At 42.5% G+C, this 141,104-nt stretch overlaps 7 protein-coding genes across 30 annotated transcripts; 5 read left to right on the top strand and 2 right to left on the bottom strand.

Moving 5' to 3' along the window:
* The first annotated feature begins 3,746 nt into the window (after positions 1-3,746).
* On the top strand, positions 3,747-15,173 carry GCM1 (glial cells missing transcription factor 1). The gene is made up of 5 exons (XM_080584890.1): positions 3,747-3,969; positions 5,612-5,864; positions 6,892-7,004; positions 8,017-8,145; positions 10,901-15,173. Exons 1-5 carry the CDS (start codon positions 3,868-3,870, stop codon positions 11,462-11,464), a joined length of 1,161 nt encoding a protein of 386 aa, XP_080441016.1. The 5' UTR covers positions 3,747-3,867; the 3' UTR covers positions 11,465-15,173.
* A 9,241-nt stretch (positions 15,174-24,414) lies between these two features.
* Positions 24,415-40,687, bottom strand: FBXO9 (F-box protein 9). 2 transcript variants are annotated; one of them, XM_080584545.1, is made up of 13 exons: positions 40,348-40,687; positions 36,535-36,612; positions 35,402-35,560; positions 34,703-34,760; positions 32,712-32,811; positions 32,059-32,189; positions 30,869-30,983; positions 30,080-30,198; positions 29,653-29,743; positions 28,615-28,710; positions 27,768-27,861; positions 27,120-27,274; positions 24,415-25,820 (listed from the first exon to the last, which is right to left on the bottom strand). In XM_080584545.1, the coding sequence occupies exons 1-13, from the start codon at positions 40,348-40,350 to the stop codon at positions 25,712-25,714; spliced, it is 1,308 nt and encodes a 435-aa protein (XP_080440671.1). In that variant the 5' UTR covers positions 40,351-40,687; the 3' UTR covers positions 24,415-25,711. The 2 variants fall into 2 exon arrangements, with proteins under 2 accessions (XP_080440671.1, XP_080440670.1); XM_080584544.1 differs by having other exon boundaries at positions 36,535-36,608; positions 40,348-40,638.
* Positions 39,757-64,228, top strand: CILK1 (ciliogenesis associated kinase 1). Of its 19 annotated transcripts, none has more exons than XM_080584539.1 (16): positions 39,757-39,885; positions 41,170-41,261; positions 42,199-42,299; positions 45,591-45,944; positions 47,577-47,631; positions 48,389-48,510; positions 50,475-50,554; positions 51,745-51,877; positions 52,325-52,496; positions 53,006-53,173; positions 55,560-55,856; positions 56,887-57,077; positions 57,568-57,719; positions 58,202-58,330; positions 60,046-60,159; positions 60,629-64,228. In XM_080584539.1, exons 4-16 carry the CDS (start codon positions 45,844-45,846, stop codon positions 60,781-60,783), a joined length of 1,869 nt encoding a protein of 622 aa, XP_080440665.1. In that variant the 5' UTR covers positions 39,757-39,885; positions 41,170-41,261; positions 42,199-42,299; positions 45,591-45,843; the 3' UTR covers positions 60,784-64,228. The 19 variants fall into 19 exon arrangements, with proteins under 19 accessions (XP_080440665.1, XP_080440669.1, XP_080440659.1 ...); XM_080584525.1 differs by lacking the exon at positions 39,757-39,885 and adding an exon at positions 40,796-40,940; XM_080584537.1 differs by lacking the exon at positions 39,757-39,885 and adding an exon at positions 40,796-40,940 and having other exon boundaries at positions 45,686-45,944.
* A 2,610-nt stretch (positions 64,229-66,838) lies between these two features.
* Positions 66,839-98,906, top strand: LOC308193666 (uncharacterized protein). Its single transcript, XM_080588599.1, has 16 exons — positions 66,839-66,924; positions 69,048-69,154; positions 70,517-70,568; positions 71,230-71,362; positions 73,437-73,578; positions 74,531-74,662; positions 75,394-75,536; positions 80,836-80,842; positions 81,304-81,342; positions 87,902-88,034; positions 90,517-90,623; positions 91,239-91,290; positions 94,627-94,759; positions 95,089-95,230; positions 96,278-96,409; positions 98,620-98,906. The coding sequence occupies exons 2-16, from the start codon at positions 69,068-69,070 to the stop codon at positions 98,743-98,745; spliced, it is 1,560 nt and encodes a 519-aa protein (XP_080444725.1). The 5' UTR covers positions 66,839-66,924; positions 69,048-69,067; the 3' UTR covers positions 98,746-98,906.
* Positions 98,907-104,379: 5,473 nt separating this feature from the next.
* Positions 104,380-112,409, top strand: LOC308191753 (glutathione S-transferase-like). Its single transcript, XM_080584549.1, has 7 exons — positions 104,380-105,082; positions 106,150-106,263; positions 107,271-107,322; positions 108,826-108,958; positions 109,511-109,652; positions 110,530-110,661; positions 112,036-112,409. Exons 2-7 carry the CDS (start codon positions 106,177-106,179, stop codon positions 112,153-112,155), a joined length of 666 nt encoding a protein of 221 aa, XP_080440675.1. The 5' UTR covers positions 104,380-105,082; positions 106,150-106,176; the 3' UTR covers positions 112,156-112,409.
* Positions 112,410-113,228: 819 nt separating this feature from the next.
* LOC308191752 (glutathione S-transferase) lies at positions 113,229-124,849 on the top strand. 3 transcript variants are annotated; one of them, XM_080584546.1, is made up of 7 exons: positions 113,229-113,385; positions 116,157-116,262; positions 117,122-117,173; positions 117,435-117,567; positions 118,955-119,096; positions 121,844-121,975; positions 122,822-124,849. In XM_080584546.1, the coding sequence occupies exons 2-7, from the start codon at positions 116,176-116,178 to the stop codon at positions 122,942-122,944; spliced, it is 669 nt and encodes a 222-aa protein (XP_080440672.1). In that variant the 5' UTR covers positions 113,229-113,385; positions 116,157-116,175; the 3' UTR covers positions 122,945-124,849. The 3 variants fall into 3 exon arrangements, with proteins under 3 accessions (XP_080440672.1, XP_080440674.1, XP_080440673.1); XM_080584548.1 differs by having other exon boundaries at positions 113,256-113,394; XM_080584547.1 differs by lacking the exon at positions 113,229-113,385 and adding an exon at positions 115,241-115,261.
* Positions 124,850-125,890: 1,041 nt separating this feature from the next.
* TMEM14A (transmembrane protein 14A) lies at positions 125,891-135,366 on the bottom strand. 3 transcript variants are annotated; one of them, XM_080584551.1, is made up of 6 exons: positions 135,148-135,351; positions 134,708-134,827; positions 133,191-133,276; positions 131,162-131,263; positions 127,486-127,573; positions 125,891-126,502 (listed from the first exon to the last, which is right to left on the bottom strand). In XM_080584551.1, the coding sequence occupies exons 3-6, from the start codon at positions 133,264-133,266 to the stop codon at positions 126,463-126,465; spliced, it is 306 nt and encodes a 101-aa protein (XP_080440677.1). In that variant the 5' UTR covers positions 133,267-133,276; positions 134,708-134,827; positions 135,148-135,351; the 3' UTR covers positions 125,891-126,462. The 3 variants fall into 3 exon arrangements, with proteins under 3 accessions (XP_080440677.1, XP_080440678.1, XP_080440676.1); XM_080584552.1 differs by lacking the exon at positions 134,708-134,827 and having other exon boundaries at positions 135,148-135,366; XM_080584550.1 differs by lacking the exon at positions 135,148-135,351 and having other exon boundaries at positions 134,708-134,865.
* Between the last annotated feature and the right edge of the window lie 5,738 nt (positions 135,367-141,104).

Consider the following 141,104-nt stretch of genomic DNA (forward strand, 5'->3'; position numbering starts at 1 on the left):
TTGTCATCCAAATACGTGTGTTCCTTGGTACCTGTGGTGCAGCACTGTGAAACTCAGCAGTAATAACAGGAGGACCAAAGCAGGACGAGAGACAAGCAAAAGCCAATGCCTGCAGTGGCTGAGAGGTAACAGTGCTCCTGTAAGTGCAGGGAGGAGAGCCTTCTGCGTCAAGATCAGGGAAAGCCATGCACTTGAAGGCAAGACACAAGTGCGGCCATGGAAGAGAGTGAAACAGGTACTGTTGGCAGGACAGGTAATTCAGCCCATGTAAAGGGCCACCAACTGCACCTGAGGTCAGTTAAAGGTTGTCATCGCTGAATGATGATGCCAAAGAGGGGAAAAGAGATTTTTTTTTTCCCAGAGAAGCTGTGGATGCCCCGTCCCTGGAGGTGCTCAAGGCCAGGCTGGATGGGGCTTTGGGCAACCTGGTCTGGTGGGAGGTGTCCATGTCCATGGCAGGGGTTGGAACTGGGTGGTCTTTAAGGTCCCTTCCACCCCAAACCAGTCTGTGGTTCTATGAAAAGGAAGGCTGATGGTGGCACTGACAGAAGCACCAGCTTTGTGTGGCAGCAAGGCAACACAAGCCTGATCTGGTGGCTGCTCCATAATAGCCTACCTGCAGGCGTCTCTGCCACCAGCTATCGTCTTTCATCAGTGCCTGGCACCTGAACAAAGGGCAGCGGCAGGCAATGCATGCAGAGATGGCTGCACCTTGGGCACTGCTCCGCAGGGTTGGCTGGCTGCTTCTGGGGCCTGAACCCGAATGCAAAAGGCTGCTTTGGGCTCCAGGTTTTTTTCCATCCCAACGTCTCTTGTCATTGCTGATGACTGAAGAACCCCTGAGATCCATCTGTGGCTGTGGTTTGAAAGGCCATCCTTCCAAATAAGAGCTTGCAGGTTGGGTTGAATTTAAATTAATTCAAGCTGTTGGCTCACGTAAATTGGTAGTACACACAGTGTCTTTTAGAAACACATAAATCTGTTCCTAGCAGCGGTCGACACCAAGTACTTCTAAGGAAAATATAAGAAACCTTCTTAATCCTCGCTAGTAAAAAAATGTCATAAGCTGTGAAATATGAGGCTTAATATCTCTTTCTAGATGTATGCTGATATATTTCAGATGTTACACCCATATAAGTAATAAAAAGCAGATCTTCATTTATTATTTATTTTCTACATTTCTGATCTTTTTTTTCAAGCTTATCTAGTGTTCAACCTTCATGAGGTAGTACAACACCACCAGTAGTAGTGTTATAACACAAGGGACTAAAGAAATGTGGGAAAAAGCTTGTAGGGAGAGGAAATAGCTTTCACCAGCTCAACTGATATTAATTATATGTAGTGAATGACAAATGCATCTCTTTGCTTCTCTTTTGAATTTGACAGTAGATTTTATTCTGTGCACCCAGGTTCTTGGGCCATTCAGAAGAAGCACTCCCTGCTTCCTCTACACCCTTCTGTATTTTAGTTATTTTACAGTGACTCTTGCTTAATTGTCTTTTCTAGAGTGAACAGTCCCAGCTTTTATGGATTTTCTATGCCCTAGCCCTTTCTCTTTCTGGGGAGGACCGACCTTTCCGCACAGTATCATAACTGAAAACAATAATGATGGTCTGTGATGGGCAACATAATAATTTTTGTATGGTTCTTCACGTCAATCCTTCTGTAGCCTAGCAGCCTAATTGCTTTTTATGTCTGACACTTTGTATTTATATAACTGCCCATTTGGATCTCTCAGTCACTTCAATAAGTTAATTAGAGCTGTGTAAGAGAAATAAGTACCTTGTATATTACTTTATCAGGGTGAAATATAGTTGGGTTCTGCCATAGGATTAGTTCCGAGACATTTTTGCAGTCTGTGCATTTTTTGTCTTTTTTTCTTTCTTCCCTTCCAGATCATCAACAGACACATTAAGAATTGGACCAAAACCAGAATCTTGCTACATCCTGGTGTTTACTTTCTGTAACGATGAGTATTTACAAAGAAAAAGAAAACAAAAATAAACTAAAGGGCAGGAGAAGAACTATACTGCTTTCTCTATCACAATTAATCTCATAAAATCCTCTTTATATTAAAATAGCATCTCTGGGGGACATAGAAGCCTATCCCAAAATCACTGACTTTTAAGGGCCTACCTGGAGATGCTCTATGGTTGGCTTAAGTATTTGGGGCAAAACAGGCAGACATCCAGTTCACACTCACAACAGGAATCAGTGCGTCTCTCTGCATTAGCTGGGGGCAGGAATCCAACTGAAAATTAAACATGACAGCGTTTTACAAGGACAAAGAATTCCACCACATCCCAGTGCCAGAGGTGCTGCTTTCGGCATACATAACAGAATAATTATCATACATTTTTTTTCCAAATCAAAATAATTCAGCACTGGTGTTTTATCTAACTTTTTCTCTAAGAGGAGCCGAAGACAGATTTCTTCTACTAGACCTACCTTTCTCAAGCACTTCACAAACCCAGGAAAACATTATAGTGTCTCTCTGTAGCAAGGGAAGGGAAGGGAAGGGAAGGGAAGGGAAGGGAAGGGAAGGGAAGGGAAGGGAATGGGGAAAAAAAAAGAAAAGGATTATTTCAAAACTAACAATTTTTCAAGCTGCTACACCTTAGTAATAATTAAAGCCATACAAAAAAAAAAAAAAAAAGAAATGTAATATGCCTCATCATCCCATAATTATTGCTCAAAGTTTTTGCTACTATTTCAGCTTCTGCCAGCAAGTAACTAGATATGTATGACTCACTGTAACTTTGGGTGGGTTTTTTTGTTATTATGAAATTATCTGTGTCTTTCATTAAACTTTAATATTTAAGTATGGCTTTATCTTTATCATTGTAACATAAAAGAAGAAATATTCTATTTTCTCTAATAAGATGGAAATTAAAAATCAATTTCTAAGCCATCTCATTTTGAAAAGTAATTTAAAAAGCAATGGGATTGTCATTTTTGATTATATAACAAAATATTTCATGTTTTGGAGCACACGATAGTACAGGAATTATATATTTAGTAAATTCATCCTAGTTTTCCAATGCAGCTCGTATGTTGTTTTTCCTGACTTTACTAACTCCATCTTTGTTGAAATGAAATGTGAAAATACAGGAGGATCTGGTGTTTCCTATGTGAATGTATATGAGTACCTGAGTATTTTTAAGCAGTGAAGTCCCCGTCTCCTATAGTCTAACATCTCATTTGAACCTCTGCTGGCTTGTGGTGGTGTTTTGTTTTGTTTTTACTTGTCTGCTGCTGAGGAAGGAAAATGCAGGTAGCCCAACCTCCTTTTCCACACTTCCCTCATGCAATTGATAAGCTCTCGGAGATGCCAACAGCTTTCGAAATGTCTGAGAGCCGTCTCATTTGACATGGTGTAGCAGTCCCCTCTTGTTGGTCACCTCTCTCATGTGCAGGACATGAAATGCCTACCGGGTAAGCAGCAACTCAAAGCACCCTTAGCAGCCACCGAGTTCTTCAATCAGTTTCTCTCTGGAAATATTCATCCAGAGTTAGACCACATGTCAAAGAGTCTGTCAGAGGACTTACAACACTGTAAACCTGGTGGGACCCAGAAAAATAAAGCAGACAACAGCACAATTTGCTTGCTATTAACCGTGCCTCTGTAACATCACAGTCTATCTCTAAGCTATATTTTCCACTGCATTGCTGGCTTGCAAAACTTTTAATGGAACAAGTTTTTCTGGCAGAAGAACACTGATTTTTATCTTTAATGAGCAGCCTCTCTATCATTTAGCTTCAGGAAACAGCTTCCTGGTTGTAAACTGCTTGAGAGCGCTGACAGCCAGTCAACTTCAAAAGCAGCCAGTGGAGACTTTCTTGCAAAGTTTGGGAAGGGACTCAAAAATGCTGAGGGCTGCAGACAATGTTGTTATGGAGCAGGAGGGCTCTGCTTCCAGAAATGGAGAAATGACAAGTTGGGATATCAATGACATCAAACTTCCCCAGGTACGTGTCCGTGTCTTAGAAATTTAGCCAGTTTTGACCAGTCTTCTCCACTTCAAAAATAACCTCAAAATCTCTCTTTCCTCTGCATCCTGTTGCCTTTATGCTTTTTATCACCTTGAGTTATGGGACGCTGTTTGGCTGAAGGGCTAGAAAATAGCCAGTAAAATATCAGTTTCCACGCATTTTCCCTTCAATATACTATTGAAAAAGCTGTTGATACAGTAAATATAGCGATGCTACAGATTCATTGTCCCTCTAGTCTATTGGTGGATCAGATGCAGAGAAGGTGGGAAAAATTTTCTCTTGCTTTGCATGCTCAATTGGAGACACCTGGGACTTGATTTTTCCGGTGGGAAGTGCGTTATGAGAAGAGCACAGCGCCTTGCAGCTCTGTGTGCTCAGCCTTGCTGCAGACCAGGCTCCAGTCAAGTGAGCTGGCTTTCGGCATGGGGCAACACGCCTTTTGGGCACCTAGTAGAAGCTTGCCTGCTGTGGGCTGGAAGTCTGTTTTGCAGAGATGTCGTGAGAGGCAGCATAGTGGTCTTTCCTTCCCTCAGTCCTTTTCTTGTCCACCTACCTCAAAATCTCATCCATGTTCTCCACGGAAAACCCACGGCACCCCACAACCCCAGTGTCATCTCCCTGTCTCTTGCCTTAGCACTTTTGTGCCAGATTCTCCTGCTGGGCTCCTTCACCATCCAGCTTCACCTTTCAACCCTGTCTTCTTACCTGATCCCAGTTTCTTCCCTACTGTGTCACTGCTGTTTGCCTAAAACCTCCATGTCCCAGGCTACTTCTCGCACTGTCCCCCACCCCAAGGTCACCTTCACCTGCATTTCAGCCTGCAGGCTTCCCCCACACCCTTCCCAGTGCTCTCCAATGGCTCCTGGAGGAACACAGGTTTTTTTCTTCTCAGTTCATATCCTTACTGCTGTAAAGGCTCTCAGTGGCTGGGATCAGCATTTTTAAAGAAAGTCCTATTAAGTTTTTGTACCCCTGCTAGGATCAGCCTTTTCCCTCCAAAAACATCAGAGGGTATGTTTTGTGCTTTACAGCTTACTGCATTTGTTTTGGCTTTGCTTAGTCCACAGTAGTGAAAATAAAACCTAACCAAGTTGTTCTTCATGTTGGACTTCAAAAAAAATTTGCTGGTAAGTCCTCCATGGCACTCAGGCCAAAAGGAACCAAAATCTAGACCAAAAGACCTACAGATGTGGGAATAGCCTCAGTCCGATTCTGTATTTGCCCTTTTTCCAACAAGTCGAGCCAAAGCAAGCCAAGTGACTCAGTGTAATGCTGCCTGGATGGCAAAATAGGAAAGTATGTGCTATGTTACGTCAGGTGCCCCACCTTCCCCTCCTGGGGCAGTCCTGCGCTGAGCTGGACCCACAGGTGGGTGAGAGCAGCCTGCTGGCCAGGCTTTCCTCATGGTTTTGGGCTTGCGAGGAGCCCTGGGGAGTTGAATTTTTTTTTCTTTCTTCCCTCTGCCACTTTCTCCGGGGAGCTGAGCTTCCAGCCTGCATTGCTGCTGCGGTGCCAGAGTGACCCAGACTAGAGGAGACCCAGCAGAAGACCAGGTCTGCTGGCTCCTCCACGAGCTCTTCTCTTCCCTGGCCTAACACCAGCTCTGGTCTCTTTGCAGGACGTGAGACAGACAGACTGGTTTCAGGAATGGCCGGATTCCTACGTGAAACATATCTATAGCTCAGAGGATAAAAACGCTCAGAGGCACCACAGTAGCTGGGCAATGAGAAACACCAACAACCACAACTCGCGCATCCTGAAGAAGTCCTGCCTTGGGGTGGTGGTCTGCGGCAACGACTGCTCGACCCTGGATGGGAGGAAAATCTACCTTAGGCCAGCCATATGTGATAAAGCTAGGCAGAAACAGCAGCGTGAGTATGAGGATGGCTGCTCTTCAAATGGCAGTTGATGAGAGAACACAACATAAACCAAAGCAAAGTAGAGGAAACCCTTTGGATTATCCAGCCTTCCCTGTGCCATTCCTTTCGTTCAAATGCAACTCTTGACTTCAGAAGAATGCATTTCACATTTCATACTGATGGGGAGAGGGAGCTTGTTTGCCTGTGTCTTTTTTTTTTCTTCTTTTTTTTTCTTTTTTTTTTCTTTCTTTTTTCTTTATTTCTTAATCTGTATTTCTGATGGAAATTGGTTAGAGGCTGATTTCTCAGGCCCATGAGAGAGGCTCCTGAGAAGGCTGTGCAGCATAGGCAGCTTCCTGCTGTGCTGTTCCTGGTGACCTGAGTGGTGGCTTCACTATTTCATGGGCCCAAGAGTAACTCAGGAGAGTCTTGCAGGAAAAAAGATGCTCGTAAACTTCGATGACTGGAAAATAGGCCTCGTACCCACGTCATCAGAGACAAAACAGTGCAAACAGAGAAAATGAGCTGGACACATTCTTAATGAAACTATTCCATGCACTTCTTGATTGCTCACTAGAGCTAGCACATACTGATTTCTGAAACTGATGAACGTTTCAGCTAAAGAAAGATTTTACTCAGGCACTCACTGAGGTCAGAATGATGTCCTCTAAAATAACCAGACAAGAACATATTTGACATTCTACTTCCAAATTAAAAGAACTGAAAGAAAAAAAAAAGTGAAACTTTGAAGGTAAAAGCCCTTTCTTTAGAAATAAATGACCACACTAAATTAGAATAAAGCTATAGCAGCAATAGTCTTTGCCAGTTATATTTAATAATTAAACAGAATGAAGGTAATTTGTTTGCTTACATTAAGTTTTATTTATGTTTGATTTTTTTTTTTACATAGCTTTTCCCTAGTGTAGTTTCTAAGCCCCAGACTAGAAGTGGCAATCCACCACCAATGAAACCATTGCATCAGACGGGATTCATCTGACTGGTGTTTCATAGGAACTATTTCCCACTGTCTTTGCTCCAGGGAAATGCTGCCCAAACTGCAACGGACCCCTGCGGCTCCTTTCCTGCCGAGGCCATGGTGGTTACCCCGTTACCAACTTCTGGAGGCATGAAGGCCAGTTCATATTTTTTCAGGTTGGTATAAGATTACCTTACATTATGCAGGTTAATTTTAAATACTATTTTTTATATTGATTAAGGGCATAGTTTATTCCAACAAATAAGGGCCATTGAATATGACAAGGTCAAGTGGTTGTAAGGACAAAAATTTTCACAATGAGTATGAAAGGTCCAGAACAACTTCATCTAACTCTGAAGGTACCCCTGCAGGAAGTTGAGTTAGATCTCCAAAGGTCCCTCCCAACCTAGATTAATCTATGCTTCTATGATTTTACAGCACATTACATTTTTCATTTAGGCTCTCACCAAAACCTGTTGATTTTGAAACCCTTTGCCTCAGGTACATAGGAACAAACAAATGCTCAAAGAATCTGAACTGCCAAGTTATATCAACCTCTCTGAGATACCATGTATAGGTATGAGGCTATCCCAAGGGATTGTCTATGGAAAATGCCATCTATGCATTATATGCAACTTATACCTGGAAAAAAAGTGCATGCAAATGTTTATATAATGGGCGCTGTTTTGGGAAGCCATACTCCCGCTTTAGTTCCACAAAGGCTGGTTTGTCTCCTGTTTTCCAGTCTTCTGAATCTTTACACTTGTCTTTCGCTTACATGCAAGTTAAAAAAAGATTAATTCTCAGTGGAAGCTAATGGAAATTAATGTCCTGATAAACTTGTCTGAAGTCTAAGAAGACTGAAAATGACTGTAGGGGCATTGTAGCCAGGCTTCGGCTGACATTGTGGCTTCAATTGGGTCTCCAGTGTGGGGTGTTTCTTCTGTATATAAATGTGGTGTACTGGTTTATTGTGCTTTTACTCATTTAAGGAAATTTCTGCCCCATCACACCTTATTTGAGATCTGTTTGTTACTTGAGCTCACGTTAAATAAGTCTTAATAATGCAAATCATTAAACTAGGCAGTGTGTGTGTTTTTGGCCAGTGGGGGAAAAAAATATCCTGCTCCCTTTATATTAATAACAAGGTTGTTGCTGACTTTAACATATCACGATTACTTTCTAAAGTCCAAAGGGGCTCATGACCATCCACGTCCAGAAACAAAACTAGAAGCCGAAGCACGGAGGTCAGTCCAAAAAGCACGGACAGCTTTTTCTCCACCTTCTCCAAGGTTAAAAAGACTCCGGGAGATCAAGGTAACTTTTATTATCAATAAATGAAATTGCAGGGTGAGGGATCCAAAGTCCAACACATTGTACTGAGGAGGTTAGCTAGGCTTTGGTTTTGGTGGGAGCAGGCTTTAGGTCTCTGCATACTACCAGGTGAAGTAGGAACAGGGGTGTCCTGAGCATCCTGCTCAGCTCAGCACTGCTGTCGATTACCAGCATTCCCCAGCCAGAGCCCCTTCGAGCCTGGTGGCAGCAGGAGATTACCTCTACACTGATAAACAAAGCAGGGCTGGAGGACTACCACTTCACCATTCACATGGCCCTTGGCATGGTTTTGGCCAGTGTGAACTCGTGCTTGCAGACAGTCCTGGGCCTCATTTTATTTAGTGGTGTGGACGTAGCTTTGGAACTCCATCTCTTTCCTGGTTTAAAATGCAAGAGTTCTCTTCAGAAAATTTTCCTACGAGTGTTCTGTTAATGCTGCCCCATAAATTAAATTATTTATAAATAAATCTGGGAAGAAAGTAATTGGATATTTGGTCTAACCAATATTGATACTTAACAAGAATATTAGTGGGTTTTAATTGGAGTTAACTATAGTATCGATTACAGCGCCTCATGAGAAAATTGTAACAAATGAACACTCAAAAACTGGGCACTGGCAATAACTGGGCTCAGGAGGAAGATTTGTGTGTGTGTGTGTGTACGCACACATAAACACACTGCATACTATTTTACAACTGAATACAATATACAATATTACCTATATTGTATGTCTATTTTATACTGAGTATGGGTGTGGAAGCACTTGTGGAAGAGAGCATCTACACAAATCCCATAGACCATTGTGTGCCTGATGGAGGGAACCATGTAGAGCAGTGAGGGTGAGGCTGCCTCTAGTGACGTTCCTTGCAAAGGTTGTGTTACACTCCCCTGTACACCACCAGTCTTTCCATGCAGTTTGTCTTCTGATGTGCTGAAGATGGTGTATCCTCCCCAGCCTGGAGTTAAGGATAGTACTTACAGCCCCTTTGTCCACAGAGGAAAGGGATAATAGGACCGGGTGGAGACAGCCTTCTTAAATGACATGGGGAAGCTGGGGAATCCAGGTGTCCAAGAAATAGATAAAGAGTGAGCAGAGGAAGTCAAATCCATTTGAATGGAATATGAATTTAAAAGCTGAGCCTATTTCTGCTGGAAGTATTAAAAAAGACACTAAAAAACAGATAAGGAGTGACGCTGATGAAGACACTCTGACTTGGGATCAGACAGTTGGAGAATATGTGACGGACAGACAGTGACATCTTGACACAAGTGCATGGGAACACAAAGAGATGAACTTCCATGTTATTATCTAACATATACTGAAACAATGATTTTCATACTGTTGGTTTAATTTTGTCCTTACGATCACACTGAATTAATCCTCACTTACTGAACCACATGGCATTTTTTGCTTTTATTCCCAAGTCTACATGTCTAGAGGGTAGCACCCTCTTTGTCTTTCTCTTTCTACAACATCTTTCTGCAATATCTTCCTGTTCTTTTTTTTTTTTTTTTTTACTTCATATTGTGTACAAGTAGGAACTACTCCTACATATCACCTAATAAACATCTAACTATCTAATAAATATCTAACAGCCCACTCTTGAGCTGCTCTGACTCCATGCAGTCAGGGTGATTGCATTTACCCTCAGCTGGCTTTTCAGTTCATTCCTCTCAGGCAGGTTTGTCTTGGAAATGACCCTTTGTATTCCTGGTTTTGCCATGAACAGATGTAATACAACATACTCAGCAGTCTGATTTCACATGCAGGGTTTGTGTTGCTGAATTTTCTCCTTAGAAAATTCAGTTTTGATGTGCTCACAAGATACGAGACAGGAGAACTGTAGAAAATACATGAGTCCAAAATAGAAAAAGTGATATGTAGGATGTTTTCTCTATGGCACCACCTGTTTTTTAGCTGAAGATGGGCTGGTCCTACATCAGGTCATTGGAATTTCTCCTCCTGGTGAGGGGAGAGCAGCTTAAAGGAGCTTTGCTACTCTGGCAGTCAACAAGTCAGAAAATCACTATAATTAAATGTATGCAAAAGCAGGATTACAAAGAAATGAGACCTGCAAGTACTAATCAGAAATGATAGCACAGAGTGAGTGTTGTGAAAGGAATTAAAGTGTGTAAAATTATAATCCAATAATTAGGGCATTTAAAGAAGTTGAAAATTATCCAGGAAAAAAAAAATGACTCAGAAGAATAATTCCAGTGTACTGTTCCCTCCTCGAATGAAATATCTGTTTGTGGCACCCAGAAAGAAAAAAAAAAAAACAGTTAAAAATAGAAGTAAAGATTCTTAAAAAACTGGATCATAATATTGGATCAGAAAGGTCACTTCAAAACAGTCAGTTACAAAATCTTTTCCAGTTTTTCCAAACTCTATAGAAATAACTTAAATTCTGTGGAAACGAATTAGAACTAATATTAGAATAATTTCATTTTCAGGTGCTTCTTCAGTATATCCTGAGAGCTGTGAATGTAAGATCTAGTGGTTATTTAATATTAAATAAGGATTTGGGTGCAAACTGATGAACCAAGCCCACAACCGTGACATCAGAGCCCCTGTTTGGTTTGTCCCAGAGCCCCCAGGCACTACTCTGAAAGGAGGCCCTGCTGCCATGCCTGCTTCATTACCCACATTAATTGAATGCCTTTTCGAACGCATTGACCTGCTGTTGTTTTATGTTGCTAAACTGGACTGCGTTTCACTAAACCCTTCCTTTCCAAGTCTCTGACAGGTGAGACGCCCACCCAGGAGGCCTTGCCTTTGTTGCTTTCCAAGCCGGACGGTTACGTGCTACCTGCCAGTTTTGGGGGACATTTAAGCAAACGCTCTCCAGAGCAGACGCCGAGCAGCTGCTTTGGGCAGCCGCCGTACCTGAGGGTGGCTGGGGAGGACAAGGAGGGCCGGGCGCACCCTGCCCATGGCGGCTCGTGCACACAGGCCTGGAGCAGCACCCAGCAGGTCCCCGCCATGCCACCGGTGACAAAGGGTGGCCATAACTCCCTCAGGCCTGGTGCTGGTCCTTCAGGGGAGGACACCTGCAAGAGAAAAGGCCCTCTGGCCTACAGCAGCGGCTGCCATACCTTCCCTCCTCCACCATACCCCCCGCCTCAGCAAGGGCCCTGCCTGGTGGGGTCACACCACCACCACCATCACCACCACCATCACCACCATCACCTCCCAGCGCTCCTCAAGGGAAGCCAACGAGATGAGGAAGAGGCAAAGCACTGTACAAACCCCAGCTACTGCAACAACGACATGTTTTTTAACCTGTACCCGTTGCGGTGACTGAGTTAACATTTCCTCTCTGTCTTACACTTCTGGCAATGGGGCTAGCTCTCCATCCCCGGCTACCGTGCTGATTCCCTCTTTATCTTCTCTTTTAGACCTGAGGAAGGGCTTTCGTGCCTGCAGACCCATCTCTGCTCTTTTTTTTTTTTTTTCTAAAAAAAAAAATAAAATTTAAAAATTCCCCCACTAATTCATTGATCTAATAAAAAGCATCATCTCTTTCTACAAACTACCTCGCTACCATCGCATTTTGGTAGCATTTCATACCACCAGTCCTATGACTATACTGCCTGACCCAGTTTCAGACCTGTATTTTGAAGGTACCTCACTGCTTTTTCCATCCACTTTTCAGGTCTTTCATTGCAATCTGTAACAAATCCTTCAGCATCCTTTCCTACAGATCACCCTATTTTCTGACCACTTCTGTAAGCTGTATTTCATCAGGAGATATCCATTCCCTAACATCTGTTTAAAAAACATAGCGTGCCAAATATATTTTTTTTGCCTGAATTTAGTGATCTGTCTTTGAGATCTTTGGCAAAGGTTTCTTTACCTTTTTCCCATAATTCATATCTGACTTTCCCAACCTCTCTTGCTCTCTGCACTGCGTCTCAGGGGCCACCAGCCCACACCATGCAGATGGAGGCACCAACACGTCCCCACTGCCAACTCTGCAAGGAAAAGATGAGGGGCGTCGAGTCTGGAGCCACATTTCATGGCTGGTTCCTTCAACATCCATGGCTCCACACACTGCCCACCCTTTGGAGTACAATACAGCATTGGCAGTCCCGACCGGCCCCTACCTGTGGAGCAAGCCATGCCTGAGCGAAATAACTTTTTTATTGGGATGAGTCTGGGAGGACAGTATTACAAAACAAGTGGCAATAAAAACTTCACAGTACCTCAGACTGCAGCATATCTGGTGTCCATCAAAACAGGTTCGGTCTTCTCATTTGTCTTTTTTTTTTTTCCTGCTTGTTTTCAACTTTTTAGTCTTTTTTTTTTTTTTTTTAAGTACTTGGGAATACATTAGCTATTAGGGAAATGGCTCTAATTATGAAGGGTGGTGGAGTTTAGAGACATTTATGAGACAAGAACAAATTATATTTATAGAGTGTTTCGAAATGTTTATTGAAATTTGTGAAACAGACTATGTGTAGTGATTTTAAAAAAGTCTAAATGTAGAGCACAAAATAACAGCCCGCTGTTCTAGTTGAGGGTCGGTTCTCCAAACTTTGATTTACTCCTATGCTACTATCAAACTCTGCTAATACCAAACTCTATTTGGTTTTATTATGGTTTATGTTTTATTATGGCTCAGTATCTTAGGCATAAACATCAAGGGTAGTAAAAACCTCTAAGACAGCAAAAGGGAATTCAGTAAGAGCCATAAGCACTGGTGCTCCGAGAGGTGAGATGCAGACAGGACAGACAGATCCCATCAGGCTTCATGTCCCATAGCTGAGATTCCTCTGTGGCTGCCCAACCGGCCACACCAGCAGCGACCCTGCCCACAGACATCTTGTTCTGCTTTGTCTCACCTTTCCTCCAAATTCCTTACGTCTTGCAGCTTCTGCTTATAATCCCGTGCACCCAGGCCCCAGGACTGACCCCCAGTTTGGGGGGACCCACGGCCCCCATTCGCACAGCGCTCATTGCACCGAGCATGCTTCCAAGTTAAACACATTCGAGGCTCAGGGATAGAGCAGTGTTCCCTTTTGAAAGCAGGAAACTAGCACGCAGAGTGACAACAGGGTTTTTCTCAGGAAAAGCACAGAGAAGATTTCCAGATTTGCATGCTGCCAGGGTCAGTCTGACCTTATTGCACTGACTTCTGTGTTGGCAGCAACCCTCCCCATTTTTTGGTACAGTCTGTACATTGGATCAATTCTGGTGCCAGATTTATAGCCATTTGGCTCAGAATATGAAGGCACTAATCCCAGTTGTTAACTTTGCAAGACTGACTTTTTGCAACATGTTTGGGATATGTGAAAAGAAATGTATGTACCTCTCTGCTTTAAGCCTCTCCTAACCACTTCTAAGGTACTGTGCTTGTCTGTGGGCAGTGATAGGAATCAGAGGTGAAAGATGGCATCAGATGCATTTTACCCTGCAATTTGAAGAAAATATCCTGAATACTGAGGTAGTTTGGGTTAGATCTATGAAGGCACACTGATCTATATGCAAGGATATACCCGCAGGTAACACTGCAACCATATTCTCTGCTGCAGAAAATGTTTTTCTGCAAGGTGCAGCTGCAGCAAAATATAAGGAAGACAGCAGAGAAGCTATGAGATCAGGATGTGAATGATTACATAGATGAAGGGCTTTGTTCCAGCTTACAGGAGTTTCAGCCAGCTGTAACTACTGCCAAAGCTTATGTAAACATCCCTGCATGGCATGGATAGTCTACACTCACTGCTTTCCCAAGCTCTTAACTTTGAAAACCCTGGCCTCAGTGTCTAAAGGGTAATTCTTTGGGAGTAGTCCCAGTGCTTGCTTTAAAGCAAGTATTTTGATATATAAGGGCTCTTCTAGGCCATCGGAGACACCACAGCAGTTACTCAGTATGACACACAGAGCCAGACTGTATCTTACAGGAACATAATATTTCTGAATTTCATTCATTTTTTTCTTTGTTTGACTCAGAATCACAGAATGGTTTGGGTTGGAAGGGACCTCAAAGATCATCTAGTTCTAACCCCCTCGATCATCTTCATGACCCTCCTCTGGACTCGTTCTAATACATCCACATCCTTCTTGCACTGGGGGCCCCAGAGCTGAACACAGCACTCCTGGTGGGGTCTCACAAGAGCAGAGTAGAGGAGGACAATCACCTCCTCCATCCTGCTGGCCACACATCTTTTGATGCAGCCCAGGACACGGTTGGCTTTCTGGGTTGTAAGCACACCTTGCCGGCTCATGTCAAGCTTCTCATCAACCAACACCCCCAGGTCCTTCTCCTCAGGGCTGCTCTCAATCCATTCTCCACCCAGCCTGTGTTTGTGCTTGGGCTTGCCCCGGCCCAGATGCAGGACCTTGCACTTGGCCTTGTTGAACCTCATGAGGTTCACACAGCCCCACCTCTCCAGCTGTCCAGGTCCCTCTGGACGGCATCCCTTCCCTCTAGTGTGTTGACCACACCACACAGCTTGGTGTCATTGGCAAACTTGCTGAGGGTGCACTCAATTTCGCTGCCCATGTCATCGACAAAGATGTTAAATAGTGCTGGTCCCTCTAAATGCAACATTTAAAGATGAACTCTAGACATGTAATCAGGGGGAACTAGTTTATTGTTATTGTTGTATTGCAATAAAATTCAGTTGGATGCTTCCATTTTTTTGTTTTTTGTTATCCTCAGAATATCGTTGTAAGAAAGGGGAAGGCTTCTGTATCAGTCATGCTGACAGGGTGATGGAAATGCAGAACATGGATTTGACCCACATCTGCCAAGCCCTGGGCACAGACCTTGCCCGGTTTCTTCTGGCTTTCCTCTAACTTTGTGCGTGAAAAGAATTGCAAATCAGGCTGAATACAATCAGATGTTTTCATTTTCAACCACTGACACAAAATCCCCTGCCTTTGGCAGAGTGAGGCTATAAACTGTTTCTATGTGCAAGATTATGGGCTGCTTTTTAAAATGTGCTCCTAAACGCATTCTCTATATTTCTAAACAAAATAAGTACGTCAAAATGCTGGTGATAGAAAGCACTCCAGCGTCGTAAGGTTTAGGAGATACACTCCAAGTAATTTTATCAAAGATTTTCTTTCCTCTTCGCCTTTGTGAGGTTTACTAAACGGTGTGTCTGGTACTCATGGAAATTTTGTTCTGTTTCACCTCAGTATAGTCACTTAGGGCTTTTTAAGTTCTTATAGCCATGGAGTTAGAATAGGACCATCTAATCTTTTACTTTATTGCACACAAAATGTAGAAGTGGTCCCTACGGTGTGTCTCAGCAGGGGGGGCAGCCTGTCCGTGCCAAGGTAGCAGCTGCAGGGTGGGGGCCCAGGAGAGGCAGGGGAGGATGGGGAGGTGATGCTGTATATTTGAGTTACAAATGAAGAAAGTCTGCTGATGTGAGATTAAAAGTGGATGCAGTCAGTAATCAAGGCAGAGCATAAGTAGGATATTAATGCTGCACATCTGAAAAGCCTAAAAATTTGAACCTGGCTCTTGTGCAAGCAATGTTCTGAAGACTGGAAAAAAGCAAATGTCACTCCTACCTCCAAGAAGGATGAGAAGGAAGATCTGGGGAACTGCAGAGAGAGGGGAATGGGGGCCAGATGACTGGAAAGCAGCTTTGCTGAGAAAGACTTTGAGGTCCTGGTGAACATGAAGCTGACCATGAGCCAGCAATGTATCTGTGTGGCAAAAAAGGCTAAGAGCCTTCTTGGGCAGTGTTATGAAGTGGTGCCAGCAGGTCAAGGGAGGTGATCCTTCCCCTCTGCTCAGCACTGGGGAGGCCACACCTGAAGTGTTGTGTCTGGTTTTGGGCTTCCCTATACAAGAAAGATAGGAGCATACTGAGGGCAGGGGGGGAATGTCCTGTGAAAGGTCAAAGAGATGATTAAGGGACTGGAGCATCTGCTATCTGAGGAAAGGCTGAGAGGGCTGGGGCTTTTTAATCTAGTGAAGAGAAGTCTCAAGGGGGTGAATCTTTTCAGTGCACATATATATATATATCTGAGGGCAGGGAATGAAGAAGACAGAGCCAGTCTCCTTTCACTGGTGCCCAGTGACAGGATGAGAGGCAACGGACACTAATTAAAAAAAAAAAAAAAGAAAAAAAGAAAAAAAAAAAGAAATTCAGTCTGAACACGTGAAAATATTTTTTTCACTGCAAGGATGGTCAAGTACTGGCACAGGCTGCCCAGACAGGCTGTGCAGTCTCCTCCTTGGTGACCTTCAAAAGCCACCTGGACATGGGCCTGGGCACCCTGCTCTGGGTGTCCATGGTTGAGCAGGGGTTGGGCCTGATGGGCTCCAGAGGCCCTGCCAGCCTCAGCCATTCTGTGAGTCTGGGAACACTTACTCCATCAGATGGAGCTCTTCTCAAGCCAGTTGCAGCCTCCAGATGCTTCTGCTTGAATTAGCCACGTACCATGTGGCACATCTGAAAAGGCATCCAGCAGCCTGACTTGCTAGGATCATCCCCGCGCAGCAGGACAAGGCCTTTGTGGCCCTGCGGTGAACAGCAGAAGCGATCTGAACACCGTAAGAATCCGTTGCTCTCCTTGTTGGATTCCTTGACTTCTGTGAGCAACACAAGATGGTCTTCTGGATGGCAAGTACTTCCTGAGGCACAGGCAGTCCCTTCAGAGGACAGAGCAAGCCAGGAAGGTCTCTGACCAGCTTTTCACACTGAGTTTATTCCTCCTGTTTTAAGTTAGTAAATGAAGACACAAAACTGCCTTGGAGGGCTTGCCTCAGATGTGAGTGTTTTTCATTTCTCAAAACCAGTTATGCCAAGATTCACACTGCAATTCCTCACATTGTCTGGCAGTTGTATCATCAGTGACGTGACTTATGCCTTCTGTTACCAAGCATTGCCCAATCTGTTTGCTCTTCTAAAGACAGTCATAAGTACTACAAACCACAGCACGAGCAGTGTCCTCTTTTGCTTGTTGCCTTCTGTGCTTGACAGAAACTGTCAGGGAAAGGCCAGAGCCACAGGCAACTGTGCATCCAGCTCCTTTTTGCTTCTGGAGGGGATAGCAAACGCCTGAAGCAGGCTCAGGTCCCTCACCCCCTGTCCCTAAGAGAGCGTCCCTACCAGGGCATGGTGGGGAGCAGCTGGTGGGGCCTTCACCTGCCCCAAACACCAGGTGGGGAGCAGAGGAGCGACCATGTGCTGCTCTCAGCACATCTGCAGCCCCAACCCTGGCTCCTGTGGGACCAGGGGTGGCAGGGTGAGGTGCTGGCATCCCAGCCTTACCTGGATGGTGCTTAGGCAGCATGCAGGCCCTGACAGCAGTGAGTAAAGGCTGCTACGTACACTGCTGTGACCAAACTAGTGCCTGTGGATACTGTAAATACTAGGCGTCGTGGAAAACTGTTTGCTAAACTTGCAGTTAACCTTTACACACAGCTGTACTGCCAAATGTAAGAAAGCAACGCTTATCTTCAGCCAAAAGAAGTAAATCTCTATATCCATGATTTGCAGGAGAAGCCCTTTCAAAAACAAGAAGCCCTCTGCGGCCCTCCTCTGCTTGGTGAGGCTGCAGCCTCTCGGCACGGCAGAGATGAGGCATCCTGCTGCAGGCAGACAGCGCTCGGCCCCCCTCAAGCTTGTCCTTCTGCTTTCCCTGCTCTTGCCCAACCCCTTAATAAAGCACGCAATTTGCTCTTTCCGGTAAAACTCGAACTTTCCTGTAAACCCAATGCTTTCTCGAAAAGGGCCCTCCCGGGTGCCAAGGGAGCGCTTCGGTATTTTTAAATGGTTGTTCTCTCAGAAGCTCTGTTCCAGTAAGAGATGCAAACCTCATTATGCAGCAACGAGCTTCAAGTTTTTCTAAATAGATACTTTTAAACACTCTCAGTGGGTACCATCAAACCTGTCTGAACCCAGTATAATTGAATCTTTGGTCACATTTATTCATTACCTGGTCAGCGGGTTCAAAAGTTATTGATGGAAATGGTTTGACTGACAACATGACTGCATAATACTTTGTTGTTGTTGTGTTTTTGTTTTTGTTTTTTCTTTTTTTCAGGGTGTTGGGGAAGAGCTGGCTAAAAATTGATCTGCACTCACAGGGCTTGGAGTCCAAGCACACGTCAATACCAGTTCACCGAAGAGTGAGTGCAGCAGATATTGCTGCTGCTGCAAGTAGTTGTGATTGTCCAAACAAACTACATAACACGGGCTTTTTTTCCATCATAATACCCACCTCATCTCCGTGATGACCGTAACGTTACCAGCTGTTATCCCATCTTAGTACTGTTGATAGCTAAGTGCACATTTAGAGAAAGGGAGCAAAAACCCCTCTCACTAAGATCCTTGCTCAGGATCTCCCTTCTCTTTCCATAAAATGCTAGTCACAGCCCTGCAAATGGCACAGTGGCATTAGGAGTGCCAGTTAGTTGAGACAGACTCCCTCTGGAAAACTGTTAAGGAAGCGAATGTAATTTCTAAGTGCCAGTGACCCAAAAAGTCCTGATTTACCTTATCCTAGCCATGCAGGCTCTTTGCTCTTATTTAGTAGGAACAGAGTTGGGGGAGTTTGAAACTACCTCCAAGGAACTCACTGTTCCTGCATATAGTCGATGGTAGCTGTATAACTACAACTTAATGCTCCTTCAGTTTTGGAAATAAGTTATTCTCTGTGCCTGGCTCTTTCCCGTTCAAGCACTCACGCCTGCTCCCAGGTCTGGGCTTCAGGAAAGCTCCTGGTCAGAACGAGAGCAAGCTTAGTTCACACACATCTCAGTGCCGGCCAAGATCACTTCTAGATCACTTCTACCTGCCAAGTGGGTAGTTTGGGCATAGCTGCAGTCGGGATTGCCAGCCAGGTTCTCCATCATTAACCCCAAAACGCCTCATGACAAAGGCATGCAGCCAGTGCCAGGGCAGCCAGTCAGCCAGAGCACCCCAGAGAACAGCCCAGCGCCTTGCACAGCAAGAGACAGGGTGGGACCCACCGCGTGGGCTGCCCCCACAGCTCCAGGGATGCCCTGTCCCCACGCCATGGGAGCATGCAGAGATGTGGGTTTGGCATCGTTGTGCTCCAGCCTACCCTCCTTGTCGCCATATGGACAATGCCCAAATCAGCAGGCGTACTCTGAATACACCTGCAGCACAAGGGCTCCTGAAGAACTTAAGACTCCTACTTTTACTCACTTTTTTCAATCTTTTATCACTTTAAAACCTCTGCAGAATAGATGTGATTTTAGCATAAGACAGTCAGAAATGCTGCTGTGTGGAACCTCAGAGATCACCAGCTGATCAACAGGAAGCCCCGTCGTGGTTTCTTTGTCCCAGTGAGGGACAGTAATCACATACGATCTGCTGTATGGTTTGGGTCCCATAAAAATGTTTCTAAATTAGAGTCCCTTGGAAGGAAAGAAGAAAAACTTGATTCACAGCTTTGCACATACCCAGACAAATATTCATCTTATCATGAGCTTACTTTTTGCTGTAGTTTTTCAGGTTCTACAAACTTTGTGGGTTTTTTCTCTTTTTTTTTCTTTTCTTTTCTTTCCTTCTTTCTTTCCTTCTTTCTTTCGTCTTTTGTTCATTCATTCTTTCATTCATTTGTTCATTCGTTCGTTCTTTTTATGTGAAATTTTTAAAAAGACACACTCTTTAAAAAGGGGGTAGGTTCCAAATGAAACTGCTGGCAACTGTTTTGTCCGCTGCTACAAAAGTTAATGCTCCACCCCCCACCCCCCAGCCTCTTTCCACTTTATTACCACTGGGAAATGCTGCTGACTTTAATATCTGTAAGTTTATTTTGCCCAGACTTTACTTTCCAGATCACCATCTGTCTAGACACTGTCAATTACTAATATATGTACTCAAGGTGAGTTTAAGGGTATTCAATATTTTCTTCTCCGTGTGATTAAATTTCCCGGCAGTACAGAACCAACCCACTACATTTGTATTTGTCATTTAGGGCAGATGTCACATCATCGAAAACAAATTAAAGACCTTTTCATCGATTTTTACTGAAACCAGCATACAGAGGTTGTGGGAAGTACAATGAACTTCAAAGGTCTTCTGGAAGGTTTCATAATAGCAGCTGTCTTTGCCTTTTGCCCCCTCCTAAAAAATGGTGAGGTGGAAGAACTGCACTAAAGGTGCCTGCTCCCCTAATTGTCTTAGGAGCAAAGTCACCTGTTTGTGTGACCACAGTTCCAGTCAGGAGACAATGATGGCAGATTTTAGGGAAAAGAGAAGAAAATGATCCAATATTATGTCTCTTTCTTTCAAATGTGTAACTGCCAGCTGATAAAGGTTAACTTCTCTGTAACCAATTGTCCACCCAGGTTAATAAACACTGAAGCGTGAAGTACTGGAGCCAAACCTAAGTTCTGTGCTCTCTGAGTGGCAGTGTTGAAATCGCACTTCTGTACAGCGTACCATCCTTCATCGTCTGAGGATGTTCCCATTTAGCACATCCGCTGCTTTGCTTCCCATTTAGAAGCTGCTCTGGAGTTTGGGAAGCAAATTCAGGACTGAAAACTCCACTCAGATTCAGACACTGAAAATCCCTTTGGGGAGCTGGCTTACCTGTTTATCCCCCATTCGGCTGTCTTATCACGGACATCTTACAGTGCAGAAAGGCAAGGAGCTGAACGCCCGGCAGGCTAAACCTACAGCTTGTTGCGTTTTCTCTTCTTTTTTTTTTTTTTCTGGAATATTCTCAAGTTTTAAAGATGTGAGGAAAAATCAATACTAAGCACCCAAGAACACTTCCCACTGCGCTGTGCCACCTAATGGCCAAGCAGCATCACTGGGCGCTGACAGCAGTAAGCACACGCCACAAAGCCGCACCCCAAAGCTTTTCTTCCTTATAAACCACCTGCACGGAGGGGTACCACTACTGGGGTGGAGGTGGGGAATCAAACAAGAACATTTCTTTGCAAAAAAAAAAAAATTAAAAAAAAATTAAATCAGTCAGAATTTCTGTTTTAGCAACTTTTGCTAACAGAAAAGGTGTATATATATATATATATTTGGTTAGTTATTAAACAGACCTGCGTGCTATGCTGTTTCGTTCTTTATTTGTGGATTATACTTGTTAATATAATTTATTTACCATCTTTTCCAAAGTCTACCTGTGGTCTTCAAACAGAGGAGATGCAGTTCTATTATCCTTTCTCCACTGGTTGAATATTTGTGAAAAAGCAATTCCATGTAGCTCTCTACAATTTTGTTGTTTAATCCATCATAAAATCATGCATATGCTGTCAATAATCTTATCAAAAGCAAATATTCAGCATTTTCGTTCTGATTTACTCTTTGCATTACATATGACCACACGTCCTACCAGCTCCTAGACAAGGTATCTCTTATAAAAGCAACAGTTGTGACAAGTAGTTTTTTCATCCTATTATATAGGATCCTAGCTATTTTTCTGTTACTGTAATGGAGGTAGAATTAATTAAAAGAAATTTATTTGGGGTGTAAATTTAGCCTGGAAACATGCAGGGTTGAGTACTTGTACTTACCTTCTCAAGGGAAGATTCATTAATTCAGAAACAAAAAATGTGTGAAAAGGTGCCTACTCATCTTGGCTTTCCACACTGAAGAATAATTTAATTTTCCAGGATTTACTAGTCTCAGTTTTCTTAGCTCGGCATCTTACCCAGCTATTTCTCACAGAGCATTCTGAGGCTAAATTTAATAAATGTGCTACAGAACTATTCAAAAGATGCCGGAATACCTGCAGTTGCTGAAGTAAGAAGGTTGCCAATCGTGAAATAGGTACGAATATTACCTTCAGAAGCACTACGTGCTACAGTATCAGAGCTGAAAGTTTTAGTTGAGAGAAAATGCCATTTTTATGCATCCCAAAAGTTCCCATTCAGTAACAGATTCTAGTTCCTCTTTCAAATCCTTTGCTTCAACCAATATTATCTAGCACTTGGTCTTTTAAACATTCTTGTAAGGACTCAGAAGCTAATCTCTGGACAGGATAAATATACGTCAGAGCTCTAACTGTTCCTTTCAAGCAAGTCACTATTTCAACCATTATGCAAGTCACTTGACCGAGAAAGCTGCTAGTCTTAAGCATAAGGGACAAAGTGCAACTCCAAACTGAGTGACTATCAAGTGGAAGTTTTCTCTACGTGTATTAATACTAGATAACATATGCAATGCTCATTTCTGTGATTCAAACTGTTTTGTGAATGTATATAAGCCTTCATATTTTTCTCATCTTGAACAGAAGATGAAACGGAGAAGTACATGCTTGCCCTTTCAATGTTGACAAGATTCCAAATATGCTGGCATACATTCCAGTGGAAGTTTCTTGGGTTTAAACAAATAAATAAATAAAAATAAATAAATAAAAACACCTGAGTCCATTGTTTTCTTTCTTTCTTTAAAAACCTTGTGTAAGCATGGTGCGTTTTTGAAATTCTGACTGGGTTGGCTCGAGCTTTCTGAGAGAGGAGCTGAGCTCAGCAACTGGAAAGCGTCTGCAGCTGATCTTTTGCTAATAGCACTGAATCACTCTCTCTCCTTCTCCCCACCTCTACAGACCAGCATTACACACAAAGGTGTAATTGGCTTTGATTAGACCAAGCCCAATTAGCATGGCATTTGGTCATCTGAGCACCTTCCCCCAAGATTTGCTTAGCATTTAGACTGTTTAACTGTACAGTGGGGGTGTGACCAGAGTGTTCTGGCAGTGCCATTATCTGTTTTACTCCCTCATCTCTGCTAAAGAAAGCAAAAACACATTGTGTGTTTAACTGTAGGCTCATTCCAGGGTACTGCAGAAATTGCACAGACTGAAACAACTGGCTAGACTCCACTTTTGCTAGCATGAATTGAAGGCTCCAGAACATTATTCTGTAGAGTTTCTTTATTGGGACAAGGAAGTATTTCCTTGTCAGTAAAATGTTGGGCCACAAAGACCTCTTCAACAGCACAAAAGGCCGCTTGCTGTTTTCAAGCCAATGCAAAAAAAAACAAACAAAAAAACCCACAGATCAACAGCTCTGAAAATTATGCTTTTGTTCCCTTTTGTAGCTCTCCCTCCATTTACAAGTGGACTTGTCTCACCCCCAAAAAAATCTAGGGAAAAAGGACTGCACAAGTGTGTATCCCTGATTCTTTCATTACTGTTACTAATATAATTAGCCAAGGACAATTTGCCAGCAGTAAACTAGTTACACCAACTAGTGTCTTTATATGGTAATTAAAAGGACAATTTAGTTTTATTGTAAGAACACAAAGCCTCTTGCTATTAAAGCCTTGGACTATTAAAAATTCCTACTTAGAACAAAGGAAGAACAACCGCTCGCCCTTCTTTGCTGAAAGAAGTACTATTTTAACAGTTGCACGTGACCAGACAGTAATAGTGCTTGCCAATGGTAAACCATTTCAAAAGGCAAACTAGCTTGACTCTCTCTTATTGCTAAACGTAGACGAACAGGCATATTAGTCATAGCTCCGTCCCACAGGAGGCTCACATAAGTTTCCTGGTGAAGGAGTATTTCATATAACCTTAAAATAATAATTGCCTAAGACTTCCGCTGAACCAAGATCTCAATTTGTAAAAGATCTCAATGTATAAGAAGACACTAGCTAGTTTTTCCTTTGTGCCCAGAGTATATTTCAAACATATGACAAAGGTAAGGAAAAAAAAAGCTCAGAAGCAGCAGAAATCTTGATATGAAAAGGCCTTTGAATTGAAAGGGACATGGAATTTAGTTACTGAACAAAGCCAATAATCAGAACCATCTTCTGATTCTTGTCACAAAAGCTTTATACATTACTCAGAAGACGGAATCAGATCTTTACCACCATCAATAGAAGGGTAGGTAACTAACATCTTTCCTCATTCACAAATTTGGCAGTATTTCATTACTTATCTTCAAAGCATGAAGCTGATATTCCAAGCAATTGTGTTTCCCTTCAACAATTACAAGAGCACAATACGCTCATTAAATGTTCTGTTGTATGAAGTAAGAGTGCAAGTGCAGCCCTGGAGCCTAAGGGCATCGGCCAAAGGGTTGTAGGCAGTCTCATTAGTTAGCTACAAAAGACTAGCTACAGAACGCAAGAAATTTTAAATATACATCCTTATCCAGAACTCATGTACCTGAAAGCTCCTCTGCTTTTCTGGTAACCTTTAAGTGGCATAATAAGAAGTTATTAAGAGATTAATTCTGTCAGTCTTGCCTGACACGCGGTTCATCCACGGTAACTCCTAAGTAATCATCTTTTATTGTATGAAAATAATGTTTTCTTGGCAAAATAAGAAATTGCAAGGGATTGTGTGTTCAAAATCATGGTTTATTGATGTATTTTTAATCGTGTAGCTTCTTGCAAAGATACACTTTATAAATTATGGAACAAGAATAGTTCTTTCCGCAGCTCTTTCAGACTTCAGTCCTCAACTCCAGGTCAGTATTTCGACATGAGATGTTCAAAGGCAAATTATGCAAAATGGCTTAAAAAAACTACACTAAAAAGCTTCAGTTCTTTCAGAACCCAAGATACATATGATAAGCTGTATTACAGTGTCTGCACTACACCCCCAAGCAATATATGCAGGAGAAGCAGCATACAGTACCTGCACCAATCTCAAGGTACACTTCATGATTTAGCAGTACACAGCACCTGAACATCTACAGCAGCCTCAAAATTTATCTTAGTACAACAAATGCTCGAAGGATTTACAGCATCTGTAGCAAGGTTAGATGAAGGGTTATAGCACATTACAAACACGTTTAAGCGAGGCCTGCTTACTCGTGCAATCAGACCTTGCCAACGCATAAGCAGTACACACACAAGCATTTCACCATTGCGCTGTGACACTTCCCAAGCAGAGCCATGTACCCTGCCAACTCAGCCTACAGTACAGGAGGACAGCTCGCTGCCCACGTCCTTCTCCCTTTTACATCCATCCCGTTGAGAAGGCAGACTCCACTGAACTTGTGTAAACCTCAAGTTACAGTTATGACCAGCTGGAATCACTGCATTGGTGGGGATGTACCTCTGCATTTAAACGTTACACTTCGTGACTGCTTGCCCTGGATTGTTTTTTTTCCTTAAGGTTGATGTTGACATAACGCCAGATCTTGAAGGCAAACAAAATAAATTTAATTTAAAGAAAACATTTATTTGAAGTTCTTTTAAGTCACACAGCTTAACAAATATAAGACAGCTTTCTCCCCTTCACATTTCAAACCTTCACCAGAGACCACAAACACTGTCCCGTGGACAATGAGATTTTCCTATAACAATTCCTTTTGGACAAACCAGTGTCCAGGCAGATGAAGACTCACATTTTAAGCAGACTGATTTATAAAATCTGTTTAAAAAAAATAAAAACTTTGTTATCAAATTCTTGTCACAACGTAAAGGTGTTTTATACTCATAAGCTTGATCTCAAAACAAATCCCCAGCCATAATCAAATGGAACGTACTGCCTTCAGAAAAAAGAAACAGAAAAAACCACCAACCCCAGAATTTTAAAATGCTCCAAATATATACACATTTATAACTTAAGTGCTCATTAGCTACAACCTTTTATTCATGCAAGAGTTGTGAGAGGAAAAGGTGTTTCTTAGAGCGGCTTTTCTGAAAATGCAGTAAAACTCTTCACTCGTGCAAAGAACAGAGGGGTGTACATCTTGTCAATGTCGAAAGTAGTAACTGCTGTCTCACCAGTCGATCTGCAAAGAGCATTATAAAAGTTATATCAGACACAAGTTTCTGTTTAACTCCCTCAATTATGCAGTCAAGTTCCACAGTACAGCACGTGCAAACTACAGCTGGAATGTACGTATCTTTCACACCGCCTCGTTCTAAAAGCATGTGAACGTTGGCTAGGTCACACCATACAGAATACACTTCTGCTTTAATAACAAAGAAATCACTTCCCCTTCTGCTTTTACTTCTAGCTCCTAAGCTTGAAAAAGAGCAGGGTATCACTTAAGCCATCATATTAGTCTTTAAAAAAATCCCCTTTCATTTGTTTCAACTAGAAACATGAATTCAGAACATAAAGTGACAGCAAGAACTTGTCTGTAAGTTTACAATACAAAAAAAGAAAACGAAATCCATGTATTTCTGAATATTAGTAAAAAAAAAAAAAAGTGCATGTCCCCTATCTGTGTCTTATATTCATCTTTATTCTAGTTTCAAAAGGACACCAGGATACTGACAGATAAAGCAGAACCCTACCCGAACAGGAATTTCAAGCTGAAAAGAATGTCTTCGATACTGCCACTTCTTAAAAAATGAGGTATGCAAATATTTGTTCTTATAAAAGCTGTTTTTCTGTTTGTGTAAGTTACCTATACTCCCAACCACTAGTAGTTTACTTCTTAGATTTTGTCCCTATAAAAGCACCGAATACAGAGGTTAAGAAGACTGGAAGACAAGACCACCTAGATCCACCCTAAATGCCAATGCCAAACATCTGGACAGCCAACCTGCCCACAGTTTAGAGTGGAAGGTGCAGGAACAGGGGTTAAAGCTCCTGCCGGGTTAGCGATGAGGACAGCTGGCCACACACCCGTACCTTGCACGGCTGGATTCTGCGGTCTGCAAGCACCACAGTGCCCACACAGCGGGTGCAGTGACTCTCACATAACGGTATTTATAGCTTGCACGGTTACAGAGGAACAGAAATAGACCTTAATGAATATAAGCTTGCCACACACTTTTACTGGCATCACATTGGAGTCATCCGAACGCTGTGCATAAATCCTTTAAATGGCTACAATGCTGCAACTCAACTACTCCGTGTGCTTCCCATACCGTTAGAAAAAGTTATTCAGATCTTGGGATTTCTTAAAGTTCGCTACAATACATCAAATCAGGACCAATTACTGTTCCCAGGACATTCTGTTAGAGCCTCATCAGTCTCAGAGCCTACACATTTTCTGAACTTAGCACTGGACAAATTCATGTCGCATGTATTCTTACAATTAAGTATCCTTCTTTGATCTCGCTCTGCATTTACTCACTTGTAAGTTATGTGACAAGAATGATGTATCCAAACCAGTTTGTTGAACCTCTGGCGCCCACTGGAGCACAACTGCAGTCCTACATGGAAGCTGTGATCTGTTTCTTGTACAGGAACACGACGGAAATACCTGTATTTGTGGTAGTCAATTGGTTTCTGTGCAAAGAAAACGAAAGTTTTGAATTTAAATGTTTTCACAGGAAAATAAGAACAGAGGACACCACCCAAACTACATAAACTCACTGTAAAGTAAGGTAACACTTCTAACGCATTTATTTTCATTTAATGCTGTGGAACATCTACAGAAACACAGTCACAAAATGATCTCAGAAAATGACCTCTTCCACCCTTCCCCCGTCTGTTACAAACTACCTAACAGCACCACACATAGCAATTAAGCCTAAAGAGGAGAACCACTGCCCAATTGTGAACCAAATATTTATCTGTCTTAATAAAGGTTATTACAGATTTGAGGAAAAAAGACAATTCATCACATTTATGTATTTATGTTAAACATTTTTAAACATTCATTTTTCAATCCTCTGCTGTAATACAGATCTTCGGGTGCCTTAAAATATTCGGTCTGAGAAAAACCTTATTAAAAAGCCCTCTCCTTAAATTATTTTTCTCTATTCTGTATTCTACCTACCTCTTCCTTTTTCTTCATTATTACAGCAAATACTTTGGTTTGATTGTCCGTTTCCTGGGAAAGACGATAATGGCCAAGTAAGATTGCATCCGTTCTGGAAGGTTAAGAGGAAGACAGTGTCAAGGGCAAAGAAGTTTGCTGTCCCAAAAGTCTTCTACAAATATCAGTAATGAAAAGAAGACTATGTATCATAATCCAGGAGACCTATTTTTATTTGCATTTGGTAAATACCAGGCTCATTCATAGTACAAAATTAGGAAATCATTTTGGAAGGCTGCTTTTAAATTTTCCCAGATAGAACTGATTAACTTATTATCTTTACTGTCCTATCTAGCCTACTGCTAAGTATTTTCAGGTTTCTGGTGAACAGTCCAAGCCTGTTCTGAAGTCCCAAATGATTTTCTGTATTTTTAATAAGACCACACAAACATCAAAAAGAAATCAAGCAATAATTTACACAAGTCCCAGCAAAAACTTCACTGTCCTTCACAAACACAGTCAAGGAAATGTGAGAAAGCAGTCAATTACAAAATGGTATCTTTAAAAGTATACTAAAGCCACCAATCTAACAACACGTATTCTTCCATTTACTTCCTTTAAAAGTTCAAAAGCATGTATCCTGCAGAGGAAATCTACTTCTAATACCAGGACCTTAAAGTGAAGGGTATCTTGGCATAAAGACCAAAACTCTTTGTAGTTCCCAGTAGTTTTCCTACAACAAAAATAACATTACATTTTTGCTCTTGTCTTGCTAAGCCCAGATACAGAATTGGACACAAAAGTAGGTAGAAATTGCCACACAGAAGCGATAGGGAAACTGTACAGCTAAATATTTTCTTCCATTAACCTTGTATTTTTAGTCCGTAAGCGAGGAACGATAGATTGAGGATCTTCAGGAGTTGTTAGCATCATAACTTGACCATCTGGAAAGAATCTCAAATACCTGCAAAAATATAATTACACAATATAAATCTAGATTTATTTATTTATTTTAAAAATCACTGGACATTTCACAGAAGGAGATAGCAGAAAAAGAGATCAAAACACAAAAGAGAGTTTTGAATATTAAAAGATCAAGTTATGAGGAGTTATGCAAAAGGAGAGCAGTTGGGGAGCTTTGCCAGCTCTCACTAAAGCAAGCAGGCTATTCTGGAGTCAAAACTGACCTCAAGTAAGTTTTCTCCATTTCCAGCACCCGTTGAAAGAAATGCAATAAAAATCTTAATTACAGTGTTAGTATGGAATGGACAATGTCATATGGTCTTTTTCAGGTTCTGGGATCTGATTAACTTTTACACTACTCAGATACCATCTTGATGTTTGGGAGACTCTATAAATAGCCATGAGATTCAACAATTTCTATTAAGTTTCCAGCCTCAGAAAAGACAGCGGAGTGGAACAAACTTAGTGAACAGCAGAATGAAGGACAAAAGAAAAATAGCCTGAAGAAACCAATGGGAACGTATTTACAGCAAGTTGAGAAAGCTCAGCCTCTTGATTACGTAAAACTGGTTACAAATGAGTTAAAATAAACAGCTCTCATATAATCACTTGTTTTCCCTTTGCTAAAAGCAATTATTATATCAGAAATGTAAAAGAGAAGTGATTTGGGGAATGAAATCTGTCTATTAATGTTATTACTGTTGAACTTCTATCCCCATGAAACAGTATAACCAAACATGAAATGTGTTTCTAAGTCCGCCTCTAATTATTGTAACAAGGACTATTTCTTAAGACCTGTTCTCAAAAAAAAATATATAGCCTTGCACACAGTAATAGCTCCACTGGGTTTTACAGAGTGATTAATGTTTGAGATATCAAGGGCTGGATCTAAAGAACTTAAGAGAGAGAAACATTTCACTCACTCATTGTACTACAGTTCTACCTGTAATATTCCACTTGGTGCCATGCTCTATAGAAACCATCAAGAGATTGTTCTCCTTGGCGTATGTACGTTGTCTTGCTGATATACACACCTACAGGAATGAAGGAAACAAGCATATGAACAAAAACAAAGTGTATACAATACTTAAGATTAAAAATGGTAACACAAAACTTTTGAGTTTTTGTTACTTAAATACGTGGAAGTTTTTGTTTGTCCCGTACACCCTCCCCTTGTTTTTACAGATATTCTACAGATTCAAAAGCCCACAGAATCACAGAATGGTTGAGGTTGGAAGGGCGAGAGCTGGTTACCCAGTCCCAGTAAATTCAGATCAGGTCTAACAAAGTCATAAACATAAAACCCATCTGATTGCTCCTGTCATGGTTACATGCAGTAACTAAAATCTGTTGCCCAAAGTACACCTCACCATCAAATCGAACGCGAGGCCTTTCCAAAAACATTTCCCTCCAAGAGGAATACGGAACAAGCTTATTGCAACTCCTGCCCCATACTTTCAAACAGACTTGGTGCCAGATTTCAGGATCTCTAGTAAAAATAAGAAAAAAGTAAAACTTTTAACTCAAAACTTTCCTGCAAACTTCATCTTTTATGTATCAGAACAACAAATGCCTTTATTTGGTTTGAATGCAACTGAAAGAAGCTTTCTTGAGCTACTGTGGCTCATAGAGTAGCATAATTTAAAGTCATTAATTTCCTTAATCCTGGAGCATTTGAAAGCCATTTCCTTCTCCCCAAGAAATCCAAGAACACAATGTAATTTTCAGCCAAGTACAGAAGAGCATTTCAGCAGTCTGGCACTCCTCTGTGTGGCCATGAGGATAACGACACGACAAACGTTTTGGAGACCTTGCAAACAGGGCAGAAGCACTCTCAGTTACTTTTATTACAGTGAAGTCATCTAACATACCGATCAGTGGCATACTCAAAAGCTGATTAGCACCGTGAGGAGCGTAACATGGGACTTGCCATGGGAAGAAAATGCAGGACATGGTCCTACACATAAAATTTAGTGGCCTGCATGAAAACAAACCAATGAAAGAAAACAAAAAACCTGACCCCTTCAATACTGACAATTTTGTTCTATGAATTTGTTATCCACCTCTACATGCTGTTTATACATGCTTGTGCATAAAACATTTTTTTTTCTTCCTTAGAGCAGATAGAAGCTTTACTCTAGGTAAATTGTCTACAATACCTGGCACAAATGTAAAATCCTCGGCAAACAAGAGATAATTGCTCTAATGATCTTAGGTCCAAGTCACTCGAAACCACCCATCGGAAGATGTACATTAGTACTTCCAAAGGCAACGCTGCAAATAGAAAACAGTTTCTTGTTAGATTGTAATGTGTAAATCAATAGTTTGTCTGTATTTCAGTTACTGACATTCTGACTTTCCACAAAAAAAAAATAAATCTATTTTTCCACACTGCAGGCAGATACCATGGTAGCTACCAAGAACAAATGGAAAAAAAAAATCAGAAGTTAAGACTCAATTGCATTATGTTAAAACAACAGGACAAAAATGCAGTGTTAGACTACAAATACGAGTACTTGTAAGGTACCAAATTCCACAGGTACATTGCACATACAGTGTCTGTAAAGCTGCTTTTTTATTCCATCTCATCTAACGTATAACATTACCTCAAAGCACACTGCTTTGGCAAGACAAGCTCAGATCACATTCCGTAATGGATAAAACATCCTAAGAACAATGTATGCACTATGAAATTGGTGTCACGTCACTCTGTATTTTGTGGTACAAGTCCAGTGGTGTTATGAAAATGTTAATGTTATCACATGTTATAAAATGTTATCACACAGCATTGTTTTAAAACGTCTTCTAATGTAATATAAGATAATGACAGAATCCTCATCAAAGCTCCACAAGATCATATGAGAATTCTCCTAGCATTCTCACTGAATTTCTAATGCCCTAAGAATTTTGGCTTCATTTCCTTCTTATAACTTTCTGCCTCCCTGTGTTTTCTCTGTTTCAGCTGTAAATAGTCTTGTTCACTGATCTTCTATTATTAGGAATTACATTTCATTTATTTTCAACAAGTGGTGCTTTCTGGAGCCTACGGCTTGACCTGTAACACCACATCCACAAAAGACTCAATGACTTTCCTCACTATAACTGCTTTGAGATCAAGTGAAAATAGCTGAGGCACAAATCATACATACTACATAAAAAAGGTTGTAGGTTTAAGGCAAAACCATCCAAGACATCGTTAGATATAACTATAAAAGTAAATAAAGAGATACTGTGTACTTTTCTCTAAAGTTACCTTTAGAATGAAAAAGGTAAATGTTTTAATAAAGTCAGAGTGAAACATCTATAAAAATTCTTCCCCTGAACTCCTGAAGTCCATCTTAACTCATACCTGAGATATGGGTCTGATTAACGTCAAGCTCAGGCTGACAAAGTTTGACAGAAGAGTCCTGAAGAGTTAACTGTTGCTGGAAATCTGACAGGAGATCAGCCATTTTGCCATCCTCTTCGTTATCCTCAACACTAGGAAGAGGGAATGCCAAAACTTTGATATCAGACGTAACAACAGGTGTCCTTATCTTTGCATCAATTTGCCGGATCATATTTAAGTTGCATGTCACAATATGGTCCTTTAACAGGCTCATGCTTGCTTGCACAAAGTAACCACAGACTACACAACTCTCCTTAATCTCATAACAAAATACTTTCCTTCTCCTACGTTGGGATACAAAGCTGTTGAACGATCTTCCAGTCACTTTTTAGTATCACTTAATTCTACTCTAGACAAGCTTAATAGGATGAGCTGAGAATAAAGAGCCCAGCCTGCAACTAGCAGACCTATCAATGGGTTTTAAAACGTATAGAGAGGACAATTATGTTTGGGCCTGTCGTGACTAAAACCATAGTAAGATGTTACACTGAACAAACCTGCCTTTATTTTGATGACTACGATGGAAAGCCCCAGTACCTACAGAACACACTGTAAATCATTTTACTCAGGTTTCAATACTCCTATGCACTTAATTAGTAAGTTTTCATACTCACCACCTCTTTCCAACTCCATCACCATCTGGGGACCGTGTATAGGTGATCCTAAACTCTATGTCAGGTACAAGCTGCATGGCTAGACGATAAAACTTGATGGCTGCAAACAAAAGGTCTAATATTTAAATGTGTCTGATGCCTATATTAGCTTACCAAAGCAAAGACTTGTTTCAGAGAGATGACTTCAAGTAGAAGTACTGAAAACTGAAAAACGTGGAAAATGTCTTTGCATAGTAAATCCTGTTTAATCTAAACTGATTAGGCGTAAATTCAATACAGAAGAAAAACAAATCAAACACTGTCAAAACTAAAAACTTCATATACTCCTTCATAATAAAGATTTCTCATGTTTCAGCTTTTACAGATTTGCCTTAACCACAAAAAAAAAAATCAGTTGTGGAGTACAAAATTTTACAGTAAATATGTATGCTAAAGTCCTGATTTTGTTTGTTGCATAAGACTAGAAGTTTTTCCAGCAAGCCACAGAATTTTTAAGCATTGCTGTCATAAATAACCAAAAGGAACATGAAACTGAATTTGAAAGAAGATGTAGGTATACTTTAAATTCCCAATACAGTACAGACAAATATTCAGACATACGTAACATTATATAGGTGAAGTATCAAAAAATATTGCTGTATGTTTAAAAAACATCGACAACCGACCCAAAACAAGTAAATTTTACCATGGTACCGTGGAAGCTACACAAGGCACAGGAGCAAGCCACTCAAAACACTGAGGATGAGGAACGTGACTGGTTTGAAAGAAGCCTTTTCAGAAAGCAAACAAAAGACTATGGGATGTGAGAGAGAACTGACAGCTGGGGCTTCATCCAGCACTCAGAGAAAGTACTTCTGCCTTTAACACTCCAAAGATGCTACAAACACTGAGTAGAGAAAGAGGCAAAGGAAAAAAACCCTGCATGAAAGAACTGTTACTTAAGATGCAGCATGGCTTTCTTCTGAGTTAACTCTGTGGATCCTTCTGAAGGCAATGGATTCATTGTACATGCATACATGATCTTAACACCAGTATTAAAAAAGACTGAATGTATTTATATGCCTCTTTATATCCCCACATGATTATTCCCACGTGATGATACTAAGACCGGATAGCCATTCTCCCTCAGCTTCGACCTTTAAAAAGACAAACCAAACCGTCAGTGAGTTTGGAGCTCAGAACTTGATACACTAATGAATCTGAGAAGCCTGAGTTTGGGACAAGTAAGTGTTCATGTTCCCTTGAGTACCTGTCAGTGCTGCTGACTGACAGCTAGCATCCTGTGGCTGGTGAGGATAGGGAACAGCAGCAGCCTCAGCTGAACAGATCAGTCTCAACTTTAGCATTCAGTCTCCGAGCTAGGCCTGTACTGTACTTGAGCACAAAGAAGCTGCTTCACATAACTGCCTCACAAACGTCAGGTATCAGCAGATACCAGAAGCAGGCTTAAAAAGTCACTTGGATTCTGGCGAACTGGGCCAGGTCAGCAGATAAAAGTGTGGTCTGAAAACAGATGTCCCAACACACGCTCAGTAATTTATCTGTCTGGTGTAGGACCTTGTTACTGAGGTCTCATATGGATGTATGTGTAGGAACAGTCCTCCCAAACAACTGCTACACGTATCGAGGCCCTGCTTCTCATGACATGGCTGAGCATCACTTGCTGGTGGGAAGTGCAGAATAATTGTTTTCTCCTTTTGTTTCTGTGTGGGCTATGCCTTTTTTTTTCCCTTTAAGCTAGTGCGAAAATTTTTAGATTTCAAAATACTCTCGTGTTTTGTCCACAATCTAGAAATTCTTTCCTTGATTCTTTCAACCGTAGATCTGCGATACAATGGTTCCTTTTACAGCATGGTTGTTTGCTTATCCAAATAATTCTCAAATTACTGTTAGCCTTCAGTTTAAGTTCACTGTCATCACGCACTCTTATTCATAAATTAGTAGGTTAAATTACTCTGCAGCAAAGACACTCACTGCAGACTTCCTATTACCTTCATAAAGGGCCCCATTTTGTTCTTCTTCTACTGCCTTCAGGAAAAGTTCTTTTGCCTGCAGAATAAATTACACAGAACACTTAAGTTGGTTGTAAATACAAGAGCAATGCCATTTGATTTTAAATTATTTTTCATCTTATCTACTATACTCTACAAAGGAGTACAAAATACCTCTATACACAAAATGATAGAACATGTTCATAAGCTACAAGCCAGAAGTGAAATTCCCATACAACAACTTCTCCAAGTTCTTTAAAAAAAGATTTAAACAAGTTAAAAAAAAAGAAGAAAAAAAAGTCCCACCAGCCTGCACCTGGATCACAGCATGGTGCTGGAGGTGTAAGAAGTGTAGAAAGTTAACACAACTATTCTAACTGGATCACAATACTTCCATCGCGGCTCACTTTTCACAGGGTTATATAAATTAATTCTTTTCAGTACTTTGACTCCTTTATAACAGCAGGTGGACTTGCAGCTATGACAATGCTTTGCAAAGCTTTGTAGCTTTACAAAAACAGATAGCTATCCATTCCAAAAGGAGATGACGAGATGGAAAAGAACCAAAAAATAGCCTAAGCCTCATCTTAGGAAATAAAAGACACTGATTATTGAAGTAGTATTGAAATATTTAGGAGAAAATGCAATGCTACACTGGGACGGAAAATAACAACAGAACCACACATTCATTTGTTGTACCTTTTCCTCTTTTGCTATCTCCTGTTTCCCTCTGGTATCTGCAGACTTTACTCCAAGTCCTCTTGGTGATGCTCTGCATGGCGGAGTTTCCAACCCGCTAGAACTCACACCTGGGGCAAGCTCAAACATCCATTGAGCTCTGAACATCTGGAGCTCTGCCTAAAACATCCAATTAATTCCGACTTAGTATCACGTATTCAGACGGTACGCCTTCTAAGCGGAGATTATACAGTACTAACACACAAAAGAATTCCAAATTATGCGTTACACTTCCAAGTCTTGGTTCTTCCAAGGTTGTTAACATGGACAGTTAGCAATAGTTCTATAGAACATTTTTTAAAAGTGCACGTGTATTTGTTCAATGTCATTCAGTAACACAATTGCCTTTATCCGGACTGTCTACCTCAGAAGAAAAACTGGGATGTTCCAAGAAGTGGCTGTTAGTAGTATGGTTATGACCTAAGACTCCATAGAAAAATATGCTTTTGAGAGATATCGTGTGTTCTTATTCATGCAGAACTACCTTAAGCACGAATTAATTCTTGAAATGAAAATGTAGAAAAGCTCATTTTTGTACGTAAGCATACTAAGCTTTACAACAATCAAGGCCGTCACTTAGATAAAATACAACTGAGGCCTTACATTCCTTTCTCTTTTAAGAAAGAAAGCATTACACTTTGTGAAACAAGACAAGTTATTCTTGCCGTGCATTTTCTTCACCATCTTTGAAGTTACACTTTAAGTGTTTCTAGCAGTTGTCAAGACTGCTAGGGAGCACCAACACAGAAAACAAGCAAATGTAAGAAAACATGTTTTTCTATCAGACTGATTTTATCAACTTTCTGCTCCAGAAGAAAGTGTCACATTACGCCTGAGTTTAATCAATACAGAAATTGCTGTCTGATTTCCACAGTTCTTCAAAGAAATTCCAGATCTGCCACAAACTTCCATCTGTACAGCTACCTGACGGCTGACTTTACTGAAGCACAATGTAAAATTTCACTTTTGGAGGGGCAGAGACATTAAGCACACGTCATATCAACAAATACGTGATAACCAGATGAACACAAACAGTGCAGCTGAAATCACAGCAGTGCTGCGTTCAAAATAAAATGCTAGTGTATACAACGTACCTGAAGATTTGCTTCACCAGATCTTTCGTTGTCATCAGTTCTTACCAAATCAGAGTGACAATCTTCTTCAGCTTCTGCCTAGTAGAGAGTAGTCAGATGTGATTACAGAGTGCAAGTCCCTACAGAAATTTCATAACACACAACTATCATGGATACACATTAAAAAAAAAAAATACCACACACACACCGCTTCTCCCACATCATACGTGTCCACTCCCACTGGTCAATCTTAATTGACAATAAAAATTAATCTTAAATTAACCGGTATTGTTTGCACTTCCCTATTAACCCAATGAAGATGTTTCTTGCCCTTCAGCCCTATCGATCCAACACAGGCTAGTTATGTATCACCTGAAGGCTCACATACACGAGCACGCTGCCACGATACCCAAATAAAAACACTCAGTGTCCACATCAAAACACAGAACCAAAACTTCCTTAAGCCGTGGTGTGATTCATAGAGGAAATCAAAAATAATCACTATCTTCTCATTGTAAAGATAACCAATAGTTTTGATTTAATACTTATGAAAGCATGAAAAGACAAGTTCTTAGAGTAACAATAGCTACTTTATGAAATGATGGGACAGTAAGGGCAATCTCAAAAAATTACATATGAAAATATAAAGTACCCGCCCTATTGAAAAAGGAGTTAAGAAGCTAGCATGAGAGCTTGACGGCTGGTTTTGTTTACAATACTGCTGTGAGATAAGTTAAACAAATAAGACCTTAAATGAGACAAAGCTTTTACTGAACTTAACAAGGCCCAACATATCAGTTAGACAGCTAGTTTAAGAGCAGAACTTAAAAATACCCCTCCTTAAAAAAAAAAAAAGAGAAAAAAAGAAGCTTCCCCCATCCTACTTCAGAAAGGGAAATTTCTCATTGCTAAAATGTACTTGGACTGTATAGAATCTGTGCTAAAATAAAACAAACTCTGAGTATCAGTGACAAGCCACCACAATGAAAACAGCAGCAAGATGCCAGTAGAGAAAAAAAAATCAATAAAGACTGAGACATTTGTTTAAAGTTCTTCCTGCTTCTGAGGCATCCCAGTTTTTATAAGATTCTGTGCTAAAATTCACATCTAGCTCTGCAAGTATGTCACAGAAAGTGAGATTAAGAAGGTAAACCTGGCATTAAGATTACCAGCACTACTTATAGAAGCTCTGCGTCCCCCTCCATCCTCCTGCAGATAGCCCTCGAAGACTTAAAATGACATCCTGTAAACTTACTAGTGAGAGTCTTTGGAATTCTCGTAATTAAATCCCTATCTCCTGCACAGCATCAGTGCAGCTGTCAAAGCATTTCTGCATTCAGAAAGTTTACAGAATTTATATAACACCTGGACGCTGACGATCAAGCAGAACACTGGCAAACCCGATGGGCAAAAGTTTAATCTCTTTGTCTTGGTGACAAGCACATCCCTGGAGTCCAGCTCGTAGCACCTGTCCCTGGTTCCCTAAACTACCACAGACTTACTGGACTGGCTTGTCATCTGTAGATGTGCTTTCACTGATACGTTGGTTGATTGATCTTTTACAATTCAATATGCAAACAGCATTGGTTGGTTAAAAAAGACATTGTGTCTGCTTCTACACTGATTCTTAAGGTTGTGTATTTTAAATTTCTCAGTGGAGGAAGTAGGTAAGCCAGAATGTACCAAAGCCTTAAATCTGAGCAAGGAGTAAAATAACTTAGAAACATCATGGTTTTTGACTCCAGAATTTGGTTGCAGGCTGTTAACGTTGTACAAGTTGCAGCAGACCTATCTGTCTACTCTCGAAGAGTACTTCGGCACACAGGGACTACACCTACGCCGGGCAGAGACAGGCAGGAACAAGCTAGCTCTGCCACGCATGTGTTGTATCTGCGTTATTACGGCACGGTGCTGGCACAAACAAGGCCTACCTCTGCCTGCACAGAGTGCAGAGCCACAAGGCTTCTGGCTTGCAGCTGAATTTTGTCCAGGCAGCTCTCAGTCTGGGCAGAAGAAGCCTGGTTTTATCTGCAAAATGCAGAGACTAGGAAAGTTATTTCTAACTAAATCAACACATTATCTCCCGGCGCATAAAGGCACACCCATTAAAAGCTTTAAACTACAAAGTCTGCAAATAAGCTATTTTAAGCCAATAAGAGCTAGAATTATCTGCGTTTTAAAGTTGGCTGAAGTCTACCTTGTTGGTTCCTTCCAGCTCGGGGTACTCTATGATTCTACCTACTGTTCAAAAACTTGGTTTCAGTAACTTTTCGTGAGTCTTGATTTTCTTCCCCTTGCCTTTGTTTCAACTGCCCTACCTGCTCTTCATTTCTGAGTCAAAAATCAGCCACGGTTCTGGACCAACTGCTTCCAAAATATGGTCCAATGCTCTTTAAAACTTCAATGTGCTCTCAATCTCAATCCAAAATAAAAATAAAAATAAACCATACTATGGAGACCTACTCCAAAGCCCAACAGCTGTACAAAAAAACAGAAAGCATTAAAAAATTCTTTACAACCAAAGTTTGGCTTTCATCTTTACTTCTATGCCGAGTTCACGTCTGTTCTGCAGTCTCTCATATGACAGGTTTGTCTTTTGTCAGCAGTGACAGCACAAGCTATCATCCCTCCAAATTTATCAGTAATGCAATTCTTTCACGTTGCTACTGAACAGCTAACTGGACTGGAAAACTGATCTCTATTAACAACCTTTCTGCTCTTTTATTTGATCTGTGAAATCCCCATGGTTTTGCTAGTACAAACACGTAAACACACGGGTAAAGCAGGCATCACCACTGGCAGGCAGCTCATGAGATCGTACCCAGGGCAGGTTTTGACTTGTAAAAACTGGCTCCTTCCCTGCATTCTGGTAATACTTAAGCTGTAATTATAGCTCCTCAAGTTCACAGAATCAGGTACTGTTACTACTTAGTAGCTTAAAGAAATCAAGCCTGTTCATCTTTACGCTATTGGCCTTCCTTGTGCTACAAGCCAGGCGTCCTACGTAACAGCGACTCGATCCTGCTTAAAAAGCGAGCCATCCTCAGTGCAGGCTGATCAGCTCAAACGATTTTTGCTGTGAGAAAAGTGGCAGCAAACCAAGCATCCAAAAGGTCAACAGGGAGACAGCAAACATCAGAGCCAGCCTGTGACCTGCAAAAAGAAGTCTGCTGAGTCAATTTGATTCTGATTTGTTTGCAAAGCTTTAGAAAATATTTGCCAAATACAAAAACTAGCTTACGCGTGTGGCTTAGCTTTAACTATTTTGCAATCAACAATTGCATGCTGCTCTCCTCCGAGCACAACAGCCACTTCCTAGAGGGCTCGGCACTGCAGCTGAGCATTCCGGATCTTTGCTTCAGCAAAATAAAGGTAAGAAACAGTTCAAAGCCCAAGAGGGCTACGTGCCAATCGTTGGGAATTGGAGAATAAGCAGGGATGACACTGCAAAACTGTGACCGATGGCCAACGCTCTCCTTGAATTGTAGGGAAATGAGGAGTAGCTCATGGTTTTGTCTATGTGGTTGGAGTGATATTATGTCCAAAAATTGGTGTTTTAAGTCGTAGTGGTGAGTTCTGAGGGCTCTTGAAGGATATAAAAGGCTTGGGTTTGAATGGCCGGGCTCTCGGGGCGGACAGCCGGACTGACCCGGCGGTGCTGTCGGGAAAGCAGCCCTGACCCAGCCTCCTGACACCTCAGACCCCAAACCCTTAACGAGCGGGGTGCCTGCCCCCAGATCACCTCAGAGGCGTCGCGTTAAGGGGTGCAGCCCCCGCTCCCGGCAGCGGCCGCCCCCCAGCCCGGCCCCGCCGCCCTCCGCCGCCCCCTCTCACCATGCTGCCGGCCCTCGGGCGGCTCCGTCCCGTGCCGGGGGTCCGTGCCCCCCTTCCCTCGTCCCGCCTGGTCCCCGCGGGGGGCACTTAGCAGAGTTCTCGGTCGGAGAAGCGCACCACGCAGCGGGAGTCGCGGCGGGCCCTGCGGACGGCAGCCATCTTGCCCGGCGGTGAGGGGCCGGCGGAGCGGGAGCGGCGGGGACACGGCGCCACACCGACCCGCCGCGCCAGAGCGCCGCCCGCCGCGCGGGCCGCTCTGAGGAGACAGCGCCGCCGCCGCGGCGGGGACTACGAATCCCAGCGCGCACCGCGGCCCCGCCGCCGTTCTCCTGCATGAAGGGCCGCGGCGCGGTGCCTGCTGGGAAATGAAGTCCAGCGGGGATCCCGGCCCCGGCCGGCGCAGAGGCTGCCGGGAAGTGTAGTCCGGCGGCAGCGCTCCGTCCCCGCTGGGCGGCGCCATTTTCTCGGCGAGCGGCCCGGGCCTGGGGCCGGGCCCGGCTCCCGCCCGAGGCCGCCGCGGCCCAGCGCCGTGCTGCTGCTGCCGCCGGCACGGGGGGGCCCTGCCCTTTCTGGAGGCCCTTTGTGGGCGATGGGTGAGTGGGCCGGGCTAATTAGCAGCTGGCTAACGAAGGGGAGGGGTGGCGGTGGTGGTGTTCGAGCCGCGCGCCTCTCGTCGTGCCGTGTCCTCGCCCGCCCGCCCCAGTGAGAAGGTTTTATTGCGGGGGGTGTTGTGTTTGTACGTGGCGTGTGTGGTCAGGTTCTCCAAAATTGGGTGGAAATCGGGTTTTAAATCTGCATAACAGTCTTTGTTGTTGTTTTCAGGAAAATACCGTCTGTGTGTCTTTGCATGTGAGCTGTTAACCCTTATCCATGCCTGCAGCCGTGAGGAATGTGTGTCTGTAGTGGGCAGGCAGGTGAGAGCTCGGGCCTGGGCAGCGAGGGCAGGCAACGGGGAGGGAGTCACCAGAGGGAGTGTAAGGGAGGTGGCACAGCTTTCAAACCAGCCCTTCACCCACTACACCCGTGGGGAGGAGAGGGAGAAGTAACAGGGCTGGCTGCAGGCACGCCCGTGGAGTTCGTGGTCTGGAGCAGCGAGGGCGAGGGGTTGGGGTTGTAGCAGAGCGGCTGAGGTTTTCGGATGCTCCATACCGCTACAACGGGTTGTCTGTAACGGGGCTTGTAGTTTGGGCTTGGAGGCAGAGCTGTCAGGCTTTTCTCCTGCCTGGGTGTGTCTCTGTTCATCGGGGAGTGAGGGAAGCCTGCTTCTAACAACAGAAAAACAGGGTGCTCTGTCACGGGGTTGGACACAAGTACGCGTTTATGCTTAGAAGACGTAATAGGGATGACTTAAAGCAGAAATCTCTTTTGAATAAGTACACCCAGCTCCAGCTGGCTTCACTGAGAGTGATGCATGCCTATAGAAGGAGATTTAACTCTTTTCTGTTCTCTTGAAATATTATTTTAATTTAAGCAATGTAACTGCTCTGAAGATCAGCCTCTATTTAGATGCGTGGTCTGGGCATCCAGACCTTTCAGGCTTTTTAAACAAACCTCCTTTTAAATGAGTGCACTTCGCTGTAGGATTCCCTGGCACAGCATACTGCCCAGGGGAGGAGCTGCATGTGCCATGCTCCTGAGTTCCAAGCCCAGCTCACTTTGTTTTGTAAACCCCAGGCCCCAGGGAAATAACTTTGTGATGTACTTTTAAAACCGAAGTGAAGGAGTGTGAAAAGCAGGTAGGACAGAGTTATTGTTACAGTTGGGTCTGGCAGTCGGTTGCTTGAGGCCAATTGTTTTTTGTTCTTTGTTTCCCTTGTGTGCCTCCTCCTTCCGTCCCTGTGACCCCGCTAGAGCCAGCAGGAGCCTCCGGTGCTCAGGAAGGGCAGGATCAGGCCTTCTGCACAGTAGCAGGAAGACTACAGCTGGGGGACAGCACTGTGGATGCCTGAGCGGTAACGGGAAAGCAGCTCTCTTCCTGCTGTTTGCTAGCAGTTCCGCAGTCCTGCGTGGCCGTACTGTTTTGCTATTTAAACTCATCTCGGAGATGGCAGTGAGGCCAGTCCCCCGGGGATTATCTTCGTGTAATTATACTAAAATCCAGCTGGGCCCTAATCCCTGCTCAGGCTGCCAGCCGGGGCTTGCAGCCGGCCTTCTCCCCCCTCAGTGCCCCCCCTCTTTCGGGCACAGCCGGGAGCCTTCCCGGTGCCTGGGGGGCCATGGATGCCCCCAGCCCTGCTGCCTGCCTGCCCTCTCTCGCTCCCTGCCTCCTGCCCGTGAGGGGAATGGTGCTGGCCTAGCACAGCCGTTGCCACCAGGCGTTACCCCCAGGCCAATGGCCCAAGCACATCCAGCCTCTCTCCGCTGGTGTGGGGCTTTTTTTTTCCCTGTGGAAGGAGGCAAAACCGCCCACCGGTGAGTATGGCATGAGGTGGGTGGGTGAGTGCCCGGCAGGGCGAGCTGCAGCTGCAGAGCCCTCCTCGCTTCTGTCTGAGCACCAGGATGGAGCGGCCCCTGCTCCTTTGCATCGGGGCTGCAAGGCAGAGGAGGCATGTGGAGCCTGTGACTTGTGTCATGATGGCTTTGTAAAGCCTCCTGGGCCCCCTTGTTGCTGGTGGAGTCTTCCCCATCACTTACGCATAGTTTTCCCTCTAATGGGGAACCTCGTCACCGTTGATAACAAATATAAGCAGCAGTCAGAGGGACTGCATGGTTTTAAGCCTAGGTCTTTAAACCACACCTTTCTTTATGTGCGCTGCCGGTAGCGCCTCTAGATTATTGCCAAAACGCAGAACAAATCTGGAAAGCCACTTGCTGCCTGCTTGCTGGTGGCGTCTCCCAGCTGGGGCAGGAAAAGGGAGCCAGTTTCGCTTTCAGTTCCCAGCGCTGCTGCGCTTCAAACCCGGTAGCTAGAGTGTGTGGAACTGCAGAGGTAACGCTGCTGTATCCAGATGGGGAAGGGCTTCTTGACATTGAGTTAGCGAAACTGTCTTCCACTCCAAGATTTTGCAGTTTGTATTTACATCCTCAAACACTGCGAATCTGTCTGGATTGCAGACCTAGACTAGAATACAGAGCTTGTGCATAGACATAGTTTGTACGTGTCAGAGCTCTACAAACTGCTCGTCAAAGACCTGTGTGCTTTTTTCAGAAGGACTCCACTTCTGTGAAGTTTTAAGGCTAAGGTTTAGATCATTCCGGTAGTTTAAGGTGAGAGCAGAAGGTGATAAGGACAGAATGTAAATCTTGCAAAGGAAAATAGGTTTTTTAAACCAGTTTCATTAATAAGCTTAACAATAAACGATACTGATAAAATTAACCAAAAATACATTATTAAGCTTTTGCCTAGAGGATTTTCATACAGGTGGATTTGGGCTTTCATAGGAGCCATGCTAACTTCTGTGCATCCTAGCATGTTTTTTAACAAGCATTCCTCATTTAAATCTTGACTTTCAGACAGTTTTTTCTCTACAGGTTCGCTGCCTCCCGTGTATGCTCCAGCAGCATTTCAATTAATTTGTTTGTTCTGGTCACATTCAGCAGCAGAGCTGGAATTTGAAAGATAATTTCTTTCAAGTTCTATGGAAATCGGTGGCTGTTAAAAGCAGAGGGGCTTGAATTCGTATCCCCAGTGAGGAAAAGGCAGTTATGTTCACCACTTCGCCTATTCAAGAGGCAGCAAACAAACAGTAGCCATTGATGACAGCCATTGCAGGTTATTGCTCGCAGCATCCCGTGATACCAGTACTTTTGGTTAGCTGTGATTGTCAATCATAAGGCAAAGATGCTCTTCCAGTCCGTAGTCACAGTCCCCAGGAAAGGGACGTGTGGATGGTGAGTCAGGGGAGCTTAACAGTCCGTGAACTGCGAGGCATCGCATCTGTTACGATTACAATTTCAGAACCCTTTCACGAGGGGAGTATGTGCTGAAAAATCCACGAGTCTCATCTGTTTTAGTTCAAAGTTACTGTATAAAATGATCTGTCTGGATATTAACCAGCATTACATTTTCAGACTGGGAGACCATTCAAAGCTTTATTGCTGTTTGACATTTGCACTAAGGATCTGAATAAATGCCTGGGAGGAAGGGCTTCTGAGTTACCATCCAGTCACTGACCAGCTGGGGTAACCAAAGCTTTTTAACCTGGATGCTGAGCATTGCCTAAACATAGCTTTATTCTGTGCTGGAAAAGCACAAAAAGAAACTGGTACCCCAAAGTGCCATTCAGTCAGGCTCTGTGTTCCTCGGCAAGCAGTACAAAAGTGGGATTAGGTCTCCAACATAAACTGCTCAGCCATGGTTCCTTGAGGCAGTGTGTGGGGAGAAGCTGGTACTGCCAGAGGGCAGTTCCTCTTGCCAGATTTACGCGCTTTCTGGTGTCTAAGGTAGGCCAAGGCAGGCTGTTTCTTTTTCATACATGATGTATAAGATTGTCAAAAAGTGTGTTGTCATTGTTTTTCCTAATTTTTGTTTGTACCAGTATTAATGGGATTGATAGGCCTAGAAGATGAAAACAAAGAATCTTCACGACATCGTGTGTATACAGGGTTGTGACTTTGCACTGATGGCAGTTAGAACGTTTAGACAATATAGTCCCATTACTTTTAAAATCATCATTTGGCTTGTGAAATAAGGCAAGATGGAGGAGAGAATTAAGGAAGCCACAAAAAATGTGCAAGTCTTGCTGAAATGCAGGTTACAGAAGGCAAAAGTCACAAGCCAGGAATGTTGCTGTCCTCTGAGAGCTGGACAAAAAAGAAAGCAGGGACCAGACCCTAATTGCAGGGGAACTCTATTTTATTCCAAATGTGTGATTAACTTACATAGAATAGATCCCATTTATCCTAAAGTAATATAAATTTTAGAAAATATCAGCAGCAATTAGATTAAACGAGGGAATAAGAACTTTCTTGCTTTATTGTCTAACATTCTGGTTTTCATGTGAGCAGCGTCAGGACAGTCTGATAGATGATCTGATGTGTCCACTACCAGAGACTGATGCCGAGGGCTACTGTGCAGAAATGCATTTGGCCTTACCTGACATGAGTATAATATTTCAAAATACAAACTATGAGACTTCATCCTGTGCTTTCAGTAATAGTATGTGCCAGTAGGGTTGGCTGCAACCTTGCTGTGAAGTGCTTCTAGCTGTATGTGACAGAGTAGTTGGGGAACACACCCAGTTACCTCCAGGTAAAGGCTGACTGCTGCTCGCTGGGAAACCAAGACAAGTGTTTGTTTATAGCTTACAGGGACTGTTTCTCTGCGGAGAGTGGAGTCTGCAAACGAGCGATCTCGGAAGGGTACAGAAATCAAGTGGATTATGTTCTGTGCTTTCAGACCAAAGGCTAAGTCTTGAAAACATGATTCCTGCAACTGTTCACACTGTCCTGAGTGCTCTGTATTTATGCTGCCACAGAAAGAACTGGTTACACTCGGAGGAGAAACACAAGAAACACTAAGGACTGAAATGCGCTTGCAGTTAAAGTATCCTCATCATGAATAGGTACACAACTATCAGACAGCTTGGTGATGGTACCTACGGCTCTGTCCTCCTAGGGAGAAGCATTGAATCTGGGGAGCTAATAGCCATTAAAAAGTAAGTATTTTCGTGTGTTACCTAATGGTGCATGGTCTGGATTTCTCCATTCTGTGATCTGCATCACCTGCTGGTGCTGGTTTAAGCACTTCAGGTTCCACACGGCACGTGTGCTTGCTTGAGCCCTGCCTGCTGCTTCAATACAAGTCCTTTGTATCCTCCAAAGCCCCAGAAGAAACACGAGAGGATGAGACGTGTAGGTGTACTATAATAGTGCTCAGCTACTGCATGCTGTCAAACATGTACTATGTATATTAGGTATTCTGCAGTGCTGTTTGGGAATCTGCAGCCCCTTCCCTGCTGCTTACATGGAGCATACATTTCATGGTCTAATTTCCAGTCTCATCTTAATACTGCAGTGTAATTGGCTTTATCTTTATATTCTATTACTCACTGGTCATTTCAGCTTAAGTTTTTCTTGAAATTCCTTGAGAAGCCCACTTGATTTTTATATTCCTTGTCTGCCACTTCAGCAATGACCTCAGTTTGTAAAAGACTTATTTGTCCTGGTTGTGGTAAGACACATTACATTGTAATGAAATACTTTTCTGAAATACCAGCCATGACCCAGAGACATGCTTGTCAAAGGAGCTTTCACTACAATGTCGTGTTGTATGAATAGTCAGTAGCTGGCTTTAGCAACTTTACAAGTTCTCTGTGCTGAGGATGTTTTTCCTGTACCAAACCTCGTCAGAAACACTTCTGATTTTCATTTTGCAACATGGTGGAAACTCATAAGGTTCAGAACAAACGAAGAGATAGAACTGTTTGCTTATGTGCTAATGCCAACCCATTATTAAGAACAGAAGTGGACTGGTGGCTGAAAGAACAAGACAGTAACTGCATAAACGCTGCTTAAGCAAACAAAAAATGTAAAAGCCTTCAAGAAATGAACACCATGTCAGTATACTTAAAATTTTCTAAGCACTGATTTCAAACTGGAAAATTGCTATAGTAATAGGTAGTGATTTGTTATTAAAATCTGCTTTGTACAGTTATATCCTGGATTAGGATAGAAAAGATCTGCCACACAGTTTCTTCCTGTTGAAGCAGAGTTGCTTGTAAGCTTGAAAGGCAAGGCAAAATTTGAAAAGCAGTTGGCTTGATAGATGAAACTATCAAGGAGTAGTGGACACTGTAGAATGAAGAAATAAAATTTATAGGGGAAATGTATAAAAATTACTAATAAATCAAGATATAGAGGAGAGGAGCAGGTAGAATATGATGAAATTGGAGACCCAGTGATGTGATTTAACTTGGTTTTCAGTAGATCTGTTCCAAAACTTAGTCTGACTCGGTCATAACTGTTGTTGCCCTTTTTATTCTTACAGTTGGACAATGCTTCATCACAGTGTATACTGGAAAGGAAAATAGCATGCCCTGATGTGTAGACAGGTCTAACATTTTTGCAGAAAGATACATATACAAAATAAGGCAGTCCTGTGTGAGAGTAATGTTTTTAAATTGTACTAGAGCATACTTTGTCTAGAGATGTAAAGTTCTTCGACAAAGGAGATAACACCTTATATTTAGATGAAGAAACTGAATTGCTAAGCTGTAATGAGACTTCTGGATCTAAGATTGTAGCTGATGTTGACCACATATTAATTATTTTTCCCTCTTCTGTTGTAGAATGAAGAGAAAATTTTATTCCTGGGAGGAATGCATGAACCTCCGAGAGGTTAAGGTACTTGCTTCATTCAATGGCTGACTTAAAGAACCTTGTTACGTGTTTGGGTAACACCAAATTCTCTCCACCCCTTTCATCAAAAAGTCTCCCCAAAATTTGTTGTGGAATGTGTCCTTACAGTTCTCTTTCCTGGCTTTGCATTTGAACAGGGTGTCTGTAGTCTTCTCAAAATTCTGTAGTTTTACCAAAAAAAAAAATCATTTGGTTGTATGGAGCTGCTGCTTCCTTTCAGTGGGTGGCGAGTGAGTGAGTGGGACAGCTTTCATATCACAAAACCTGGAGCTGATCAGTGTGTTTTGCAGAGCTTGAGAACACATGCCTTTCGCTCAGCAGTAACCTTTGTACATGCAGTTGTTTTTTTCTGGATAATTGGTTTGGAGACATAGCATGAAATTCAGACGTTACCAGACCTTTAAAGAAAATGTTTTAGGGCTCTCCCTTAATTTCTAGGCTTTGCTGTTACTGTTGAAAATGAAAACCTAGGTCGCTTTTCTTGCAGTACAATTGTGTTACTACAACAAGAATGAATGTAGAGTAGAAAATGTAAAAAGAAGGAAAGATGAAGAACCAACAAGAATTTCCAGGGTTTATATAGCAGCCAATATTTGCAAATCTGGTCTCTATTCTCAGAGCCATCTGATTGTTTAAAGTACTAAAGTTTTGAAGCCAAGTCTTTCTGCATCAGTGAAACAGTCTTTTTCTTTCTGTTAGAGTAAGGCCCTTTTAAAATCCTGTTTGTATTTTCTGCTTCTAGTCTTTGAAGAAACTAAACCATGCCAATGTAGTAAAGCTGAAAGAAGTTATCAGGGAAAATGATCACCTGTATTTTGTGTTTGAATACATGAAGGAAAATCTTTATCAGTTAATGAAAGAAAGGTAGGTAACAGCATCGCCCACTCCCAATTGTGTAATGTGCTTAATGTGCTCGTTCTGCTTACTTTTAACACCTCAGGTACTTTTCAAGGGACTTTGGATCATTTGTTTATGCTTCAATTGCTGTGGCTTAAACCTGTGTTACAGCAGGAGCTGTGGCTTTCACCTGTGAGCAAGTTCCAAACAGTTTAACGAGAGTTCCCAGTGTCTCTTCTCAGATTAGCCTGACAGATAAGTAGGGCACTCTACTGAGAATTAGGAACAGTGAATTATTAACATCCCTCAGGCTGAGGAGGTATTGAACATGGAACTTCTGATTTCTAGGGAAGTACTCCAACTGGCAACACTTTTTCTATTAGAGGCAGATATTACCACCCCTTCTGATAGGGCTTCCTCAAATAAATAAAAAGTGGTTGATGTAGTAATCATGAGAGGTCAAACTGGGGATTGCTTCTAGGAATTTTTTGACTGTTTGTTTTTCTTGAAATTTGATCTGACATGTCCAGAGAATACCTCTCTTATCTGTCAGTCTTCTCAGCAAATTCTACCTCTTTGATATTTGCTGGAGCATTAACGAAGTCTTAATTTTAGCCTTTGGACCACGATAGGATCCTCCAGAGGATAATCTGGGGTAAAATAGGTCCCTACTTTGAAATTCTGAAGAAGTCATTTTCTTTCTATGGACTGTAGAATCAGCCTGTGGGAGGGTAGTGATCTTACTCCATTTAGCCAAGTAAGATTACTGTTACATCTCTGTGAATGCTTCATAAATACTTCATAAAATACCTTTTTAAGAATAGAAATACTTACTGTGCATGCACAGGCATAGAACAACTTTCACTAAATTGTGCACATGTATGTAGATGCTGATTTTTTAATTAAATGGAATAATGAACCTTGAGAAAATAATTCTAGTGTCTAACAAACCAATTATCTCTAGGAATTATGGTAACATTCTTAGAAATGCTTTATATATTCTACCTCCTTATGAAAACAAAAAGGGCAAATGTCTGTAAAGGTATGCAGCACATCATATTCTCTGCAGTTTAGCTAGGCCTCAGACTGGTTAGGCATTGCATAAATCAGGCCTTTAAGAATGTGGTTTATTTCCTGAAGTCTTAGTTAAAATTGCCAGTCTTGCTTGAAGAGACTGTAGAGGAAATTTGGTTCTTTTTCTGCTGTAATTTAAAAAATAAGCAAGAAGTTGTGAACAGCTGACTGTAATAGGTGATTTCACTTTCAAAATATGTGGTGATCCGTTTTTTTGAGGAAGCAAGCTCAGGAATTGAATAAGGCCCAGGTTGCCTTCTTCATTCCCTATTAGGGCCTTTCTGTTTAAATTTATTTTCATTTTTATTTTTTTGGTCATCCCCTGCCCACAGACCATCTCAGCTGTGTTTTGGCACGTGCAGAGGCAGCTGGTCCATGGTTGTTTAATCTTCTATCAGTAAGAGGGGCCATCGTTAAAACGCCTCCTGTGGCTGATCTTGTCTAAATCTTATGAGAAGCGCCTCTTGTTTTCACCGGTAGGAGATTAGACTTCTTTTTTCAGATAACAGAAGGGAAAGAAGTAGCACATCGGCTGTTAGATAAGAGCAAGGGAAATTGAAAAGTATGATTTGTATATGCTTTAGAGGAGAGGCTGGAAGAATTACTGAATTAACGTGAACCCTTGTTGTCTTGAGGAATGTGCCTGATAACCTGTTCATGTTAAAATTTGTTTGGCCATTTTTTTTTTTTAATTCACTGTGCCATATAGTCTTAACGTAAAATAATATGGCTGTTCTACAAATAGTGAGCAAGTCTTCTTGGAGCAATAAACTACCCGAAAGTGCTTAAAATATATCTAGTAGTTTTATTGTCATTTTTACCTTTTACCTTTGGTTCATAAAGACAGCATAAGCTAATGTGTGAACTTAATCATTAATGTCTATTTCCTCCTTTTTTTTTTTTTTTTTGTCCTACAGAAACAAATTGTTTCCTGAGTCTACAGTTAGGAATATTATGTATCAGATCCTGCAAGGACTTGCATTTATCCATAAACATGGTAAGCTGTTTTTTAGCTCTAAACATTTTGAATTAGAGCAAACAGTGTCTGTGTAAGGTTTTTGTTTGTTTGTTTTAATGAATAATAATAACTTTATTAGAGGAATCGGTCAAAAGAATGGCACTAAACTAGAGATTCAGGTTACTGAAAATAGAAAGCAGGCATCCGTGTTTTATAGCTGCCTGATGTTTCAGTTTGGAACTTTGCTTTATTTCTTTTCTGTAGATTTCTATGTTCTCAAACTGGCAACTGGCCACCTGTAAAACTCATCTGATGTTAATGGCCATATTCTTGATAGACTTAGAGGTCTTCTGAGGTTGAGAATAAAGGATATGTTATTCCCTTCTTTACTCCCAAGGTACACACAGGTGTCTGTATAAAATGCGCATTCTCTGTAAGATACACTTAATAAAGTCTGAGTAACAAACACCTTTCATTGTGTGGCTTTACACTTAATTTTTAGAATGACAGTAAAAGCTAAAGCTGATGTATTAGCTAGTAGTGACGAGACCTGCTTAACTGATAATAATAATAAAAAATCCTACTCTCACTCATAAAAAATCTTAATCGTTAAGATACCTTCATCACCATGTTTTACTTCTAAAAAAAAAAATCTAAACCACCATTTTTTTTTACAGATTGTCAAATGGATCACAACCTACCAGAATACCCAAAAATCTCAAAAAATAAAATGTACTCAGAACTGCTGCCTGATAGGGTGACAAGTAACTCAGTGCTTGCAGAGTTAAGTTCTCAGATTTAAAAAAAAAAAAGCTTCAAAGTACAGAAAAAACACCTTACATTTTAATTTCTATTGTTTGAAATATCTTTTAGGTAAACATTTTTGTTGCTTTCATTGCACAATTTCTAATATAATTAGAATAAAGCTAATATTAAATGGTGTTTGTTTGTTTGTTTTCCATTTTAAGGAAGCAACACTTGAAAGATAGCTACCTGACTAAATGGTCTGAATTATTATAAAATAGTTGATTTGTTTATCCTGTTCTTCAGAGTCTGAGTGAACAAGCATTATACAGACTAGCTCTGCTGACCATATCAGACTCTGAACTCTGTGTTCAGCTATTCAAGCTTCAGCAATAAGGCTTAAATCAAAACAATCCAGGTGGGAAATAAAAGGAACAGCTGGGTGTGGCATTGCAGTGCACATCAATATTTCATTTGAATTTTAGGGTTCTTTCACAGAGACTTGAAGCCCGAAAACCTCCTGTGCATGGGACCAGAACTTGTGAAAATAGCAGACTTTGGCTTAGCCCGAGAAATCCGATCTAGACCTCCTTACACTGATTACGTATCCACAAGATGGTAAGTGCAAGTATTTGTTTATATTGCATGAATCTGCAGGTCTTATAATCAAGCCTTTAAATAAGTAGTGTAAAATCAGAGCGGAATATAATGCCTCTTTTGATTCCTCCTCTTTGTGAAACTTTTAATTAATTTTGGCATAATTCAAATAGCTTCAATTAGTGCAAGGCAGTTTACAGATGACACCAGCACACGAACTGAGAGGGACCTGATAACACAGGTGGTACGTGCTAGGAATGCTGCATGTCAGGAAGGCATAAGAGAATTTACAAGAGCTTATATATAGGTTTTAAATCTTTTTTCTAGGAAAAAAAAGTCTTAAAAGATAGGAGCTTTTAAGGAGCTATTAACAAAAAAGAGTAGCAGAATGGTTTTGTGTATGACTGTGTTTCCATTGTGTCAATTGTTAGGATTTGTTTCTCTATTTTTTTCCCCTCTCTCTTGCAGGTACAGGGCTCCTGAAGTCCTGCTGAGATCCACCAGCTATAGTTCTCCAATAGATATTTGGGCTGTTGGTTGTATAATGGCAGAAGTTTACACGCTGAGGCCTCTCTTCCCAGGTGCCAGTGAAATTGATACTATATTCAAAATTTGCCAGGTGTTGGGGACACCAAAGAAGGTGGGTACAGTGACATTCCACACTGCAATAATAGTAGAGGTATTCTACAATTAATAATAATCAATTTAGCTTTACTTTATGCTTTCTACATAAGTATTTTATATATATATATATATATATATAAGTATTATACTATAAAAACTGAAGTGTAGAGGAGAAGAAATAGAGCCCTGAACAGCAAACAAAGTCATCAGACTGATTTATTTTGACATTGAAATTTCCTTATTTTTTGCATATTGCATATAAAGCTAAACCTTAAGAGGATGAAGATTGGAATCGTGGCAGAACTCCTCTCTTGCTCACATTTATGCCTTTGTCATGATCAGATATAAAACAAGACATACCTCCCACTGGAGTTTTGAGTTGAAACTTTCTAGTGGAATCCTTGAAACTTTCTAGAACAGCTGGATGCAGTCTTTTACTGACTGGAGAATATATGCTAGTGTATTTAGGCACTATGATATTTTACACTTGAACTTACTTTGTGTTTGGAAATCTCATTCTTCCAGAATGACTGGCCCGAAGGCTACCAACTTTCATCCTCCATGAATTTTCGCTGGCCTCAGTGTGTACCTAACAACCTGAAAACCCTCATACCTAACGCTAGCAGCGAAGCAGTGCAGCTTATGAGAGACATGCTGCAGTGGGACCCCAAAAAGCGGCCAACAGCTAGCCAGGTTTGGTTTTGTTTTCTTTTTCTTATCTCCATATGTGACTCTTCTTTCCATTATTGCAAGTCACTTTTTGTAGGCAGTCATTTAACAGTTGCTCAGGGATCCAGTTCTTGGATGGGAAAAGAGCATAAGCCAAGAACGATTTCCAAGACAAAGGGGAGTAATTAAAAGGGAGTAATCAATCTGTTGCATGCAGCATGAACTGCATGGGCTGTGTCCTCAATGATACAATGTACACCTGAATTAAGTACAACCCAGTCACTGTGAATTACAGCAGATTGAAGGTAGGATGTCTGGATGCTGGAACATACAGTATGGTGCTGTGCTTTCTTTCATTGCTGTTAATATGTGTCACAGTATCACAGAGTGGTTGAGGTTAGCAGGGACCTCTGGAGGACATCTGGTCCAACCCCCCTGCTCAAGCAGGGACACCTACAGCAGGGTGCCCAGCACCATGTCCAGACAGCTTTTGTGCATCTCCAAGGACGGAGACTCATCCATAGCCCCTCTGTGCCAGTGCTTGGTCACCCTCACAGTAGAGAAGTTTTTCCCAATGTTCAGATGGGAGCTCCTGTGCTCTAGTTTGTGTCCATTGCCTATTGTCCTGTCACTGGGCACCACTGAAGAGCCTGGATCCATCCTCATTTCACCCTCCTTTTGGGTATTTGTAGGCATTGATAAGATTCCCCAAGCCTTCTCTTCTTCAGGTGGAACAGTCCCGGGTCTCAGCTTTTCTGAGTATATGTGGTGCTCCAGTCCCTTACTCATCTTTGTGGCCCTTTGTTGGTCTTTCTCTTGTACCGGGGAGCCCAGAACCAGATACCAGGTTTGGCCTCATCTGGGCTGAGTAGAGGGGAAGGATCATTCCCTCGACCTGCTGCTAACACTCCTATTGCAGCCCAAGACACTGTTGTCCGCCTTTGCAGCAGGAGCCCATTGCTGGCTCACGTTCAACTTGGTGTCCACCAGGACCCCAAGGTCATTTTCTGCCAAGCTGTTTTCCAGCTAGGTGACCTCCAGCACATACTGGTGCCTGGGCTCATTCCCTCCCCAGGTGCAGCTCTTGGCAGTTCCCTTTGCTGAACTTCACGTGGTTCCTGTCAGAACGTTTTTCCAGCACGTCAAGGTCCCTCTTCTTGTAGCACAACTCTGTGGTGTATCAGCCACTCCTCCCAGATCAGTGACCCCTGGGGTGCACTGACAGCTACTGCTTTCCAACCAGACTTTGTTCCACCGATCACCACCCTCTGGGCCTAGCCATTCAGCCAGCTTTCAGCTCACCTCACTGTTGCCCAATCCATCCAGACCACTGTTGCTTAGATAAAGCTAGCTTATGCAAAGCAGTTTGAAGGACAGTCTGGGCTTGATTGCACTGTAAATATGTCCCAACATGTCATATATAACCATAGTCCAGGTATTGCATATACAGCAGTGCTGTTGGTGGTGGTAGCCAGTGGTTTTTAGATAACAGTGCCGTAGTGATAATGCTCAACTAATGAAATACACAGGGCACCTTTTGAAAAACAGATATTATTCTGGGTTCAAATCTGATTTGACTTCAGTAGGATTGTAGTTGAACCTCTACGATATCAGACGGTCAGTACAAATTCTAATAAAAAGCTTTAAAGTTAATTAAAGCAGTTAAAATAGATCAAGAAACCACAGAAGTAATGAAAAGCAAAAACACTGAGTATAACTTGGTATTAAGAGCCATTAACAAATAGTTCTTAGCACCTGTTTTGTAATAGGGACAAATACGGTGAGGAATCTCAACTTTTAGTAGGTTTTTACAGTGAAAGGTCTTTAGGGAGAGAAAATGAGTATACCTGAAACAGCAAGGTGGGCAGAGATGAATTGCCTTTCCTGACAACTTCTTAGTTACTTGTAAGGCAGGATAAAGATATTTTACCAATATATCTTCCAAGAAAGAGAAATGCTAATTTTCGTAAGGGATACGTCTATTTCACTGGAGAATGGAAGAGATGGAATGTCTGTGGGGTCATTCAAGTCTTGATGGATGACTCTGTGATGACAGTTGCTCGTGCCTTTCCACATAGGAATGTTCACATGCACAGAGACAGAGAACAGTGGAACATGCCTCTAGATTACACGTTCCTGCTTAAGTATTTACCATTCTGCAGAACCTTTTCCTTTTGTGGAGATTCACAGATGATCTGATTACTTGATATCTGTTGAGATTTTTTTTTACTGTTGCAGCATTATTCTGAGGTGGATTGTGCTCACTAGGATCTGGTGTTGAGAGATGCACCTTCTGCTGTTTTCTACCCCAGAAAAGGGGAAATAAAATTTGTACTGTCCTCTTAGGGCTAGGGTAAGTTAGAAATGTTGGTTTCCTAAGTTGGATCCTAACCTCTTCATTATGTTTTAGGCACTCCGATATCCATACTTCCAGGTTGGGCATGCCTTGGGTGTTCAGGACCTGGCGAAACAAAAGGAACTCCATGACAAATCATCTCTGCATATTAAGCCTGTCCCTCCACCACAACCTCCTTCAAAATCCCATGCACGTATTTCTTCACGACCATTTCAACAAAGCCAGGCTTCTCATCATTTGGTCTATCCGTATAAGACAGACAACTCCGGGACTGATCACAGTAACTATTTACAGGAAGACAAGTCTAACCAGATTCTTCTTCCTGCAATTCACAATAAGGTTCCTCAGCAGGTAAAGGTCCATCTAGCGCATGGATTTTCCTTAACTGTTTTATTTTTTCTTGCTCTCTTGCATGAGGTTCTCGTACTGTACAAAAAGTACAGGTGATGTAAATAAAGAACAGCTACGACTTTCTGCTGTAAACTGGAAGTTAGTCTGTTGAAATCTAAATCCAATTGCTATAAAACAAGCAAATTGATTTCTTATTTTAAAACATGCTACACTTACCTTTGTTATAAAGGATGATTTTACACGAGTAAAATGATGTACAGGGGTGAGCATATTAATGTGATTGATGCCAGGAATAAAACTATTAAGCTAAATGGTATTGAATTACGTTGGGGGTCTGTTAGCTTAGTCCATTTAAGTCATCCAGTTTACGTAACTAAGACAACCCTTTGGGTTTCTGTACAGGCCATGGAAGACGACGGATTCTTTCAGAGTAAGAACCTGCCATTTATGCTGATTATACAAGGAGGATGGATGCATAAGATAGATGACTAAAGCAGCGTGAACACTTCTGATAAGCAATTGGTCTTAAGCAGAATCTGTACTGGCTGGGTACTGATTTGCTCAAGGTTGAAATGTACAAATACACTTAGGTAGCTGAGGAGACGTAAATTTGTATCTGCACTGTCCCACAAGGAAAATATGTTCTATAAATGTGCAGGTACAGGCTAGTGGAAACATAAATGTACATGTGGTTTTGTACTCCCAAGAGGGATTAAGGAATAAAAATCAAGTATGAGCTAGTTGTTCAGAAGTTGTACAGTGAAAGATAAGTAGAATTGGAAATGAGACCCAAGAAATTTATTCTTCTGTCAATGTAAGATATTTTAATATAGGATGAAATGGAGAAGACAAGTAATAAGGTCTACAGGCTGCAGATTGTGTTCTTAGCGTGTTCAAAGAAAGACTAGATTTCTGCTACAGCTCTGCTATCACTCTTGCCCTTTCAGATAGGAAGAAAAGCTGCTTTGGTTCTAGCACCTGGTTTGTGGTGTAACTGTGTGGGTTTTATTCTTTTCAATTATTGTAATAGAAAACATCTGCTGGAACTGAGAACATAAATGGTGAACTTAAACCAAAAGCTAGGCGAAGGTGGGGACATCTTGCCAGAACAGTAAAGAGTTCTGAAGACTGGGATGATTTAGAAGACCTCGATTTTGGCTCTTCTGTCACAAGAGTTGACCTGAAAAACAAAAAGAGGCAGAATGATGAAACTCTTTGTAGGTGAGTTGTTTTTTATTATGTTCTTGTGCTATTTGGTCTTACCTTTTGCATAATGTTGCTGTTTATGCTTTCTGTGGATCTAGAAACATACATACTCTAAAAATAATGCTTAAGTCTTTCCAAGTTCATCTTTGAATGTATATTTTCTGTTTCCCATGTGAAACATTTCAACGTATTTCACACATATAAACTGTATCACATGACTCTAAGCTGCATTTTCCATGGATCAGACACAGTAGAGAAAAACTTACTAGGTGATGTATAAAAAACAAGAAAGCAATTTGTAAGAGAGCTAGAAGTGTAGGTCAGAATTTTAGGGGCACTTGTATGGTTTCAGGCTGAAAATATTCCCTGTTGTCTGTGTGTTTATGCTGTAGCAAACACAATGTGAGGAAGTGATTCCTGGAGATGGGATGGAGGAGAGAAGGCCAACTGTGGATAAGCATATGCTATAAGTATTGGACTAAGCGTAGCAATTTTTGGGTTATAGATTTGAAAGCATTTTGGACCTGAAGCCTTCGGATGCTGTTGGCTCTGGCAGCAGTGCACCTTCCCACGTTACCTTCCCTCGGCAGGACACTCCCACGTTGCGAGTTTCTGCAGCAAAGCAGCACTACCTGAGACATTCTAGGTATCTACCTGGTTAGTATCAAATACTTATTTCTTTTTCATCCTGTAATTCCAACAATGGTATGAAATAGATTAGGCTTTATACTTTGAACTTGGGGGGGGGGGGCTATTACTTAAAGAAAACGAGGAGAGGAAGAGCTTTCCTGCTAATGTAGTTGGCCAATAATGCCAACTACATTTGATCAGTCTAGCAACTGAGATAAGTCCTGCTTACATGAAGAGGGATAGGATTATTGACATTTCTCCCTCCTATCACATGCTCTTTTATGCTTTTAAGTGTGTTAGAAAATATCTGTTAATGTGCCAGGCTATTCCCTGGTTCCCTAAGAAGGATATGACTGATCTTCTAGGCTGAAAGAGAAAATGCCCTTAACTTGTCTCATGAATGTTCACGGAACCAAACGATTGCTCTAAGATTGCGTATCAGATGGAATGCATGCAAGCCTGTGTAATCAGAGATTTTCAGTGTGGTAATTGTTGTGTTTTTGCAATAGGAGTAAACACAAGGAATAGCTTAGTCTCCACTTCGAGCAAAGAGTCTGTTCCATCTAATCCCTGGCCCAGTTCTGGTTTGCCTGGGAAAGCTTCAGGTTTGGGGGGAAGTATTAACAGGATAAATTCAGGTAAGATGTCTCTACAATTCCAAATAGCTGTATATTGGGGTCAGCCATTTCTAGTACGTTGTCATCTCCAAGGATACTTGCTGCTGGGCCTGTTCTTCTTAGGTCCAGTAATGAGCAGTGCTCCTTGCTTTGGAGATCACATGAAACTAAACCATAGTCATTTCTTCTAATGAATCCCTGAAAGTCTGTTTTGAAGTACCACATGCATAGAAGGATGGACAGCTTTGGTCTGTTCAACCTGAAATACTTCATCTCTTTAATTTCTTTTGGCCAGTTTTTGTAAGTCATATTTTCAGGTTTCAGAGTTATTTTAGCCCAGCTGTTGTATAAGTAACTATCACAAAGGAGAAGACTGATCCAAATTGAAATAGCCATACACACCACTCTTGTTATGTGAATAGTAATCTGTCATCTGTCATCATGCCTTTTAATTGATGCTGTTTAAAATAGTGGAATAACTGTAGCTTTAAAAAAATAAGACAAAAAGCAAAACGCTTCAATTTTTTGTCTTCAAGTATCTTTTGACATTTGGTATTTCAGGTATTTAATACCTATTATTGGATTTGAAGTAATTATTTTGTAGATTTTAACATTAGATTTTACCAGATATACTTAAACGCGTTGATCTTTCTAAATTGTACCTGTTTTTTCCCCTCTCTAATCTCTCCTGTCTTCATGTTTTCACGTGATGTTACAGTTCTGCAGTGTGGTACTTGTTTTGTGTATGTTCTTATGAAAACGTTAGATTGAGAAATTTTCTGTTGATTCTTGGTCAAAAAAATATTTGAGGCCTTTAGAAGCTCTTAAAAATAAAAATAAAAACGCCCTTAAAATTTTGGATGTAATTTAATCAGAAAATTATTTTTTAAAATTTAAGGTGGGAGATGTAAATGGCTAAACTGTGTGAGAGCCATTCTATATGTAGCACATGGCTCCTTCCTGGCTCTTCTATAAGCTTTTGATTCTTTTGTAGCTGTATAGGATATCATTAGGTTTTTACCTTTTTTTCCTCGTTACCATCATTTCCCACAATATGCTGTGCCACGGCTGTACTGCTCTGTTACATTGTAGGACTATGTGCCATGGGTCTGTACATGCTAACTTGTTTAGTGTCCAGCAGTGGTATGGGTCTAGAGGGTTTTATTTATAACTATTGTTCCAGTTCTTAAAGGTTATCTAAAGGGGTCAGTCAAATCTGTTCTTGCTCATGTTAAGGACAAGTTTGGTATCTGACTTCCCAGATTTGGAACATGAATTTGTCACAGTTTATTAAATGGCACTCTTGCTGGCTTCAGTAGAAGCTTTGGGTAGCATCAGGGTGCCAGACTCTCTGTATCCAGCTTAGAAATCAAGAGTGGTTGCTGAAAGCCAAAGTAATTCCAACTGAAATGTTGGATCTTGAAAGTTTTGAGAAACCTTGAAAAAAGGTGCTAATCTATTTCTAAAGCTGGGATGTCAGGGAGAAGCAGAAATAGCCTTACCAGGAGTACAGTTTGTACCTGGTTTTGTCTTTAATACAGTCTGTGGCTGACACTCTCCTGAACACAGACATACAGAGGATCTGTGGATTTCTGTCTTCAGTGAAGTTCCTGTTTCCATCAGTCCGTGATCAGCCTTGATCTCAAATATGGCCAATTAATTTACACGTTTGTCATCAGGTGGTAGTAAAGGAATCTGTTGTATCAACCTCCAATGTTTCTTGCCATTTCTTTCAGGTCCCATAGGATCAAGTGGTCTAAGTAGTGGTTATATCCCTTCGTTTCTGAAGAAGGAAGTAGGCTCTGCTGGGCAGAGGGTTCAGTTAGCACCAATTGCGGATCCATCTTCTAGTAAGTATAGTGCCAACATCGTCTCGGTCCCTTGCTCATTAGCTTAGTTACGCTGTATACATGCAGCACTGAATTACATATCTTTGCTTTACTTTGTAAATATTTGACAGACTGGAACAATAGTTCATAGTCTTCCTGAACTTCATATGGAGAAGGTTTATTTTTTGGTTTATGAATTACGTGTTTTTATCCACAACTGTTAGCCAGTAAGCATATTTCAGTGGATCCTAGAGTCTGCTGTGAGAGCTGGCACGGAATTCACACTTGTCAAATCCAAGACATAGATACTCCTTGTATGATAAGGGTTTAGGGATTGGATCCACTGGTGTTTGACATCAGCAAACTCTATTCAAAAAAAGAATGCTTGTTTCCTCAAGAAATGATGTTCTAGACCTGCATCCAGTTGTTTTCCAATGCGGACAGCTACTCACCGAACCTTTATCTCCCGGTGTTTTCTTTTGCCCCTTAGATTATGCTTCTCCAAAGTCGGTAAGACCCCATCCTGGACGGCCCTCATTCAATTCCCCATCAAAAAGCACACCAAGGTTAATGCCTCTCCCGCCACCAGCTCAGCCGATCCACGGCCGCGTTGACTGGTCCGCAAAGTACGGTGCTAACCGGTGACGTGTGGAAAAATCTTTCTAAACCAGTGTATATTTCCCATGAAATGGTGACTAACACAAGACAATTTTATATTGTTTTGTATACCTGTAAATTTAAAAGAAACAGATCTTCTATGGTTGAGACCTTTTTGAAGGCGTTTTTTTAACTTTTATTTGTATTAATTTGGATGCAATCTTGTACTTTTTTTGTATGAAATTGTTTTGTTATATAATTGGGTCCAGTTATTTTCATAACAAAATCATTTTGTATATATGGTTGAGGGGTCTTGGCATTTTTATATGATAAATTTTTATATGAAACTTTTTTAAAATTTAACTTTTCCTTTATTGGATTCAACTTTTTTATAAAAGTGGGTTTTAAAAGAAAAAAAAGCAAAGTGGTGCAATATTCCAGTGGAAGAGTGGTGAGGAAGGGGCATTCATTAGATATTTTTGGAAGTTTATGTGCTAAATGAGGCTTTATAATTTCAGCAGTGCCACATCCTGATGCCATGCTGTTGTTGTACACTCATTTGCTTTGTATTGACGTCAATGAGTAGGGATGAGTAACAGTCTAAACTCTCCTTTGCATCCATTGAGAGACTGCTGGAAGTCAGTGGGAAGCGTTGTTGTTGTTGTTGTATTTATTTTTACCTTTACAAGGTTTTTGTTGGACTGCTGTCCACCTTTTTAGTCCCATTCTTTTGCTTTTACCAAATCTTGGTAGTCGTCTTTAGTAAAGAGTACTCAGTAGATTTGTTTTCTGATGCTTGTTTGTCCTGTTTCAAAGTTACCTCTTGGTGTTGTTCACTATGAAATAGAATGTGGACCTACCTCTGTTAAATTCATCTAAATGTTTCCTAATGACTTCTAAGGAGAAAAAGTAGATTCTGCTTTTTTGTCGTTGTTGGGAATATAAGATGCAAAGACAGATTTAAGACAGTATTGACAATTACAAAGCTAGTTTCACAGTAACAAAGTATTAGTGAGATACCAGCAGCAGAGTTTAAGGAAACAGTATCTATTCTGTTGACTTAATTTTTATAACTGTTTTAAATCACTTTTGGGAAAAACATAAATCTGGAGGAAATGAATCGGTTTAAGCTTCAGTTCTGCTTTTCAGTAGGTCTTCACTGCAATGTGAAGAGTATGTCCTCCGTTCTGTAAATTAGGCCCCCGGGCTCTACTGGGAAAAACTGGGACCTTACCTCATCCTACTAAAAAACATTTTAAAATTGTGATTGATTTCACTGAAACAATTTAACTCAGTTTATAGGAGAGCACGAATGAGCAGGTTATAGACAAAGGAGAATAGCCCCATAGCCTGGGTTATTTCCGCACTGGAAAGGAGTGCCAGAGTTCAGCCAGCAGCAAAAGGTTCATTTTGATCACAGTCAGCGTTTGGGTGCTCCTGCAGCTCCTCCCGCAGAAGGTTAGCCCTGTAGATAAAACAGTGCTGTGGGAGAACGCCTTTTATAGCTGCGCTTTGGAAAAGCGCCGTCAAAGCTGAAGTGTGCTGTGAAAACACATCTTCCCGCAGAAGTGTATAGAAATGCTTAGCTCTGGGAAACCTCACCTGAACTCATTTTATGAACAGATCGGGCAGATCTTAAATTTGGGAGACTTAGGTCCAGCCTAAAGGGATCAGAGCAGGTATGGTTCTTGGCATCTGGCCATCTGAAGGAGGCGAAGGGCTAGTGTGTGAGTGCGATCCTCCCTGTGGGATCTGCCTGCACCCACAAGGGCACCCGCTGCGGACTGGAGGCTGGTGGAATGCACTGGCATCTTCAGTTCCTTCCGTGGAAAACATACAGGACTCAGGAAACAGGACCCTAGAGTAGGCTGCTGGCTCAGCGCTACGGGGGGACCGTGAGGGGCACTGGACACTGTTTGCTTTAACAAACTCAGTCCGAAGTGAGACAGTGCAAGGCAAAAAAAGGAGCAGAAGGCTCTATGCATTATAAAGGTATACATATAAGACTTATATGTGCCACGGACATGTCCAGCTACCCTAATTACTTGTTACGAACAAGTACTAACTCCAAACCATACGTAACTGCTTCCAGAGCAGTGATGCCAACGCGTAGCAGTGACCTAAAGCAGCCATTCCAACTCTGGAGCGCACACTGATGTCGTCTTGGCTGAGTAAAAAAGGAAATACGTATATTTGTGTTAGAACTGGAAAGATAGTTGTTTCTCATGTTGGAAATAAATACCCGTATTTATGTCTAGATATCATTTAATTTATTTTATCGCTGAATAATCAGTTCAAGAGGAAATACCCTGAACCTGTCCTAAGTATCCTTAGACCTAAGTAGGCAATTTCAGTAGTCTGTTTCACGCATATAATTCCTATTAGTGGGAGCAGGAGACAAGTCACAAGAACGGGCTGCAGAGGCTGGGATTCATCCTACCTAACCACTGGTGCCCAAGCATGAGCTGATTCTCTAAACCAGAGGTAAGTGAGAATCACTCACAAGAAACTCAGCTCGCCTGAGAACTTAGTAGCCCCCTGGATATGCACGGGTCTCTCCCCGCTAACGATGGGGACTACTCAGCATGCTTAAGATGGTACACGCTGAATTTGGAGCTGGCCTGTAATCTCTGAACTTTTATCAGCCCAGCAGCAGTGAACCTGAATATGGCATTCAAGTTTTAGTCAGCCCAGCAAAAGTATTAGAAAAATAGTATTAAATTTTTTTTGGCACAACTCCCCCTTTCCTGAAAGAAAAAAGCCATTATTTTTGAGGGAAAAAAGCTAATAATCTTTGACATTCAGAATGATTTCTAGTTTTAACTTAGTTGGATGGAAAACTTGTGAAGTATTAGTATATTGGCAGCACTCTTGTAGCCTTTACTCAAGCAGATTCCTACAGATGTTGGAGAAAGTTCTTTCTGAGCAAGGACTGACTTGGCTGAGCAGCATATCGCGCTGTGCTCTCACTGCAGCACAGGTGGGAAAGACGTCAGTCTGGTTGTTACACTGAAATCTGGGCAAGCAGCATATCAGAATTTATCATACGTAGTCTACTACTTTGTGTCTTAACGTTTAGCAGCATCTTTGTGCAAAATGTTGCTCGAATTCTGCTGTCTACTTTTTCCCTGCCTTATGCATAGCATGTAATGGCTGTTGGAAATAAAGGAGCCTGACAGTGGATCGTTCACCTCTGTAATCCAGGTTTTCATAAAAGTCTGTGTGAGTGCCATGATGTTAGCCAAAAAAAAAACATGGAATTGGTGGTGTGGTTATTTCCATGTCTAATAAGGCTGTTGTTGTGAATAGGATCTTCCAGAAGGAGAGTGTTTCTGAGCTTCTGTGGAAGGAGAGGTGGAATTGTTGATGTGAACACGATCTTAAAGAAGTAATGGTTCTTGTTCCTTCAGTGTTTTTGTTCAAAACTGTTGCAAATGTTTTCTTTCCTTCTGTGTCAAGTCTCCTGCCCAGAATAAAGTTACTATTGAAGAAATATGGACTGACTAGTGTCTTTTATCTTCTACTGAGTTTTTAATAACAGCACTTTATTTTTTTAAATAAGCCTTCCATTTGTTGCCTTCTCAGATGAGTATTGCCTCTTTGTAGCTGTGTCCTGGTTTCAGCTAGGAATTTATTATCCCTCCTAGGAGTTGGTATGGCACTGTGTTTGGGGTTTAGGATGAGAATAATGTTGATACCATGCTGTTTTGATTGTTGCAGAGCAGTGCTTACACCAAGCCAAGGACTTTTCAGCTTCTCACTCTGTCCTGCCAGCGAGCAGGCTGGGGGTGCAGCAGGAGCTGGGAGGGGACAGACCCAGGACAGCTGACCCAAACTGGCCAAAGGGGTATTCCATACCATCTGGGGTCATGCTAAACAATATATAGGGGTGGCTGGCCGGGGTGGGGGGCCGGCTGCTCGGGGATAGGCTGGGCATCGGTCAGCGGGTGGTGAGCAATTGCATTGTGCATCACTTGTTTCGTACACATCATTAGCAGTACTGTTATCATTATTGGTAGTATTTTCCTTTCTTTTCTGTCCTAATAAACTGTCTTTATCTCAACCCATGAGCTTTCACTTCTTTCCCAGTTCTCTCCCTGATCCCGCTGAGGGAAGAGGGTGAGTGAAGGGCTGTGTGGTGCTGAGCTGCCGGCTGCGTTAAACCACAACAAGCTGCACTATGCTGTCAGCTTTGTATGAATCTAATCACTTAGTCCAACTTGGATGCCAAATCTGAAGTACAACACTGAATTAAAACAGATGTGTTAATCTTTTAGAAGGATGTACTTGTTCTTAATGTATGTGTTATCTCCTCAGGTTTCTCCTGTTTCTTTCAAGGTAGTAGAAGTAGTAGAAGTAACTTGGTCAGGCTCTGCAGGAGGATCTGGATAGGCTGGAGCGATGGGCTGAGGCCAACTGCATGAAGTTCAACAAGGCCAAGTGCCGGGTCCTGCACCTGGGGCGCAACAACCCCAAGCAGCGCTACAGGCTGGGAGATGAGTGGCTGGAAAGCTGCCTGGCCGAGAGGGACCTGGGAGTATTGGTTGATAGTCGGCTGAATATGAGCCAGCAGTGTGCTCAGGTGGCCAAGAAGGCCAACAGCATCCTGGCTTGCATAAGAAGCAGTGTGGCCAGCAGGGCTAGGGAAGTGATTGTCCCCCTGTACTCGGCTCTGGTGAGGCCGCACCTCGAGTACTGTGTTCAGTTTTGGGCCCCTCGCTACGAGAAGGACATGGAGGTGCTCGAGAGAGTCCAGAGAAGGGCAACGAAGCTGGTGAGGGGTCTGGAGAACAACTCTTACGAGGAGCGGCTGAGGGAGCTGGGCTTGTTCAGCCTGGAGAAGAGGAGGCTCAGGGGAGACCTCATCGCTCTCTATAGGTACCTTAAAGGAGGCTGTAGAGAGGTGGGGGTTGGTCTATTCTCCCACGTGCCTGGTGACAGGACGAGGGGGAATGGGATAAAGTTGTGCCAGGGGAGGTTTAGGTTGGATGTTAGGAAGAACTTCTTTACTGAAAGGGTTGTTAGGCATTGGAACGGGCTGCCCAGGGAAGTGGTTGAGTCACCATCTCTGGAGGTCTTTAAAAGACGTTTAGATGTAGAACTTAGTGATATGGTTTAGTGGAGGACTTGGTGGTGTTAGGTCAGAGGTTGGACTCAGTGATCTTGGAGGTCTCTTCCAACCTAGACGATTCTGTGATTCTGTAACTGAAATATCCAGCTATTTTGCTGACTTCGAGTGGGCTTGAACTTTACATGGGCAGAAGTAGATGTGAGAGTGAGAACTGCATGAAAAATATGGGTACAAGTGCCAATACATGATTTTGTGGGTAAAGAGCAGAGTGTAAGGATTTGTAGGTGACAGAAGCGGTACCAGGCACGAAGTGATCAGGGCCCGTAGGGGTGTAAGTTGAAATGAGGGTTCTCCTATTCCGTGAAATAGTTAATCGGGGAGCTTCCTCGCGCCGTGCGGGGGTTTGGGGGCGGGTCCCGCCGCAAAACAATGGCAGACTGCCCCATGCAGTGCCTCACTTGGATGTGTCTGCAGTCTTGGAAGCTTGACTACCCTACGTTCTCCTACAAATGGACCTTGAGCTTGTTTGGAGGTTCTAGCAGGGGAGCGCAGCTACCGTATACCCTTGACCGATGAACGGTACGCCTCTATCGGGGAAGGTCGTCCTCTTCGACCGAGCGCGCAGCTTCGGGAGGGACGCACATGGAGCGGTGAGGGAGGAAGGGGACACCCGCCTAGCCAGCCAGATCAGCCGAATCAACCCTGGCGATCAATGGGGTGACAGATGTCGCAGCCAGATCGCCCTCACATCCAGGGCTGCATGGGGCCCGGCCTCTATATAAGGCTCCATTTACTATTTTCCTTCAAGTTATGGTGAGTAAATATGAGGGTCAAAAAATCGATTTTATAAACAGAAGAATCATCTCCTCGTCTTACTTCTGCCCCAAACACGTCTTTTCCAAGACGTCTACAAGCACGTTAACGTTTTTCCAGGATCCGTGTTCCTCCCATAGGCCTTTGCGGTTTATGCAAATTACCGCCGTCCTATTGGCGGCTGTCCCGCTCGGCACCGCCTGGCGGGCGGGCTGGGGGCGGCTCGGCTCGGTTCGGCTCGGCTCGGCCCGGCTCGGGCAGGCGGTGGCCGACATTTTGCGTCGTGGCGTTGCGGTGAGCAGGAGGTGAGGGGCAGAAGCGCGTTGCTGCTGCGCTGCGGTTCCCTCAATTCTGATTTTTGGATGGTCCTCTGTGGAGACAGGAGTTGGGCTCGGTGCTCCTTGTGGGTGCCTTCCGGCTCGGGATGTTCTGCGTTCCCTTCGGCTGGACGTGCGCGTCCTGCCTCACCTGAGCGGTGCAGCCTGAGGAGCCCCTACGCTGTGTGCCGCTGGGGGGTGGCACTGCCGCTCGGGGGGCTTCCGAGGGAGCTGGGGTTGCTTAGTCTGGAGAAGGGGAGACATTATTGCTCTCTGCCACTACCTGAAAGGAAGCTGTGGGGAGCTGGGGGTCGGCCTCTTCTCGCAGATAACCAGTGATAGGACCAGAGGGAATGGCCTCAAGCTGTGCCAGGGGAGGTTCAGGCTGGAAATGAGCAGACATTTCTTCTCAGAAAGAGCAGTCGGGCAATGGGACGGGTTGCCCAGGGAGGTGGTGGAGTCACCGTCCCTGGGGGTGTTCAAGAAAGGTTGGACGTGGTGCTTAGGTTTAGTGGGTGACATTGATGGCAGGGTGATGGTTGGACCAGGTGATCTTGGAGGTCCTCTCCAACCTTAATGACTCTGTGATTGTGCGAGGTTGGCCTGCTTCAGGCATGTCTCGGAAGGGCATGCTGAACAAAAGGCTCTCTTATTTTTTTTAAATACCTCAGCATTTAACAATCACCTTGGCCGCCTTCTTTTCCCCTCTTTAGTGAGTTTAACTGTCTTGCAAGCCTTTTCTATTCTTGAAAAAGCATACTTTTGCCTTCCTGCCCCATTTTATTGCAGTCTGCTTGCACCTTGTGTTGCTCATTGTCTTCATCAGCCTTTTCCCGTGCCGCTCAGGTAGGCGTTGGGCTCATCCTGCTGCCGCTTGGTGTGACATGGTGCCACGGGCACTGCGCAGCCCCATGCCAAGCAGAGGCCCCTCGGCAGGCATGAAGGGCCGAACAACCTTGCTCCTTTGAGTTCCTGTCAGCAGCCTTTTAGTTTGTGCCCTTTTTTTTTTTTTAATTTTTCCCTCGCTATCTTGCCTGGTGCTGCTTCTGTGCTCAAGATCTGGTAGAGGTTGCTTTTTCCCCACCCACCCCCCCTCTGCTTCTGGAGTGCTTGCAAGATTAAGAACTGGCAGTCAGTGCTCGCATGCCAACAGGCTGCTTTCCAGGACTGCTTCAACTGCTGCTTAAAGTGACAAGGCATCTCCCTGCAGAGGGAAAAGAGCCCTCAGCTTCAGCGAGGGGTTGCTATTTCAGATCTATGCATACGCAGTGCTAGTATGACAAAATTCAGTGCTCCCTTGGCTTATGGCTGTGCAGTGGAATCCAGTTCCTTCTGGAACCAAAATGCATCTATCCTAGAAGTAACAAGTAATAGCCTCCTTTATGGAAGTACTAAAGTTCTGCTTGCAAAGCGTGGTGTATCTGATAAACTGAAAGCTCTGTAAAGTTATGCTTATCAATAAGGTTTATTAATAGAAAGAAATGAGACCAGTAGAAGAATAAATAGTACAGCAGTCTGAATCTAAGTATTTCAGTCTGGGTTATTACAGAAGAAGCTGGTCTTTATCTATTTATCTGTTTAATTTTGTTACTGCTTGTGTAGAATCACATACCCTGGATCACCACAGCTAGAAAGGTAACTGAGAGGTTTTGAGAACGTGTTTCCATGCCTCATATGTAGAATGAATGTTTAGATACTTATGGAGTCCCTCAATATAAGGACTTAAAAAACCACGTCTGCTCCCTTTTCTCCTCTCTTGTTGAAACATGGCTTTTGGTGGCGATGGATTGAGTAGCTCTAGTGCTAAAACTTTCATTTTGTAAAAGTTTTTAATGATTTCCTCAGTGGTGACTTTATTTTTTCCTTCCCATTATCTCCTGATTAACAACTTGATGCTTACTTTTTCTGAATTTGGGGGGGAACGAAGACAGCTACAAAATAACTGTGACTTGACTGTGCTGCAATAAAACCAAATCAGTTTAGACTGGAAGCTTTATTTAAATGATTTAAATTAACTTAAATTATTGTCCTGTGAGTGACCTGTGAACCGTTATTCCAATAGCCATCAGTATTTTGAATCATTATCGATGTATTTCTTATAAATATTTTAGGTAACTGGAAGTCTGAAGTCATGGCTGGAAAGCCCAAACTTTACTACTTTGATGGAAGAGGCAAAATGGAGTCCATTCGCTGGTTGTTAGCTGCAGCCGGGGTTGAGGTTTGTTTCACCATTTTAACTTTAAGCTGCGTATTTTAAGCTCGTCAGGACACTGGTCGTTAACCAAACAAGAAAAACTGTCCCAGGATGCAATAGTAAATAAGTATTGGTTATTCAGCATGATTAAATGCTATTACTTTAGGTGCACAAAAGTATGGCTTCAAGTTTCGTGTCTTCTGAGACACTGTAAGCCAGGCTCTTGCTTAATGCAAGATCGCTTAATTAAGCCTTCTGTGACTTACCCAGTGCTATTGAGCTGAACAATACATGTGTTCCTGGCATAACAAGTATGATCTGTGCCAAGTAAAACAGCAACGAATTTGCATTCTCCCGTCTGTCTGTTTTCAGCTGGATGCTCGTACAGGGTTTTTTATTTTTTCATTCAACTGGCTGCGTCCTTCAAAATGAGCTGCAGCATGAAACGTGTTTTGTCCTGCTTGCTTCATGTGGATAGACTTAACAGCTTATCTTAGCCTACGTGATCACACTTACTCTAGTTGTGTATTTGTATGCCTAACTTTCTGGGTTTTCCCTGCTATAGCAAATCTTAATTATTAACACACGTCACATGCGTTCATAGAGATGCTGACTGAGGAAGAACCCTTGGGAGTTCATGTCGAGGCTTCTAGTGCTTGGTAAGCTCGATCATTTTCTAGTCTCAATGGATTACATTGACTGTAATGGCACCTTAGACAAGTATGGCACACGTACATGTAAATGTCTAACTTCGGTGCCTTAATCTTGAACTGAATTCCTCTGTAAGTACCAGCCATCCTCAACCATACTGAATATAAGTAAATCAGTCTGATCACGGGCAGTGCTGTGTCTTTTGGGTTTCTCATCTAGTGAATAATTCATCTTCAGGTGTCCTAAATATGCTTCTGCACTAATTTTCCTGCTTGGCATAATACTTTAACGTTATTTTGTAAAAGCTTTTGTTTTCACTTTCTAATAATTTGTTCCTGTGTAGCTCCCAAATCAAAATAACACACAGCAGAGCTTTTTTCCACATGTCAGGAAGCATTTTAAGGACAGCCTAGTCTATATTGTTGACTGTCTCACATTAAATTGCCTGTTCAATACAAAATAAACCATCCTCACTCCAGGTCTTAATGCTGATTTTTCTGCTAGGGTTGCCTTTAGCAGCATTTGTCAGATATGATAGACCAAGAGGTTTTGCCAGTGTTTCTGCCCCTTGCATTTTCTCCCTTAAAGTTATGTCTGGAATGTAGGGACCAAGATTTGTATTCTCTTCCTTGATAAGCACTATCCAGGTTTGAAGTTTGTCTATTCTAGAAATGTGAGAAGATGTTTGTTTCGTGTTCTTCCTTATTTGCTTTTTTTGTTTGCTTGTTTTTTCAGTTTGAAGAGAAGTTTTTGGAAACACGAGAACAGTATGAGAAGCTCTTGCAAAGTGAGTGCATATAAAACCTCAAAAGAAGTGTGAGCAGGCCTTACTTAGTCTCAGAGAAGATGTTTAAAGACTGTGGGACCGACTTCCCACATGGCAGAGATTTTTTCAGAGACTGATTTTTAATTATTTTTCTTCCCTGTGTGTGGATATCTGTCCACACTGAGAACTGAATGTCTTTCCAGCTTGTGGAATTTCACAGTGATTTGCAAAAGGTTATCCTAAAACTTCATTGAGGGTCCTGATCTAGCGAAAGATACTGGTAATGAGGGCGAAATTTTGGAATTTAAAATTTGCTTCAGCTGTCTCTTAAGTAGTGGAATACAAATATATTTTTATGTATACAGAATTAGGCAGTTCTTACTCAGTTAATGTGTTTAGTGTGAAGATTGTCTCGATTGTATTCCAATTTCAGCATAAAAGCTGTTGAACCCAGTCCTGACTGCAACTTCTGTGCACGTTGTTTTTTAAAGCAAGGTTGATAATCCCCAATGAGTCCATTCTTCACGTTAATTTATCTGTTCTTTACTGTTTGCACGATGCCAGTTTAATGTAACGGCTCCCTACAGCAAGCTCACCATAAAAGTAATGCCTTTATGAGGACAAGAGATCTGCTGCAGAGGTGCTAGATCCGACATTAACGCGTTGCTTTCCCCATCTTTAGGTGGATCCCTGCTGTTCCAGCAAGTGCCCCTGGTGGAGATCGATGGGATGAAGATGGTGCAGACCAGGGCCATCCTCAACTACATCGCAGCGAAGTACAACCTCTATGGGAAGGACCTGAAGGAGAGAGCCCTGTACTGTGACTATTCTTCTTGGACGTGTTACAGTAGCTTAGATATGTGTAGAATTAACGGGATAGTTGCGCACACAGACGATCACTGATGTGCTTCGGTGGTTTACAACATGCAGTAAGACTGACAAGCCGCAGTTCAGTGCAACCCAACTGATTTGTTCTGATTAGATTATGTTTACATAAAAAAAAATGCCTGATGTGTGAGTCCGTTGTGCTCTAGTAAAACATTAGTACAGCTTGCCACAGGTATTCGGGAACTGACTGGAGTGTAAATATTGAACTACTTTTGTAAACTGAAAACGTTTTGGAAAGCAGTGGTTATTTTTTAGCTTTTCTGTTTGCAAAATAAGACCTGGAAGTGATGTTACCTGCGTTTAGATGGTGTTCCTCAGCATTATAAAAAGTTTACTTTTTAGGTCTTGAGGAATTGGAGAAAAGGCAGCTAAAAGTCACTGAAAGATTTCTGGTTTCATGTGAAACTAAATCCAGGTCTTCATGCTGTGTCTGTGTGAAGGAAAAAGATGCCTCTGGGATATCTGTGGCCTTTAAATGCCCATTTCCTATTGTTTTCCAAATAAAGGAAAACTAAAGGTTAACTAGTAAGGAATCCAACTTCGGTGGGTAGAATACCACAGAAGTGTGAGTAGTTAGGTGAATCGGCTGAAGCTGGTTCAGGAAAGTAACAGGAAGAATAGTCTGGAGCATTAGTCGTAGTGTACCAGCTTCTTTGTGGTGTTAATGAGCCATCACCTATAGCTTTTATTCCTTGAGTACCTCTTCCTGCAGACAGAATCCTTTCCCATCAAGCTGTGTATTTAGTCTGGGGCCTATTCTTTCTGTTTATCAGAAGATAGAATTCAAAGGTATTGCTTTGTTCTTGAGGGCAGTGTTTTGAGGAGGGATTACTGAGATTAGCCCAGGCTGAAGTCATTTGGATAACTGGTCTTCTGTAGCGTAGAAATGCAGTTTTGGAAAATTAGGGAGGTGAAGCTGATACATGTTAAACCTTGCAGGAATATCTGAAAACATCTCATAGTATTTAATCCTTACAGAGACCTTTTTGAGAAGCTGTTGCCTGACAACAGCAACTGCAGTTGTTTGAGGTTTCTGCTTTGTAATAAGACTCTCCTATGATGTAGGGTGGGTAGAAGACTTTGATAAACAACTTTACCAGATGTCTTATTCATATTCATGAGGACTTAATTTGAGTCTTGTCTCCTGTACAAAACCTGGTGTTAGAGCTCTGGAAAAAAAATGGATAAAAGGGGCTATCTGAGAAGAAAAACTTCTTTACTAATAATTTAGCTAGGTGCTGGACCTGATAGACAACTTCAGCTTTTCAGCCGCATTATTACTTCCTTTGACACCACTTGGACTTTGGCTGAAACCCCGAAGGTGGGATATATCTAGGCAATTAAGCTAGTTTGGAATTAATCATTCAGTGGTGTTGTGGGTTTCTTTGGTGATTCCCAAGTGGTTGTTTATACAATCTGATGTTTGAAGTTGAACTTCAGTCCTTGTACAATCGTGTTTAATCCTGGGCTCCTCCACGGGCTGCAGCGTGGAGATCTGCTCCGTGTGGGACCCATGGGCTGCAGGGGGACAGCCTGCTCCACCAGGGGCCTCTCCACAGGCCGCAGGGGAACTGCTGCTGCGTGCCTGGAGCACCTCCTGCCCTCCTGCTGCACTGACCTTGGGGGCTGCAGGGCTGCTTCTCACTCCTCATTCTGCAGTCACACAGTGGTTTTGTTTATTTTTGCTTTGTTTTTTCCCCTTTCTTCAATCAGCTCTCCCAGAGGCCCACCCAGTGCCGCTCCCTGGCCCACCTTTTGGAGCCGGCTGGAGCTGGCTCTGATCTGCCATGGGGCAGCTGCTGGGCTCTGCTCACAGAGGCCACCCCTGCAGCCCCCTGCTACCAAGCCCTTGCCACATAAACCCAACATGTCTCTACTTTTTAACCAGAAAAATAATTTGTGTGATGGGGGAGTTCAACTTTTACGATCACAATGCAGATCTGTGGTTATGGAGGCGCCTTCTTATTTACGTTTGTTGTTTTTGTTGTTGTTTGTTTTAAGGATTGATATGTATGTTGGAGGAACTGAGGACCTTATGGGCTTTATTTTGATGTTCCCATTCTTATCAGCTGAGGATAAAGAGAAACAACGTGCCCTTATAGTTCAGAAGGCCACCAGCAGGTACTTCCCAGTATATGAAAAGGTATGTAGTAGGATTTCTAACAGCAGAAACACTGGGTATTTTAGGAAAAGCAGAGGAAATAGGAAGGTTTCAGCCCAGTACTTTAAACTGGACACCATCCTGTCACCAGGCTGGACAGATGAGAGGGAGGTCAGAGCAGTGTAAGAGAACTGGGGGTGGGCTAAATGTAGAAAGTTCTGAATGAGATCGCCTGGTCTGAGTAATGTCACCGCTGACACTGAAAGATCCAGGTACCACTTTGATCCAATGAATGTAAACGATGGTTATACACAGTTGAAATAGCAGCTTCCTGCTTTTAGGAGAAATGTAATCTACATTGCAAAGGAGATGCAATTTTAAAATAGCTAATTGTCAACTTTGTTTAACATCTCAACTATGTCTTTATGTTATTTATTTATTTAACCACAGTAGTAAGCAGTTATTACCACAGTTTATAAACCACAGTTCTGGAGATGCCTCAGTGTTTTGGGTTTCCCCAGGCAGATGTAGGAGGCACAGAAGTCTTCTAATCTGAACATCCTGCTACATAAGCCATACTGGGATCTTGTTTTTTTTTCTGGCTGATCTCTATTTTCCCACTGAAGCTGTAACCAAATGCAGAAAAATTTGAGATTATTAGGCTGGAAAGGGGAGAAAACCAAGGAGGGATCTAACCCTGTAGTCTAGTACATGGGGTTACCTAGGGCTATAGGATGTAAGGAAGGGTGGGTAAGAGAAACACTGGGGTTCTAGATCACTGCTGTGAGGACTGCTCATGCATAAATGATTGGAGGTTGTAAGCACTGAGCTCACATCTCCCACACTGGCAGTATCCCTAGGGACTGGGGACAAAAAGAGGTGAATAGAAGAGGAAGCAATAAGTATTGCCAAAGGAGGTGTGCCTGAGTATTTTGTAAACATCAACCACAGCTACTTATCCACATCTGAACGCTTTCATTTATGGTGCTTCCAGGTTCTGAAAGACCATGGGCAGGACTTCCTTGTTGGCAACAGTTTTAGCTGGGCAGATGTTCATCTTCTGGAAGCCATTTTAATGGTAGAAGAGAAGAAGTCAGATGTTCTCTCGAGCTTTCCTCAGTTACAGGTAACTTACATTAACAATACTCTCATATAGATGGAAATATGATAAAAGATATTTCTGTTACGTGTGGACAATTACGTAAGACAGGAATGTTTGTCATTCCTATTGTAGTCTTGCTCTGCTTGCTTTAGGAAGAAACTTCTAATAGGATTCATCTACAGAATTTATTACTTTATAGAGTAATTCTCATACAGATGTGAAGCAACCCCCCATTCTTGTTTTTTTTTTTGTATCCTCTCAACAGCTCTGTGATGCCTAAAACAGAAAATATTTCTAGACCACAAGCTGTGATTTGAATAAAGTACACATCTGAAACCACAGATAACTGTTTCCACTTCAACCTATATCAATACAAGATGGAGGGCTGTCTTATTACTATTCAAAATAATGAGTTTGGGGTGAGGGGGAGTAAACTTTATCTGTGGCTAAAACTGTATTTCTTGTACTGCCTTCTCATGCTGCTTTTTAAAGGATGTTAGTGACTTCCATTAGGAAGACTGAGATGAATACAGGCACATCTCTTACCAGTATTTCCTTTGTTGATGGAACAGTTCTGGATACATATCGTTAGTAGTTTCTCCAGTAGCAGCAGACAGTATTTGCTTAATGCTTTCTGTAAATGCTGCCCTCTTCAGTTAAATCATCTGCTTACACAAATGAGCTTAACAGTTGTTTTTCTTGTGTTACTTTGTTTTTTTTTTTTAACTACTGTGTACTTACTGTTTACCTTTTAGGCATTTAAAAGAAGGATAAGCAGCATCCCCACAATCAAGAAGTTTCTAGAGCCTGGAAGCCAGAGAAAACCTGTTCCTGATGATAAATATGTGGAGACTGTGAGGAGAGTTCTCCGTATGTATTATGATATAAAAGCAAATTAGTGTGCCTGTCTAAAGCAACATCTATGCTTGTTTGAAGAAAACTGTGAGAGCATACAAATAAACTGCACAGCGAAGGTGAAGATACATTTGAATAGAGTTTCAGTGAACAATATCGTGTTCTCTCATATGAAGTACAGTATGTAATTTTTTTTAATTATATTTCACTATTAACCTGTGGTTTTTCCTTCATTCTTCTTGAGATTTTTCTGGTAATTTTAAGCAATTGAAATGGCAGCAGGCTTGCTGCCTTCCTGGAAGCTCACTGGAAGAGGGGAAAGCAAAAGAGAAGGAAATATGAGTTGCTGACTGACAGCTCCAGCATGTTATACTGGCTCCGAGGACTTTCTGCTGAAATCCAGATCAGATTTTTGTGTGATTGGTTCTGATTCAGGTCTTCACTGTTTTTAACTTCACTTTAGTAAAATAAGAGTTTTTAAAGAATGTAGGAGGGAGGTGTTTCTCTTGCCAGTCCTATTGGACATCAGTGACTTGTCTGAAATACCAGCATTGTGCCTTCATAATTAAGTTACATTTTCATTACTGATTTAAGAAATAAAACGACTACCACCTGTCATACGTGTATAACTGGTGTATCTAGAGGGCCTGTTCTAATCAAATAAACTTGTTATTCTTATATGTTCTTGTTGTAGTGTTGTCTCATGAATGAAAGTTGGGGTTGGTAAACTTTAAGATATGTGCAGAATGGGGTTTGCAAACATTAACTTACTTATATGCGGAATGTATCCTCAAAGACTTGACTTGAAGGGGGTCCTCGGTAACCTGCGTAGCTCATGGAAAAAAACATTTCACTTGCATTTTTAAACCAAGGAAGGGAGATGAGAAGGGGAGGTAGTAAACCATCACACAGACCTGGTGTTAATTCCTGTCCAAGCTTTAATAACTCCCATACTCAAAATGTTCTTTCTTTTCCTCTATTATTTTCTTCAGTGTATGGTTTTGGCAGATGAGTTTACAAAGGAAAGGTAAATGTTTTTAATCACTTAGATAAATGGCACCTGGGCTTTGAAAAGCTGCTCAGTAAGCTGTTATCTTGGGGCTTCACGTCTGTTATTTACAGTTCCATATTAATGATACAGATTTTTTAAAAGATTTCTCAATCCCTAATGTCATTGTTTAATTCCTGGCTGTATACTGAGAAACGGGGTGTTTCTTGACCTTGTAATGCAGTGAATACTCTTGAGTAATATTTGGTGAATGAATTGCCTGCTTGAGAGCTCATCAATCTCCCAGCTTCAGAGCGACTGAAGTTCTCAGCACTGTGAATGGTTTCATCTCATTGTGGGAATACAGGGTTTGTACTGACTTATGCTGGTTTATCTGTCACCTGCTTTCCTGACGTCAATTGCAATTACATTCTCAGATTGGTTTAATAAGGAAATTTGGAAAGCTCTGTAGTTGTTGATCTACATTCCTTTGCTGAACTTTTTCTCCAGAATCTGAGGAAAGGTGCGGTGTGATGCTGAATGAATTTTCCACACGTGAGGATGCAGAAAAAACAGGTGTCTGTCTGACAGAATTTGTCAGCTCTAAGCCTGGTAGGATGTAGCTGTGTCTGTCAGCAAACAGCATGGCACGGTAGCAATGAAGTTGAACAGGACAGTTGGTACTGCAAACTTGGCATCAGTGCTGTGTGGTTTTGGCGGTGGGGTTCCTTCAGCCTAGCTTGAGTGGTTGTGGTGACTGAATGCTGTTTAAACTGCACTCTGAAAGCACAATTTTCAGTTCAATTTCACCCAGCAAAGATCCATTTTGTGCATTGCAAGATCAAAATGTGGTGAGAGCCGAAGCACAGTCAAGAAATGCACTTTAAAAGCATTCTGTTCCAGACCTCTAATGTAGATACACCCTGTAGTGCTTCAGATCTGGCCCAACTGATGGATTATTTCCCAACGTTTTAGTAAATCTCAGTTTATTCTGTGAGGGAGGGTTGATGAGAACTTGTATTTTTTTTTTTTATCTTCTTAATTTGGTTTGAGATGAAGACCTAGGTGTGTTTATATATAAACCAGTGTGTACCCCTCCACTTACCACCTTTTTCACTTACACTGTCATCACAGGCTTGCATGATGTGACACAGGCACTACTGGAGATTCCTGGCCTTCTGGAACAGCTGACACAGGACATCTGAGGTATTACTAGGTGCTCCTGTGCAGCAAGTCAAACCGAACCCAGTCAATAAACACTTCAGAGCAGCAGCAGAACAGCAGCCACTTGGCTATTAGTCGTATGTTTTAGGGTGAGCTGAATCATACATTGCATGTTATTTTTTTTGCCGAGGGAATTAACAGTGCCGGGCAAGGGTCTGCTCTGAGCTCCTCGTCACTGGAAGGAATAGAAAATAATTCTAAGGATGGTGTGTTTCTTATTTGGATATTTCCACACAGGTTTGTCAGTTTAGTTTTTAGCCTCCACAGAGTGACAGGTCTATAGACTATTATTGGGATCTTCCAAATTTTGGGCAAACCAGAGAGATCAGTTAGATCTAAGTCTTTTGTAAACCTAATGAGAAGTAGAGGGGTCATAGAGGCCATCATTCTGCAGGAGTTTCCTAATAGCCAAAGAAGTGTAAAATGCCTCCTTACTGAGTATCCTCGAGTCCTTGTACAGGGCTCTAGCAGTGATTACTTAGGTCTTTAGCAGACTTTGATAATGCTCTAAAGACTCTTAAGGCAGAGTACTTCAGTTCTCTCACCAGCCTTCAAGACAGTAGTAAGCAAAGAAGATACACAGATGTTTGTTGTCATCTTTCCTACGTTTCCCAGTGCTGCTGGCCCAATACCTATTGGCACAATGCACAATGATCCTAGGAATAATTTCACTCTCAACTGTCCTAAAGCACTTAACTGTTTGACAGTTTTGATGCATTTTGCAAGGACTTAGGTTTGCTTTCAACCCTTGCTCTGGCAAGACCTATATATATACACAAAGCAGCTTGCAGCATCATTCTGATAGCCAGGCAGAAGTTGTGCTTAGTGGAAGTAAGTGCTGTGATCCTACACGACCTGTTTGGGTTTAAAACATTGGCCACCAGTGGAATTGCAAGTCCATTCCCACTGAAAGCAGTAGGAAAATTCTCACTGAAGGAAGGAGCAAAGGAAGAGGAGGAAAGGCCGTGGGGGTTACTGGGACTTACTGATTGCCTCGGCATGAACGCTTGTGTGCATTGGCCACTGCTTTGAGGTTCAGGAGGGGTAGGTTCATATTTTGGGGGTGATACATAGGATCTGAGCATCAGCTGCATGTTCCTGCTTGGGCACAGCCTGCACAGAGGAGTCCTCAGAGGGCTGCTGGGACTTACACTCACCCTTGGCAATGAGTCGTAGGAAAGCTGAGGCAGGAACATGCTGTTTGGCTTTATTTCTCTCATTTCTGATGCACAGCCCCAGCAGGGACAACTGGCATGAATTAAGTCAATCCCCTGTAGAGATGCAGTTCAAAAAGCTTGTCTTTGTGGAAGATGCCAAAGACAGCTGGCAGGTTACTGCTGCTGCAAAGTGGGAAGCCAGAGAGTAGTGTTTAGTAGGTGCCACCACACATCTTTTAAATAAGGAGTTGAGCAACCTATTTGTTTATTATTAAAATGGTAACCCAAGAATTGTAAAGTCCAAGGTGCCTGCATATTTATGGCAACATATAAAACATTTTTGTGTGGTTAGTAGCAGTTGAAACATGTTTACAGAATCTCTTAACCTTTACAAAGTGTTCATAAACACATCCTGAGTGTGACATGGGTTTTTTGAGGAAGTCATTTCCCTAAGGAGGGAAGAGGACAACAGCATAGGATACTGCTCAGCCACAATATCTCTCCCATGCCGATCAGCGTTTTATTGTTAACATCATACTTAAGATCCTGCTCTTAGTGAAGGCTCTTCTGTATCCTGTTCGCTCTGGGGGAAAATTTCTGCCCTAGGCAACTACTAGGTTGTAGCACGAGCTCCTTTCCAACAACACAAAAGGCATTGAATTAGCCTGATGTTACTTTTCCTCTGTCCCTAGATGGAGCCCTGCTCTTTCAGCAAGTGCCCATGGTGGAGATTGATGGGATGAAAATGATGGAGACATAGGATGAAGGTGGTGCAGCCCTGAATCATCCCCAGCAGCACAGCAGGAAAAGCACAACCCCTATGGGAAGGACCTGAAGGACAAAGCCTGGTACAGTAACTCTAGACTTATAAGCACCATGTGCATGATTTTGAACGATGACTACTTTTATAGTCAGCGGAAAGAAATAGCTATCTCCAGATGGCACTTTATCCGAACTGTAAGGCATGGTTAACCTCTTCCAGCATATGACTGGAAGCATCTGCAAGCCCCCTAGGAGTACGGAGCAGAAATCAGACATATATACACACCTCCAGCAGCCCCTCCAGGTTTTGACCAAGTCATTGCAAAACTTTCTTCTTCTTTGTCTGTTTAAAATTTCTCATGCTGCAACTTCTGTTGCAGTTCTCTCCCATTCTTTCAGCATGCTTCTCTGAGAAGAGTCTGTTCCTGCCCTCTCTGTAACTACACGTTAGATAGTTGAACACAGTTATATCCTCGGCACTTTGCAATTTGACATTTTATGTAAAATTTTATTCATGTCATTTTATGGAACTGAAGGAAAAATTAACAAAGTTTGCAGAAGATAAAAAAGAAAAGTGACAAGAGGGAGGAAATGTGAGATTTGGTGACCTGAATCAGTACGTACACTGAAAATGAATAAACAATGCTGTAGCTTCCAATTCCTTTCTGTTGCTTGCCGTATTATACTTTCCATTTCAGAACAATTTCTACACTGCAGCAGAACCCTTCAAACTCACACGTGGAAAGGTCACCCAAGAGTAGATGGAATGGAAACATTACCTTCCTTCTGGCAAGAGGCAGAAGGAGCTTAACCTTATCCGTCAGCCTGATACTCCCAAGCTTAGCTCACGATCCCAGCTGTGCCAGCCTACTCAGATACACATTAGCTCATGCACAGATCATCCCTCCACACCCTTTGTCAAGGAAGTAACTACCTTATCAAACTCTGCTATTAGTCAGCAGATTTGCTGTAGGAGGTCTTTACTTTCGGGCTGACCTTTTGGTCAATCATTTCTGATAAAGTTTGCCTAAGACGGGCTTGCATGGAGACAGCCTTGCAATGAAAGGCGCAGCTCTCACACGTTGCAGAGTATCCCGTTGTTCAAGTTCTCACATGCAAAGTATGCCTGCCCACACAACATAAAATGAAAAAAGGTGCAACATGAGTGTATCTTAACCTTAATTAAACAAGCACATTGTTTATTTTTCTAGTGCCATGGTACCTTCTTGCTCATAGTAACAGGTGTTAATGTGAAGCCGTGCAGGCTTGAGGCTGGAGAAAGTACTTCTGTTGGATCCAGAAATTGTTTTTGCACTAGGAAAGGGACAGACTTCACGGGTTGCATGGTGTCCTGGTCCCTGAAGCAAGAGGCACACCTTTCCAAACCGGACTATTGAAGACAAATGTATAGGTTTAGGCCTCAAAGACTGATCTGTCTTTTCTGGTCATTCTTATGAGAAAGACTAGGAATCTCTGCATTCAGCTACAACACTAGGGCAGCTAGTGCTGATTTTATTGCTGAAGGTGTCCACAGGAAGCACCTTATAGACATGAAACATGTGGATGGAAATGTCTGGACAGTAGTTATTAAATCATTTATGTAAGCCTATGGTAAAGTTTAACCTACAGAAGGATTCATACATCTTTTTGTATAATGTTGCACAATTTTATTGGTTAAGGTTATGTACTTGGCTATCATGACCAAACTCTGTTTGGAGGTAAGTTAATAAAAAACAATCTCCTAATACACATTCCTGGTAATAAAAAACACTATCCTAATATAGATTCCCGAGTTTGCTATAAAACAGAATAGTTCAGCTGGAAGTGACCTTGAAAGATCATCTAGTCCAACTTTGTACCAGCCTTGGGAGATACATTGTAACATAGCCCCACTTTTATAACGTGAGTGCATTTACACTGTTTTACTTGCTACAGATTTATTACCTTGTATATAAAGATTATACACAGCATCACCCTGGTTCTCAAGTACCCCAAAGCCTTTTTTCAATATTCCTGACCAGGGATGCAGAAATAATCCTGAAATGTAGGTTTAGGTCATGAATATTTCCATCAACTCTGTATTTAATGACTCCATTTTTGCTCAGTTTTTAAATTCTTAGAAATTATTTTCCTCTTGAATCAAGCTAGTCACAATTTTATGTCTATCAGTACTGAGGAGCGGGTCACTTTCTTGAATTATAGTACTATCTGCATTAAAAAGTGAGCTCTTTAATGGTCAGGCAGAAGGTGACAGACCACCTCCCCATAATCACAGAATGGGCATACAGAAGAGATGGATGTCCATTTTCCTGTTTTGAAACACAAGAGTAAGCCTTCCAGATGATAGTCTGAGCTAAAAGTCTTACTGGATGGAGAGCTTCCAACAATGACCTGTATTTAAACCTTACGTACCTCCTTTTGGTATGTTTGCATGTTTGATAGCAAACAGCACAGTTCTTAATGTGTTGTCAGAATTTAAGAGACTGGGGACTGAATCAAACCTACCAAGACCCAAAATCTCTTTGCAGTCAATGGAGAGGAGCAGAAGTGGATCCTGAATCACATTCATTAATTCATTAATGAGACCCATCATTAGCTGTACAAGAAGGTAGGAATTTCCCAGCCCCAGGCAATAAACAGCCTCAGTGCAAGGTATCTTCCATTCCAAAGGTGAGTGCAATGTGCTCATTCCTACTTCCTTGTGCTCACTCCTTACTTTTAGAATCTTAATTCTGCTTTGAGTACGTTCCCTAGGTACACTGTCTTAAGTCAAAGAGAAGGATTTCGCCCATGTTGTCCATTGCCAAAATAATCAGGTTTTTCCTGTTTATATACAACACCTACTTTACAAGGTGGGTAAAGGTAAAATATTTTAATAATCTTTTAGCTGAGACTGGAATATGCTGATATATATGAAAATTTCTCCCACTTTCTGTAGATTTTAAAAGATATCTTGGAATTCCTTGAAATTCCTTGTTGGAAACCAGCTCACCTGGGCAGAAATCCAACTGATGAAACAATCCTGATGGCAGAAGTGAAAGCATCCACATTATCTCCTCCAAATTTTCTTTGCTGCAGGTAATTAAATCAAATAGTAAGACAGTCATATTCATTCCAAGCTTTGTGGAAAAGAAGTTAAAATACTTTGGCAGTTCCTTGCTGGAATGCAGAAGTAATAGAGAGAGGATCGGGAAACACAGTCTACAAAGTAAAGCACAGAGAATATAAAATAATAGTAATAATAAGTAAAAGCAAAGCTGAGAAATGTATGTGAGAAGTGAATTATGGTCCTATGTGTTTAAAAAAAAACAAACAAAACTATTATATAAATTATTTTTTATGTTTGTGGTTCCAGTAAGAGAGGGAGGGTGATTTTCATATTCCCTGTCTTATAAGTGGAATAAGACACTCAAATTAAAAGCAGCAAAATACAAGCAGAAAAAAAAAAGGCAACAGTTTCACACTAGGGCTGCAGAAATCATTGTTAGAGGATGTCACTGAGGTCATGAACTTGAAAGGATAAAAGTGATATCAAGTATATAATAATTAGTGCTGTGGAATCTTGGAAGTAATCATGAATTTTCAGGGGTTAAGCAGCTCTCTAGCTCTGAAAGATTAAATTCTGAAAGGCAGATTATCCCAGTTTTTTGGATATGTTTTGTAAAACAAAATCCATTGTTTTACACCTTCTCTTGCTGGAGCACCTCTCCTGTGAAGAAAGGCTGAGAGAGCTGGGGATGTTCAGCCTGGAGAAGAGAAGGCTCCAGGAAGACCTCATTGCTGCCCTTCAGTACTTAAAGGAATCTTATAAAAAAGTTAGAGTAGGACCCTTTACTTGGGTAGATAATGATAGGACAAGGGGGAATGGTCTTAAACTAAAAGAGAATAGATTTAGACTAGACATTAGAAGGAAATTCTTCACTGTAAGGGTGGTGAGGCACTGGCACAGGTTGCCCAGAGAAGCTGTGGATGCCCCACCACTGGAGGTGTTCAAAACCAGGCTGGATGGGGCCCTGAGCAACATGATCTAGTGGGTGGCATCCCTGCCTGTGGCAGGGGGTTGGAACTAGATGGTCTTTAAGGCCCCCTCCAACCCGAGTCATTCATGATTCTATGACTTGTACCATCTGACTTGTACCTACTTTTCTCTGAGGTTGTATTATCTACTTCTAGGAAACTGCCCCCTCCCAGTTTTGAACCACCACCTGATGAGGCTTATTTTACAAGTCTTGGCTTGTCATTAGAACTTTTCCCACCCTACTTCTTAGAAGTTGAATTGTTTCCAATTTTAGGCTTTTAAAGCAAGTGAAAGCAACATTGCCACAATTAAAAATTTCCTCCAACCTGACAAGAAGGTCACCACAAGACGAAGAAGCAGTAGCATTAACACAAAGAATTTTCAACAGAAAATGAAGCCAAGTTCCATCTGCAGTCATTTTTCAGCCCCTTTTCCTAGTTGAACTTTTCTTGATTTTTGTTCTAGATTTATATGATATTGAACATGCAACAGGGACAAAAAAAAAATCTCAAATTGAGATTACATTTACTGTTGAATGTATCTGTAAGACAGGTGAATGCAGAGGTAGAATTTTACTCATAAGTATCATTAAAACACATGTATCTTATAATTTTGAAGATGACACAAAACACTGAACAAAGTTTATCTTAAAAGTCAGATAGTTGTAGATTGTATAAATAATGTGTCATTGCTCTTTCATTGAATCTTTCTTTGCTGACGGATCTGTGTAGATGAGTCTAAGGAAATGAGAGAATATTTGTCTTTGAAGAGAAACTAAGGTTAAAATATGTATAAAGAATGCTGGGTCTTATGAAAATTCTGATGATCTCCAGGGAAACACTAACTTCAATAAAAACAAAGCTGTTTTATAAGAGAAGAAATTGTCTTTGTTGTCAATAAAATCTGTTTCTCCTTATATGAGTTGTATAAATAAATCTGGTTTTATAAAGACAATGACCAAAGCAAATAAAAAAAATGTCTCACAGGATAAGTGCTGCTTTTAAATATTTTCAAGAAATCCTTTTTTATCTTTTAATCAAAAAATATTCTTGTCCAGATTGATCAACATCAGATAAAAATAGGACTGAAAGTTCTGTCTTACTTCCCAACATCCCCTTCTGAAGACAGATTCTTTAAACCTAAACTAGGTTATTATCTGTTCAGGTTGTAACAATGCACATAAACTGGGAGTCTTTACAGCACATGCCAGAAACCATGCAGAGGACACATACACTTACACAAGTTGCTATTGAAATAAGTCATTATAATACCTGACTTATTTAAGATAAATATTTCGCAATATGGATTAGAGTTACTTTTCAGTTGGCTTTAAAGCCTCGATCTTGCATATCTCATGCTTATGTAATGAGCCTTTTGACCATGCTGAGGTACTTAGGTCAGCAGTCAATAAGTGGTAAAGGATCCAAGTAGTAACATTCTTTAAACTGACGTGTCTTAAACTTATTTTAAAGTATTACAAATTGATGGCTAGATATCTCTGTAGATTATGCTCCTTTGGGGCACGTGCGTAACTGGTATTTAGGTTTGCCCCTGACATTGCCCAGAGTTGTAAGTCACATAAGGCATCTTTCCCTGCCCACTAGCTTGTAGCCTACCCTCACGTTGTCCTCACTGTCCTCGTTCCTCGGTGCATCACTAAATGCTGCTCTAGGTTCTGTCCAGACCCCGTCAAACAATCAGTCTGTTATTTGTCAATGTCTGTGCTGGTCATATTGCTCCAGGAGAGTTCTCTGACTTTGCAGCCCTTGGCATGGTGAAGCTCAAGTCTCTACAACCAATCTCAGCCCCCAAGGCAGGGTGGCCACACCTGAACTAGTTATTGGAAATGACCTATGAAGCCTATGCTTCCCCACCCGTGGTGCCTGGGAGCCGTGTGGGACAGCACCGGTTGGCACAGGTAAATGCTATGTTAGGAAACTTTTGCTATACGGAGAGGCACGTGCCAGTGCTGGGGTCTGTGCGCTGGCCTCTCTTCGTCTACTAGCATAAATCTCGTCCCTGGCTCTCCATTTAAGCTCTCTTAGCTAGCAGCGCCATGGGCATAAATCAGGATTAGGATTTCTGTTCTCAGACTTTTCTGTGCTGGTGGTCTGGATAGGTGCCAAACAGCTTGCAGGGATATGCAGGAAGGTGAACATGGGCTTGGCTGACCTTGTACTTGGGAGCTCGGTAAAGCTTCCACGACAGAACCAGAGCAGTCACTGAAGGGTTACATTATGAAAAGTCAGCAAGTCTGGGTTTGCGTGACACAGGGCTCGTTCTAGCTACTCACGTGGACTCTAATTTTTTATCACAGCTTGTGCTTCACTTTAAGAGCTCGATCAGAAGCAAAGGGAGAATCTGCGAGCCCTCTTGCTTAATTCTCCCGTGGCATTTAGCTGTATACACTGTCTTCGCCTCTGGCAGGATGCTGCTGGAAGCTGGAAGCAGGTATGGTCCCCCTGGCCAGCTGCAGGGTGGCTTGTGAGGATCGCAGGCAAGTTCCTTTAGGGAAGTCTTTGGACTTCTCCAAGCTACATCACAATGAAAAGTGTCTGCAGAGCACAGTGGGAACTTGACATGTTGGGGTACGGTACGTGTATTATTTAAAATCCACCTATGCCCAACCCAAGATCATTTAAGTTGTACCTGGGATCCGTGCCAGCTGCTTCAATACTCACAGGTGTGGCTTACCAAATGTTTTATAAAAGAAAATCGTTTTCTTTTCTACTCTAGAGGTTCATAGAACAGCTATTCAAGTTATAGATGAAAGTAACCTCATAGGCAACAGATATAGATGTCAAAGGAGCTTTAGAAATTACATTATGAAAGGTTGTGCTGAAAGCAAAATAAAAAGAGAACAATGGACCCCCTCTTCTTAGCCATCAAGCCCTCTTGCTGCCCTTGGCAGCACTGGAGACTGCAGGAAGGACAAGGAAGACTTGCATGCTTTGGTCACTGCTCCCGAACCAACCCTTGCGCTCAGGTACTTGCTGGTACCAGAGACCTCAAAAGCAGGAATAGATTAATCTCGATTTAGTGCTGCCATCGCAGGCAGGTATGAACTTACGACCTGTACTCAGGAATTTTCTGGAGGGAGCTAACTGGGTTTGACATGGAAGCAATGCAGAAGCATACATTTAAGGCTGTGCTTTATTCACTAGATAATGAACCTGAGAGAGAGAATTAGGCATGAGGAAGAGCCATACAGTCATATTTTCCTGACACCATCAATCTCTGAAATGCATAAATTTCAAATTTCCAAGAAGCCTCTAGTGAAACTGCATCCTGTGGAAGAGACTGGCAGCAATTTTCAGACAGAGAAACCATCACAAAACCATAAATGTGAGGAAAAAATAAAATAGCAGCTTTTGGGGGATTTTCTCCAGATAGCTAGCTAGAGATTTTTGTCCTGAGATTCCCCATCTTGAGGTGCTATGTTGGTACAGTTGTGGCTTTAGACTGATAAATACAATTTTGACAACAGTGTGGGTTTTATGAACAGATCTTCAGATGATCTGTACTAATATCTAATGCAGGTGTAAAGCGATGCCCAACATCGTGTGCAAGCCTACACTAGAGGACCTGATATTTGGTGTCAAAATCCTGTTTCCCATCTGCCAGACCACCTTTTGTCCGTTCATATCCACTGTTAGTTTTGGTCATTTCATATGACATCTAGATAGCAAAGCTGAGGCAGTCATATCTCACTGAAACAGCACAGGAAAACCGTAGTTTATTTTATCTCTACCTGGGTATTTGCCACATACACTCAATTTGCAAAATAATGCTATCGCCTCAAGACACGGGTTCAGCTCTGACATAAGCTGCTTAGCTATTTTGTTATACCAAGTTATCACTAAGCACTGGCAAACTGTATTTTGAAGTAGTTGGGCATTGTTTCCCCATACTTCGTGTGTATTTTCTGGGCCAGATAACACAGAAAATAAAAAACGTGGTTACTGTTAAGTACTGAGATAGGCTTAGAAACTTTACGGGTTACTTCTAAGTAGTTGCTATTACCCTAAACAAGATCCAGAAAAATCTATAATGTTCTCAACGTTTTGAAGTGTCTTGCTCCTGCATGTAAGGCACTGGGGTAACGCACCCCAGTAACTCCAAGAGAGGAGCCTGAATAGATGGCCACGAGAAACTCCGCAACCACCCCCATGGTATAGGTGAATCAGCAAACTGCAAAAGAAAGAGAGTCTCTGCCTCGGACGGCACTTTTCAGACACGTACGCCTTTAAGCTCTGTAGAGCCAGTTTTACAGCAAAGGGCGAATTTTCTCTGTCATTGGGTATGGCTGGAAACTCCCCAGGGGTAGGAGGAGCTCCGGAGATAAACTAGGAAGGGAAGGCGCCTCTGTTCGGCAGAGGCTCAGCTCAGAAGGTAAGTCCTAACTTCAAAGCTGTTTTCTTTAAGTACTTGAGGTACTGCTTCTAGCGAAGCTCCTTCCAGGTATTTTAGAGCATCTGTTGAGGTAATGTGAATTCTCTGCTCTCTAAAGTTCATGTGCAGGGTAGAGTAAGCTGGGAGCTGCAGGGCTGAGAAAGCTGCCCTGTGGTGTAGTTCAGAGCTGAGTAAAGCAGGATATAAACCACAGAGGGAGGGAACAGGACGTAAATATGGCATTTAGACAAAAGCAGCAGACACGTACATAGACACATCCATTTGCTTTTGGACCTGAAGTGCTTTGTGGGTTTCTGCTGGAGTGATGCTGAGAGTTTGACTGAACCTCCGGTTTCCTGCCAAGCATCAGGCTGACTTTTCAGGAAAACGGGGCCCCAGCAAGTCCAGAGTGCTATCCGCATATCTCGAGTGGCATTAGATGCACAGGCATAGCCAGCTGAATTGAGCTCTCCGGTCAAGACTCAGCTCCAGATCCAGGCACCGAAATGTAGGTGTCTGTGTGAGCTGCGTGTGTGAGGTCCTGTTGTAGTCGGTGGAGACACACTGAGTGGATCTAAAGATTCAGAAGACTACCAGGAAAACAAGTATTTTTTTCTACATCAGAAGTTTAAAACAATTAATGTCCACTTATGGATGATAGTCACTATTTATTTTTAAAAACTTAGCTGATGGCAGATTTTTATTGACCATTTGTCGTTTTTCTTTTCATGTAATTTAAATCTTGCATAGAATTTCTTGTTCATGTAAAATGATAAAAATGATTCCTAATGCTTTTCACTCCCTCTGCTTTCGTTACGAAAACAACAGATGATTTTCCAAGCTGATTATGTTTCATATACTTGGCACTGCAGAAACGTTGGTTTTGATAGTTAAAGGAAAAGCCCTATTTGCTGTAAGTTTCTGCACATCCCAAGTTGGGGCAATGTGTGCAGAAATGATATGGGTGTGATGTTTCTGATAAGTGTGATAATGAAGAGGCACTAGTTCAGTAGCCTTGAACTACAGAGCTACGTTGCACCGTCACGTAGTAAATGCTGTTCACACAACATGTGCAGAAAATGATGCAGCTGCTGTTCTACAGGTAAAGCACTGCAAGTAGCAGCAGCTGTTTGCATTCTAAAACTGGAGGTGGTCGTTTCTCTTTTGTGTGTATTTGGATCATGTCAAAGTCACCCAAGGTATCCTTGTTTATTGTGGAGATAGGACTTAATTCGTAACAGAATTGCTCAAGGGAGAGCTCTCAATCTGATTGCTCTTTGAAATCAAGTTTTGGCAAAGTGTGTTCTGAACACGCCTTACTTTAAGAACACTTTAAGAAGTGTAAAAGAAAACTTCACTAGAGCATACTGAACCTGACTGGGGACATGTTACGTGGGGGCAGTGGGACACGTTATGTGGGTGTAATCATGGCAGTGCCACAGACCTGGTATTTCAGCTTCAGCTGTCAGCTCTGGGAAAACTGGGACCATTGGTAAAGGCTTCTGTTTGTTGGTTTGTTTGCCTTTTTTTTTTTTTTTTTTTTTAAAATCAGGCACTTTACTCTTTGGTTTCTGAGACATTTGGACATGCTTAAGTTACCCATTTTTAAGCTTTTTTTTCTCCTGGTCATTAGAGTATGATACTAACATGTTTGTGAAGGGGAATGCTCGTCCCATTTTTTAGAAATCAGGGCAAGGAAACATGAGCTGCTGAGAGCCTCTCAGAGGGTGGTGCATGTCTCTGGGGCACGCAGTGCTCTGGTGCCCTGGGGGATGCCTGGGAGGCACCTGAAGCCTGCAGCCAGGCTCCAGGTCTGGTTTCAAGGGAGACCATAAGCAACAAGGGAACAGGCTGTGGGCCGTTCAAGGGGACCACCAAGGAAGCTCAGCCCATTTCGTGGAATAAAGGGAAGATTAATGATCCATTTAATCGTTATGGTCATAATGATCCTACTTCAAGAAAGAAGTGGATGGCAGGTGAAGCTTCGTAAGGCACTCCGACATCTGGCAAACAAAGCCAGACGAGTTCCAGCCTAGCAATAAAACATCTTGTGCTTCTTTTCAGTGGAGCTATGGCAGTGAGGGTAACTGAATAACTTACCCTGGGGATGTGGCAGGATTTTCAGTGACGTTGTATAACTGTCTTGTAATGCAGCAAGCTTCCCCCAGTAGCTCAGGATCCATAGCGCTTGTTTAAGCATGTCTGTGTTTGCATCATTTAAAAAAAAAAAAAAAAAGACTTCCTAGTAGCTCTGGGAAAGGCTTTACCAGTCTGCACATCTTTCCTTTCCTAGCATAGGCTGTGTCACATCCCTGGTGCATCTTTCATTTTATATTTTAAATTAGAGGATGGGCAATTCCAGTAGGCATAGTGAAAATAAAAGGCTTTTTTCCTTTTCTCTCCCCTCCCCCCCCCCCCCCCCGAAATAATGATGCTTACACCAGCTTTATGAGACATTTGTTTTCAGCTTAATATTTTTCAGGGATCCAGGAGCTCAGCAACATGTCAGGGAAGCCCAGGCTCGTCTACATTAATGGAAGGGGGCGAATGGAGCCAATCCGATGGCTGCTGGCAGCGGCTGGCGTGGAGGTTAGTTGACACTTGGCATCTTGTTCCAGGCTGATGTTTCCAACTGGACACTGTATGCAACAATTTAACATGCACACAGAGTGTAAGTGACTGGAGGAGGGTGGTGAAATTTATTTGTCCAGTGGCATTGGACCTACCATGATCAGTGGCTGGTATTTGGGATGCAAACTCTGTGCAGCTTACAGTTCTACGGAGTCCGCTGAAGTAATCATAATGGGTAAAGATGGGGAATTTTTTAAAGACCCTTAATGAATCTGAGTTTTCCAGTTGTATATTTAAAAAAAAAAAAAAAGGTGGTGTTGGCTTCCATGCTCTGGGCGTGGTGTTGGCTGATTTACCCCGTGCTTCCCTTGGCACTGGCTGCAACCTGTCTTCCTCCTGTAGATGCCTGTGCTTTGATTATTTCTGCGCCTGTGCGCTGAGGCAGAAGTGGCCGGGCCCTTCCGCTCTTCCCGGCTGTGGGAACGGGTGGGGAATCCTCAGGGCATCTGCAGCTGAAGACCCAGCTCATCATGCCCGGCTTGGTTGGGTTGTTCTGCTCGTGGTTATGTGCAGCCACTCACAGAAGAAAGTTTGAAGTACAGCCGTGTAACGTTCTTCTCTCTTCTTCTCCAGTTTGAAGAGAAGTTTGTGGAAACAAAAGAACAGTTAGAAAAGTTAGTCAAAGGTAAGAATATGATACCTGAGGCATTGTCTGTCAAAAAATTGCTCCAATTTAGCTAAATCTGTGGTTTAAAATTGGTTTATGTAAACCAATGCAAAATTCTAGGTGCACGCCTAGCACACCGAAATACTAGTTTTGTGTAACCTGCTCTTTGCAGTGCTAAATAACTCCTGTAAGCTAGAAGTCCCAGCTTCTATGACTGTGTTTTTAGTAATACATTGAGCATGGATAGCAAACATTCCTATGTACAACTTGGGTTGCTGTATTCCTATGTACAACTTGGTTATTTATTCTGTTGGACTGCTAGTATGGGTCCTGGGCACACAGCACTCTCGGAGGCAGCTCCTGGGACCTGGCCAGGCCCATCTCCAAGATGTCCTTTAGCTGTGACCAGCATATTGTGTAGGCAGAGAGAGCTGAATTGAGTGAGCGTGGGTGCTCTGTGCCAGCTGGCCTGAGGTGTTGTAGAGTTAACTAGGAAAGATGGGATGTGTGATCCCATCCTGTGTAGGATCTGAACCTTGGGGAGGTGGAAAGGCTTGCATGGCAACAAAATTCCTAGGAAAGAGTTTTCTTTTGTAGTAGGTTCCGTGTGAGCACACCAGTGAGAGTCCTTACATCGTATACCCTCATGTGCAAACAACAGGGAGGAATTTTGGATGTCTAAGGTAGGGCTTGACATGGCAATAAGGTGTCAGGCCAGCTGAGCAGGATGTACCTGAGCCACGAAGCTTCCCCCAGACAAAAAGATACAGGAAGCCAGAAGAGAGACCAGCGGGAAGCCTGACGTGGTCAAAGCAGCAAGCCAGAAAGGAGACCAGTTCCCAAACACCAGTGCATGGCCCCAGCCACAGCCCTTCAGACTTGGTCAGATGAAACCCAGCAGCAAAGCCCCCTGCAGCCACCCTGGAAGGAGAAGACCTTGGTGCCTGGGTAGGGAAGGAGTGGGGACTGTGAGGGGCACTAGAGAGCGCTCCTGTCCCACAGTTTTCCTGCTGACCAAGACATTTTACAGAAACCTCCCAGCACACCAGAGAGGCATCAGGCTGAACTTGCCCAGACATACTAAGACACCTGGAAAAGGACTTGGCTGTGCTCTGGCTGCCTACACAGAAAGGGGAAGCTGTGCTCAAAGAAGAGCGACAGCAAAGCTAAAATGAACAAAGCAACCCAACAAAAGCGGTGTCAGTAAGATCAGAATTACAGCTGCAGGTCTATCTGGTTGGGAATCTGGTGATGTGGGAGAGCCATGCAGTGTACAGACAGCAGATAGAGCTCTAAATACGGTATCTCAGGTAGTGAAAGCCCAAATCTGAGTTTCCTTCTCAGGGATACCTAATCCAGATGGGGTGGTATAATCCTGCATAGAGTATCCAAGCCTATCCACAGCCAGAGAGGAGAATTAAGTGGCAATGAAAAGGACAGGGAAATACTACAAAGAAGATCAAGAGCCTCTACATGTATGTGTATTGAGCTTAAGAACCTGAGAACACAAAGGAAAAGGCGGGCTTTGGTACGATGAGTTGGAGAAAGACAAATATTAGTCAACCTGATAAAGGACTGCTGGCATGTTGCCAGCTGTGCAAGGCAGGGCTGAACATGAATAACCCTCCACTGCCTCTCCCTCTTCTTTTTTTTTTCCCATGCCAATACACCTTTTGCTGGGGAATGCTGTGCTCTGCACCACCGCGCTGTTACGATGGTCCAGGAGTGACTTTGGCCCATGGCAGCTGACGATCTAAGCAGTTCCCCAGCACTGTGAAGGATTCAGCCTGGGCCAGAGGCTGTTTCCAGCATGCAGTCTGCAGCCAGCCAGCTGCCTTGGAGGCTGAGAGACGTCAGGAGCATCCTCCTGGCCAGACCCATACCCCTGCCCTGACAGCAAGTAGCTTGGCTCAATCTGCTTGGCCACAGGTTGCCCAAGTTGCTACCCCGACGTCAAGAAGCACTGCTGTTCTGTGACAGATTGGTCTAGATGATTTTTTTTTTCTGGTTGCTCACCCACAGCACAATACAATCAGCAAAATGACTGGCAAACTGATTTAAATTCTGCAAAAATATTCTGTGCAGGGCTTATGTGAAGTGGTCTTCATTGCAAGGTTAGGGAGGCAGCCTGCTGCCGGTCATAAGAGAGAAATTCTTTTCTGTAGATAAAAAACAAACCAGGCATTCACTTTTCTCACATTTGCTACATCACACCTTTTGTCAAGGGACAGAAAGTCAGATGTTATTATCCACTTAGTGCATCTTTCTGCTGAAAAATATCCTTGCGTAGCTGCGTTTTTTCCTATTCCATAGTGTTTGCACTAGATGGGGGCCTTCTTATAGGTGATGTTTTTTCCTCAGTCTGCGGAAGTGTGTTCTGGATACGATAACATGATCCATCTGTGAATGTTTCTGAGAAACAAACACAGGCTATTCCTTGCCACAGAGAGAGCATTTAAACTCTCTAGAGTAGAATGAGTGAAGAAGGTTTATCTTTTTGAGGTTAGCAAAGCATTTTAGCTGCTCTGTGGAGAAGAAAGTAGGCAAAAGTGCCTATGAAAATAAATTCTTATTCTGTGCAAATAAATTCTTATACGGTGCAATGAATAGATTAAGAGCAAGCAATTAAAATCAATGATTAACTTTCAGCAGTACAAAGTGACAGCTGCCTACTCAAATTCAGAGTTTTGTTCTGATTTTAACAAGGCAGGGTTGTTCTTTGGATGCCGTGACTGCGTACATGGGGCAGGGAGTATCTCCAAAGACAGGGAATTAGTCCAGCAGAAAACTGGTGTAGAAAAGACTGGCTTTGCTGTGCCGCACCTTTATGGCAGCTGAGCTCTCAGCGCTGCCTCAATGAAGGATCAGCCAAACCCCTTCCAGGACCAGGAGAAAAGGGGACTACCAGGGCAGGGGCAGTGGTCTTTATGTCCTGCCAAGAAACTGATCTGTATTCAAAATAATTGAACTTTTGAATTTTTTTTTTTTTGAAGTTCAGATTTAACATGGCTCTTTATTCTCCTCCGATCCCTTGGGCTGCAACTGCTGGCTGAGTCTTTTCCTGCCAGCAGGGCCAGGGTCCAGCAGTGCAGAGGAGCAGGGGGTGCCAGTTCCCATCAGCCAGCGAAGCTCTGGCAGAGCTGCAGAGCGAGGGGCCCAGCTGCACTGTGGTGACCCAGCTACAAAACTCTGATGCCTATTAGCAGGATTTGATCTTTCCCACAATGTTAAATTACTGATGGAGTTCAATAAGGGCAAGTTGTCAATGATTTACACTCCAAAAGAAGTGCATTCTCCTGTACAGCTGGAAGTCCAGGAGGAACTAACAAGCTTTTCCTCAACTTTCTGCCCTAGATGGAGACCTGCTGTTCCATCAACTGCCCATGGTGGAGATCGATGGGATGAAGATGGTGCAGACCAGGGCCATCCTCAGCTACATAGCGGGGAAATACAACCTCTATGGGAAGGACCTGAAGGAGAGAGCCCTGTACGGTAACATTTCGTTTCACTTGATGAGCAATCTGTTATTTGATAGCTGCATTACATACAACAGATGTAATCCTGTAAATCCAGTAGAAAGGCGTGAGAAAGGCTAACACAATAAAGAACAGGGTCTCTAGCCTTTGTTAAGTTTTAACCAAAGCTTCTGAAATCCTGTTCAACAGAAATAGGGTTCTAGTCCTTTTAGTTCGTATTTGTATTGGCTGTGAAAATTGGCACTATGGTGGTGGTATACAATTCCTATAATTTGCCTTAGTTAATTAGAAAACTGATGAAATAACTCCCATGCTCTCGTCTATTGTCTTCCTCCGATAGGATCGACATGTATGTGGAAGGAATAACAGATCTGATGCAAATGGTTATGATGTTGCCTTTCTCTCCAGCTGAGGCAAAGGCGAAAAATCTTGCCTCAATTGAAGAGAAGGCAACAAAGAGATACTTCCCAGTCTTTGAAAAGGTAAGTGATGGTGAGGATCTGCGTATAAATCTTGTACTTGCAATTGTCAAAAAGTTTCCCAAAAATAAGAACATGCTTGTAGTGCAGGCTAGATCCGATCCCTCAGCTTTCTTGGCTCTCACAAAGAAGGGGAAATGCTACAGCAAATTTTCCGTTTGTTATCTTGTGTTGTCAGGGCTGTAGTATTTGAACAGCTAGAAAGCAAAGAAAGCAAAATGTTTGCAGCTTACACAGCAAATATTTTCACTGAAGTAAAAGCAAGCATGTATGATTTTTTTCCTTGAGATAAAAGTTCTGTTCTTCTGTTTGTTCATAGCACACCTCTCTGTTATACTTAATATTATTTGGAGCATTTTCATTAGAAGAATGGAAAAATCCCTTGGAAATAAATTAGAGAGACAAAAACCATGATATTAGGGCTCCTTTACTTAAAAAAAAAAAAAAAAAAAAATCCTAGATTTCTGCACATCCCACTTTTAGAGACAACAAACCAAACCCATATGACTCAGGCATCTGGCAACATTTTTCACTTTTGTAACATCCATCTAGCTTTGATGGAAAACAATAATAAAGGCTGAACATCCTAGAAGGTCTTATGACTATAATAACTTGCTCCCAAAGGCAGAGATTCTCTTTGGTTAGCTATTGTAATTTTGCATTTTTAAGTTTGCTTCCTGGACATTGGACATAACCTGAAATGAAGTATCTAAATGGCCATTTTATAAATTCTGAGTTACTCTTTAATTCCTCCATTATCCCTATTTCTAATGCTATGACTCTTAATAGCCTACTCGAGTCTGTGGTTTTGTCCATTTTCCCTGTACCTTTTGTCATTCATCATTACCAAGTGACCCAAGTTTGTAATTTGTATACTGCAAGATTTTTTTCCGACATTGATGAAGTGACTTGGGCTCACAGCCTTGCAACTAAAAGCTGAAATTTCAGTTACAATTGCTGTTCAGCTCTACAGCTGTGCCATGAGACTTAGCTGCTGGGCATCGTACATCCAGTTCTCATCTGCAGTTCCTCTTCTCTTGTATTCTACAGGTTTTGAAACAACACGGCCAAGACTTTCTTGTGGGCAACCGATTCAGCTGGGCAGATGTTCAGCTATTGGAAGTCATTTTAGCAGTGGAGGAGAAAATACCTGCTGTGCTTTCTGGGTTTCCTCAGCTGCAGGTAATCTTGTCACTGAACATGCCTGAATTCAGGAACCGTGCAGTACCACGACCTCACAACTTTAATTTTGGGACAATCCTGAAGTGATCATCTCTCCATTCTATGTAAATCAATTCTGTGGGCTGTTCAACAGACTATTCCTGTCTATGTTTGTTTAATATGGAACACAGCAGGGAATGGATTTGGTTGATCCATTGTAAGACACTGTGCCCCTGGCTAACCCTGTTAAGGGATACCTCTTGGAGGGATACTCCCTTTGTTGTATGCCTTCTCCATAGAATTAATGTTGACCTAAGGGGATCACTGATGTAAGCTGCCCTGTTTTCATTTTCCTGCTTCCTGCCTGTAGATGCTATCTAATATTAGATAACAAATTAAGGCTGTGATATAGATCAACATGTTAGAGTACAGTGCAGCGTGTCATTTTCTGTACTGGCTAGAATTACAAATTTGGGATCCTATTAACCTCACCACTTCTGACTTCTACAGCATGACTAGGAACTCAAGCCCTGGCATTACCCAGCATTTTCTTTCAAAAATCAACTCAATATCATCAAGAATCAATTCTCTGCTTTTGTGCTATATACAGAGTATGAAACCAAGCAGAAGTAAGGCACTTTCGCAGTGAGATTTGACCAGAAATGAGAAGCTTCCAGATATGCAGCACACTGTAGAACTCAGTGAATGGGTGAGCCTGCAGGAGTCATAAAGAATTGAGATACAGTGGAGCCAAATAGTCTGAGATTGGAAAAATCAAATACTGTTCAGTAGTCCACTCTTGTGCCTGTAATCTTGGTAAATAAAGCAGTGCAGGAATCAGGCAAATTTGGGTTGACAATTCTATCATTAAGGTCATTCTTCTTTGTGCTTAGAAACTGTTAACCTGAAGGATGCACTCAGACTTTGTCGTTAATGCCCTTAACAAAAGAAAGAGTGCAGCGTCAGACTACAGCAGCTAGACTTTCTGCTTGGAACTGATAAGGAAGAGGTGTCAGGAGAGGGAGGAGAATGGAAAGAAGGGGAATTCTTTTTTTTTTTTTCTTTTCCCCAAATCTCAACCCCAATAGTTTAAGTCTGAATTTAGAGTGACAAAATGAAGTGCTTCAGCCACAAAGTGGGCAGCAACATGTGCCATACTACAACCTGTATGCAGTTTTTTGGGCCTCAGGAATTGTGGCCTCTATCTCCCATCTTTTGGGAAAATATCTTAGCCACCAGGCATGGTCACAGTCTTGCTGAAGCGATGGCTTAGTTGTAAGGGATTCCTTCACTGCCAGTAAAGTTTCTAAAATTGATGTTTACTTACTTTGCAGTTTTTACTTTTCTTGCTCCTTCTTGCATTCCCCTTTATCTTTCCTGTGCTTTTAAGGAAGAGGAAATTATGTTTATACATCTGCCAGCAAGAAACAGCTGTCACTCGGTGAAGCTCCTCTCCCTTAGCCCCACTGTTAGAGTTGGTTCTCGTGTATGTAAGATCTCTCAAGTAACCGTGGGATCTCCAGCTGCTACAGTAAGAGGTCTCAGGAAGCTTGGCTTGACACAGGCCTCTCTTGTCACCTCAGATGCCCAAGTCTGCCTTAATCACTGTTGTGGCCTCCAGACACTACCCCAGAAGGGAACAGGTCTCCCCAAAGGCCTGTGTCACATCTGCCAGCTCTGTGTAAATAGTTTGTCTACCCTAATGTGCAACGCATAGTGGACATGTCCTCTACTGGACAACTGAGATGAGCCAAGGATGCGTCCAGCCATTTCACCTCACCCATGCAATCCTAGAATAGCTGGCACAATGTGACAACAGTGGCCATGCTAGATATAAACAGAGCTCAGGTACATCCATAATGTGGTAAACATGGAAATCATGTTGTTATCACAACCAGCAAAGAAAAGAAAAAGGACACGAGCTTGGTTAGTGTTCGTGGACCTTTAAAAACAATCCTTGATGCCCTGGATGTTGAATTTTTACCTTCGGTTTCTTTCAGGCAGCAGAGTTTTAGATATTGTCTGCTCCAACACTGCTTTTGCTGGTAAGAGCAGGCTTTTTGCAGGTCCTTCTCCTGTTAGTCAGAAGGAAGCTGCTTAGATCTGCACACTAAATGAATGCTAGGATCCCTTCAATCAGCAGGGGGAAGTAGTTGTCCTGTGTCCTGTGCAAGGAGCACTCTTTGCTGCTGGATTAGTTGGGATTTATCTCTCTTGCTTTTATTTTTTAGGCCTTCAAAACAAAAATGAGCAACGTGCCTACAATTAAGAAGTTCCTGCAGCCTGGCAGCGCAAGGAAGCCCCCACCAGATGACAATTATGTGGCAACTGTGATGTCGATTTTTAATCTAAACTGAATGCCTTGTTACCTTCAGCAAGGCCCAAAATACCGGGGAGAACAACAACAAAACCAAACCCCTTAAAGGAAATAGGAAGCTCAGTAAAATAGCATTGTACTTACAACCAATGGTAAAAATAAATAAATAAATAAAACCTGAAATTCTGATTACTCTGACAATGTGACAGCAGATTTGTCTTTATTTGTATCTAATGCTTGGCAAAACATGAAAACAAAGGACTATGGAAGCAAAGAACCATTTATCAGGGTAGGGAAGTTTATTGCTTTGGAAAAAAGACCAATATGGTGTTAGTTTGACAGACTGTAACTTGAATAAAATATTTTCAGTATGAAAATAGTCTTCAAAATCAGAACCATTGAAAAGAAAAAAGAGCTGAAGATTCGCTGAATCACTTATCCTTTAAAGAAATAGACTAGCTTCAACAGCAATTTGGGTAACTCCCTATGTTGAATTATTTTTACAGCATTGTGTGAGACTTACAAATTAATACTAGTTTCATCTACTGTTACCAAAGCCAAATCTCTGTGGCATACTTCTTGGGTACTTCCTGTGCCCTGTCACCATCCCACTTACTGTCACAAACAAAGTCAAAATTTCTTTTCCTTTTCCAGAAGCTGTGCTACACCTGCCTGTTCTGGTGCTGTTCAGACTGAGCCTTCCTTGCTTTGAGTGTCCCCTCTTGGCTCTCCTTGAAAATTGCAGACTGCTCTTTTTATGTCATGCTAAAAAAAAATTTAGCCCCTAACTCTAAAACCCGTCCCCGCATTCAACTGCCACCAAATCCTGTAAGCACCTGTGAGATAAGTGCAGATATATACCAGCAAGTATTCAAGACTTGGAAGAAGGGAGGGGAGAAGTGGGGTCAGGGAGCAGGCAGGTTTCATGGCTAGGACAACTCAGGCGCATTAAAAATGCAATAAGGTTGCATAAATTTCTGTTATTATTAATCTCCCCTCTTACATGTAACTTCACTAATCATTTAGTGAGTTGTGCTCATTATCCTCAAAAACTATTTAAAGTTTCTTGAAAAGTGACTTTGGTCCAATGTGAGCAATGAAGAATGTCCCACCCAAAAGATTCCCTGGTCTGGTATTAGGGTCAGAAGCTCAGGCTGAAGGGAGGAACAAACCTGCATGGCTTTCACCCCGGATGGCTTCTCCAACTCCTGAGCTATAGGGCCTGACAGTGGCAGCCGTTGCAGGGTAGGGCTGGCATCGGCGCCTGGCTCCAAAAAAACTGGTCATCCTACCTGGTGGTGACTACCTAACCCTATGGGAATCACAGGAAGCCTTAGAGGAGCCTCCTGGATGCTCAGAGGGCTGGATTTTACAGGGAAGGTACGTGAAATTGTTAGTAGCTAGCAATGCCAGGGGTGCACCTGTGTGGCTGAGGTGCTGTGGTGCACATTGCTATTTCATGCCACCAGACATAGAATCACAGAGTCATCTAGGCTGGAAAAGGCCTTCAGGATCATCAAGTCCAACATCAACATGACCTACCAAGTCCCATCACTAACCAATGACTTTTACTATCCCTACAAGAAAGCTAGTGCACTTGGGCCTGTGCCCAGAGACCTCCTCCCCGGTGAACTCCAACTTATAACAAAAACACTTGGGCTTACAAACACTCACGGCAGAAAAAAACTGCTTTGAGGTGGGGCTTGATGTGACAGGGCAGCACCTGCACAGAGGGAATATCGAGCAGATGTGCCCAGCCTGCAGCCCTGTGGCAGCTCGTGCCGCTGTCCGATGCAGTGGCCTTGGCCAACTTTTAGCCCCAATGGACTCATCAGCCCCACAGAACTAATATAACACCTCTCAGAAATGGGTCTGAGAATGAAAATCTCTCAACAAAATTAAAAAAATAAAATATTCAGTAGCAAAACCTGATGTTTAATATCTCCACAACAAAAGTGTAGAAAGAAGGGAAATTACAAAAGATTGGGAAAATGAATCTGATAGAGAGAAAACAGAAGAATGGACTTTGTTTGCAGATGGCTTGTTTTCCCTCCATGCTCTCCCAGCTAGCAGAAACTACACGCTCCCTTCAGAGTGGTGCCACTATGTGTAGCTGCGGTCTCTTCCTCAGCAGAGACAGGCAACTCAAAATTTTTGTCTCCTGCAAGCATTGCAGAAACAAGCAGTAACAGAATCACAGCTAAAAGCAGCTGTTGAATTAAGCATACACTTCTCTGTGCTGCTGGAGTGACAAAAATCTGTTTCCACTCACCTGCTCCCCATCAGCTCCTCTTTGCGTTAGCAGTAAAACAGAAGGACAATCGCTTCTGTGAGGGTGCAGCAAGACGAAGTGGGGTTTTTAACAGAATATGCTCTGCATTTTGTCAGAGGCAACTTATCTTTTACCGATATGTCTAGTACAATTCTATAGCCCTGGGGCTATGACCTGCAAACACCAGAACTTTTTTTTTTTTTTTTTTTGCAGTATTTCTTCATCTGAGGCCAAGGCTGTGCCTAATTACAGTTATATCTCAAACAGCCAGTGCTAGCAAATTGTGCACTCAAGTGCACCTTTAGGCATAAAGAGAAGTCAAGTAGAATATGTTCTTATGTGAGCTATTCACATGTGTGTGTAAGGTGGAGCTATCCTGTAAAATTTTATTACTATTGTAAGAAGGATTTAAAAAGATAATAAAGCATGTCCTGTAGTGCTGTCAAGCCTATAGGTAAGTTAAGCAAGAGAGTTAATTTTCTGAAAATAAGTGTGCTGGAAAATCGCTAACAAACCCCATTTGCAGCCTAATTCTGTAGGAGATGTGCACTTATAGATAAAATCGCATATCCCACAGAGGTGAGCTGGCTGGCACAGGACATGCGTTGGTTTAAAGCAACGTGGGGCAGAGGGCACAAGCAGGTCAAGGAGCCATAAGGACATCACGGGCTCCGCGGAGCAAGGGGCTGGGGGGCACTGTCGGGAGCAGGCAGACAAATGCAGAGTTACCTGGTGCAGAAGTCTTTCTTTCCATGCCCACTTTGGGTTTCAAAACAGAACTTGTGTTTCCCATCGGTTCTCTGCTGTTATACTCCTGACTCCCGCGGGAAGAGCTAGCAGTCAGGTTGGTGACCTCTCTCCCTCCGGGATAGTGGGGACCTGTAGGGCACACAGTGACATGGTTCACCATAGGCCATGAGTGATCTGAGAGCAGAGATGTTTTGTGTCATATTATTGCTTGGAGGAACAGTTGCAAAGGAAATTAACCCCCTTGCCCCCGATTTCAGAGTCATTACTAGCGGTGTTCTGAGAAAACCTTGAATTTCGATAAATATTATGATCCTTTCTGTGATGTCTGGAGGAAAGCTGAGAAGATATGAGAAAAGGTGATGCTAAGGAGAGGGTTTTCAGGTATTAAATACTCTGGAAATCCTAAAATTGCCTGCCTGTCAATGAGATGCTACTTTATCTTTTTGAATTCTGACTCTTCCCATGGGGAGAAAACCACATCCACTGAGGAGAAAGGTCCGGAGGTTGGAAATGTGGAGGGGAAAATAGGGAACAATCATAGGTGAGGAGGACAGCTTGAAAGTTGCCAAGAAGACACAATCTAAGGCTACAAACTAAGCAGGAGAGAGAAAGGGAGCAAGCTAGAGGGAACTGGAAGAAAATCTCAAAGCAGCAGATGTGCTTCCCAGGAGCTCAGCGTGCTGTTAATGTGCAGAGAGAGCTATAAACGCAACGGTGAGCAGGTAATACCCCGGGGATATCTTGCGGATAACTGCAAGGCTATCTTTTGTAAACAACATATCCCTGGGTTTATAAGATAGTCTGGTTGCGTACCTACCCAGCCTGGTTCAGCGTGTGTAACTCAGCGTGGAGAAATGTTTTATGGGACCCAATGTGTGAGTGCGCCGAACACATGCAGCACTGGTTTGGAAAAACAACGATCAAGCGTTTTAAATCATAGAAAACTCCAGAGCTGCCCTTTATATTTTCAGCAAGGCAGGGCTGGGCATATCTCTGCAGGTCTCATTAGTCCCGGCTGAGGCTCCCTCCTCTACAAGCCCTCTTTCCCCTGTTAATTCAGTAAGACACAACAGTTTGTGTGCGCACCTATTTCCTTTACCTTTTAAATATTGGCTCATAATTTTGAACGTAGCTCCAAACCAAACTAACATAATTCTGACATGTTTTACGTAGAGAGGAAAATCCACAATGTCTGATGGCACAAAGTTTTTCTATGCTTTGTCAGGAAATTGGTGTCATGTCTGAAAAAAAAATGTGATTATTATATATATTTATTTATGCCTTACTATTTTAAAAGAAGACACCAAATGGAAGCAAGCTGGTGGTCATCAGCAGCAGCTGTGGTGAATATTCACTCCTAAATCATCAGGGTATATTTGAGATTTCCCCTAGCCTTAACTCCCGGATGATCAGTCTGAACCTAGAAGAACATAAGAGATCAGATGCCTTCAGGCATGCAAGATAGAAATCCATCTACCTTCTGAGTGCATACTGCTGGCTTTGGTTTGGATATCAGCTGTGGCTCAAGTGATTGGTGAGGGATACCGCCTACCTGGATGCAGACAAATTTAAAGGAGGCGAGACAGATGGACTAGATGTAAGTGTCTACAAGGTTAGGTGAGATGAGTTTCACACAGGTTGTCTACACTGTGATCAGCTTTCATGCTCAAGTTCATGTTTTCTTACCTTGCATTCTTTTAGTACAGTGGAGTTAAAGCCCATGTAGGAACAGTCTCTAGATCTTCTGGGATATTTCCTACAGTTCTGGGCTTTGCCAAAGCCAGGCTTGCAAAAGTTTGGGCAGCTACTCTACGTAAGAGTGAGTTGGCATGTGCACAGACTTCACCAGACACACCTCAGTGCATAGGTCTGCACAGAGAAACCTTCAATCTCCTGCGTTACCCCAGGGCTCTGGGTGATAAGTCATATTTGTCCAACAAAGCTGGAGACACACCGCTTAGCGCGTAAAAAAAAATGCTAAAAGCAAATGTCAGCACTCCCAGAAGCCTAGAAGGGAAAGCAGTCCTTTCGCAAGCAAGCAAGCAAAACGTTCTTATGCAGAGTTCTGTTTCATTATAAAATATGAACGAATTATGAGCAAAATGTGGGTGACTTGTGGTGGGCTTCCACTGCTCTCATCTGGGGCTCTCTGAGGCACGGTCAGAGCTGCAGGACACCCTGCAGGGCCGGCAGCTGGTCTCACCGCAGCAGCAGCAGGAGGCTGGTGGATGCCCTGGGACACACACTGTGGTGTGCTCACCTCGACTAGGCACCTCCTAAAAGACAAGACTTTGATGTGGTGACCATTTCAATGACTCTTCCTTCTGTTCCAGCTCTAAATAATTCTGTTTGTTTTATTGTCAAGCATGGACCACGCAGGTCTAACAGGCACTGGTGGTGGAAATTGGTGGGATGAGGATCATCTTCAGCCATACAGCAGCAAAGTATATCTGCGGGGAGGACCTGAACGAGAGAGACCTGTACTGCAACAACCCACTTCTTTGTCTGACTACAGTTATAACCCTCTCCATGTAACATGAGAATATCCCCGCTCGCAATCAGAGTCAGGGTGATTCAGCAGATTTTCACACAGCACGTCGACCTTGCTTGCATGTGATGCCTACAGCAGTATTAACCAGATAGATTAGACAGCAGGACGGGGCAAGGGAGTTCATGCTGGGTTGACTCTTTGGAATTAACAGAGTTCTCAAAAAGAAACAGGGGTTTGCTCTTCTGATGCCAACCTCTGTTTGCTGCCTCCTCAGTCATCAGCTACATCCTTTTTCACCAGGTCAAATCAGAGAAATATCTTTGACAGAAACAGAAAAAAGAACACTTCTATGTCCAGGAATGAAATTCATCAGGAAAAAAAAAATGTCCTGAAGATATATCCCCCATCACTAAAGGAAGAGAAGGAGGGTTATGCAGGATTCAAGCAGAATTAGCTGATACAACATGCATAAAGATGTACAAAACTATGAAATCATAAAGAATTTAAATAAAATTTTGATTGCTATCACAGCATCTTTTTAAATCTTGGGAGCTTTTTGGCAGCTCTGATTATCTTTAGCTTGCAGACTGTCAAACAATGAAATTAAGAAGCACAAAATTTCTGTCAGCATAGTTTTCCCAAACAATCATGACCTCTCGTGAGTCTTACATTTGTGCACCATCAGCATTAGTCAGAAATTTATTTCCTGTAGGTGAGAAGTGATTAGACTTAGTTGTTTTACTTTGCTCGAGAAATAGGAATTTCCCAACAGCAGAGAAGTGTCTGTAATTGTAGGAGGGGCTAAAACCTTTATAATCACGGCAAAGCTACTGAGAGCTTAGAGAGGGATATACTCCGTACAAGGTAAGCTTTGGGGATTTTGGCATGCATGGGGAATTAGTGCACTTGAAACTAAAGTCAGTGAATTGATCTTGTGGATTAAATTCCTGAATGTGCTTTACTAACTTGGTTATGTGCATCAGATATTTAATTATTAACCAACTGCTTTCTAGGTATACAGACTCAAGAAAAAAAAAATTAGATTTCAGATGTGTGAATGAAGTGCTTCCTATTTTAGAGAAGATGGCACACTCCTTACAAGGGGGATATGTTTTGTTGTACCCGTTTGCTTTTTGCTGCTGTTAACGCTCCAGCTTTGTTGTTGACACGGTGTTAATAAACATGACGCGAGTATGAACTGGGCACTGCCTGCAGGTTCGCTGCATTTGCTGTGCGCTGGTTCTGAATGGGGTGGATGCCGTGTGCCTGGGGACAGCTGTTGCTTTAAACTCCAGCAAGAGCTGGGGTTGAACTGAGCAGATATTTCACTTTCGGTCTGTCTGTGGTGACAGCCAGTTTGATGTTACCGAGGTAAAAATTAAATTTCATGCCTTCAGACGCTTGCCTGAAGAAATGAGGGGAGTGGGGACTGTTGTGAATGAGACTGAATGCATATATGTGGGGGAAAAATTCTTCCTGTCACTTCATAGTGGAGTCTAATGGCTACCGGAGAAACTGAGGCAATCATTCACCTGATATTGTCTGCCTCATTAAATAGTAAACTGTATCCTGAACTGAGGCCAAAATAAATAGAGCAGTGCGTATCGCGCTCCCTGCTCTTTGGTCAGAACAGAAGGCTTTGGGCTGGATGCGGTCTATGATTTGCACCGTCTCTGACACGGGCCGGTCACTCTAGGTTCACAGTTCTGCTCCACTCACCTGCACATATAAAAGACATCTCAAGGCAAAATGATGCAGTGCAACCTCTCAGTGTATTCTAACTTTTATCTCCTCTGATGATTTGATGACAGACCTGGATCATCAAGCATTGGTTTCCAACAACAGCTTTGACCAATGCTTGAGAACCAGTTAGAGACTCAAGCACAGCATTCTGAACCTTCTTCTTTTTAGTTCTTACTTCTTTATTCTAGATAGTAGGAGATTTGGCACTTGGAAACATGTCTGGGAAACCAAGGCTGCACTATGTCAATGCACGAGGCCGAATGGAACCAATACGGTGGCTACTGGCGGCTGCCGGAGTTGAGGTTTGTCTATAGTTTTTTATACTAAAAGCAGTATATATGCGCTATATATAAATATATATAAGCATGCAGTAAATATGCATTTTTACTATTCCGTATCAAAAATGAGACTGAGCAGCAGTTTCAGGTTCTGCATTTAGTGCACAGCAGTGACCAAGCAAACAATGACCACGAGCACACCCTTAGCAGGGGACAAGTTGCTGTTTCACTTCCAAGCATCACGTGCCAAGCCTGCTGTTAGCGCTATAAATGCACCTCCCCTGTAGCCAGTGAGACAAAACATTTAAAACCATAGCAGCAGAACTTAGTTTCTTAATCACTGATCACAGCAGTCGAGCACTTTGACTTCTGAAGGCCTCTAGTTAAATCCCCATGTCCAAATAGCATATATATTATGACTATTACAACGTTGCTTGCCCCTGAAGTACTGTGTATTATAAAACACCCATTCATTGTTTTTATCTGCAATGATTTCTGATATCAAACTGGAGAGGGAGTGTGGGGATCTGTGAGTTTTAAGAGCTGCGGTTTTTTTCATCACTGTGATGAGCCGCATGCAGCACGATCTCTTCTCTTCATCCCTCCTTTCATCAGCTTGTGGTAAAGGAACCCTAACATGGACCTACTGTTGCAGTGCAAATTTACCTGTCCCCCTCCCTGCAACATCTCCTGCCAGCACTGAGAACAGAAGAATCACTGTTGCTGTTTGCTCAGAAGACAGGGCTTTGTGCCTTCTGGTCACCTCAGGGTTAGCCAAAATCTTACAGGCACAGAACTATGGATCATGGAGGAGAAGGATGAAGAGAGTATATGGCAAAGGCAATATATATATATTTAAACCTGATTTACTTTTTAAAGAAATTTTACCTTTTTTAAGAAAAAAAATAATATATATATATATTTTTAAGAAAATTCCCAACAGTGCAGCTTTTTGAACCCTCATTGTCTCACGACAAGCAGAAGCTAAAACATGCAGTAACAACATAACTTTTCTTCTTTATTCCCTGCAGTTTGAAGAAGCCTTTCTGGAAACAAAGGATGACCTGAAAAAGTTACAGACAAGTAAGTTTCCTCCACTTTTTAATTAGATAATACTGATAATTAGATAATTGTTTGTCTTAGGACACCTAAGGAAATTTATGTCTCTTCAAAGGATAATCTATACTGGATTAAACAGGTGGTATCACAGATGCCCACTGCAGTAAGCATTTCCTCTGGAGCCTGGCCCATGTCCAGGAGGCTTTTGAAGATCTCCAAGGAGGAGACTCCACAGCCTCTCTGGGCAGCCTGTGCCAGTGCTCCGTCACCTGCACAGTAAAGACGTGCTTCCTGATGTTCGGATGGGAGCTCCTGCGTTTCAGTTTGTACCCACTGCCTCTTGTCATATGACAATATATTTTTTTGTAATCAGATCATCTTGAAATTCATTAGCATTTTAGGTTGCCTACAAAGCTGTTGTTTTATAATCTGTGTGAAACCAGAGTTCCATATTTCTGGGTTTAACGTGTACTTCTGACATGTTCCTGTTTCCTGAGGCAACTGTTCATCTTGCTATCTTTAGCTTCCATCTTTGTGGGACTGATTCTCATATTTCCTCCAAAGCAAAAGACATGTCTGTGCTCATCCTTTCCAGTCCACTCGGCTTTTCAAAGAAATCTGAGCTTGGGTTGGCATTTGCAGTCCTGCTGTCCTTCAGGAACAATGAATTGATTCCCCCTTCTGCCACCTGCCAGCTTTCAAAAAGCACAGCAGTATTTTGAGGCACGAGCATAAAAGAAGATATCTTTAATAGCAAGCTGTTTCTGTGCATGCCTGCCTTACAGTGGATACAAAGGTGGACACAGCTGGTCAGTTAGCTGAGTCAAGAAATGTGATCCCATGGAACAAACACTCTGATGTGCTGCTCTGAGCAGTTTCGGGCAGTATTTTGACTTCTTCCTTCCTAGAATGAGACTTCTACAGACTAGTAAGGGACTTACACTGCTACAATCTCACACCAAGAAGTATTTGGCTCTTGCTGGAATCATATGAAACTCCATTCTTTATTCCCTGCTTCAGGTCTGTACAGGTGTTTGTTTTTGTATAAAGTAAATATAGTAGTCAAGAAGATAAATATTAGCATGTATATTAACATTATACATTGACAAACACTTAAATAGTTCAGGTTTCCAAAATACTTAATAGCACATAACAAAAACTGGCTCATCATGGGTCAGATCCTTTAGTCCTTCCTATCTGTATTAACCACAAAAAAAATAAAAATAAAAAATTAATCTGAGTTAGGGCAATGCAGTGCGGGACTTGCCTTTTTCACTGGCTACTGAAAGTTCTGCATTTGGGTCCTTCATCAGAGGTGAATAGACTTCAGGAAGCTGATTGCTATAATAGTCAGTTATTAACATTTCAAAATGGTTCCTGGCTTCATGGTAAGATTTTTCCACACCATGAGAGTGAGAAGGAGTACCACAAATCAAAAATAACATAGGTTGGTTACTTTCCCACATATCTACTGATGATGCTCATTCAGAGACTAAATATCTCCTTGTCTTGTCCCCTTTTCCCCAGATGGAGACCTGCTATTCCAGCAAGTGCCCATGGTGGAGATTGATGGGATGAAGATGGTGCAGACCAGGGCCATCCTCAGCTACATTGCAGGGAAATACAATCTCTACGGGAAAGACCTGAAGGAGAGAGCACTGTAATGTACCAGTACTACCTTTGTTTCTTAGACTACAGCCCATGTTACCTCTCTGTGTAAGACAAGAATATCCCCAATCATGTTTAGACTCGGGGTGATTCAGCAAGTTTTCATGTAGCATGTGTTGAGCATGACTGTTGGTGATGACTAATTAACCAGATAGTTAAGGTAGGCAGAATGGTGCAAGGGAGTTTGTGAAGATCAGAGGTCAATACAGTCATCAGAAAAAAAAGCAGTCAAGAGTACAGGGGAGCCATGTTTTTACCTCAAATATTTGTAAATGTTTCAAGTTGATCAGCCCAGGTAAACACATTTCAAGATAATTGATAGAAATTGTACAGACTCGCTGTTTAACTGAACGTCTGATTTGATTTTTAACATGGGTTTAGATGACACATATACCAATTCTGTATTCAGGTTTGAAAAAAGTTAATGCAGTGGAGTATCACCCCTGGTGAAAAATGAAGAAGTGCAGCCCTTTAGTTTTTCTGTTATGTGCTACTCGGACTTCTCCTGTGTTTGACTTGACCAACTGGATTTATTCCTTTCCAGAATTGATATGTATGTGGAAGGATTAGCAGATCTGAATGAGTTAATCACGAGCAATTTCTTCCAACCAGCGGATAAAAAGGAAGAACATCTTGCAACTGTTATGGACAAGGCCACAACCAGATACTTCCCGGTCTATGAGAAGGTACGGGGCAAAGATGTAGCAGCACAATTAATACTATTTTCCTGAAACTCTGTCCCTGATCTACACAAACAATTTTTATTCAGGAAAACAGAAAGACAAATTAGCACTTAAATATAAATTCCATGGTTTTGATGGGAGTAGGACAAGGCTGGAGACAAGACACTACAGAGGGGACAGAAGATCTTACAAATCTGGGAGATAAGCAAAGCCGTAACAACCCAGGACACACTGAAATCCCCAGCTGTCCATATCAGTTATTACAGACAAAAGCCATGATAGCATTGGTTTTTATATGAAATTTCCTTCTGAAGTACAAGACCCTCTGACCGTTAGAGGCACTGTACCACACATACATTAAGGCATACAAGAGGCATTAGAGGTCCTTTGGTAAAAAGGGAGGATGGCTAAGCTGGGTGGGTGTTGGAGAACCTGAGGCACACTAACCCCCAGTGCAATATTCACAAAATCAAAACAGAAACAGGTGAGAAGTAAGGGAGCTACCCATAATTTGAAAAAAACCAAGATTCTCTTACTGTGCCCTGTGCTGAATTCGAGCAACTTGCAAATACTGTGCAGTGATGGTTGTTTTCCCCGAAGCCTAGCCTTCAACGCAGCAGCTCTAATTACAAGAGCTACAGAAGTGAAGGCAAGAGGGGTAGACCTGAACTGTCAGAAAAAAAATGAAGAAGAGAAAGGACTGATGTATAATGCCTAAGATGACAGTGTGGTCAGATTATCTGTTTGTACTATGGATGTTCTTATTGTACTTCCTTGCTTCAAGGATAACTCCATGCAGTGTAGGACCTTACTATGAAGATATATTTAATCACACACTTACAAATTACATCTGTTTCTGGTCATTGTTCCTTGTTTTTAGGTTTTGAAAGGACATGGACAAGACTTTCTTGTTGGCAACAAGCTTAGCAGAGCAGATGTGCAGTTACTTGAAATCATTTTATTGGTAGAAGAGTCCAAGCCTGATATACTTGCCAAATTTCCTCTCTTGCAGGTAATTAGACAGTTTTAATGGAAGATAAATCAAAGCAGAACCACTGATTTAAACTGGCTGAGAAATATGGGGGAGCGGGAGGGTAAGGAAAGAAGAGTTATTTGATTTTTATGTTATTTTTAACAAGTAATTTTAACCAACCAGAAATATTGATAGTTATTGCGGCCTTCTGTCACTAGAGCCACCAGGGCACTTAAAGGAATAATACGATGAAGCATATACTGTTAGAATCATATAATGATAGAATATCTTCCTGAGTTGGAAGGGACCCACAAGGATCATCGAATCCAACTCCTGGCTCCACACAGGAACACCCAAAAATCAGACCATATGCCTGAAGCATTGTCCAAATGCTTCTTGAGCTCCAGCAGCTTGGTGCCATGACCACTGCTCTGGGGAGCCTGTCCCAGTGCCCGACCACCCTCTGGGTGCAGAACCTTTCCCTAACACCCAGCCTGACCCTCCCCTGTCCCAGCTCCATGCCGTTCCCTCGGGTCCCGTCGCTGTCCCCAGAGAGCAGAGCTCAGCGCCTGCCCCTCCGCTCCCCTCGTGAGGGAGCTGCAGGCCGCCATGAGGCCTCCCCTCAGCCTGCTCTGCTCTGGGCTGAACAAACCAAGGGACCTCAGCTGTCCCTCATACATCTTCCCCTCTAGACCCTACACCATCTTTGTTGCCCTCCTTTGGACACTCTCTAATAGTTTTATGTCCTTCTTATGCCGTGGTGCCTCAAACAGCACACAGTACTCAAGGTGAGGCTACGCAAGTGCAGAGCAGAGCAGGACAATCCCTTCCCTCGACTGGCTAGCAGTGCTGTGCCTGATGCACCCCAGGACATGGTTGGCCCTTTTGGCTTCCAGGGCACACTGCTGGCTCATGTTCAGCTTGCCATCGACCAGAACTCTCAGATCCCTTTCTATGGGGCTCCGCTCCAGCCTCTTGTCCCCCCACCTGTACGTACAGACGGGGTTGCCCCTTCCCAGGTGCAGAATTCAGCACTTGCTCTTGTTAAACTTCATGCAGTTGGGATTGCCCAGCTTTCTAATTTGTCACGATCTCTCTGCAAGGCCTCTCCACCATTGAGGAAGTCAACAGCTCTTCCTAATTTACTATCATTACTATCACTTGCTTAGTATGCATTCGAGTCCTGCGTCCTGATCATTTATAAAAACATCGAAGAGAAATGGGCCTAAAACGAAGCCCGGGGGAACCCCACTAGTGATTGGCCACCAGCCTCACGTAACCCCGTTTACTACAATCCTTTACTATAATCTGCAGGATCAACCTGTGATGTTACTTTTACAGCAAGGATAGCATCTAAATGTCTGACAGTTACCATTGTTCTTAATATAGTGCTGTTTTCTTTTTGTTTTGTAGAGTTTTAAAGCAAAAACAAGCAATATCCCCAACATAAAGAAATTCCTGCAGCCTGGCAGCCAGAGGAAACTACCCCTCCAAGAAAAAGATATACCAAGACTGATGCAAATTTTCCATTGAGCAGCAACCCAAACCCACAGAAACTATATCATTGTCTCTGTATTTGCTGAGAATAGAAAAGTAAAAGTAATGAAAATAGTAAAAATTGTTTGATTACTCTTCAGCCCACTGCAGACACTTTCAAAGTGAATCTACAAGAACACACCAGGAAATAAAATCATTAACTGAACTAGGGGCTACACTGTATGAAACAAATTGTCTTAAATGCTTAAGAGATTACCTGAAATAAAGTCTCACTCTTTACATTTTAAAAAGTATGTTCAATGAGTTCTTGCTGCTACTTATATACTAAAGGGATCCCTTGTTCTTTCCGGCAACCCAAGAGTTGCTGGAATAGGAAGGGGGCTTAGCCCAAACAGTGGGCAATGTGCCCTTCCTGGAAAAAGCTGAGTGAAGCCTGCAGGTTCTGGCTTGATGGAGACGAAATGTTTGGATTCAGCTTTCCTCTGAACTTAATATTCCTTGGCTTGGAGTATGTTGGGATCAGGGGTCCTACCGCACTTCTGTTTTGTCACTAGCTGTTCAAACTCTTGTATGGTAGCTTCACCAATATCTCCTTTAACAGACAGCCTGCTGCAGCAGCTAAGAGCAGTTTGCACACATTCAATGGAAAAGTTGATTGCTTGTAAAGTTGAAAAACTGTTATCAATGGAAGAAGGAGGGCTCTGGCTGGTGTCAGAATCATAGAATCATAAAGGCTGGAAAAGACCTCCAATATCTGGTCCAACCATCCCCCTTCCACCACTAAACCATATCCCTACGCTATCAGGACCTTGACATGTAGAACTCTGTGTTGACTGATGTTAATTTATATTAAACTCAGTTACGAGTTGTGCATTGCAATCACTGAAATCCAGGCTAGCAAGAAAGTTGAATACATAACAGGCATTCCCCACATCAACCTGTTGTATGCAGCTGCCAACGCCCTAAAAGCGATTACTCTGGCACTGCTAGCCTGAGATTGGCAGCCTCCGGGCAATAAAACTCCTGCTATCTCTCACCTACTGATTTTCGACGAAAAACACCACATGCCTGGAACCACAGGTTTCCCCACAGGCATAGCTGAGAGCTTCTGCTCTCTGGCAGCAGAAGCATCCCTCCCTCCTCCGGAGCCCGTCCCCTTGGCTGCAGGGGCGGAGCGGCGGGGTCTGGATCGGGCTCAGGATCGGGCTCAGGATTGGGAAAGCGATCGGGAAAGGGATCGGGACCAGTCGGCGCAGCAGAGGCTCGGTGCGTAGGGTAGGGGTGGCGGTGGGCTGGGGGGACCAGGGTAGGGGGACGTGGGCCCAGTTTGGGGTCGGATGCAGAGGCCATGGCAGGGTCGAGGGGTCTGCTGCTCGGTAGGGTGGGCAGAGAGCACAGAGCTGACCTGCTGTTTGCGGAGAAGTTTTTAAATCTCCAGGGGTGATTCGCCTTTTGCCTCTTGCAAGCGTCTCTTCCAGCTTAGGTGGTGGGAGGAATATTTCTCCAAGCCGAGCTTTTGGCCTGGAGCCCAGTAGAAACCCCACACTGGTAAGCAATTACAGTCTTCTGACAGCTTGCAGAGCGAGGCGGGCACAGCGTTAGGAGGCTGTGCTGTGTGGGAGCTGTGTGCGAGCAACCGGGCCTTGCGAGGAGCTGGCTGGGGGCCACATCCAGTTAGGAAGAAAGTTTAAGATCAGGCAGGTTACGAACATACTCAAAAGTTTGCATATGTGCTTTGCACTGGAAGGCCAGTGCCTGAATTGTTTGAGACAAAATAACTGTACTTAAAAAACAAACAAACCAAAAACAGCGATCGCAGTAGCAGCTGTCACTCTGGCACCTGTCTAGCTGAGGTCTGAGGAAGGTCCCATGCACTAGGACATCTCGAAGGTTTAGGATTTCTCTTCAAGTCCATTATTGTTATTCAAAAAATAATTTACCAACCTTGCTCCTGTTTCGTGACTCAATGCTTCTCAGAGGAATGCTTGTTGCAGAGCAGTACCAGAATCACCGCAGTACTTTGCCACCATATGTAAGTGTTCAGCCTAAACACCAAAGCTGGGTCCCTAAGCAGTGCAGTTCCTGGAAGATCTAAGCTTTTTTCTCACCTGCACAAAAGACTCAGCCCTTGGCCAGGCTCTGAAAGGAAACATGTTGGGCAAGTACAGCTTATGTTGATACTAGGACTTTTTCCTACTGACATGTCCTCAGCTATTCAGCTTTTCTTTTTTTTTTTTTTTGTTTTTTTGGAGTGGGGCACTGAGCTGACACTGGCAAGCAAGGCTTTGGATGTGTTTTTTACCAGCTCTTCCTCTGCTTTGAGATCAGGGAACTTTGCTCTTTCTGCTTAAGCAAGCCTGTCCTTGCAGTGCATTTCTCACATTTACTCCAAATGCTGGAGGTGCGAGTCCTTGTCCAGTGCTTGTGCAGGCTGTGAGGGGCCCAAGTGCAGCTCTTCTCTCAGATGGAGCTGAGTTGATACAATCACCTACTTCCTGAGCACTAAGGAATGAAGTATTTTTGAAGTACCAAGGTTTGAGAGCTTTTTACGTGGTGTAGTATAACTCACATGCTTATGGGAACTAGAAATGTAGTGTAGGGCATGTAGGGAAGGTGGTTGCAATAAGGCACTTCTCTAAATGCCTTGTCTATGCACTCTGTTGCTGTTCAGGTATTAGTTAGGTATCTAGCAGCTGTAGACTGATGAAAACTAAACATAAGACATAATCAAGTCTTCATTATCAAGTACATTTTTATGTTAAAGGAGAACTTTGCTGGAAGAGACTGAGGTGTCGGGGAATGGAGGTATTGCCAGGGGTGGGTGTAAGCTGAGCAGAGATTTTGAGGAGTGTATTTTGGACTGGGGCACCACAGTTTTGCAAAGCAATGGCTGTTCCTTATAGGGAGTGTTGAAGGTACCACCCAACACAAAGGACTTCAGTGGAGAAGACCAGAGGTGCAGACCCCCCACTCACAGTTATACTGTTTGTTTGTGCATCTTCATTGACACCTTTGGTATTATGGCCAGGGTTTCCACTTTGTGGCTTAGATGGGTGCTGTAAAGTCTGTACACGAGTAATTGAACATGCCTGTAAAGAGATGAAACCTTGGCTTAATGATGAAACACTCTGCTAATCAGTCTGTGAGTTTGCCCTATTACTAAATCTGTTTTTATCTTTTGGGACTTATTAGTGATAAGAGTACAGTGATAACTTTGTTTTCTGCACCAGACAAGCTCCCCTCGGCTGCCAGGTTCATACTACGGCATGTGTCTGTACCTGGTGTTAGTGAGACTTTGGAAGGACAATGTTTAATCCCCATGCCATTATCTGGTGGCCTTGCTGCTGGGAGCATTGATCAGGCTTTATCTGTCCAACGGAGATCATGTTCTCACTTGTTTGGTTTCAACCTTAAGTTCTCAGAGACAGTAAGATACACATCCCTGTTTGAGTTTAACTGTTATCCATAAGATTGGAACAGGTCTTGAAGTCAGGCCATGTGCTCTATAATGGATATACTGTGATTTGGTAATGGTCAAAACAGCTAGCTAAATATGGATATTAGCAGGCCTGGTGGAATATGTATTGCTGTCATAAGCTCATGCTTGTAAAGGCACAGCAACATACGAGCCTGAAACTTCATAATGAGAGAGGTAAAAGTAAACTGCTATCTTGAGCTTGATGTTCTTGCAAAGCTATCAATTTGACGTAGTACATTTTCTAGTCTGATGTGGCTTGGATGCTGTCACAAAACCCAACACCTACTGAATAGATTGTATCACTGTGACGTTATTCTGTTAGGATTCCATGTTGTTTCATGCTGCACGTTCTACTGGTAACGTGTCCTAATGTTTTTTTACCTCCACTAAATCCACAGGAACCTCGGTTGCATCAAGCCTAAATATCTAGGTCTTGATTGCCCTTCTAGTTTCACATTCATCCAACTGTATTTAGTCATTTGGAATGGATCATTTTATATACAAATAAAAATAATAATAAAAAAGTAAACCATTTAATATATCTTCTTGAATTTGTCAGAAAGAACAACTCTGAAGTCATGGCGGGGAAACCTAAGCTGCACTATACCTGTGGAAGGGGGAAAATGGAGTCAATCCGATGGCTGTTAGCAGCAGCTGGGGTTGAGGTTTGTACCTTTTTTCAACATTCATTATTTTAATAAAGTGATCCGATTAATCTGTGATTAAAATACGGATTCTGTTTTGGAAAGATTTTCAAAGTACATCTATGCCTAGAGATATGCAGAACATCACTTTGTGATGCAGAATGCTTAGATTCAGTGACATACTCTTGTACTGTATTTAAGATATTCTTTGATTTTAATATACAAAAAGAATAATTTATTCATTTTTGATACTTTATGCCGAGAAGATCTTAAATCACTGCTACAGTCCAGAACTGTTTATAAATTTTTCTGAATGCAAATTCTGAACTCCCCATGTCTTATGATTGGTCTTCACTGAAGGATCATGCATACCACATGAAGAACTTCACAATCTCCAAACAAAGTGGTTTTCTTTTGTTGGTCAGGACCTGATGAGGATAGATCAGCAAAGCTGCCCTGAAGCCATTGGAGGGCTATCTTGGATTTACATCAACTGAAAGCTGTCCTAAAGCATCTTAATTTCTACACTCACTTTTTGTTTGAATGCAGTGGTTTGAAACTATTTTCTCAGAAACTTTTTATATTCCATTGGAAATAAATGGCATTTTTAATGGTGCTTATTCATTGTGAGTGTTGCTGACAGAGAAGCTGAAGATCACGAGTGCTGAGGAAACAGAGGTCTTGCCCTCATTGAATTGTCCTCTTCATTTAAAAAGTAAAAAAACAAACAAACATATATAACAGCAAGGGGAAAGAGAGGGGTAACTACTGTATATCAGAGGCATAACTTGTTAAAAATTTCAGAGTCCAGCTACCAGACTCCCTGCCGCTTTCCCATTGTCTTTGGAGTTACACAATGTTTTCTGTCTTTGCTTTTCAGTTTGAGGAACAATTCATAGAAACAAACGAACACCTAGAAAAACTACGCAATGGTGAGTCTGTAAACAGTCCCCTAAACATAAGCTCAGACCAGTATAACAAAAGGAGTACTTCTGAGTTTGTTAGCCTGAGGGGAGAATTCTGTAAGATCTCCAATACGATGTGACCTGTAACGAGGTTTGAGAGACCTGGTTGCATTGCAGAAGCTTTAGATCACTCAGCATTAGAAATGTCTTGGTATGCTACAGATAATCTTTCTCAGAATTAACGTAGTACTACAGCAGCATGAGAAGTTTGCTTCTTTTTTTCTCCAGGTGGATCCCTGCTGTTCCAGCAAGTGCCCCTGGTGGAGATCGATGGGATGAAGATGGTGCAGACCAGGGCCATCCTCAACTACATAGCGGGGAAATACAACCTCTATGGGAAGGACCTGAAGGAGAGAGCCTGGTATGGTAATAGTACACACCATCTTCACTAATACTTTTCCACTCTTTTTAACATACATGAAAAAAGTATTGCTTTGAAATGTCTGCATGTAGACATGCAAATAATCTGCTAGCACTTAGTCCCTTCAGATCCAGCGGCTGGGTAAGCAGACTTTATGACTGAGAAATGATTGTTGTCAACATAATGAGAAAGTTATGGCTGCTTTCAGGCTCCTTTGAACTCACAGAGCAGAAGTGGTTTAAGTTGCTGGGCAACTGGAGGACCTTAAGGCAATTGTAATGGCTAAGGTTGCTTTTTTTTTTTTTTTTAAGCTGGAAAGCAGTAGGGAAAACTACAGCTGCCTGGAGAAACTGAAGTGCTTTAAAAATAAAATAAAGAAATGCTCAGTGACTTAATGTCCCTGAAAGTTGAACCCATTGTTTCATAATATTACTTTACCATGTAAACCATGGATACTTTCCGTTGTCAAAAGAACTAATGAAAAACTAAAAGTCATCACTCTTAAATAAATAAATCATGGAGAATAAAGTCCTTAACCTAATTAACTGCCACTGACTGTAAAGGGTTTATTTGGTGAAAATGGAGAGACACATCCAGAGACTGTGGGGGTTATTATGAACAGTAATATCTCATCTGGAGTACTGTGTTCAGCTCTGGAGCCCCCAGCATAAGAAAGACATGGATCTATTAGAGGTGGTCTGGAGGAGGGCCACGAGGATGATCAGAGGGCTGGATAAGGGGTAATAGCTTTAAAGTAAAAGATGGTAGGTTTAGATTAGATATAAGGAAGAAAACAGTTCTCCATGCGGGTGGTGAGGCACTGGCACAGGTTGCCCAGAGGAGCTGTGGATGCCCCATCCCTGGAGGTGTTCAAGGCCAGGTCGGATGGGGCTTTGAGCAACCTGGTCTGGTGGGAGGTGTCCCTGCCCATGGCAGGGGGGTTGGAACTGGGTGGTCTTTAAGGTCCCTCCCGACCCAAACCATTCTGTGATTCTAACTGGCAATTGGCAGCCATTTGTTGTCTGGATCCTTTTCTGATTAGACCTCAAAATTATTTTTTCCTGTAGAGTGGTTTGCATATGTATTCTTTTCTCCCACAGCATAGATAAATAGGATATCAGTGAAAAACAACGTGAACTCCACTTTACATCACTTTTACTGTAGTTTATACTGTGTTGCGGACACTGTAAGTCTGTTTATAAAGATCTGTACTTTGGAAGAAAGAAACCTGAGTTGGAATCAAAATGGAAGAACAAGAAAATGAACCAGCATCTTACGCTGAATTCACTAATAAGCATAATACTCAGTGATCCATTCAGCATTGTATTTCAGAAAAGTAACCAACATGGAATGTTCAGATGATCAATGGTAAATTAAAATGTTTCAGGATTGATATGTATGTGGAAGGAACAACAGACCTGATGGGAATGATCATGCAGCTCCCTTTGCAGTCAGCCGAGATGAGAGAAAAGAATCTTGCCTTAATCATTGAACGAGCTAAGACCAGATACTTTCCTGTTTATGAAAAGGTAAGAGATGAATCAGCAGGAGTCCACAAAGCAGCCTCCCCATATGCTCTGAAGGCAGGTTGTGGCACACCACCTGGGGCTGTGTGATGGAAATAGCATTCAGAGATGGGAAAAGAGGGCCACGAAGTAATACTGGGCTGATCTCAATACTGAGCATCTTTGCTGTCCTTAAGACTCCTCAGAGGGCAAATTCTACTTGTTATGAGGGAGGAGTGGACCTAAATTATTTACACCTAGCTTAGTAACTGGTAGCTTCCAGCATTTTGCACAAATGCCCCATTTAAATACCTGCGCCAGCCTTCAGAAATTACTGCCTGAAAGTGTACAAGCTCTTGCTGTTCAAAGTTAAATCTGACTGTGCATTATAATTAATGACCCAATTCTGTGATCTTTCTCAAACCCATTGCTTTAATAGAATTCACCTAAAGATTATCATTGTCCTTTCCTGAATCGCTTTTAGGGCATCCTTAGGCGTGCAACAAATAGGCTCTGCAAACAGGACGCATCTAGCTTAAAAGCATTAAAGCAATTATCTACTGGCTAGCACACACTAAGGAGATGGCCTCTAATGAGCTATGAGGTAAAGCATCAGTATGTTTACTGCACTCATGAAGCACATGAAGAGCCCCCTTGGCTAGGCAAGAGCTGGTCAGGAGGGGAAGAATTCTCCACTGCTGCCGGGAACATAGCCTTGGTGTTGCCATTTCCTACCAACTTGCTGTTCGTTTTGTTGTTTTGTTTTTCCCTTCAGAATCTTTTGTTTTTCTCTGTATGTTTATTAACATTTAACCTTTTTGAATTCACATGCAATGATTCCCGTCTCACTTTCCTGCTCCTGTTTGCACCCTGTACGACTGTGCTGTGCAGACTTTCTCACAGCCCTTTCTCGCAGTGTAGCAGTTTCCTCCAAGTCCGTGCCAAGGGTACACAGCTGCATTGGCTCAGAGCTGGGGTGGGTGCCTGGCTCAATCCCTCATTCCCTAGGAGGAATATGGGGAGAGGCTATAGAGGAGATCAGGGACAGATGGGGGTTTCAAGAGCAAATTCATCACGGGATCTGCTCCTGAGAGCTAGCTCGGGGAAATCAGAATTATTTCGGAGGGTTGTTTATACAACTTTCTGAAGCCCAGAAAAACGCAATTTTTCTAATGTCTTTGCTCCTGCATGAAAATATCTGGCACCTATTTGGGAAATTTCTAATTTGTGTCACATGGGACAAACCACACTGTCTGTTACTTCATGTACTATTAAAAACAAACAAACAAAAAAACAGGACTTGGAGCAGTTCTGTGTGCATCTTTATCAGAGCCTTAGGTTGTGCATGCAAAACCCACAGAGGCTGCCCTGTGAAGTGACTGCACATCAACTACATAAGCCAGCGCTCCCGTAATCACAGAGATCCATTGCCATACCTGTGGAGTGCTGTGCTGGGAGAGACTGATCGCACACAGCAATCTTTCAAAGATTTGAGGTTTGATAACATAAAGAAAAATTATTAAAAAAAAAAAAGGCAAAATGAGATAACATTATTCTCCAAACCTGTGTTCAGTTGCCACAGGCAACTGTTATGATATATCTAGTTTGTATGCTTAGTGGGGGAAAGTCTTTAAAATAATCCTTATTCACTGACGTTAGACACAGCTAGGCTTTGCATGATTTTCAACCTAGCTAATTTCACCAGAATGATTAATAACTTTCCTTCTGTACCGGTTGCTTAAGTAGCACATTGATTCGTTGGTTTGGCAGGCTTTGCAGTCCATCCATTACACAGTCCTGACAGTAAGACCTCTGTAGCTAAGAGCAGTGAAGGAATTGGCTCTGGGGGCACAGGCTGATGTCCTAGCCTCAGTGCATGCTCCCTAGTGGAGTGTAGCATCAGCGCAGCGTAGGCACAGATGCCTTTTCTTCTGCTTCGAGGGTGGTGGTCTTCAAGAGGAGGGTAAGCTGGAGAGCTGGTAACTGCTTTGAACCCGTGCAGCAACATTCGCTGCAAATTGTGTGTTACAGCTGCTAGTAGCTTTGGAGGGCTGTGGTTCTGGCATCAGCAGGCTGCCACGAGAGAATCCTTCAGTACAGGATGAAGGGTGCAAAGGCTGCGTTCCTTCGCTCCTGACCTACTTCAGACTGTAAGCAGAAGTCTCACATTTGGCTGGAAACAACCAAGCAACTCCTCCACCCCACAGGCATTCATAGTTTTTTCTAAGATTTTGAACTGGGGCATTCACTGGTTTTGAAAATAGCTCATTGTTAGGGTGTAGCAGCAGCAGTTCAGGCTGTGCTGCCAAATCTGAGGCTCTGGAGATTTCCCTGGTTGGTTGCTAAATATTCTGCTGCTTCCTGCGGGGACAGTTCAAGCATCTGGAAATTTAGGTGCTGTTTCTTCTTCCTCTTCTTCTTCTTCTTCTTCTTCTTCTTCTTTTTTTTTTTTTTTTTTAATCAAAGTACACTACAGGTAAGCTGTCCTAACTACCTCTTCCAATTACTCCAGTCCTGCTTCTCTTCTATGATTTAAGTCTTTCTTGTGGGGTGATAGGTTAGAGTGAGTGATAGGCCCCTACACACTGAAACATGAGTTCTGGTTCAATTTTTTTTGTCACGAGAATACCTACTACTTTCTCTCTTCATAGGTTCTTGTATGGATTGGCTGTGCTGTGTATTTTTGTAGAAATCTGTCTGTAATAAAACATCTAGCTAAAATTATTGCATATTTTTATTTTTATTTTATATTATTTGTTCATGTTTTGTAGGCCTTAAAAGACCATGGTCATGATTATCTTGTTGGCAACAAATTTAGCTGGGCGGACATCCAACTGCTGGAAGCCATTCTAATGGTAGAAGAATGTAAGCCAGACATACTGTCTGCATTCCCTCAGCTACAGGTTAGTGATATCTGATCTCAACACAGAACGTAACAAGCAAATTTCACAGCCCAGGTTTGAAAGCTAATTGATGTTTAAATCTTTTGAAGCATTGTGCTATGTTACTGGCAGCTCTCTGATCTACCACTGACTGTAACAAGCTGAACCCACACACAGTGTTGCCCCCAGAGCTGCTGGGGGCTCGCCTTTCTCCAGCTCTGCTGCCTCCAGTTGTTCTCAGCTGGGAGGAATTCACTTACCATAAGATCATAGAACCATTAAGGTGGAAAAGACCTCTAAAATCATCTAGTCCAACATTTAACCTAGTACTAAAGTCCACCACTAAACCATGCTACTAAGTTCTGCATCTACATGTCTCTTGAAAACCTCCGGGGATGGTGACTCAATCACTTCCCTGGGCAGCTTATTGTAACACCACACAACGCTTTCAGTAAAGAAAATCCTCCTAATATCCAACCTAATATCCTACCGACTCTTAACAATTCAGGCCTGTCACTGCTACTTCCTGGTCTTCAAGCACAGCAGTGAGCATCAGGAGGGGAGGTCCATGGCGTATGTCTGCAGTTCCTGTCCTTCTGCTTTTGCTAGCAAAGTTACATTTGGAAGAAATCATACACAGTTACAGAATCTGTTAAGTTTCTTCTTTCTTGTCTTTTGTGGTGTTTAATATAAATTATATATATATATAATTGCAAGTGCAGAGTGTTGAGCAGGCTATAAATAGCTACTAAATTTCTCTGCTCAAGAGGCATGTCTGAGAAGTAAAAAATCCAAGTCACCTGATTTTTAAGCTATAAAGGATTATAATATCCTTGCTCTCACTGGCTTTCTTGTTTCTTGTTACAGGCTTTTAAAGGAAGAATAAGCAACATTCCAACAATCAAAAAATTCTTGCAGCCTGGCAGCCAGAGGAAGCCACCAGCAGATGACAAGTACATTGCTAATGTGAGGAAAATATTCAATATCTAATCATGTGGCTGCTGAAGATAACATAACCGTAGCATATTACCTGAGCTGTGCCTTATAAGTGTAAACTGTGTAGACGTATTCTGTGGCTGTAGTATTAATCTTTGAAAGAGAAGACGGTTTAGATTGGGATAAAAGGCTGTAGGACCTGTTGATTTCACAAGGTTGCATTTTATTACCACAATTTTTTACTACAACCAGCTACATGAAGTAAAATATGCTAATACTCTGTGTTTGCTTAATTGCAGTATTTCCAAAATTCAACGTCCCCCTGCTCTATATAATCGCTGTCTGTACTTTCAGAGCTACAGTTCAAAAACTATATAAATAACAAATATAAATTAGAACTCGTGACTAATGGGTGAGTGCAAGAAACTATTTTAATCCTCACATGAATCTCTTAGAAGAGATTTTGTTCACTGAAAGATCAAAGTACATGTGTCTAATTAGTCTGATGTGGTTTTCATCTGTGCTACTTACGCCCTTGCTCCTCCTCTTGTTGCTTGGCTGGATGGCCACAGCGAGGAAAATGCTGCTTGACTTCGGTAAGATTTCACTTTCCCCAGTTACTTCTCAAGTACCTGTAAAGAGAACTGCACTGGCTGCTTTCCTGTTCTGTAAAAGAGTTTGTGAATGCTTTAAGCACTGTTGAGATAAAACTTGTTTCAGATTCTTTACCCTAATTTCATAGGAACCATCACTGTCACAAATAGTGCCATAAGCTATTCCTTCCATTTGTTTTTATTTTTTTCTCAGTAGGACTCAGACTGGTGAGGCAGAGAAACCGGTGTAGAGACAGTGTTAGCCCAGCAAAGTTACCTCCTTTTCTGACTGGTGTAGGAGCCACACAATGTACCTCAGGTACAAACCTGGAACAACCCCCTCACCTAGTCACTGCCCACATTAGCTCCTAGCATTCTTACATTAAAACCACCTGCTAGCTGGCAGCAGCAGTTTGAACTGCTGCACCTCTGTTCCAAAGCAATGCAATAGTTACTGAACCACTGCAGGGTCTGACACAGGGCATCACCTCTGCATTCTGTGAGTGCTTGTGGTGGTGTACCCTCCCCAGCTGCCTGCTTGAGCAGAGCATCTGGCCTAAGCAGATGACAAGTGGCAGTCCTGATGGATGTCTGGTCATGATGGCTGTGTCCTGGATTCAGGAGAGGCAGAAGACAAATAGCCAAGGGCTAATTTGAGCAACGCATCCCCCTCCCAACCACAGTGCTGGCCAAATTAAGAAGGAAGTCCAAGTCAAGCTCAATTTGGAACAAACTAACACCTGGATGCAAATATGACCAAGAGTCAATCATCTCATCCCATAAACAGTGAGCAATCCGAGAGCCTTTTGAGCTCTCCTGGCAGAGCAGGGACATCTCCAAGGGTTACTTCTGCAGATTAAGAGAAGACCCTTATTGCTACAGATAGGTTGGTAAGCAGATTGGGAAAGTAACAGCATGCTAACGCGCTGTAGTGTTGCTTTGTGATCAAACTTTATACTGGCTAAGTAGCATAAAGGGTTTGTGTAATGCATATAAACCTTTAGACATAAACTGTTGACCAAGTCTGGGACCAGGAGTGGATTCAGCCACACCTCTCTAGGCTCCTTTCCTCTTCAGCTCACGGAGTTTAGAAAGCAAGGGGGCCCACTCTGAACTTCTAGACTCAACGGGATGGTCTCCTTGATGTAACATCGCCTAACCCAGCTCCTCATGTAGTCTCTATGTAGTGTATAATGTCTTTCGTTTAGTGTCTTTGAGTAGTATATAGTGTCTTTTAAAGTGTGCAACTAAGTGTATCGTCCAATTATAATCAGGTGTACCTTGCCATCACTGAATCTTTAAGTCGCATAAGCTTTGTTAAATCATTACTTTATATCAATAAATCATATTGCTACTTCTCTTTTCCGAGTGAAGTGCACATCATTTCTGCCTGCGACGATGCTCAATCCCCTACGGACACAAATCCTCTAGGGATACAGTACACTTGCTGAGATCACTACTTACTTGGGCTGCACAGAAATTTAGGCAAAAGCTTCTGGATTACAGTTGGGTTTGGAGTCTAGCCCTTGTCCCCACAGGGTAATTCTGAGGATGTGTAAACGGCTCAACTCTGGAGATGCTGAAAAATATAAAATCCTATTACATTCAGGATCTGAACTAGCAGGCAACTGCAGGATGGTGTCCACATTTCAGCGCTAGGTTGCCTAAACTATTTCGTAGAGCTTAATCTAAGGTGGGACCCTCTGTATCTACAGTACAAATATCCAAATCAGCATTGGTCACCGAAGCTTGTAATTACAGTACACGGCAGTCCAATTCCCCCAGCCTGTCTTAAAGTTCTAATTCAGGATTAAAAAACCACATCTTTCCTGTCCGGCTGTCACTGCACATACCAAGGTCCCAAACTGAAATCCGTAATACACCAGCTCAATCACCTATAAACCTGGCAACACCTAGAGGTGACTGGTACCAGCATTTGTTAGCAGAAGATTCAGAGGTGGGGGCCAAGGCTGGTGGTTAGTTTGTTGATATTTTTTTAATATTTTTTGGTCAGATATTCCTTAGACATTTGAGCTGCTCACACCTTGTTCCCACCTAGGCCCCTGCCAAGATCAACAAGCTTGGTGTTCTGCTGGATTTGTGCAGCATTAAGATGTGATGTATGTGCTTAGAGATACGTGGCCTTTTTAATATTATAGTAATGTTTATAATATATACTCTTTTTTATATAAGTATAAATACTTATATATAAGTATATATACTTATTTTTATATAAGTATATATATATTTGTAATGTTATAATAATAGGGACATGAAACCACGTCCCTTAGTGCCACAGTGGCACGTGGTACAGTACGTATTTTAAACTGGCAATGAGTACACAGCAGCTCACCAGACTTCCACCGACAAACTGGCTCACCAGCCTGCCTAAGAAACTGAGAGAAGCTTTGAACTTTTTATGTTTTATTTGAACACTGATAAAAATTTTTACACTTAGAATTAGTGGAAGAAGATACACGTGTTTGAAAGGAATGTGGGTTTTCTACTGTTAGACAGTACAGGCACACATCTTTATTGATTAGTAACTGACAATACGATTAGGATGTATTACTTAATTACAGAAGTTACAAAATCACGGTTCAGAACACTCAATCTTTTTAGCATAATGATATATTTATGTGTATGTTCTCTCAGAGATACAGTGCAAGCCTAACATAATTTCCTGGGGTGCTCAGCACCTCTGAAAGCTATCAAACTTACAGGTAAAGATCCCTTGAGTTAACAGATTGCTTAAATGGAAGATCAAAACACATCATCAGCAAAACACTTGTTTTAGTTTTTTAAAAAACTTGCAAAATACCAGCAAGTGCCAATAATTAAATTACAGGTACAGATTTACAGAAAAGATAAAAGCAAAATAAGATTTGTGTTCAAACTTGTCTTTCAAGTACGGAGAGCCTGCCTCTTTGTTAGGTGGGTGTGACAGTCATACTTCGATTCTCAAGTTGCTCAATTCTCCTACATCAGCATAAAAACAAGCCTCAGAATCATCAAAAGGCTGTAAAAGAAAGCACGACAAAGCCTGTAAGTATGGCTGTGCATAAACAATGAAAGTCATCATAAAATAAGAGCACATTTATAAATACCTGACACTAGAGCCTCTAGTCAGCAATCTTTCAAAATGTCTCAATCTACAGCTCAGTGTCCACTGAAACAGTCTGCCTAGGCTTGAAAAGAGATCCACAACAGAAAATAATATTTTCCAGTTTAAGTCCCGATTCAAAACTTTTGCATCTTGACAATTTGAGTTTTTCCTCCCTGTATGCATTGCAAATAAAACAATTAATGGAGTTACATTAAGTCTGGGGACAATGAAGTTATTCTTCCTTCAAAAAACAGTTTGTGATTTAGAGTTGAAAAAAATTTACATTATTCACCCATAGGGGAAAAAAAAAAGTTTCAACTTACTCCATAATTTAATTCCAAAATATTAAATACAGAAAATTTAGTTTTTCAGAATGCCAAAAAATAAAAAGCAGCAGGAGAGAAATCAGGATGGTTAGAAACATAATTTGCAGTAACACTGACCAAAGTTCTTAGGGCAGCTCAAAAACATCCCAGTTTTAGCAGGTGCTGAGCTTCCAGTACTTCTGAATGCAGTACTTCTACACCAAAGTGGATTTTTTTTTTTTAAGCTGTTAAGATGTTGTATGACATTTGATGTCTGGCTTTACGCATGTCTATTTGGAAACACTGAGGCTTACCTCAGGTTCTTTGAAAAGCCTTATTGATACGCATTAATATTTAATTGCAGATATCTCCTTTCTCTGCTGAGAAAGTCTGTATCTGATGTATCTGCCTCATGAGATGAAAGAGCTGTTCACTGGAAACAGGAGTGTGACCTCCAAACTAATTCCACTTAGTTTTCACAGTTTCTGGACAACAGTAACTTCCACTGACACTGGCTTGAACTGGACGTTGGGTGAAAACTGTTTGAAAATCAGTGAAATCTTTACATTAAGATCCTCAATAGATGTTTACCTCAGGCATGCTACTAGTCCGGCTGGCATTAATTTCTTGGACCTCTTGAACCTCATTCCCATGATAATGGTCAAAAGAAAAGCTGAAACTGTAAAAGACAAGTCAGTATATTTACGTTCTCACTTTTCCCAGTGAACTATTCAGGAACATGGAGATTTATCAAAGGTCACTGTTATGTTTTGATATGAAGTGCAGTTTAATAAAATAGTAGGTCAGAGAAATAAGTCTATAAAATTCACTAGCAGGACTTCCTTCAGCTGCACATAGTGTTTCCAGGTGCAGCAGAATGCTAAATCCTCTGCAGATACTAAGCAAGTCTGTCAGACAGTTAAGTGTATCCCTCCATATCTACATTCGTGGGGATACCAACAAAGTAGGAAGAATCCTCACCATAACACTAACATTTATGCTGAGTTACAGGTACAGTGTCTCATAAAACCCACCACCCTAGACCAACACAGCTGTTTTTCTTACTAGCTGTTCAAGCAGCTAGAGCATTCAACTTTATCTAATTTCTTTTTAGAATGCTAGCTCTTATTTGCTAAGCCTTAAAAACTAGATTTGAAGGTTTGCTTCTTATTTTTGCTACAGATTATGGGTATCAACATCTCCTTTGCTACACGGAAGCCTTTCTCTTGTCCTTCTCAGTGACAAGAGGTGGGCAGCCCATGAGGGCATCGGATGCAGTGTTAGCAGCAGAGGAATGGGCTGCCCAGGGAGGTGGTGGAGTCACCATCCCTGGAGGTCTTTAAAAGATGTTTAGATGTAGAACTTAGTGATATGGTTTAGTGGAGGACTTGTTAGTGTTAGGTCAGAGGTTGGACTGGATGATCTTGGAGGTCTCTTCCAACCTAGATGATTCTGTGATTCTGTGAACAAACATCATGAAAGGAATTTTATCTTCCTGGAGCTCTTCTGCCTAAAAACAGAGGTAGCAATGAACTGCAACTGGGCGTGGGGATTTCAAATTGAGTTAATGACTGCAGAGTGCTACATAAATGAGAAGACTAATAAGAATACATAAAACTGCAAAGATAGCTAGCTTAGTTAAAGAACTGTCACCTGAAATGCTTCCTAGAAGTGGGCAGAGAGGCAGCACAGGCAGCTATGTTTTATCACTTTTGCAGCTGAAGTAATGACAGCTGTATAAATCTCTTCCATTTTTATGGAGCAGTTAAACTATCTTGCTAACTCTCTTCCAGCTCCACTATCTCCTGTGAACAGAGTTGTGCTCACAGTAGCCAAGAATCAGTTTTAAACTCATTCCAACGTTATACGACAAGCTCTGCCAGCTACACACATCTTAGAAAACTCTACCAGCTAAGCACGTGCGCTCACTAAGGGCACCCTGCACCATTATCCCTTTCTCTTATTTTCTGGTCCCATAGTCTTGATCCTCTCAGGAATGTCTGAAGAGTAGACTGTTCCACAGCGTGTGTCTCATCTAGAGCCCTGAGTATATTTACAGTTAATTAGAAGCTACAAAGCATGTCTAGCCTGTAATGTTCTTTCTTCCAGTTACTAATATTCAGCTTTTCAAACGTGCCAGTGATTTTTTAAGAGGTTAATCTTTTAGACATGATTTTCAAAAGTGCCAGACATTCACTATTTCAGCTGAAATCAAAGAAATTCAATAGATAAAGCCAAATTCAACTCAGTAACTCAGACTCAGAAATTCAATATATCAGATGCAACAAGTTGCATTCTCACTAGCAGTAACTGTTGCATACTGCAGTCCGAATTTCTACACCTACTGCAATCACATAAACTTTCATTAAAGTATTCAAGAAAGCACAGACTTCATTTCACAGGAGTGGAAAAATGCTTGAAAAAAATATTTATAAAACAACTAAAGAAATTTGCTTCCAGTCTGTATGCCACATACTCTTTGCATGTAGGACAAGTTACAAGAACCCTACTGTCAAGGTCTTGTACTAAAATACTACTTACATTATTGTAGGAGACTCTTGAGTAGGTGAAAGGTATTGTGGATAACTGTAATTTTGCAGGGAGATATTTTTTTAAATGTCCTTACCTTTTAAAGGTTTGGGTACTAGTTTCATTCTACGCTGCAATTCAATTTACCCTACTGGTTGCTGTGTTCAGAGTGGTCAATTTCTTCCATGCATTTAATTTCCCTCTTGCATTTGTGCTCTAGTTGCTTTGGGCACTTCAGGAGGTTAAGTGTAAGTGAAAACACTCTGATTTTCTTTTAACAGTCTCTGTTCTTTTTACTCTACGTATTAAGAACTTTCTAGTGCAGATGTAGTAAACTCTATCTAATCTGCATTGCTATAATGCCTATTAAATGAGTACTACATATTTCTCCAGTTGAAAGTCCTACCGTGCCTACGATTACACGAACTGCTTGCCACTGACAATATTTTAATATTATCTGATGTTCATGAGCAGGTTAGTAGAAATTTTATATTAGTCCTTTCAAAATCTGGGAACTGGGAAACAAGCAACATTTAGTAAATTCTGTTTTCTCTTCCACTAATTCTGTATCCAAATTAACGTTTCATTGACCCATGTAAATACAATACTGGATGATGCTTAAAAGCATGTCACAATGAACGATTACAAATTTATGTAGACTTAAGGTTGTGTCTTCACTGCAAAAAAGATTTACACGTTTTTTAACTGTGGGATAAGTAACGTGCAAGATCACGACTGCAAAACGAGAATATCCGATTTTAGGACACCGAGGAGAAGATCAGGTATGCTACGACCACCTTTGCTAAAAACCCAGTTGGTGTGAATGCACTTTGCTAGTAATGCTATTCAACTTTGTTTTAAAATGAAAGTTGTTATAGCAATGGTTGGTTTAAAGCATAAAGCCAGCAGAAACACTCTACTGTAAGTTAGAATCATAGAATCATAGAATATCCTGAGTTGGAAGGGACCCTTAAGGATCATCAAGTCCAACTCTTGATACCGCACAGGTCTACCCAAAAGTTCAGACCATGTGACTAAGTGCACAGTCCAATCTCTTCTTAAATTCAGACAGGCTTGGTGCAGTGACTACTTCACTGGGGAGCCTGTTCCAGTGTGACACAAGCTCCCAATAATTCCTATTGCAAATTGGTTATGTGAGGTGAATGCCATACCCCTTAGAGACTGCAGTTCCTTGCCTCCATGTGGGTTTCATGGCAAGCTTGCTAGGATGGCAATTACTGCATGGCTTGTACTCTGTCTTTCTTGGCAGTGAAGAAAAAAGCCATGTCATCTCCTTGTTTGAGAGCTGAGGAAATGCTGCATCATGCAAGACCGGATCCTGCACCACCTTTACTTCTCAAAACAAATTCTAATCTGTATCTCTAACGAGATAATAATAATGAGATAATAACACAGGTATCTCTAATGAGACATCTCTTTCACGTTTCCCAGCTGGATTTCACAATATGTACAGTGTTACGTAACCATCTAATAAAAGGAGGCGCTGCCAGGTGGTAGCGCACACCTGTTGGTTTTGTGTGAATGACCTGCCTTATCTTGCAAACAGTTCCATATCTAAGCTCTTGAATTCTGCAAGCTAAGCTGAAGTGTCTAACTCTATTTAAAAATTAACATTTAAACTCAAGCATGGTAAGCATGATCACAGCTCTCAAAGAGACTTTTACAGGCACGTCAGTGAACTCCTTTTTTTTTTTTTTTACTGTAGTAAAACACTTACACAATGATATCTTCACATTTTTCGGATCACGTGTCACACAGTAAGCTCCATAACCAGCCACAGAGCCAAAGGTAAGACCAGCAGCTAAGGAGATTTTACTACCTGCAAGAAAACATTCAAATGTTATTTCTCAACACAATGTCTTGAAGCTCAGTCTGTACACAGTAACTCTCTACACAGCATTATCCAAATATTTTAAAAACAGAGTTGCTTCTGCCACTGTGCAGCCAACTCAACTCACCCTGTGCAAATAGAGAGGCAATTTTTATGTAACCCTTCTTACTCATTCTCTTGCATAGCATTACTGCCAAAGTCTTCTCACCTAGAGGGAGATGATGATGATCTAGCAATACGTGTAATTTGGGAAGAATAATCTTTGAAGCACAAATCTGAACTAGGATATTTTTTCTACCACACATACCTTCAGAAGCATTTTTGTAATCTCTCTGAGCTATCTGGTGATTTTTACTATATCTTAGAGCACTTCAGAGTCTCTGAAAAATTATAGAAAACTCATAATATGTCAATATATATAAATGGTAAATTTAACACCTCATTTAGTCACAAACCTTTCAGTCAGACATCAGTCCTGGACAAAAAAATAGTATCACTAACATTACATCTAAGTAATAAAGAACTAAATATATATATATATATATAAAACAATGAGATGGCAATGAAGAAGAAAATATAGCTTTTTAAATTAACTTGACATTTTCTTACAGTGCCATTATAAAACTGGTTCATGAAGTTTAGAGTTTCAGTAATATACTTTGGTTTCCGAATAGGCATTTTACGTGGTACCACATGATAAAAGTGTAGAATCAGTACAGCTGGCAATATCTTGATTAATCTGATCCCAAAATGATTATAAAGGAAGAATCCAGAACCCCAGATGTTATATACCTCCCAGTCCTGTTATATTGAATATTATTAATCAAGAATCTACGAGAAAATAGAAATCATTACCAAGAAAAAAATCATATTTGCCACAAGGACTGACCAACTAGTAAAAAGAGAATAGAACAAGTGAATGGGACAGTCAGTGAGTGAAGATGGGAGCAAGGAAAAGGAAAAAAAAGGAAAAAAAGGAAAAAAAGGAAAAAAAAAGGGAAAAGGGAAAAGGGAAAAGGGAAAAGGGAAAAGGGAAAAGGGAAAAGGGAAAAGGGAAAAGGGAAAAGGGAAAAGGGAAAAGGGAAAAAGGAGTTTTCAAAAAGTCAAGATATAAAACAATGTCTCTAGGACCAAAGCATGCACAAACTATGCAGGGAAACAGTGATCCTGAATCCCAAGAATCATGATGGATAACCAGCTGGATACCAGCTCCTGGTGCAATGCCACGGTGAACAAGACTGATGTGCTGCTGGGGCGTGCTCTTTGTAGGGCAGCTAACAGGCAGCGAGCCTGGAGCTCAGGCTGCCTGTCCTCAGTACCACTGCGACCTCTGCTGGGATGCTGTGCTCAGCTCAGGAAGTACGCCACTAGCTGGACCAGTTCACAGAAAGTACTATAAAATGACTTGAACACAGGAAATGTGTACATGATAATCTAAAGCCTACATATTTACCTTAGAATGAAAATTAACATTGTTAAAAATAATTAACCACCAGATCAGAATAAGCAAATAAAAGGTTTTCTCCCTGGTGTGCATCTGGAAATCTCCAAATCAATCCAGGATGACTCTGAAGAAAACAAATTTTAATCAATGATAATCAACTCTGTTTAAGACAGAAATGATTAAAGGAAATGAAAAGGCCCAGAATACACTGAGTGTCAAAATAACATGACAGCAGCTTTTTGCCCTGAAAACAAACTCATTAGTTAGATAAACAGAAAAAAGTGACCATTTATGCTTAAGCTGACCCAAGTAAATCCCATGAGACTCCGTTAATTTACAGCATTGCAGGCTGGATTTAAGATACAGATGTGTTCACTACAGCAAAGGTTCCATGCCTTTCACCACTTCTTTTTCACAAAGTGTGTAAGAGAGGAAACTCAGACTGCCAAATCTCAATGTACCAGTATTTACCTTTACGAGTATATCCTACAACGCCTCCAACAGCCAGCAGTGCAGCATATGCAAATCCAATCCAGTCAATAGCCATGGTCCCAACCCTGGAGAAAAAACATATTGAAACTGAAGACAGACAGGTTCCTTCCTCCTAGTAAAATAATCATTATGTAAAGTGTTCTAAATAACACTACACTCTTGTAAGTTGTGTTTGATTATTGTGCTACTACTGTGTCAAAACATTCAAAGGCTGAAGGTGCGTCTGTTAGCTGTTGTGTCACCTTTTCACAAACTGATGCTCTTCTTTACAGCTCAGTATCTAGGTATAGCATATTACTATCAGGCTGTTCCCAGACAAAACAAAACAAAACAAAACAAAAACATATGCAAGCAATAAGCTCGACACTACCCCAAGTGTCAGATTTGTTACACTTGTGCTGCATGGCTGATCTGGACATACACTGAGTGCACAGCTTACTGCTCTCTCAACCAGGATGTACGGAGTGTACTCCAAGCAGATTGTCATGGGCCCTGCAACACCAGCATGAAATAGGAAGTTTTCAGAGCCTACCCAAAGTTTCCAGACAGTTAACACAGGCCATTTGGAGGACGTTTTACATATATATATATATATATATACACACACGGAAGCTTTATCCTATTTCTGTCTATGCCCCTTTTGTTACACCTTTAGATTTTGACACCTGGTCTGAAGCTGGGCTTCTGTTCTCCAGAAGCACTTTTAAGTCCCTGTACCGCTGACCCCTTTGTTTCCTAAATCACAGAATCATTAAGGTTGGAAAAGCCCTCCAAGATCATCTGGTCCAACCATCCCCCTACCACCACTATCACCCACTAAACCATGTCCCTAAGCACCAGGTCCAACCTTTCCTTGAACACCCCCAGGGACGGTGACTCCACCACCTCCCTGGGCAACCCGTCCCAATGCCTGACTGCTCTTTCTGAGAAGAAATGTCTGCTCATTTCCAGCCTGAACCTCCCCTGGCACAGCTTGAGGCCATTCGCTCTGGTCCTATCACTGGTTATCTGTGAGAAGAGGCCAACCCCCAGCTCCCCACACCTTCCCTTCAGGTAGTTATAGAGAGCAATAAGGTCTCCCTCCTCTTCCCCAGACTAAACACCCCCAGCTCCCTCAGCCGCTCCTCACACGACTAAAGCCATGAGGGGCAGTGGCTGGCAGGAGCTGAAGCAGCCCCACAGCCCTCACCCTGCTCCCTGCTGCTGCCTGGCCGCTGCCCTGCTCCCCAGCCTGGGGACAGGTGCCTGCAGGCGCCGGGCTCTCCAGCAGCCCTGGTGGAAGGCAGCCGTCCCACCTGGTTTGTGTTGAGCATCTCACAGGTCCTGCAGTAGTGTTAAGAAATAACTCTTTTTCACAGGTGGCACTTAAACCGACCTTCGAACTACTGAAAAACATGATGTGTCATGCACAGAACTAGCTGTACGCGTTATCCACAGGAAGGCCCCACTTTTCCCTCCCTTCTCCCACATCGATCTCAGCGCACACTTCTTCCCACCTGAGGAACCGTGGCTGGTGTTAAAACGGCAGCAGGAAAAAGCACACACTCGTCATTTCACGCCAAGCTTTTAATATCAAAACAAGCAGCTCAGAACGAGCCCCGGTCGGCTGTAACCCACTGGGGAAAGAAGACGCAGGGTTGTAGCAGGCCACGACTAAAGCCCGGCCTTCGACCCACCCCCTGCTGCCCCCTCGCTCCCCGTGCCCGCCGGTCCCCGGCCCTGCCCCGCTCCCCGCAGCAGCCCTGCCCGGCGCCGGGCCTCGGCCTCCCCAGCCCCAAGCTCCGAGCTCCCGCTGGCGGCGGCGGCTCTCCCGCGGCAGCCCCGGAGCCGCTGCGGGGAGGCGAGGAGCCGCCTGCGGGGCAGCCGCCGGCCGCAGCAGGGAGGCGGCGGAGCCCCCCTCGCCGCCCGCTCGCCCCACGGCCGCTCATCCCCGTACCTCGTCCCGCCGCCCTCCGCCCTCCCTCCGCTCCGCTCCGCTCCGCCTTCCCCGCTCCCGGCGGGCGGCGTGAGGCGCTGCAGGGCCCCTCCAGCTCCCTCTTCGCTGCCCCTTCCCCGGTTTTTGCCCTTCGGCGGGGCTCAGCCCGGCCGAGGAGGAGCGAGGGAGCAGGAGGCCGCCTGCCGCCATCATGGCGGCGGGGCGGCCGTGAGGGGGGAGCGGCGTTTTGAGGGAGCTTGGCCGAAACGGGGGGAAAAAAAAATGCGGGGACAAAGCCCGGGTGGCGGGGAGGGGAGCGGGGCTCTGCGCCCCTCAGCGGCAGCCCCCGGCTCTGCGGGGGTCGTCTGCTGCTTGGTGGAAGTCCTCGACCTGCCCTCGGGCTGCGGGGCTGCGTGGGCTCCAGTGGCAGGGGTTTAACTTGGGATTTTAAGTCTGAACCCCCCTCAGAGCCACCCTGCGGCCCAGCACCGAGGCTGGTCCCTGCTCTGCCCGCAGCCCTTCACACAGGGCTTTTCCTCCCTGCGTTAATTGCCCAAACCAGCCCCTGTCCCTGGCCTGCATCCTTAAAACTGGAGGGCTGTCTGCATGGAGCCGCGCGGGCAGACACGCAGGCAGGATGCTGAGGATGTTTGTTTGTCCAGGGAAACCGACAGACCCAAACCTCGAGACTCAGATGCTACACATGTAGCTCATTTATGAAGCCGTTTGACGTGGTTATTCTAGCGGATTCCCTCCTCATCTGCTAGCCTTGTTTGTTGGAGCCATTCCACTACAGGCTATTTTTGTATGTTTTTTTTCTCAACCCGCTCAATATTCCTTTAGCTTTCTCTCAAACAAGCTGTTCTCGACCGGTGCGGGACGTGTCCTTCAGCGGTAGCTCAGGGGTGCCTGTCTATGACATTCCCCACGCTTCCATTGTTCCTGCGAGCAGGTCGAACGTAAGCATGGCCACAGGGAGAGATGCACAATGCCGTGTAATTGGAGTTGGATACCTGCCTTCTTTAGGGGTCATTTCAAAATCCCTGCCAAAATCTTGTTTTTCCTTTAGATGTCTTTGCTTAAAGGTGTGGGAGTTTTCCGCTCCAAAGAGTTCGCTGGAAAGTGAATCGGTATTCTCATTAGGGTTAACGTACTTAATTTCCACTACTAACGTTCCATTTGTTTTTTCTGTTAGCATTTAATTGTTGTGACACAAACCCTCTCCATGTGAGCTGTCCAAGTGTGTCTGCCCAGTGGAAAACAGAACCGTTCTCCTTATCTCACAAGTGTCTGTGGGAAGGAAGAGGAAAGGTACAGCGACTTTGGAAAACAAGCATAGGACACTTGAGGGCAGGACGGCTCCAAAATGCAAACCAAAAGTGGATTTGTGAAGCTGAAGTCCAGATAGCTTGGATTTCTTTATGATGTATTCTGAGACTTGCGGCTCTTGAAAAGCACAGCAAAATAAACAGTGGATTAAACTGAGTAAAATCACATAGTTCTGTCTGAGGTGGCTCCAAAGAGGAGCAAATGCAGTGTCTTTTGGCACCTACAGGATAATGACCAGTTGTGGTTACTGATTCAATGATACTTCTCACTGAAGACTGGATAGCCCTGAAGTCTGGGCTAAATTTGAATTCTCATAATTACACTCTGCTTATTATGTTCTCCTACACTTTCAATTATGAAAAGTATTTGGTATTGTTTTCCCTAAGCTGTTCCTTAAACTACTGTCTGTTGTGAAACCATTGCCTCTCCTGGGGGAGGTTTTTAGTGGGAGGAGAATTCATTCAATTAGTTTGTTGGTAGCGTGGCAAATCATACCCTGCAGTCCTAACAGTGAGGTATAACAGAGCTTGCAGCAAAGCTAGTGTTAATGTTGCTCAGCACTTTCTATTCTCATTTTCAGTTGTTCCTAACTGCCAGTTTGAGCTGAAATTTTCCCTGTTGGGTGTCTACTTCCAGCTGTTTTATTTTAGCTTGTTTTGGTTATTTTGTTTTATGTTATGATTTGTTTGCTTTGTTTTTGGAGAGTTCCATTTACAACAGCTGAGCCAACTACAAGGATGAATTTAGGGGAGAATACGTGTTTTTGTCCATTATAAACATAACTGTTTCATTGAACAGTTTCTAGCATCTCTCTGGTTTGGAAAAACAGCTTCCATATTTTGCAAGTAAATCGCTTTAATTTCAGGGATATGCTTTTCATCTTCATGAAAATGAGACCTGAAGAGAGAAAGGGTTAAAAATATTGAGAGGAAGCTTCTTAATATTTTACAGCCCAGTGCCCAGCAGGTTCCATCTGTATTGATAATGCGATACCTTTTTTAGACCCATCTGCACTCATGTCCAAATGTATATACTCTCTCCAGAGAAAGGCTGCACTTCTGACTTGATTTACAAGTGTTTTGTATAAAACAAGAAGACTTTAAGGGGCTTGGGCTGAAATGTAACAGCTCATCTTCTTCTCCTTGAACATTTTTGCTCGGCTACCTGTTTTTAGGGTGCTGGCAGAAAGAATCACAAGACCCATCTCCTGCTATAAGCTGCTTATAGCTTTTGCTGGTCTTCCTGTATTAACACTGAAGACTGTTTGTAGCTGTAAGTAAGGTTTAATGCTAACTGGCTGATGTAGTTGCCAAGCCTCTCTCCATCATATTTGAAAAGTCCTGGTGACTGGAAAAAGGGGAACATCACTCCCATTTTTAGAAAGGGTAGAAAAGAGGATCAGGGGAACTAACGACTGGTAAGCCTCACGTCCGTGCCTGGGAAGGTCATGGAAAAGATCCTCCTGGAAGCAATGTCAAGGCACATGTGAGACAAGAAGGTGATCCGAGACAGCCAGCATGGCTTCACCAAGGGCAAATCATGCCTGACCAATCTGGTGGCCTTCTGTGGTGGAGTGACTGCATCAGTTGACAAGGGAAGACCAAACAGTGTCATCTACCTGCACTTCTATAAGGCCTTTAACATGGACCCACATGATATCCTGGTCTCCAAATTGGATAGATATGAATTTGAAGGGTGGACCATTCAGTGGATAAGGAATGGGCTCGAAGGCCATACCCAGAGAGTGGTGGTCAACCATGTCCAGGTGGAGGTTGGTGATGAGTGGTGTCCCTCAGGGGTGTGTTCTGGGACCGGTACTGTTTAATATCTTTATCAATGACATAGACAGTGGGATCAAGTGGAGATGGTGCTCTAATTTAAAGGCTCTCTGCTGCCGAAAGGGCCTCTTCGTTTCCGATTCTCCTTTCCAGTCCCTTATTTTGTGCGATAAAGGTACATGTCCACGTGGACCTTGCAGGCTGACAATATCCAACAGGATTTTATGGAGAGGGCTCTGGTGTAATTTGGGTCTAGCTACATTTAGTACCGGAGGGTTTAAGGAGGACAAAATGGAAGAATGTGATTGTGATACGCAGGGATTTGATGTGTAAAAAAAATGCTTTCTGCCCACCAGGCATGGTCAAAGAGCAGTAGCAGGGGTTAAGAGTGAGTGATCAAGCTGCCTTGGGTTCTCATCAGCGCAGTGGTTTGCTTTTCCCGACCGAGTTCTCAAAAGCTGATAAAATGTGTCTCCTGAAGAAATGGGGATTTTTCCCTTCAGTGCCTCGGGAATCCTGGATTTAAATAAATCCAGATTAGGACCACTAGCTGTGCTGTGCTTCTGAGATATCCCACACTTCCCATCTTTCTTAATAGATATGTGGATTTAAGAGTTGTTCAGGAAGTCAGAGTGAAACCCCACGGGATTTCAGACTCATTTGAAGCGGCTTGTTTGTCATTGTGTGTTGTTTTTAGCTGACTGAAAGCAACTCATGAAGATGAAAGTTTCTTGGGAGGGAGAAGGGAAATGTTGTGTGTGTGTGTGTGTGCTCTCAGACCCCTCCTGCAATATTTGTGGTCCTATGGTAGAAATCAGGTCTCTGATGCCTCTCACTGCTGTATGCTTGGTACCGGAGGGGCTGTTTGCAGCTTCACACACTGAACACAAGTTTGCCAGACAACAGCTTGCCTGAGCCCGCAGGCACAGGATCCCTTGCCCTTCCCAAATTCTAGCAGGAGCACCAAGGCATATTTAAAACTGTATATGCCTCAAGGCAGCTTCTTTGAGCTGCAAAATAGCCTGAAGGTAGGAAAGTTTTAGGACGAAAATTTTTATCTGCATCCCTTGTCCTTACTCTTTCCTAGACATCAGTTGATGGCCGCTGTTATAGCTCTACCTTTGCTCAAGTCCACCGTGGACAACGTTGTGATCTTATGAGGAGGTGTTCCCAAATCATAGACATCCTTCAGAGCATTCTCACACCAAAACGGAAAGGAAAATGCAACCTCTCTCCCAGAGGGAAGAGCTCTGCGAGATCCTGGCTTTGAAGGGGTGCACAGACAGTGGCTCAAACTGCGATTTTGCAATAACTAAAGTTATTTCAGTCACTGGCTTCCACATTCTCGGTCCCTCCCTTGAACCAGCTCTGGCACTCCGTGAATTCTATGCCAAGCAACGATGATAAATCATCAGAAAACTGGAAAAGGGCATCGTTTGCTGTTGACATTTCTGCTCTGTCATTGCAGTCTTGGAGAGCTGATGGTCCCTGGGATCCTTGCTCCTGCATGAAAGAGGGGAGTGAAAGGCGGATGGACTGTTAAGGATTTCAATTTGGAGAGAGCGGATATGATCAGGATTTACAAAATCAAGGCAGTGGGTAGGGTGAATGCAGACTGTTATGCTCCAAGTTCTGCACTACTACAATTAGGGACACTTATTGAAAGCAATAGCAAATTGGTTTAGAAAAGACAGAAGGAAATAGATTTTATGTGGCAGATTGTTAACTTGTGGAATTTACTGCTAGCAGAGGTTTTGGGGAGCAGATAGGTCAGCAGACTGAAAAAGAAGCTGAATTAAATGGACTACAGGTTCATAAAGAGATACTCAAAGGAATGAGTAGGGATGTGCTCTCTAGCATCACTAATGCAGTGATTGTGGATGCTGGAGGAGAACAAGGGATATGCATGAAGCAGGCAGGCTTGCATGGTCTTTTTAAATAGCATCTCCTGTAACTGGAGGAAAGATACTGGTGATAGCTGGACGTCGGTCTGACCCACCAGGGCATCCCTCATGTTTCTTACAGGGCCCTGATACTGTGTTCAGAGGCTTATGAGCAAAAATGTGATGTTGGTAGGAGACTTAGTATTTCATTTTGTTTTCAAAGGTAACATCTCAGGGTTCTCTTACCTCGGTGAAACCTGATGTTTAGACCACTACCACTGCCTTATACCCTGTTGAGGAAAAATGTAGCTTTAGGACAACCCACGTACTATTGGCACTTAGAGAGGGCCCCTTGAACTAAACTGTAGCCCTCCTGATGTTGCCTTTTTCTCCTGGGATCCTCCTTCTCTGTCCACACTGAACTTGATGAAGTTGTCCCAGGAAAGATTTCTTAAGCTGTCATAGAATTTTCCCCTAGGATATCAGTGCATTTTGGATATATTATTTGAGAGTCCTCTACTGGAAAAGATCTAGTGCAGCTGAAGGAGAGAGAGTGCCAGATTAGACACATTACTAGGCATGAATCCCAACCTTTATATTTATGAGTATTTCTTCTGCCTTTAGCTAATCACATTAACATTGGGAGTATTGCTTACACAAGTACTACTGAGAAAAAGTGGTGAGCAGCCTTGGGCCCTCAAAGCAATGTTCTTGTTCCTCTGCTTTCCCAGTGAGATTCTGACCTTGTTTCCTCTTCAGAGATCATTAGAGCTGGGACATCCAGGAAGGAGGACCACCCACTGCTCAGCAGCCTCCAGGAACAATTTCCAAACTGTTTGCTAGACCCTTCAGGAGTAATATTTTTAACAGTTCAAGCGTTTTCTTCCTCCTTCCAAAGCTCATCCCACACTTAGCTACACCAGGGTCTGTTAGGCAATCCTATATTTCATGCTTGATTGAGTGTGGAGCCAGATCTTTGGTCTCTGCT

Source organism: Anser brachyrhynchus (genome assembly GCF_964034855.1).
Source record: "Anser brachyrhynchus genome assembly, chromosome: 3".
Classification (NCBI taxonomy): Eukaryota; Metazoa; Chordata; class Aves; order Anseriformes; family Anatidae; genus Anser; species Anser brachyrhynchus.

Excerpts from the sequence above, each read along its gene's own strand:
- GCM1 (XM_080584890.1), top strand. The coding sequence starts at position 3,868 with ATGCTGAGGGCTGCAGACAATGTTGTTATGGAGCAGGAGGGCTCTGCT. Across the intron at positions 5,865-6,891 it reads AGCTAGGCAGAAACAGCAGC|GGAAATGCTGCCCAAACTGC; the intron begins GTGAGTATGAGG and ends TCTTTGCTCCAG. Across the intron at positions 7,005-8,016 it reads GCCAGTTCATATTTTTTCAG|TCCAAAGGGGCTCATGACCA; the intron begins GTTGGTATAAGA and ends TACTTTCTAAAG.
- FBXO9 (XM_080584545.1), bottom strand. Across the intron at positions 32,812-34,702 it reads AAATGGGGCCCTTTATGAAG|CCATCAAGTTTTATCGTCTA; the intron begins GTAATAGGAAGT and ends TTTTGTTTGCAG. Across the intron at positions 32,190-32,711 it reads GATGGAGTTGGAAAGAGGTG|TGTTGAGGATAACGAAGAGG; the intron begins GTGAGTATGAAA and ends CCCTCTTCCTAG.
- CILK1 (XM_080584539.1), top strand. The coding sequence starts at position 45,844 with ATGAATAGGTACACAACTATCAGACAGCTTGGTGATGGTACCTACGGC. Across the intron at positions 52,497-53,005 it reads TGTTGGGGACACCAAAGAAG|AATGACTGGCCCGAAGGCTA; the intron begins GTGGGTACAGTG and ends TCATTCTTCCAG. Across the intron at positions 55,857-56,886 it reads ACAATAAGGTTCCTCAGCAG|AAAACATCTGCTGGAACTGA; the intron begins GTAAAGGTCCAT and ends TTATTGTAATAG.
- LOC308193666 (XM_080588599.1), top strand. The coding sequence starts at position 69,068 with ATGGCTGGAAAGCCCAAACTTTACTACTTTGATGGAAGAGGCAAAATG. Across the intron at positions 90,624-91,238 it reads TGGCAGCGGCTGGCGTGGAG|TTTGAAGAGAAGTTTGTGGA; the intron begins GTTAGTTGACAC and ends CTTCTTCTCCAG. Across the intron at positions 91,291-94,626 it reads GTTAGAAAAGTTAGTCAAAG|ATGGAGACCTGCTGTTCCAT; the intron begins GTAAGAATATGA and ends TTTCTGCCCTAG.
- LOC308191753 (XM_080584549.1), top strand. The coding sequence starts at position 106,177 with ATGTCTGGGAAACCAAGGCTGCACTATGTCAATGCACGAGGCCGAATG. Across the intron at positions 108,959-109,510 it reads GACCTGAAGGAGAGAGCACT|AATTGATATGTATGTGGAAG; the intron begins GTAATGTACCAG and ends ATTCCTTTCCAG. Across the intron at positions 109,653-110,529 it reads ACTTCCCGGTCTATGAGAAG|GTTTTGAAAGGACATGGACA; the intron begins GTACGGGGCAAA and ends CCTTGTTTTTAG.
- LOC308191752 (XM_080584546.1), top strand. The coding sequence starts at position 116,176 with ATGGCGGGGAAACCTAAGCTGCACTATACCTGTGGAAGGGGGAAAATG. Across the intron at positions 116,263-117,121 it reads TAGCAGCAGCTGGGGTTGAG|TTTGAGGAACAATTCATAGA; the intron begins GTTTGTACCTTT and ends TTTGCTTTTCAG. Across the intron at positions 121,976-122,821 it reads CTGCATTCCCTCAGCTACAG|GCTTTTAAAGGAAGAATAAG; the intron begins GTTAGTGATATC and ends TTCTTGTTACAG.
- TMEM14A (XM_080584552.1), bottom strand. The coding sequence starts at position 133,266 with ATGGCTATTGACTGGATTGGATTTGCATATGCTGCACTGCTGGCTGTT. Across the intron at positions 127,574-131,161 it reads AAATGTGAAGATATCATTGT|TTTCAGCTTTTCTTTTGACC; the intron begins GTAAGTGTTTTA and ends TGTCTTTTACAG. Across the intron at positions 126,503-127,485 it reads GGACTAGTAGCATGCCTGAG|CCTTTTGATGATTCTGAGGC; the intron begins GTAAACATCTAT and ends TTTCTTTTACAG.